The sequence below is a fragment of the Erpetoichthys calabaricus genome, chromosome 1 (assembly GCF_900747795.2).
Source record: "Erpetoichthys calabaricus chromosome 1, fErpCal1.3, whole genome shotgun sequence".
NCBI lineage: Eukaryota > Metazoa > Chordata > Cladistia > Polypteriformes > Polypteridae > Erpetoichthys > Erpetoichthys calabaricus.
This window is the reverse complement of record NC_041394.2, coordinates 64,357,625-64,501,803: the sequence shown is the minus strand read 5'-3', so window position 1 is coordinate 64,501,803 and position 144,179 is coordinate 64,357,625. Positions and strand designations below refer to the sequence as shown.

The following is a 144,179-nucleotide window of genomic DNA, read 5'->3' as shown; positions in this document are numbered from 1 at the left end:
AATCGTTGCTAACTGGGATAGGCTCCAGCATCACCCCACAACCATTTTTCAGGACTGAGCAAGTTAAAAAATGACTGACTGAAATTTCACGAGTGTCTGCAGAAAACAAAGAAACAATGAATAACATTCAGTGATATTCCAAGTGGTATACTAGTGAAATTAATAATCATGTAAGAAAATTGTATATACATTGAAAAATATTCCAGTAGACATGTTAGCAAAATCAATTTTAACTGGTCAATTTAAGTGGTCTAAAACAGTGGTCCCCAACCTTTTTGACAGCAAGGACCACTTTATTAGATGCAAATGTTTCCACGGACCGGTAGGTTTTGGCTCGGGGGGGGGGGGGAGGAGGGGGGGGGGTAGTTTTATACACAATTTACATAACATTTCTATTATTATTAAGTTATTAAGCAGTTCGCATACATTTGCAACCCGAGATTTTTCTTCTTTTTTTGCATATAACAAAGACATATGCTTTACATTTGCCATTCCAACAGATTGCACATCACAAACATTAACACTGCTATCGTTTTTTTCGTGTCTGCCGTTTCTATAGGAGGGTGACAATGAGTTAAATTCCAATGGATGTTTTTCAGATGTTGACAAGCAATAAGCAAAAGGTATCACTGAAAACCACAGAAAACAAAAACATCAAAAAAAAAAAAACAGTACGAGGAAAGTTCAAAGAAAGAATTTTTTTCTACAATGTTTCTGTTTGGGGATCGTTGTGTAGCCTAAATGTGTACAACTGAGCAGCGACCACAGATCTAACTGCTCTGTGGATGATTCATTCAAGCATTTCAAGGTCACTTCGTTGTAATGAAAGCATCTGCTGAATGTACTTCGTAGTAACGAGATTTCTATAGTCTCGTGTCATATGGGGAAACTGTCAGGACCGTAAAAATACTTTGTTGTAATACTCTCTCACCTCGGTCTCTCTCTTCTCTCTGCGCCGCTGCAAAGCCCCGCCCGCCAAGCGTTCTGAAAAGTCTGAGTGAGTCTCCGTTGCCGGCAGTTCTCTCGCGGCCTGGCTGTCAGACGGCTGCGGCCCGGTAGTGGGTCGCGGACCGGTGGTTGGGGACCCCTGGTCTAAAAGACATTGTTATTAAAATAAATTGGCATTCATGCAAAAAACATAAACACAAGTTATTGATTCAATAGCAAATTAAATTCAATTCATTTTATTTTTATATGGTACTATATCTTTCACTGAATACAGTTATAACAATATAATAAAGTGACAAAGATGCAAAACTTTGCCAGAGTTATATACATAAACACACGTAAGATGGTAAAGAAACATTAAAACAGTAATCTGTCTCAATCAGAGTGTTGTAGATTGTATACCTTACTGACATGAAAGTTAGGTCATATCAGGTTTAACAGTAAAATTATATTCAATAAAAATTGGAAATGTAATAAAATAAATATAATTAGATTATTTATTATTAGGGATTAAGCAAATACAGAAGTCACATCAGTCTATTTCTGAATCTGATTAATTCAGATCAGAGTTTTGTGGTCCAAAGTCTATCATGGCAGCATGAGTATATGGCAGTTTTCTGCCAGAGATGAGTAGAATTGGCAGGCAACCATTGCAAGAGACAAAGACCAGGGGATTAAACTGTAACTGAAAATATACATGGAATTAAACAGAGATTGGATAACTAAACCCAACATGTAAACAATAAGCGAAGTCTTTTGCAGAAGACATTTTAAAGTGTGTTTGTTAAAAGATTTGTTCTGTTATCCACAGTCTTGGACAATAACCTACTGCACATCATCATCTTTGAAACTGGCATCCCACAGGTGTCATTATTACAAACAAAATGGCACAACTTGTTACCAAATTAGATAAACAAAATTACATTGTGATAATAAATAAAAATCAAGATGTGAAAAATTCAATGATAGACCCGAAGTGAAAATTATTAAGAATATGCTTAGATTTGTATCTTACAGAAGTGGTCTATTTTACATAATTTTCTTATACCTGCTTAGTCTAATTTCAGGTCACAGAGCCTATCATGGCAGCATTAGGTGCAAGGCAGAAACCGAACCTGGACAACGTTATACTCCATTTCAGAGCCTACTGACACTCACATTCACAGGTGGACAGTTTTAAATTGCCAATCACCATAACATGTATGTTTATGGAATGTAAGAGAAAAACCCAAGCAGATGCAGTGAGAATATGCAAAATCCACTCACAAACTGACTGAACATGAGATTCAAACTGAAGACACTGGACCTGTTCATATTGTTGATTACCTCAGTTATAATTAAGAAAACACAAGAGCAATATAATGGCAGCCTTAACAAGATACATTTAGAGGGAAACCCCACATGGACAACGACTGGCTATGAGATTTACACAAAAGTTACTGGACATATGAGGCAGGTGTGCTATCTACTGCGCCTCATTTAAATTAAGAAAAATAAATCAAACTATTCAGAATAACTTCAGAAAACCAAATGTGTCAGTCTTAAAGAAAGGCACAAAGGGCAGATGTATTTATATGCCTCATATAAAACAAGATTATACCAAAAAACTTAAAGCATTAAAAAGTCAAGCTGCTGTCCATATTAGGCAAGTAGGGAAGACAAAAAAGTATGGGAGAGGTGGCTATATCACTCAGTAGCGTTAAAAATAAATGACACTTTATAGTTTAGAAACAAATGAGTTTTACAGCTCCAAGGGAATAAGAAATGCCAAATTTTACCTGGAGTAGAATATTACCAGTAGTGCTAAAGATAATCCAACGTGATTCTTTCAATATAAAACCTCTAAGATAACAGCAAAGGAGAAGAGGATACTTATTAAAAGCAGTGAGCAGAAAATAAAAAATACAGTACATGAAATATCATGAGCTCTTACTTTATATTTTTCTAAGATTTTATCTGTGATGAAGTCACTACTGTGCGACTAGTTAGAGGAAATGTTTTAATGCTACGTGATTTGGAGATTATAGAAGCTTATGTGCTAAAGCCTAAAAAATACACTGACCCAGATGACATGTAGTCAAGAGTGCTGAAAGAAGTTTGTGTTTTTATGTGTAAAAATTAAAAAGTGTGTTTTTTAGTAATTCCGTAAAAATGAAATGGCCAAAGTTAACATTTAATTTGTCCAGCACAGGCTTATCAAAATTGAAGCTGTGTAATAAGCCTGAACTCTTTTGTAAGTGAAAATAAATGCACTGTTGCATGATTAAATAAAATATACAGTAGAAATTGCTAATTAAAATATACAGATATATCCAAAAAATGTTAAAAACTGAAAACTACTAAACGGAGTGAACATTTTTAGATCCAATTTACACATTATTCAACAATGTATTGATTTATTTCAGAAATGCAAGAAAAAGGTAAAAAAGTATAATTAATGAAATAAGAAGGAACATTCTGAAAAACATATAAAATGTTGCAGTCTTTAACATATATTAATGTTGAGAGACTCATGTAATTTGTGAATTATTCATATTATAGATGAATGTATCAGAAAGTATTTAATATTCTCATTACTCATTAACATTTATGCTCATTACTGTTCAGATCTTCTGGTTTCTTTGTTGTTATGTTTTAAAATATAAAATCATTAAAGGTTATTTCAAGTATGAGAAATTAAGAAAGTAAGTGAAATTACATATCCACAATTTAGCCTTCATCAGGTGTGGTTTATAATATAAAGCTAATTTAAGAATAGTGGCAATTGTATTAAGCAAAATAATGAATGCAAAAAGTAAAATGAAAAAAATGCCTATAAGTGTTTTCTGTCTTCATTTACAAATATTAAAAAATTAATAAGTAAATGTACGCTATTTTTAACCCTGTTATGTAAACCACATAAAGTGGACAGTGGAAAATGTTTACCTACTTTACCAGGGTTGACAGAAAGCTTCAAAAAATGAACATCACTGACCAAGCACGCAAGATTGTGCTTATGATAAGAGTTCAAGCACACGAGGTGGAAGCAGTGACGCTTTTACTTTATGTTTCAGTGAACCTGCTTCAACCACAAAGGTATTGTCACATAGCGCTGCTGATCTGGAAGAAAAGCATTTGTTAAAACCTTCTGAAGACCGACCTCAAAGATCAGAAAAGATGGTCTTGATGGAGCTTTTGTAAAAAAATATCATCCTTATAACTTCATGCAACTAAACACACACAATGTACTGTATATACTACAAAAAGGCAGTAACCATATATGAATGATTAAGAACGTATACTGTATTTAGAAAGCCTAACATATTTAAAAATGTATAACCAACAATTATAAATATTAAAAAGACTAAGCATAAATAAAAAACAAGAAACATTGTTTGTAATTTGTATCTTCTGTTTTATGAATCAAAAGAGTTCTATTTGGGATGGACTTGGGAAGCCATAATTTAAGGTACAGAAGTACATAAAGAAAAACATTAATAGATTAATTGAATGTCTGAAAATTAAATTATTAAATGTAATAGTTGGCTAAATGACTAAATCAATTAGCATGGTTTTCTGTGATTATTCAAAATTAATTTTATTATTTTTCATTTGATCAAATAAAGCCTAAATTCAAATTTTCAGCTGTCTCCCAATGCTGCTGGGGCAGTAATGCAACTTTGGATTAAGCAGGTTTGAGAATGTTGTGTTATTTACACTTTTGGTTTGATTTGATACATTTATGTTTAGATAGATAGTTAGATTGATAGATAGATAGATAAAATGAAAAAAGTAAACAAAAAAACTGATCATTCTATTGTATACTATATTTTATTAAACCTTTTCCAATATACTGTGATTCCTCTACTCAAATAACAAAGACTGCAGAAATTCTGTCTAGCTCTGGCTGCCCTGTTAGCATCATCTGTATGTTTGGCATTGCAAAAAAGACATGTTCCAATGACCCACGATAACAGTACATAAAAACGACTGTTTGGCTTTGCCCACAGACTCATCAGTATTTTAAAGTTAATTCAACAGATTTTCTATCATCATATTTAGCTCATAGAATAGAGAAATATCTCAGATGTCATTTTGAGTGTTATCTAGTAAATATAAAAAGTTAGTTGTCTCACAGGCACATGTGAGGTTTTGGCAGCTTTGGGAAAACAAGTATGCAGGAAAAGACAAATGTCGTTCGCCAGGATTCAGACAGCACTATGAGAGACTTATGAGGTGACATGTGGCTATTGCTTATATGGTTTGGAATGGATAGCCCTTTAAATCACATTATTCTGGCATGGTTAAAAAGGAGTATTTGTCAACTATATACTCACCAAGGAGGTTTAGAATTTCTTTTGTCTTTTTTCATTTCTTCTTATGTTTTTTTTTTATTATTAAATTTTTATTGATTTTATTGAAATCACACAACATTCCATACAAATAGATCAATTTTACAAGAATAGGATTGAAAACAAATCAACCCCCACCCCCGAGAAAGAGAGCATGGGCAGCAGAACAAAACATAAACCTAGTAAAAATAAGCAAATAGATGAATTAGTAAGTGAATATAGATAAATGGAGAAGAAAAAGAAAAAAAAGAGAATAGGGAGAGAATCTGCTTCCTCAGTGCTTTAAATGCTTATTCTAAAATGTTATTGATTAGATCCTTCCAGGTTTGGAAAAATTTCTGCACAGATCCTCTCAGTGAGAATTTTATTTTTTTCCAATTTCAAATAATATATAACATCAGTTACCCACTGACTTAAAAGAGGAAAGTTAGGATTCTTCCAGTTGAGCAAGACAAGTCTACATGCCAATAGTGTAGTAAAGGCAATTACAGTTTGTTTGTCCTTCACTTTAAGCCCATCTGGAAGGACACCAAACACAGCTGTTAATGGATTAGGAGGGATTGTGACACCAAGGCTGTCTGAAAGGCATTTAAAAATTTTGATCCAAAATGATGTTAATTTGGTGCATGCCGAAAACATGTGACCCAGTGAGGCTGGAACTTGATTGCAGCATTCACAGGTTGGATCTTGCCCTCGAAACATTTTGGACAATTTTAAGCGAGACAGATGTGCTCGATAGATGATTTTTAGTTAAAAAATTGTATGCTTTGCACATATGGAGCTCGAGTGAATTCTCTGCATGGTAATGTTATGTTTTTATTTATTTTATGTAACTCCAGCAAAACAGACGAACATATGAAGGTTAATTTTGGCAGAAAAATCAAACATTATAGGCCCTGAATCATTTTTGCAGACATTTACTTAGTCCTATGCATTTTGCACAACTGTTGCTGCTGCGTACAAAACAGAAAGTGGAGAACCATATGCAGTTACTTGCTTTGGGATGTGACTGAGCAGCTATGATCGATGAAATGGAATCCAAAGGTTTCTCTAATCTGTATTGCACATACAGAATACAAAACCGCTATCTGCTTTATAAATGGGTACCATGCTATTCGAAGAAGTGCATACCTACATGCAATATATGACAAAAACGTGGCAGTAGACAGCTTTCACACCCTGCACACTTAGAAGCCAGTAGCAGTAGAACCTTGAAGGGGGGCAGATGTTTTCTTGCTAGCTACACAGAGTCCATCCATCGATTGTGGAATTCACTTAAAAAAATGAGTTTCTTGGGAGTTCTTGGAGTTAATCCTAGTAGCATTGGATACAAAGCAGGGACGCTCCCAGGCTGTGTGCCAGTCCATTGGAGGTATCCCTAACTTCTCCACATTCACACTCAAGCAGGGCCAATTTACAAACACCAGTCAACCTAACCTGCATGTGTTTGAGATGTGAGAGAAAAAACAGAGTACTCAGAGAAAATGAAACTCCAAGGCTACACCTTAGTGGTGGTTAGGATTGTAAATATTTGTTATTAATTTTCTTTTTGGAATGTTTCATTAGCATTTTCTATGTAGTAGTAAAGTTAAGTGCCTCCAGTGTCCATATTGTGCCCTAAGAATGATCTCTTTAAGTGGATTCCCCATCTGCATGGCACCTCACTTTCAATGTAAGATTAGGGGGTTTGATCATCAATCGCTCAGGTTGCTGATACAGTATTTGTTTCTCACCGTCTCAGTATATGGTTTGATTGACACAATCACAAGTGAATTTAAACCTTTTAAAATTTGGTCAACTTCTATCTCATTATGACAGAGAGGCTGTGAAACTTAATCAAGTACTAGATGTGTTCTGACTGGCTGGTATTTGTGTAAGCTGCTTAATACAAATTTTACACATAATGCACAGTATTACCTCAGTCAAACTGCTCCAGGGTTTACTCAGGACCATTACCAGACTATCATTTCTAAAGTGTTCTTTTCATCTGTGCCAATGTTGCAACTGATATGTTCACATCTCTCTTTTATAAAAATAAATCCTGAGATAAGAATTTTTCAAAGAGATAATTTCAAGTCCCGTGAGACAAGACTTTGGCCATGAGATTTTTTCAAATCCCGCCCTCTTCTCAACCATATTCAACCACTTACACAACCCTCTCACCTCTTATTCGTGTGAATGTTTTTGACAGACACAGTTCCTGCTCTCTGAGCTCTTATAAATTTTTACATTTTCCTCACTTTAAGTTCCCAATTAAATCTGATTGAAGAATTGTATCACAAAGGGTTATCAAAAGAAGAAATGAGTACATGGGCAATTCTAGCATAGAGAAACGATGAAATCAAACAAATTAATGTGAAAATTATCGATTGGTTACATGGCAAATTAGTTAAATGCGTATCAATAGACTCTGCTGAAACAGTTGGTGGTGATCGTGCAGAACATTAAAACCAACTTACAATATCCCAAAGAATGTCTACAACCGTTAACACCATACGGTCTTCCACCGCCTGAATTACTGTTGAAAGAAGGATGTATCCAAGAAAGGTAATGTAGTACATTTCCCATGGATAACATTAGACAACAAAGGAGATCTTGATATGCCATTCATATTAAAACGTTAACAGTTTCCCATTAGAATAGCTTTTGCAAAGACCATTAACAAATCACAGAGGCCAACATTCGAAAAAGTCATTTATTTATTAGAGAGAAAGAAACAAAATTCACTCACGGGCAGCTGTACGTTGCACTGTCACGATGAAAGTCCAAACACAGAATAAAAATTCAGTGCGATATTGATGAAAATTTAATTCAAAAAATAGTTTTTACTGAAGTTTAACAGTAAAAGTGTAAATTTAAAAAGTTTTTGCATGTTAATTTCAAATCCAAACAGAACAAAATCATATAATGCAACAAATAACACTAACGCAACATGAAACATAATTTACTTTCAAATTATTACGTTTTACTATTTTTTAATATGGTTAATTACTCGCTGTAATGTTAGATCTATTATGCATATCTAACAATTCCCATGAAAATAACAATCTGTTTAAATTGTACATCCGCATCCCCATATGCGAGCAGCAGAACCGCAAAGTGGCTAGCGTGTAGTGCCAGCACGGGGGTTGGCGAGCGAAGCAAGCAGGGGGCAAAGCCGCCTAGTTTACCTAAATGAACTAAACTACAAGGTGAAATTGTTCAAAACACAGGCTCCAAATGAACTAGATGTTAAAACACCTTCATACAGAGTACCTTAAGAGCAGTTCCTGTAAGTGAATATTGCTGTACTTTTTTCATAAAATGTAATCTAATTTTCTGTTGGTTACATTTTATAATATAAGAAATAATAATACAGAATAGCAATACGTGGCTTTCAATGCGGGGATATTATCTTGAATTAATAGACCTGTTGGATTGTGCCCTGCTCCTCAGTTCTGATTACGGTAATAAATGATAAGATACTGATTCACTTTGCAACCTGTGTGTACTACATGAAAGAAAAGAGTTAAGGAAGATATGGTAGACAGAAAGACATAGCATCTTTAACTGTCTATCTAATGCACAGTATATCTAACTTAATCCATTTCATGGTCATGACAGCCCTAAGAATGCCTAAATATCTCCGGGTGCTCTTGTGCTAGACAATGACTATATATACAGTGTTAAATAAAGGAGGAGGAGTATAGGGACCTAATCAATGACTTTGTTAAATGGTGCAACTCAAATCACCTACACCTGAACACCAGCAAAACCAAGGAGCTGGTGGCGGATTTTAGGAGGCCCAGACCCCTCATGGACCCCGTGATCATCAGAGGTGACTGTGTACAGAGGGTACAGACCTATAAATACCTGGGAGTGCAGCTGGATGATAAATTAGACTGGACTGCCAATACTGATGCTCTGTGTAAGAAAGGACAGAGCCGGTTATGCTTCCTTAGAAGGCTGGCATCCTTCAACATCTGCAATAAGATGCTGCAGATGTTCTATCAGACGGTTGTGGCGAGTGCCCTCTACTATGTGGTGGTGTGCTGGGGAGGCAGCATTAAGAAGAAAGACGCCTCACGCCTGGACAAACTGGTGAGGAAGGCAAGCTCTATTGTTGGCATGGAGCTGGACAGTTTAACATCTGTGGCAGAGCGACGGGCGCTGAGCAGGCTCCTATCAATTATGGAGAATCCACTGCATCCACTAAATAGTATCATCTCCAGACAGAAGAGCAGCTTCAGCGACAGACTGTTGTCACTGTCCTGCTCCACTGACAGACTGAGGAGATCATTCCTCCCCCACACTATGCGACTCCTCAGTTCCACCCGGGGGGGTAAACGTTAACATTATACAAAATTATTGTCTGTTTTTACCTGCATTATTATCAATCTTTAATTTAATATTGTTTTTTGTATCAGTATGCTGCTGCTGGAGAATGTGAATTTCCCCTTGGGATTAATAAAGTATCTATCTATCTATCTATCTATCTATCTATCTATCTATCTATCTATCTATCTATCTATCTATCTATCTATCTATCTATCTATCTATCTATCTATCTATCTATCTATCTATCTATCTATACTTTATCTCTTTGCCTTGCAACATTTATTAGAGAAGATTTAACATTGTTGTGTCATGTCCAAACTTGGGATGATAGGAAGGCACCAGCTTTGAAAAGGGTGCCAAGTAATTGTCTGACATGCCTACGTGTACAGCCTCATTCACTAATATGATGCCAGCTTGTAGTTGTCAGTTACCTGTAATTCTTTGGATCATTTGAGGAAAGCTGGAAACCCAAAGGGTCACTGTGACATTATGCAAACTTGATACACACAAGTGTTATAAGTTAATAATAAGTGGCATCTTAATACTTAATTAAAAAATATGCTTTTTTGGACCTTATTCTTCTGCTACCTGTCTGTCAGCTAGTGTCTTGGCCGGGGTTTGAACAGAGGACGCTGGCGCTGAGTGACAGCAATGCTAATTATGGTAACTCCAATGTCCTGTAAGTGTTTTTAACTACTTATATTTCTTAAAAGTTCTTTAGAAATGTAATGATACACTGTAGACGGGTAAATTGTAAGGATGTCTTATGTATTTTGATCGTACTTTGACACTGGGCATTTAGAAGAAAAACTGAAAATTCTGTAAAAATCAAAAAATTTTTGTGTATAAACATAAACCTAATGACTACTACAATGTGCACACACTTTATGTCAAAAGGATGAGCTTCCTATTAATAACCTAAACAATTCTACAATGTACAAATATACATTAACTGAGCTCTGGAGACTGTGTCTGAAAGACTGATGCATATAAATATCTATGGTGATTCTGAAACAACAAATTATTAATGTTATGGCAGCCATGTAGCTATGTCTCCAAGAAGAAATTTTACACAGAATTCTTTAAACAATGAAGGCACTGTGATTTTCTTCAAGCATTTCTGTCTCTATAGGACATTAAGCTAATTTCTAACATCATCAAAACACTCTACCAAATGAATATTTGTCTGTTATGTCTAAACATCACATCTCTTGAGTAAAGCACAGTGGTAGACAATGGCTGCAGAGGCAATGCTGAACATATTTTATCTCTTTGTTTGCTGCAACATCTTTGACTTCTAACTTTTATTACAAAAGATTTAACTTTGGTGTGTCATGTCCAAACCTGAAATGATGTGGTTACTCTGATTTGTGCATTGTCATGCCACAATTATAGAAGGTAATAATAAATACTGTGAAGTAATGTCCTTCAGAACTAAACCCAGGTCATACTTTTACATTAGTCTTGGTAAGTGAACAAAATTCATGAAAGTGATGTGGGAGAATGGGAGTAGCAGCAATGTTTGGACAATTAGAAAGTAATATAGCCCTGGACAGTCTGCACCTCAACATTTTTTTTTGTTTTTGTCACTGTTGGTTCTTTAGCAAAGATGTTCACTACAGAATTATTTTTGTTACCTTGGAATCTCAGATAGACAATATGGATCAACATATTCTTAAACTGATAAAACCAAATGTAGCCACTTAGTGCAACATGCCAGCAAAGTGAAATCATTTCAGTTTCTCTTAGCCATCAAACCACCATGAAAGCTTAGTTTAAAGCTCCCTCTGCTGGGCTCTTCATAACTGAGTATGAAATTTAATAACATTGGAAAACTGGCTCCCTCTACTGTATAATAATAATAATAATAATAATAATAATACATTTTCTTTATATAACATCTTTTCCATGCAGTGTTTCACAGAAATCCAGAAAGAACAATTGGGCATGTAACATTGGATGTAAACTATAAAACACTAAATCCAGGCTATACTAAGAATTAAAATAGAACAAAAGATAGTAAACCAGAGTAAAATACAGTAACACAAAATTTGTTTGTATTGCACAAGAGAACCCAAATAGCATGATTTGTGATACAACCATAATTCATTCTGAGCACCTGGTCAAACTGCTTGTCTTGACATGTCCCCAAAAGCCTGTGAAGAATTTCTCCTTTTTATGTTGAAAAGGAAAAAAATATTATAAAAGTTATGTTACCTCCTTTGTATGAGTTATCCATCACTGCTGCGTGCCCTGCTGCTTTTAACCAGTTGAGCCTGTGTCCCTTTGGTCATTTGAGGCCTTCAGCCTGTTCCATAGATGTTATTCCTCTTCATCTTCTTAAAGATATTTTTGACAACTATTTGACCAAATACTGAAATAATTATCAACAGCAATTTCACTTCTGTTGTTGTACCAAGAACTTTTATGCAAGCAGTAGTGTAACCACTCACCTCAGTTCTTCCAATTTTAGGACAATTTCCAAACTTCCATTTCTGTCAAAAGTCTTGGAGAAAGTTTTATTTATATTCAGTTAAAATCTTATTTAGACATACACTTGTGGTGTTATGGGTCCACAGCTCTCCCAGCAAAGGCCAGTTTGTTTTTAAATGAATAATCACCACGCTCGCGGCTTAGCGAGCAGGCGTGGTGGCTGTAGCATCTCAGGGCGATCTGTGGTGTGGGCGTTTCTCACCTAAGTGCGCAGGTGAGAGACTGCCCACATCCGTGATCGTTCCTGGGGCTAATGTGCTGCAGCTGCCGTGTCCTCTCTGCATATATAGAGAAGCCCAAGACGGTTAGAGGAGAAAGAAGAAAAAGAGAACGAGGTGAAAGAAAGAAAGATGGAGGTTACGGGAGGAAGCAAGCAAGAGAGATTGAGCGTGCGCCGGTACGAGTGAGTGAGCGAGCTAAAGCAGGCTCATGGCAGCTGAGCAGACAGCCTGGGGTTAGGCCGACACCCAGGGTGTAGTAGTGGTTGTCACTCCCGCAGAGTTTGTTTCGGGAAGGACGGGAGTGACCGGGAGACGGGTGACTTTCCGCATGATGCTGCGGATGGCAGCGGGAGTCTGGACATGGGAAATGGTGTCCTCCACGTGAGAGCCTTGGCCGTGGGAGGAAGTCCCAAGTCGTTGTTTGGAGGAGCCGACTGGAGCCAAGGATCGGTGAGGCAAGTCTGACAACAGTAGCAGGAGGAGTAGGCAGAAGGTCAGCTGAAATGAGAGCGTCTTGCCTGTTGAGTAGCCCAGACGGGAGTAGCAGGGGAGCCGCCAGAGTAACAAAGGGCACCGGGCTTAGTGGTTTTAACAGATTGCTTCCTGTGACATTTTACCTCGTTGTTTTTAGAGGATTTTTCTATTTATTGATTTTAACCTTCACATTTCTTATGGATTATTTATTGAACTTTGCACTGCTGCACTTTGTTTGAACACTTGTTTTGTTTGTTTAATAAAAGCACTTTGCACATTTATTACATCATCCCCTTGCTCATTGTTATTGCCTCACTGTCTAGCTCATCGGTGACATTACCGACAGTGTTGTGTTCAAGGGCTCCCTAACAGCCGATGGGAGCACGGAGCTGAACCCGCATCGTCACAACGTTACATTCTTGAGGTATTCTGGTCTGGTTTTAAAGCCCTTCATAGCACTGAATCGGCACTTTAAAAGGTTTTGAATGATCTTTTATTAGCTACCGACACTGGGGCTCCTGCTATTTTCATGATTTTTGGATCTCACAGCTGCTTTTGATACTATAGAGCACAAAGTCCTCATTCATCACTCTATGGGCAATAAAGGTGTTGCTTTGGAGTGGTTTAAGTCTTATTTCTCTGTCAGATGTTTTCCTGATAGCTTTGGTGATTTTTTGTCTTTTCCTCAGTGCTTCTTATTTATGGAGTCCCTCAGGGTTCTCTTCTTGGGCCACTCCTTTTTTCTCTGTATTTGCTTTTTTTAGGGTCTGCTTTTAAAAGTTATGGCATTATTTCACAGCAATGCAGATGATACACAGATTTATTTACCCTAGAAGCACAGTCCTTCCTTCAAAGCTTTTAAAACTTTTGTTGGACAACCTTGAGGATGACCTTAAACATCTTTAATTTCAATGAGAACAAAACCCATAGTGATGTTTTGGCCAAGTTGTACCAGCGGTGTCCCTTACATGGACTTGAGCTCCCTGAAATCTTACATAAGACCCATTGTAAAAAATATGGGTGGAATAAAGGATAGCGATTTTTAATTAGATAAACAGATAAATTCAGTAATTTAAGGTCATTTCTCAGGACTAGAAAGTTCAGTCCTTCTTATCGTTTCACAGTTTGGAAAGGATTATACGTGCTTTTATTTCATCCCAACTTGACTACTTTAATGCACTTTATGTGGTATCAGCCAGGCTTCTATCTCACGTTTACAGTTAGTCCAAAATGCTGTAGCTCATCTTTTAACAGGAACACACAAATGAGAACACATTTTCATTGTGTTAGCCTCCCTGCACTGGCTCCATGTTCATTTTAGGATTGATTTTAAGATTTTATTGTTTGCTTATAAACTACTAAAAGGCCTAGCTCCCTCATACATCTCTGATCTTTTACAATTATGTTATTTATAATTACAATAACTAATTATCTCAGTCACTCAGTTCTACTGATCAGGTGCTTCTGGTGGTCCCTAAACTAACTAAAGGTATAGGGGAGATCGTGCTTTTGCAGTTGTAGCCTCCAGACTCTGGAATGAGTTACCACCTCATGTTAGGCTGTCCCCTACTGTACCTATTCTTAAATCACATCTTAAGACACATTACTATTTCTTGACTTTTAATTAATTACACATGCTGTGTTTGTCTATTTTATTGTCTTATTGCTTATTGTCTTCTGTACTGTATTATTCTTGGTTGTACAGCAGTTTGGTCACCTTCGTTGTTTTTAGATGTGCCAGATAAATATATATGATATCGATATTGAAACAGGGTCAGCTGAAACAAATGTCAGGGTCAGTTAGATGCCTTCCTTGAACAAATGAGTTTTATGTTGTTCTTTAAAAGAATGAATTGAGTCTAATCAATTCAGGGAGGTCATTCCAAAGTCTAGGCACTATAGTGATGAAGGCTGTATCGCCTATAGAACACAGGTTAGTTTGGAGCAGAACAAGATTTCCACAATCAGTGCGGGCAGACAGGGGCATAGTGATGGAGGAGGTTACTGATGTTAAAGCTTTACAGGTTAGTAACTTTTATTTTCAGCTCTGTAAGACACTGGGACTGGGTGGGTGTTATGTCGTCTAAGATTTGAGTCTATGTAAGGACTCTTGCAGTAGAGCTTTGAAGCAACTGGAGCTGTGATAGCAGATTAGGAGGGGCAGCTAGGGAGTTAACTTCGTCAATTTGGGAATGCAAGAAAAGCATGAAAACATTTCTTAGCACTAGGAAAGGAGAAGAGTGAGCTAACATAGGAAATGTTTCGGAAGTGGAAGTAACAAAGTTTCTTAATATGGTTTATGTGGGTAGAATAGAAAGGAAGGAATCAAAAATTACACTACGTTTTCTTGCAGAAGAAGAAGATCTGATAACATCATCAGCAAGAGTAACTGAAAAGGAGCTCATTTTCATTAATTGAGCTTAAGTGCTAATTAGGATGACTTTGATTTTGTTGCAGTTTAATTTTACAATTACATTTGCATGTATTTGCTTGGCAAATGCTTTTATCCAAAGCAATTTACAAAAGAGGTAAACATAATCAAATAACATTAGGCTGGGGCCTGTTTGTTCAGCAAGTGTACTAGGACTGGTAACAAAAGTTGATTGCCAAAAGTGAAAAGATGTAATGACTAATACATTTTCTAACTTATATTAAAAATCGATAAAGCAGTTAAACTAGTGTAAATACAAATCAACCAACAGTATGAAAGATCACAGAGTCAAGTTTTTTTTTTTTTGAAAGTGTTATGTTTTAATTTCACAGAGGCAAGTTGTAAGCTTACAAAACTTTGAACATCCTCTTCTAACAGTGAAACAGATCTGAGTATCATCAACATAAAAAATGATAACTCAGTCCAAAGTAACAAGTAATATAACAAGGGATATAATATTATAAGTAATATAATAATAACAAGGGGAAGCATGTAGATACAGAACAACAAAGTGCCAAGGACAGAGTCTTGAGGAATTCTTTGTGTACTGAGCTGGATCTACAGTTTCCAAGGCTAACAAACTCTTGTCTATCAATCAGATAGAACTTAAAGTGTTGTCTGGAGGGCAGTGCCAGATACACCAAGAATGTTCTCCATTCCGGACTGTAGAATATCATGCTTGACGGCATTGAATGCTGTTTAACATCTAACAGAATTACTATTCTGCTTTGCCCAGTCTACTGCCATAAGCAAATCATTAGTTATTTAAAGCAGAGAGGTTCCCCAACTGTGCAGTGCTATGAAATCAGACTGAAATGGTTCCATTAACCTATTACAGGCTAAGTAAATGATGAGTTGGGAGGCCACAATATGCTCAGACCATCCTTTTAAATGTTTGGGTTACACAAGAAATTTTAAAGGTAGCTATCACAGAGCAGAAATTGTTCTAAATATTTTCTGTACAGGTTGTCACACACATGCGCATGGGAAACAGCTGAAGGTCCTAAACAATAGTAATTTTATGCCAGGCCGGGGGGCGGCAGAGTGTACTGGCTGTCTCTCTCAGTCCCTTGCAGACCTTTCCCGGGAAATCCCTTCTGTTGCCAGCCCCGATGATGACATCACTTCCAGGCACGAGGATGCCACTCCCAGTTCTTGCACTGATGATGTCATTTCCTCTCCGGGCCTTTAAAACTGCCATCTTGCCTAAGTATAGGCAGTTCTGTTTTGGACTCTGTTGTAGGCGCATCGTGCTACCATAAAAAGTGACTTTTGCAGCCAAGAAAATATTATACGGGTGGCTGCCCCAACTCTTTATGATGTCTCCGACTCATTCTTGTTACAAGGTATATGGATCTATTAAATACTGTCACAACTTTTACTTCAAAATAAAATACATTTTTCTGGATTAAATATGCTATGCAAAGGTTATTACACAACATTATGTTCACCAGGAATCTGTCACATAATTTATAAAAGAAGTAAAATGGAAGAAACTTTTTACAATAAGTGGCAGGTTGTTAACACTTCATTAACATGAATTTGCTCTCAGTTATGTAGAGATACATTTATTAAAAGAAAAACAGTGCTCTTGAAACTGTAATTAATGTTAAAAGAAATATTTTTTAAAACAAATCTTATTTTACTAAAAAATTGTGTAACACATAAAACTGACTTTAAAATATATATGTAATTGCTCCTTTCAGGCAAAACTGATTACTTAAATCATTTCCAAAGTCTATAGGATGATTTCCTCTTCTTTTGCTGTTGTCGTATCCATGTTTATATAAGCTTAGGAATGTCTTGGCCTAGTCAGAGTGGCTCTAACAGAATGAACACTTCACTTGTCTCTATACAATAAATCAATTGAATAAATAAATATATATACACAGGTCCCTTTGCAAAGTGACTTTGGAACATTTATTTAAAAGAAATCAACCACAACAGCCTAGACCAAAACTTGAACATACAACTCCGAAGCCACTGCTTAAGAAACTTCTATTGCCAATGTTTCTTTAAATAGCAGTTTCATTAATTTGGGAAATAGCCATTCTTATGAGGGTGGTACAACTCCACAACCAAGATAATAACCATTGAAAGTAGATGGACACAGAATCTTGCAAATGCTTCATTTCAGTGTTCTATGAATGCCATGCACATCTTTAAGCATTAAAACCAAAAGAAATAAACTCTGACAAGCCAAGTACACTTGGTAGAGAATCAACATAAAATGCTACAGGGTGAAAGTAAATTCATTTAGCATGAACAGTGTGGAGAGACTCTGAAGAAGAAAAATAGATGTAAGAATGCAGGCCACCTAACAGAATGTGTTTGCTGCTAATCTTATAAAAGTGGGCTAATAATAATAATACTAATAATACATTTTATTTATATAGTGCCTTTCCCATGCTCAAGGCACTTCACAGAGTTTAAGAAAGAAGGGCAGGGTATACAGTATATACGTAGCATTGTACTAAACCTCTCTTCTGAGAAACAAGTAAATTCTGTAGTCAAGAGTTGCCTTTTCCAACTTCGTCTATTAGGTAAGATCAAGCCTTTTTTATTTTCTAGGGATCTTGAGATAGCTACTCATGCGTTTATTTTTTCTCACCTCGATTACTGTAACTCACTGTATTCTGGGATTAACAAATCCCTGATACACAGATTACAGTTGGTCCAAAATGCTGCCGCTCGCTTTCTGGTTGGGGCAAGAAAGTATGACTCTGTTTCTCCTATTTTAGCTTCTTTACACTGGCTGTCTGTCAGTTTTCTAATTGATTTTAAAATCCTGCTCTTAGTTTTTAAATCTTTACATGGGCTTGCTCCTGACTATTTATCTGAACTGCGTGTCTTACATCAGCCATCTAGAGTGCTTAGATCTTCTGGTCAGCTGTCTCTGGTTGTCCCTCGTACCAAGTGTAAAATCAAGAGAGACAGGTCTTTTGCAGCTGTCGCACCTCGCCTGTGGAACTCTTTACCTCATCATATGAAGGAGTCGTCTACAATTGAACTGTTTAAAACAAGACTAAAGACTCATTTCTATTCACTTGCATTCTGTGACCTTCAGTAATACTGATTTTCTCTTTGTGATTATATAACATTACTTCTATTTTTTATGTATATAACATTACTTCTATTTATTATGTATTTTATTTTATGTTCATATATTTTATTTCTATTTATGTTTTATGCTAATTGTTTTGTTTTTCTTTTATTCTATTATTGTAAAGCACTTTGGCCACAGCATTACTATGTTGTTTTACAGTAAATGTGCTATATAAATAAACTGACATTGACATTAAACCAGATAAATAAGTAAAGAAGAGTAAGACAGTAAATTCAGAGAAAAGCCTAACAGACAACATAATTGATGGTCTAGCACAGGGGTAGGCAACGTCGGTCCTGGAGTGCCACAGTAGGTGCAGGTTCTTGTTCCAACCCAGTTCCTTAACGAGAACTCAATTATTGCTGATGAAGCACATATTGCTTAAGTGACATTTTGATGCTTCATTTTAGTGGTCTCGCTTGTTAAGGTTCTCCAACCTTAATTGCTTATTTCAATCTTAAAACTGCTGCATTCAGTGTTTTAATTGCTCCTTATTAGCAATAAGATGTAAAACAGGGGTAGGCAATGTCGGTCCTGGTGAGCCGCAGTGGCTACAGGTTTTCATTCAACCCAATTGCTTAATTAGAAACCAATCATTGCCAATCTCAGACCTTATTTAACTTTATGGCTTGTTAGTCTGTGCAATGTAAAGCTTTTATATCGTAGATTTTTTTCCTTTCCAAGGATATAATCCAAATGATTTGAAGCCTAAAACAGATCATTTTCAGTCTGTCACATTTTTCTATTAAGTGTTTTATTAAATCAAACCGTGCATGATCAACACACACAGATGTAATTGGAAAAAAGCTAGCTGGAGAACTGCTGGCTGCTTTGTCTTTTACATCTTATTGCTAATAAGGAGCAATTAAAACACTGAATGCAGCAGTTTAAGATTGAAATAAGCAATTAAGGTTGGAGAACCTTAACAAGCGAGACCACTAAAATGAAGCATTAAAATGTCACTTAAGCAATATGTGCTTCATCAGCAATAATTGAGTTCTCGTTAAGGAACTGGGTTGGAACAAAAACCTGCACATACTGTGGCACTCCAGGACCGACGTTGCCTACCCCTGGTCTAGCACACACACACAGGTTACATGAGCATCTTGACAGAGAAGTAAACTGAGAGAAGGGTAATAAAGTCAAGAAGAGCTAAAAGCCTTCCTGAACAGATGGGTTTTGAGTTGTTTTTTAAAAGAATTCATGGAGTCAGCTGACCTGATTAATTTTGGTAGGTCATTCCAGTGTCTGGGCGCTATACAGCTGAAGGCCCTGTCACCCATGGAGTGTAGATTAGTGAGGGGTACAACAAGATTGCCAGAATCAGACGACCTTAGTGGGCGGGCAGGCACATAGTGATGGAGAAGGTCACTGATGTAATTTGGCGCGAGGTTATTTAAGGCTTTGTAGGTTATGGGTGTTATGTGCTCGCTGCTGCTGGTTCGAGTAAGGACTCTTGCAGACGAGTTTTGAATAAGCTGGAGCTGTGATATAAGATAAGAAGTAGCACCTGCCAGTAGGGAATTACAATAACCGATGCGGGATGTGATAAAAGCATGGACAAGTCTCTCAGCGTTAGAAAAGGAGAGGAAGGAGCGAACACGGGATATGTTATGGTGGTGAAAATAAGAAAGTTTCTTAATGTGATTTATGTGGGTGGAATAAGAAAGGGAGGAATCAAAAATTACACCAAGATTTTTTTTCAGTAAAAGCAGGTCTGATGAGATCATCGCCAAGATAGACTGGGAAGGAGCTCATTTTATTAAGTTGCACTTTAGTCCCAATTTGCAAGAGTTCAGTTTTGTTGCAATTTAATTTTAAAGAGTTCTGCTCCATCCAGGTGTTAATTTCACTGAGGCAAGTTGTAAGCTGAGAGAGCTCTGATGAAGTTCCACTTTTAACATTGAAATATAGTTGAATATCATCTGCATAAAAATGATAACCCAGTCCAAAGCTAGGAATAATATGGCCAACGGGAAACATATAAATACAGAAAAGCAGAGGACCAAGGACAAAGCCCTGAGGAACTCCTTGTATGACTGGTGCTGCGCTGGACCTGCTGTTGCCAAGACTAACAAACTCTTGCCTATCAGTCAGGTAGGACTTGAACCACTGGAGGGCAGTGCCAGAAATACCCAGCATGTTCTCCATTCTGGACAGTAGAATGTCATGTCTAACAGTGTCAAATGCTGCACTGAGGTCTAACAGAATTAATATGCTGGTTTGTCCAGAGTCTTCTGCCATAGGCAAATCATTGGTTACCCGTAGCAGAGCAGTTTCACAGTCCTGAAACCAGACTGAAAGGGTTCCATCAAATTATTAGAAGTTAAGCAGTTGGTGAGCTGGGAAGCTGCAACACGCTCAAGAACTTTTGACAGAAAAGGTGGGAAATAGGCTGAAAATTGATAAGATTGTCAGCTTCAAGACCAGACGTTTTTAACATTGGGGTTACAGAAGTGATTTTAAAAGTGAGCGGCACAAAGCCAGTGTCAAGAGATGAGTCTATTATTGTTGTAATAGTCAGGATTATGGCATGAAGGCAGGATTTAAGTAGTGTGTTGGGGATGGGGTCCAGTACACAAGTAGTCGGCCTCATCTTACAAAGCAGATCATTAAGCAGATGTGACTGGTAAGAACTTAGAGAAGGAGCTGGATAGAGTGGGAAAACAGGGAAAGATATAAACAGATGGTGTATTTATGTTAGTTGAATTATTTAGATCTTTAATTTTGTTACGGAAAAAGTGGAGAAATTTCTCACAGACTTCAGTAGAAGAGGTAGTTGGGCCAGATGCGGGTTGGAGTAATTTATTAACTACAGAGAACAAAACCCTTGGGTTATCATGGCCACTTTCTATTATTCTGCCATAATGGGTGTTGGCGGCAGTCAGTGCTTCTCTGTAAGCTCTTTGGTGGTCAGAGAAGGCCTGGATGTGCACGGTGAGGCCAGATTTACGTGAGGCTGATTCACCCTGGCAGAAAAGGCAGCATCCTCACTCGAAGAGAAGAGATGCATCTGTGTCATTGAAAGGTTGGAGAGAAAAGTGGTGCCCAAGAGTTTAAGTGATTCTAATCCACTATGATAATCACTATTTGTAACACGGACTTCAGGGGATGATGCAAAGGAGGGAGTTCTCCCTTTACCTACACCTACAATTACTAATTTTACAGTGTTTTGCTCAGGGTGATATGGATGCACCAAGTTACCATTTGGCACAAATAAACTAACATATGTCTGTAATAAACTCATAAACTTGGACTATGGTACATGCCTCGATTTCTATTTTTTATTACAAAATTGAAAAACTTGCAGCACAGCAATAATGAATCTGGGTCCCTGACCTGTTCCTGGGCACAAGTTTACGTCAGTACAGATTCTTTGTCTACTACTTATTTTGCTCTACAATAATAAATGCACTTCCAGTAACTTATTTGGTACACTTTCTGAGAACTGCACACTGCCTTCTCTCCTGGTTCCTCTTTTCACCTGCTATTTATTCCAGTTAACCAGAAGTCACATAATGGGATGTACAGGAGTTTACTGGCCTATTGTTTAAAAGCTTTCTTGAAGTTTTATTAAACTTATAAACAGATCCTTTTATAACAGGTAAAGCAGATTTTGGTCAAAAATTAAATAAATAAAATATTTCAGACATTAATTTTTAAAATTAAGACACGTTAAGTCATAGTAAACATTGAACACCAAGTTCAGAGAACTATCTGAATAAAAAACCCATCTTAAGATAATTCTTTAGAACAATGTTAATGAAGCTTGACTCTGAGGAATTTTTACACCAGGCTATACAGGGAAAATTTGAGTGTTATGGAAGGTGGGATAACATTCATTCATGTGAATAAAATAAGTGGACACATCGCCAACATAGGAGATGGCAATAGATTTTTCACTGCATAATGTTACTTGAAATACAGTAATCCCTCGCTATATCGCACTTCGACTTTCACGGCTTCACTCTATCGCGGATTTTATATGTGAGCAAATCTAAATATATAACGCGGATTTTTCGCTGTTTCACGGGTTTCTGCGGAGTCGGACAATGGGTCTTTTTACTTCTGGTACATGCTTACTCAGTTGGTTTGCCCAGTTGATTTCATTGGCGGATGGCTGAGAAGCTACCTAATCAGAGCACACAGTTAAGTTCTTGTGTGCGGATTGGTTCCTGAGTGCTGCATTAACCAGGAAGTGCTGCATTAACCAGGTTTATGATGTATAACTGTACGGGGAATATTTATAAACCATGTGGGAGAGTTTATAAGGACTTAAAATATATAAAAATAACCATATAAACATATGGTTTCTACTTCGTTTTTTTTCCTCTTTCGCGGGTGGTTTCTGGAACGCAACCCCTGCGATGGAGGAGGGATTACTGTAATGCAATTATATGACTGGAAAAAGTCTAGCCCTATCCGACAAAATAAGCAAATCTCAAAATATATAACCTGGTACTTGATGGCATTTTGTTCATAGTTAGGATCCCATCTGTAACACATATTTTCAAAAATTTTAGTTGAGAAACACTTTATAAATCCTTGTCAATTTAACCTGATAAAAAAGAAGCAAATCCAGGCTTTCTTAGGTTTGGCGGGGTATTATCGTCGGTTCATACCCCAGTTCTCTGAGAGGGCCGCCCCTTTAATGAATTTCACAAAGAAAAGGTCTCCAAATTTGGTGTTGTGGGATGAAAATTCAGAAGCCACATTTTGTGACTTAAAAAAGACCCTTTACTTTAACACCTGTATTAATAACCCATGATTTTTCATTGTTTTTCATTTTGTAGACTGATGTTTCAGACACAGGTCTGGGTGCTATGCTGAGCCAAAGCATTGATGATATTGAACACCCCATTATGTACCTAAGCCGGAAACTACTGGATTGGGAGACGAGGTATGTTGTGGTGGAGCGGGAAGCCTTTGCGGTCAAATTGGCTATTATCCAACTCAGGTATTAACTTCTAGGTTGCGAATGGATGGCCCTGCACAGGGAGTCAAACCCTTGTGTCACCAGGTGGTTTCTTGACCTATAGCCTTTCTGGTTTAAAGTCCAGCATCATTAGGGTTCTCTCCACGCCAACGGTGATGTGCTGTCCTGCACCCATGACCTCACGGCTCGGGTTACCCGATCCGATGGATCTGGGCTAATGAGGGGGTGGTATTGTCACACATGTGAGCTTGGAGAACAACCTAAGGGCACGCATGAGTGTAATTTACTGCCAAGACATGAGGGAGTATTGTGTAATAATGTTCTCTCTTCTCATTCCCCTGCTACAGAAAGGAAGGATGACACTGTGACATCACATCCGCAGTCAGATTATCAAGATCTGCGTCTTCCTCCCAGAATCTATATTGGGCAGAGTGACTGATTTCAAGGACATCCAAGCTTTGCCCATTACCATGAATCTTGTGCTCTTGTCTCCTTTACAGCATCACAATTTATTTGACTAATTCCAGTCATATTTCTAATTTCTCGCCAGTCAAAGCACAGAACTGTTGTAAACAACATTCTGATTTAACTGTGATGAAAGAAATTCAGCAGTAATTATGATGTTAGAATTAAACACCATTAGAATTTAACACCAATGACCAATTTATTCTTTTAAATATGATGGAAAATTATGTTCGGTGCCTAGGCACTGTCCTTGTGTGATTTAGTTCATATTTATCAATTTGATTTTAGTACATAAAAAATGTGCTGACAGTATTCCAATATTGTACTCCGTAGTTATATACGGTGTCCTGCAGAGCTTAGTTCTCTGACCTTTACTATTTTCACTTTATATACTTCCTTTGGAAACTATGCAGACAATACCCACATATTCCTTTCTTTTAAAACAAATGATGTTTCTCTGATGAGGTCTTCATTTAACAGTGTCAGTGACTGAAAGGAGTGGATAGATAGGTACTATTTGTCTCTGAATACAAAAAAAGAAACATTCCTTATTGAGGGGAATGATTCAGACCACAGCAATATTCTGTCACCTAATTCAGTTGGACTAAGTATTAGTTTTACTGAATCAACATGCACCTTAGGCATGCTGATTAACTTTGACTTTTGCATAGTATTTAAAATACAAACTACAAAACCTAAAATTCCATCTTAAAAATGTTGGAAAATGAGGACTTTAATAAATATGCCAGATATGAGAAATAAAGTTCATGTATTTATTTCTAGTAGGATTTACTTCTGCAATCTTGTTATTCACAGGCAGTTCAAATTATTCATTATGCAGTTTTCTGTTATTTCAAAATGCTGCTGGAAGAATCATTACAAGAATTAGAAAGTATGAATACATAACTCCAGTTCTTACATTCTTGTACTGGCTTCCAGTTAAGTTTAGGACTGGTTTCAAAATTGTTCTTTTAACACAGAAGTGTGGAGTGATCTACCTGCTAATATAACAGATGTCCTTTCAATCTCAGCTTTTAAATCCAGTCTGAAGACTTACTACTTTAGTCCAACATACCCTGACTAGAACTGTTGATTATCTGCTCTTATTGCATCTCTGATTGTTAGTCATTTGTACAAAAGTATATGTTATTCAATATTTGTGAACTGTTACTAACCTACTTTATCCTGTTTTTCTTTTTTGGTACAACTGCTCCACTGCCAATTGAAAAGACACTTGAAATATTAGGATACTTTTATCAACGGATGAAAATGTTCTTTTGTCAGATTAGACGGCCCAGCATAGACTTTCCTGTATATTATGTTGCTGATTGGAGTTTTTTGCTTTTCTTTTTAATGTTTCCAACTGACCCTATTTCATATTTCAACAATTGATCAATGGATAGAAATCTCTGGGCTATATTTGTGTTAATTGGTTTCAAATTACTTTAAATCTATGTCTTTATGTGTACTTATTAATTTTTTTTGCATTTGCATTTGCATTTTTACCTGAGAACTTGTCATACTGTTCTGCTGCCTGAATGCAGTGAAAAGGACTATAAAAAGATGAACTAAAATTAATTGAATCAAACAGAATTTTATGGTGAGTTACACCATGCTTTGTACAGAAAAATGCTGAATTGTATCCCTTATCTGAGATTTTAGTTGGTAGGTCCCTTTCCCACCATTGACATTAACTAAGATTGTTCAGGGGAAATATGTTGTCATTGTCTGGAAATAAAACTGATAGCTTTAGTATTACTAGTTAAGATGTATTCAACCAGATTAACAGAATATTAAAGAAATGTGCCAGGTTCCTCTAGACAAAGTGCTTTATCTTTTGTGGAAGCAACTAGTGGCAAGGGGAATTTCTGATTTTAAGTTGTTATTCGCATATTTGCTTTGGCATACATTAGTTTTTCTTTGATTGCAATCCCCTGCTGTGTTTTTGTTAACATTTCGTGTCTGGTCCACTCTGCTCTTCAGTTCTTATATTATCCTTAATTAAGTGAAAATTCTAATAGCTGACAGGCTGCCACCTCTATAAACCACCAATGATCAATATGAGGGAGTCTTTCTACATATGATGTATCACCACAACCACATAGCAAGTAAACACTTAATATAAAAATTCTGTTCATTTCCTCTACCACATTCTTCACCAATAAGATTGTGATCTGACTCCACCCAAGTCTACAAGAGTATTTGATTTAAGAAAATGAATTTGTTAAATGTCTGATACATCCAACAATGTCATTTTGAGTTTGAGGGCCATAAAGAACCATTAACTTTTTATAGCTGTGGGTTTCTGTATGCCACATATGTATATATACTGTATATACAGCATTCTGTGTACTGTGTATATATTGTAAGAGAAGAGATACCAGCCTGGGGGCCCCGTGAAATTGAAGGTTTGCACAAAAACAAAAGCACACAATAAACTGTGGAAATGTCTTTTCAGACAAAAGTTCAAAACAGAGCTAACGAAGATGGCGATGCTTCCGGTTTTGAGTCCTTCTGGTATCAGAGGTTTTGTGTAGCTATTAATCATCCAGTCTGCAGATAGAGGAAGAGAAAAGGCATTAGAACACAGAGCCAAACCCTGGAGCAGTGGTTTAATTACAGTCACTCAAGCCCTTCAGCTGTCTCCTATGTGCACGCATGTGACTATATATACTTACACATACAGTATACAGAACCTCTCTCAGCAAGCAGTGGGGCTAACGCAAGAACTGTATGTGGAGGTGACACAAGTCCATCACTGAGTGAACACACATGCACAGACAAACACATATTAGGGCAAATGCAGTATCAATAGTCCACCTAACCTGCATGTCTTTGGGATGTGAGATGAAGCACCTGGTTGAAACCCATGCAAATATGTGAAGGCAATGCAAATTGTCCTCAGGGAGCAACTGGGACATGAGAGGGAACAATGTTACCATTGCACCACTGTGCTCCCCCCCATGAAAAAAGGATGGCTTGGTGGGCTGATGGCCACCACAATGGATCATTACCCTGGATGGATGGGCATTCTCAGTGAAAGGATCAGTGTTCCTGTTGTTGGTTGGGAGGTCACAATAATAGAAGGATGTTGAGAGAATGGGCGGCATGGTGGCACAGTGGTAACACTGCTGCCTCACAGTAAGGAGACCAGGGTTTGCTTCCCGAGTCCTCCCTGCGTGGAGTTTGCATGTTCTCCCCGTGTCTGCGTGGGTTTCCTCCAGGTGCTCCGGTTTCCTCCCACAGTCCAAAGACATGCAGGTTAGGTGCATTGGCAATCCTAAATTGTCCCTAGTGTGTGCTTGGTGTGTGTGTGCCCTGTGGTGGGCTGGCACCCTGCCCAGGGTTTGTTCCTGCCTTGTGCCCTGTGCTGGCTGGGATTGGCTCCAGTAGACCCCCATGACCCTGTGTTAGGGTATAGCAGGTTGGAAAATGACTGACTGACTGACGTTGAGAGAATGCCTTTCAGAGACATACAGTACATTCCTCTAATACAATGGATGGCAGCATCCCTCTGATGGTGTTATCATTTGGACACACACAGGGCTGCATAGAAGATATAGTTTTGTTAAGGAGCCCTGTTGGGGTCCTTTCATGCCACTGAAAGAAACTCCCCTGTTCTAAAGCTCAGTATGACCCAGAAATTTTTCTGAAAGACAACTTTAAAAGGACTCAGCTGTACAGTGGGTGGCAGCATCCTTCTGGCATAGCTTCCATTAGGACACACACAGAGCTGCATAGGAGTTGTAGTTCTCAAAAATGAGAAGTACTCGGTTATTTTTGAGATTATATGAAGGAATCCTGTAAGGAATTATTTGTGTTTAATAAAAATGTTTGTTTGAACTTGTGACTGTTGTGTTGAAATTGTGTCTGGGGTATAGGGATCTAAGACACTCACTGAATACTACTATACATGCTTTTTAGTAGTTTCCGATGCAAGCTTCTAAGAAAAAAAAATCAACTTTGGGCATTTTTATTTTTAGGATTTCACAACAGGAAGTTAAAGTATGGGTACAACAAATTTCTGCTTAGTTCGTGAGATATACTGACAAAGAGGAACTATTGACTCCACAGAAGCCTGGCAAACATAAGCAGTTACGTCATGTGAAGCATTGATCTGTGACCTGCGGCTTTTACAAAAATAAAACTATTACAACATGGCAGTTATTATCTGAGTGCAGTTTTTACATTTTCCACTTGTACACCTTTTACTGGAGCACTCAGTTTTCCTTTCGCAACCCCAAAACTGTGAACTTTCCTGGAAAGTCTAAATTGACTGAACATGGATGAGTGTGGGTGTATGGATGAAAGCACCCTGAGATACACTGGTGCTCTTCCCTGGGTGCATGAATGCTTTATGCTTGATTTTGATGGGTAGGTAGACTCTAGTTGCTATCACTATGTTGAAGAAAAAAAACAGCATAGTGGAGGACAGAGTTTAAAACTGCAATATATCTGTACTGTAACCTTGTTTAAATATATTTGCCAAATAAATCAATAGCAATACTTCAAAATAATACGGATTTACTGTAAATATTGTTTGCTGTTTATTTTTATAACAACATCAGTTGCATGGAATTTAAGCTGGTGATGTTCATACCAATAAAACAGGATTCCAAAATCACAGGTGGAATAAAGACTACAGTTCAAACATCCTAAGGAGTAAATAATGTTATGGAAAGCCCTACAACATGAGTGAAGTCTCTGCTGTACAATGCTTTCACTTTTACAGGGAAAGTGATGTGCCAGCAAAAAAGAAACATTCAAAAACTAAGAAACAGACACAATATCAAAAGAAAGAAGACAGTGTAAGTTCTAATTTCAGGTAGTGTATGGTAATCCATAAGTGGCAAGAGACAACAGAGGGAAAGTGAATCCAAGGACTGGTTTGTATCTAAATAAAAGCAGATTTTCTTCCTTTGCTTGGAGGAGCATTCCTTGATTTCCAGAATTACTCAAAGTAATCATTTAGTTATATTGGAATAATTTAGCAATGTCAATAAGCTTAACCTACAAATCTTTAGGAGGAAAGCATTCTGATTTCCATTTACCTTGATGTTCTGATCCACTGCTATGCCCACCAGACTCCTGTGGTGGGAGACATTTCATGCAGTCACATCATTCAGAAGTACTACAACAACAACAACATTTATTTATACAGTAATCCCACCTCCATCGCGGGGGTTGCTTTCCAGAGCCACCCGCGAAATAAGAAAATCCGCGAAGTAGAAACCATATGTTTATATGGTTATTTTTATATTGTCATGCTTGGGTCACAGATTTGCGCAGAAACACAGGAGGTTGTAGAGAGACAGGAACGTTATTCAAACACTGCAAACAAACATTTGTCTCTTTTTCAAAAGTTTAAACTGTGCTCCATGACAAGACAGAGATGACAGTTCCGTCTCATAATTAAAAGAATGCAAACATATCTTCCTCTTCAAAGGAGTGCGTGTCAGGAGCAGTGACTGTCACAGAGATAGAGAGAAAAGCAAACAAATCAATAGGGCTGTTTGGCTTAAGTATGCGAAGCACCGGGGCACAAAGCTGTTGAAGGCGGCAGCTCACACCCCCTCCGTCAGGAGCAGGGAGAGAGAGAGAGAGAGAGAGAGAGAGACAGAGAGAGAGAGAGACAGAGTTTGTTTTTCAAGCACAAATCAATACGTGCCCTTCGAGCTTTTAAGTATGCGAAGCACCGTGCAGCATGTCATTTCAGGAAGCAGCTGCACAAAAGATAGCAACGTGAAGATAATCTTTCAGCATTTTTAGACGAGCGTCCGTATGGTCTAGGTGTGCGAATAGCCCCCCTGCTCAATCCCCCTACGTCAGGATCAGAGAAAGTCAGCGCAAGAGAAAGAGAAAAGTAAGCCGGGTAGCTTCTCAGCCATCTGCCAATAGCGTCCCTTGTATGAAATCAACTGGGCAAACCAACTGAGGAAGCATGTACCAGAAATTAAAAGACCCATTGTCCGCAGAAACCCGCGAAGCAGCGAAAAGTCCGCGATATATATTTAAATATGCTTACATATAAAATCCGCGATGGAGTGAAGCCGCGAAAGGCGAAGCGCGATATAGCGAGGGATTACTGTATAGCACATTTTCATACAAAAAGTAGCTCAAAGTGCTTACTAGACTCACCTGGCAAGTAGTATAGAAAAATGTATGCTTAAAATTGGTAATCTCTATGTATTAGAAAAGTATTATAAGCACATGAGAAAAGCAGACACTATATTTTACTAAGCATTAAGAAGTAAGAGTTAGGATTAGAAAAACTTGCATATTTTTTTTATTCTGTATGAGCTAGAAACCATCAATAGATCATTAAACCAAAAGTTAGACATGCAGGAGAGCTGGAAGGAATGGGCCCATCGCACAGAGAGGGAATGTGAACTCTTTGGCTGTAAATTATAGTACCAAGCGCTGACTTAGTAGGGAGTAAGTATAGGCCTCGTGAAACAGAAATGATGGACAGAGAGGGGTTTTAACAACCCCTCAATTAAAAAACATTGGTAGAATTAATTAGATGCAAGATCACAAATGTATGGAATCAGATGAGGATGAATAATGGCTTGCGTGATAAGAATTTTAATAAATGTAAGAGATGCTTGTGGTTGCTTGCTCAATCCTTTTGGAGCTGAGTCTGTTTGTACGTTGTACAATAAATATTGATTCTGCTGCCTGTCCTGAGACTCCAAGTGTCTTCTTTGGGTCTTAGGGTACCCACGTCAGTCTGTTTCGACAGAAGCAGCCCCACACATACACTGGCACTCGCTTTGCTGCACATTAAGGAAAAACCCTACACAGTATTTCTTTTTTTGATAGAAAACTGTTTGCCCAACCTTTCCACATCCACAATAGCATTCATTTGTTAAAGTTATATAAGTGATTCTTTTATCTAGTTTAAGATGTCTTATAAGAAAGTATTTATCGAGATTAGTGCTAATTAAAGGGCTTTTCTTACTCTAGGATGAATGAGACAAGTTAATAACTTTAAGGTATATTGGTTAGAGACCTAGTGAGGTGGGCAACTGTTGGCAGTATTCACGATACAGATATTGTTATGGATACATTTTACAAAGTTTCTAATGTGATGTATGTACCCAACATACAATTTTTAGCTGATGTTAAGCAAGTTTAACAGCAAAGAGTCTAACTCAAATTCTTTTGACCTTCCTGATTACTAAAACTACAACCACAGTTTCTGCCATTTGGATTTCATGGATTACAAATAGGTGTTTGTAGATTAATTTCTGTGAATGCATCCTTAAATGTAAACATACCAGTAACAATACACTTCCAAAGTGCAATCATTTTTTCTCCTTTCTTTTCGTAAATGCTGTAAAGGAAGTATGCTTACTGACTTTCTTCACATTTTTTTTCACAAATTAACAGAGGTCAGAGCACAGAGTCAGCCATTGTACAGTGCCCCTTGAGCAATTTTCAGGTTAAGGACTAAAGAGCCAAACCGAGTAGGATCCCTTCTGGCAGTAATGGTGTTTGAACAACCAACCATCCAGACAACAGTGCAGATCCTTAGCCTCAGAGCCACCACACCACCTATTTAGCATATCAAGAAGGTGGTCATATTTGTAACAAACCATGCTTGGTCATAGAGAAAAAAGCAAGTAAAAAAGAAATGACAAACCTGTACATGCTGAGGAGGATGTGCTGTCGAGAGAGGCAGCTGAGAGTTGCCGAGAGTTTCTGTGTTTTCTGTGGTGTGAGAGTTAATTAAAAAAATAATATTTTGCTCCTATAAACTTTGGTTTTGGTTGCTGCTAAGGAACTGTGCAGGGATTTTTGAAGCTTCTTTCCCTTTAGAAGGGTTTTTTGCTTTGTTTTTGCCTGCACCGGAGTAAAAGTAGCTGAGTCTTTAGAGATGCTCATGGAAAAGTTACTTGTACTTGTATGTGTACTTGTTGTTGTGTTCTGTATTTTAACTAGAGTCGAGAAGGCAGGGTAGAAAGCAGCGGTAACTGAAATCAGCATCTATAAGTAAATAACCATGTTAATAAGTAACTGAAACAGTGATTCCTTAGTTTAAAAAAGAGGCCATGGCTGACTTCAAAGCTATAAAGGAGAAGGCTCAGCAGTGCGTAAGTAGGCAGCCAACGTTAAGACACCAGATCAGGCACAAGAGGCTGTAGGAGCAGATAAGACAGTAAGAAATTAATTAGCAGCAGAAATTCACTAAGCAAGTTTTATTATTAATTATTTTAGACTGAACAGTTCTTAGTGGTTCAGAGGTAGAACAGTTAAGTGGGCGACTACGTATGAGTTCATTAATATGGGGGAATACAAACAGTGTGAGTGGAGAGCTTTTAAGTAAGCAATAAGTTAGAAAAATAGACAGAGAAAAGTAAAGTTAATATCATAGAAAGACAAAGGCAAGGATGGGCAATTGAGAGGGAGAATATTACAGGAGCTTAAGGGGACAGAAGGTGTAAAATAGCTATAGAAGTTCCATAATCAGTTTTCTCTGGCTTAAATTTTTTAGTTTTACCATTTAAGTTAAATCATTTAATTTTAATTAAAAAAAGAAAAAGTTAAGGCAGGTTTAGTTAATCCCAAATCAAATTTTAATAATGAGGCCAGTATAATGCAAGTCCTGTTGTAAGTTGGACTTTTAAGATGATGGCTTGGAGTCATCTATGAGGAATAAATCTGCAGGAGATGCCAGCTAATCCAGCACCTCAAGTTCAGGGTCACTGAACAGAAGAAGGAGTTGGCTGGCCTGCATTGTAGTTGGTGGACCTGGCGCAGGTGTCCTTTAGAGAGATAGTGTGCACCCCTAAGGTGGCGTGGGAAGTGATTCTGCACCAAACAGGTAGAGATAGGTATGTCACGGTCACAAGGTGTATGGTAAAGCGTGCACACTGTCTGGGGGCATTAATCCCAGAATTAAAAGTATCAAACAGTGTCTCTGATGATTCTGAGGTGGTAGGCCGGACTGAGGAGCCCCAACACGCCACCTTGAAACCAGATCCCAGAAAGAGAGAGGTAGTGATAGTTGGGGACTCAATCATTAGAGGGATTGAAGTGCAGGTTAGCTCCAGAGACAAAGAGTCTCACATGGTGTGTTTCCTTCTGGGCGCACAGGTGGGGGACCTCCTTCGAAGGGTAGATAGGCTCTTGGCCAGAGTGGGGGTGGATCCAGTTGTCATTGTCCATGTTGAAACAAATGGCATATATAAGGGCAGTCTGTCAGTTCTGCGTTCCAAATTCAAAGAGTTGGGTGCCAGGCTGAGGAGCAGAACTGACAAGGTTGACTTCTTACCTGTCTTACCAGTCCAGGTAAAAGACTTGAATATAAGAAGGCTTAACGTGTTGCTCAAATCTTGGTGCAAGGCACAAAGGTAGAGGTTTATGGAGCATTGGGACACATTTTGGAACAGATGGGACCTGTTCCATTGTGACGGGTCATATCTGAACCAGAGGGGCACCAGTGTATTGGGGAGGTATGTGAGTAGGCTAGTCAAGGATTTTTTAAACTAGGGAATGGGAGAACATGGAGTTTAGGACAGGCCAGGTTTAGAATTGAGGAACAAAGTGCCTTGAGCATGGGAAAGGCGCTATATAAATAAAATGTATTATTATTATTATTCATTATTAAAAAACAGTGTAGAAATAAAAACGTGTAGTAATATAAATTCTAACCCAACATTTTAATGTAGATGGAGTAACACATTAAAAATAGCTTGCCTTAATGCTAGAAGTATCAAAAATAAGAAGAAGATTAGGAGGTGACATGATTGAAGTGTTAAAAATTATGAAGGGAATTAGTACATTGGATAAGGACAGTTATTTTAAAATTAGTTCATCAAGAACACAGGGACACAGCTGTAAACCTGCTATGTTTGTCTCACAAACATTAGGAAGTTTTTCTTTACAAAGAGAACTATAGATACTTGAAATAAGCTACCAAGCAGTGTGGCAGACAGTAAGACTTTAGGGGCTTTCAAAACTAGACTCGTATAGGAAGTATAGAGAAAGTATTGTAATCGTCCAAAGAGTCAATGTCAAAATTTTGTTGAATCTTAACATTTTACACCTCCCTGACTTTCTTGTACATGAAGTATAGGTAAAGTATTGGAATCGTCCCAAAATTCCATTTTGAGATTTTGATGAATCTCAATGTTGTAGACCTCCCTGAGTCCGAAAATACCATTTTTTGAATTATGTCTCTGTGTCTCTGTGTGTGTGTGTGTATGTAAACATGATAACTTGAGTACGCTTTCACTTAGGTCAACCAAATTTTGCATACAGGTATTAGGTAGAAAATGTAGATTTCCATCAACTTTTAGACTATTTCCTTTAACTGGAAGTGATACTTTACCTTTTATTAATCTCCTATTCAACTACTTCTAGCAAGTCATATGGTGACGTTTTCCATGACGTCATAAAAAACAACAGCTAGAGATCTCCAGGCTGCCGCAATACATTTTACTCTGGCCTGCAGCAATATCTACTTGGAGCTGGACAAGAGTGTCGTCTGCAGCTAGACCCATTTCATATAGGAATCGAACAAGTTTAGAATCGCATCACTGAGCAACAGAGAGAGGGTAAGTACTCTGGTTTTGGGGCTGCATTTTGTGAACATGTGAGTTTTTGTTTGCTCCACTTGGTTATTGCACGCGATCTGAATTGGAAGCGAGCTGCGCGTTCATGTCAGTCAGCCCACCAACGTGCTTTGGTCAAGTGGATCTCCCTGTGGCTGGCGTGTCATTGTTGTTCATTGGTGCTTTTTCTCTGGTTCACTTCACGTTATCGAGACTCGATTGTATTTCAAAGCACCAACACACAGGGCCAGGTGTTCCGAATTCACACTATTCCACCCGCCCCCCCCACAAGACCTCGTCCTACACATGTCATTCAGCCAAAAAATTTACAATAAACATATTGTTTTACCTTTGTTGAGGTAAATATGCAAGCACTATTGATTGATCCTGACCTATTAGGAGAGCCTACAACGATCATAAAATCACACTTATTTATAGTGTACATGTTACTGCAGGGTGGCATGGTGGCGCAGTGGGTAGCGCTGCTGCCTCGCAGTTGGGAGACCTGGGGACCTGGGTTCGCTTCCCGGGTCCTCCCTGCGTGGATTTTGCATGTTCTCCCCGTGTCTGCGTGGGTTTCCTCCGGGCGCTCCGGTTTCCTCCCACAGTCCAAAGACATGCAGGTTAGGTGGATTGGCAATTCTAAATTGGCCCTAGTGTGTGGGTGTGTTTGTGTGTGTCCTGCGGTGAGTTGGCACCCTGCCCGGGATTGGTTCCTGCCTTGTGCCCTGTGTTGGCTGGGATTGGCTCCAGCAGACCCCCGTGACCCTGTGTTCGGATTCAGCGGGTTGGAAAATGGATGGATGGATGGATGGATGTTACTGCATTTGGCATTGGCCAATATTAATTGACTGCAGCTGAACAGGATTTTAGTATGTTTACACCACCTCTGTAAAAATGACCGCCCAAAGCCCCCAGCAGTCAAGAAGATCAGAATCACTTCAAATTTTTAATTTGTTGTCACCTACTGATCTGCAGATTGTGCCATTGAAATATCATGACTGCTGCTCCAAGTCAGACAATTAAAGAAGACGGGTGAGATTCAACATAATGCCTGATTAAGATTCTTCAGTGGCCTTGGGCATCAGTATCTCTTACATAAACACACACAGAGAAATCAAAGGAAATATACTGTAACAAGGAGTCACAGACACCTGTGACCCATATGCATTCTTCTAAGTTGCAAATGAGGGTCCATACAAGTGAGTTGCTATTGGAATCCGTGCAATCAAGCGTTAATCGTTAATAATCTGTGAACCACAGTTTTGTTGTTGTTTCCAAAATACATAATATTTAGAAGTGCTGCTGCCTCACAGTTGGGAGATCTGGGGACCTGGGTTCGCTTCCTGGGTCCTCCCTGCGTGGAGTTTGCATGTTCTCCCCGTGACTGCGTGGGTTTCCTCCCGGCGCTCCGGTTTCCTCCCACAGTCCAAAGACATGCAGGTTAGGTGGATTGGCGATTCTAAATTGGCCCTAGTGTGTGCTTGGTGTGTGGGTGTGTTTGTGTGTGTGGCCTGCGGTGGGTTGGCACCCTGCCCGGGATTGGTTCCTGCCTTGTGCCCTGTGTTGGCTGGGATTGGCTCCAGCAGACCCCCGTGACCCTGTGTTCGGATTCAGCGGGTTGGAAAATGGATGGATGGATAATATTTAGAAAGTGGTGCAAACCACAGGAAAAAATCTCTTTATTTCATTTCAAATTATCACCTTTGGCTTTTGAAGAATTTTCTTGAAGCTCAATTTAGCAAAAAAAAAAAACAAAACAAAAAGAAATACACATAATACATTTTAGCAATCTGTACAAAAGCAGGGTAACCTATAAATTTAAACAGACTGGAGAACAATAAATAAAAAAACACACAAAGGCAAAATGGCTTCTTTACAGAAGGGCCACAGAGAAGAAAAAAATATGGACTCTGAAGAAAAAATCTTGCCGTTTATATAGAGATTAAAGTCGACATTTCCACTTTAAACCCTTGTTTTTTTTCTCTGTCTAGTTTAACTTTACTTCTTTCTAGCTATTTCTCTGTTTCTCCAGTCAATGACACATTTTCCACATCTCACATCCCTAACTTAGGTTCATTGCATGATGTTTAAAGCCCTTGATCAATTTCTGTGGCTACACTACCAGCCGGCTACTACCTCATAGTCTTCCTATACTTTCAAGACATGCAAACTCTATAAAGTGCCATGTGTTTCCAACAGTTTATTTGTCTGATATGTTTTACAAATAACACTCCGGTTATTCTCTTTGAGTAACTGTATAAAAACTTCAAGTAGCCTGTAAATGCTTTCTGTTTTGAAGGGTTACATTCATTACTGTACATCTTTGATGGGCTGCCTACTCTCTAGCATCTTGGAGCAATATTGAAGATTTTCTTTAAGTACGAGTCTTACTCTCTATTTTTTCATAAATTATTTACTTATAAGACACCAATCTTCGTGAAATGGACATCTGTCATCTACCTGCCTCTTGCTGTTTGCAGCACCATGTACAGATATGCAGTTGTCCCTAATGTGGCACTCTCTTTAGAAAAGGTCCTTAATGAAGTCTTTGCCTACTCTGAACAACCATGGGTAGCACGTGTTTTCAGTAATAATTACAGCCTATCAAAATATTTTAATTCAACATAATATATTGCCTTTTGGAATGAAAAGTCTGGTGAGGCCAAGTAGACCTGGGAGAGAAATTATGTCCGAAATGTGGAGTCATCCTGAGAAGCTCTAAAGAGAGAGTCTGTTTTGTGACTCCAGAACAACATCCATCAGCACACAGCCAGATTGTCACCCAGCGGTTTCCAAGGCAAAAAGAGGTGTGTGAACAGCCAGCACCTGAAGATGTGCTGGGCATAGCTGCACCATCACCGTGAGAATTTGCATTCTCAGGATGGGGGTCAGCTTTTGTAATATTGCCTGAAACGGAATAAACAGACGGTGGGCTGTGACTCGCCTTTTCACGTCGACTTTAATATCTGTTGTGGACCACCAGGGGGCATACTACTCCCCAAACCCTGATACAGACAGGCTGAGAAACAAGTCTTTCCCAATAGCACTCCTTTATTTAAGTGGGGAAGTGTTTTTCTTTTGCTCCCCACTACACAGCACAGTACAAAGCACTAAAGGTATAATACACAGTCCTTTCTTCTTTCTCTCTCTTTCGCTTTCTCTGATGCCTCCGCTCCTCCTTGCACGCTTTGCCCTCCACTCCCTGACTAGTGCTGAGGCGGCTCTATATAAAGTGCACCTAGACATGCTCCAGGTGTTTCTCGCCCTTCTTCCGGCTGCACTTCCGGGAGGGGTGGAAGTTGTTCCTACAATGACTCAGCTGCTCCTGCAGCACTCCCTGGCGGCACCCATGGAGCCCAATAGGGCTGCTCCAAACTACAACTCCCAATATGCTCTGCGGGGATCCGTAGTGCTGTAGCAACCCAGGGGGGCTGCCCTCTAGTGTCTTGGGGAAGATAGTGACTCCAAAATGGTCTCTCCCTTGGTCCTTCCACCCAGCCAGCATCCCGGTCGGGTAATGGCCCTGGCCATCCATCACACTGTCCACTTCTTATTTTATTTCAGGCACTGTGCAACTTTCTGAACTTGAACTTAAGAGTGTCTCCACCACGTTGTATTACTCTATCAATTTTCTTTTGTTGTTTATACAATTGCTTAAGCCAACAAATAGGACACTTTTCTTTGCCTCCTCTTCGTATTCTCTGAAATTCTTCTTTTTTCCACGTGCTTTTGTCATTGTCTTTTGCACTGAATGGAAGGGGCTATTTATATTGATCTGAATAATCAAATATGCAAAATTCAGGGAGGAGTCAGGGTGGTCCTGTAGGTGTGTGCATGTGTGTTAAAGTTCACGTTGATTGAGATTTATGAAGGGAAAGTGTGTGGAACTTGGCGAATGCACAGTTTTATGCATCTGGATTTTTTGTGCATGCACACATTTCTAGTTTTGTCCATACGCCATGTTTAGTGTGAATTCTATGCACAGCGTTATACGAGGCCCCAGATAGTTGACACAAATAGTGAAACTGATGCATAATGTACTGTAAAACCGAATCTGCATAATATGCCTGTTGAATTTGGGCATTGTGTGACAGTAGCTGTGTGGCAAAATGGCAAAATGAACTGTACGTGCAGTGAATAAATGCAGCAACAGATGGAGCATGTGCAGCAAGTGTTGTGTGCCAAAATTGTCTATCACTATCGCTGGGGAAAGCATGTCTTGCATTATGCTTGCGTGTTTTTAGTGCTTTTTTCACTTTACTTTTGGTGTGTTTGGTTATATATATATATATCCATCCATCCATCCATTATCCATCCATCCATTATCCACCCCGCTTTATCCTAACTACAGGGTCACAGGGGTCTACTGGAGCCAATCCCAGCCAACACAGGGCGCAAGGCAGGGTGTGCACACACACACCCACACACACCAAGCACACACTAAGGACAATTTAGAATCGCCAAAGCATCTAACCTGCATGTTTTTGGACTGTGGGACGAACCGGAGGAAACCCACGCAGACATGGGGAGAACATGCAAACTCCACGCGGGGAGGACCTGGGTCTCCTAAATGCGAGGCAGCAACGCTACCCACTGTGCCACCGTGCCGCCCATATATAACCCTTATCTATTATATACCCTTGTATACTGTATATATAACCCTTATCTATTAACCATAGCATCCAAGAAGAGTGTGGAAGCAACAAAGCCTAAGAGGAAGGTTGTAGTATCAAAGATTGAGGGGAAAAAGGAACTTATCGTGAAGTACAGTTATTTCGAGTGTTTATGGAAGGTGACTCCCCTTCTAAACAGTAACTTTTCTCTTCCTCTCCTCCAGCTGCCACTCCTCACTAGGGTACAGTAAATGCAATTTTCATTTTACATATTAAAATATATTATTTTTTTCATGTTTTCGCTTATTATTTAGGACATTTAAGATTGTTATTTTTACCTTATATTATGTGCATTTGCTGCTTAGATTTGTCGAAATGGGTATTGTTTCAGGTCTAGGAACGGGTTAATTTGCTTTTCATTATTTCTAAGAGGGAAAACTGACTTTGAACAATTAATAGTTCAAACAGCCTCCCAAAACGAATAAAGTTCGAAGTACAAGACACCACTGTACGTTCACAAACTGACATATGTAGTTACTCTGTCTCCTGCTTTTTTTGTTCAGATTATGTGTAAGACAAGTGCCACCTTGGTTAACCATTGCTCTGTTCATCCTTGGAGGCTGGGTAACATTTACAGTGTGTATGGTTTATTAGGCATTTTTTCTTTTCTCTGTGTTCTGATTGCAATTTTCTTGAGATCTTTACTCAATCAATGTCTATTTTGTATTATGAACAAATGGAGATACTCTTTTAGAGGCACCAAGCCCAAGGCAAAGATTAGTGGTGAAGGAAAATGCTTGGTTCCATTTCATTTACAGTGTCACAAAATAAACACTAAATAGATGACAAGTTTTGTTTGCATTACAATTTCTAGTCATAAAATACAAGAATCACTAAAAGATCCAAATATGATGGTGTCTATGTTGTCACATATCACTCACAATCAGGGAAACCTGGAAAATATCACTATAGTACCTAACAATTCCAACGTCAGAAAACGGCATTGCCCACTATAAAATAAAGAAAAACACCAATCATAACACCGCGGAGAATGGTACAAGTTATTGTTTGTGTCTCTGACGCATCTTTAGGATTCTGATTGCCAAGACTGTCATCATAATTGACACACCAAGCACCACACTGTACTACCAGAATACAACAACAAATGTCTCATATAGATTACATTCACATGTTAAAATTTTAACTGGCATAGTGCTGTTCATTTTCAAGGTTGTGTGGACACTTCATAACTTCATGGAAGCCAAATTATTTAAATGTAAAACCATATTCACATTAGTATCTGGACTGTTTAAAAGAAATGAAAGACTTGTTGTCCTTAAGAAAACTAGATTCTTGATCATGTATTATTGCTATCAGTTTTGTTATTTAATGTACTGTTTTTATTGTACTGTAGTTATTGTTCAATGGTTCAAAGGATGCAGTTATCTATCTGCTCGACAAGGCTTATTCACACCTAAACAAAGAACTGTGAGAAGTATGATATTTGATTTCTCCAGTGCTTTCCATACCGTCCAACTATCAGTTTTTTTTATTTTTTTTTTTAATTTTATTTATTAATTTTATTGTAATCATTCCATACAAATAGATCAATTTATACAAAAAAGAATTGAAGACAAATCAAACCCCACCCTTGAGAAGGAGAGCATGGCCAAAGGAGAATTGCTTAGGGCTTTTTAATAGGGCAAAAATAAACAAAAGAAAGGAAAAAATATATATAGGTAAATAAAAAATGGACAAGGGAAAGAAATGCAGAAATAATTATTTCTTCTTATTCTAAAATATTATTGATTAGATCTTGCCAGGTTTTGAAAAAATTCTGTACAGATCCACTAACTGAGAATTTGATTTTTTCCAATTTCAAATAATATAAAACATCGGTTTCCCACTGACTTATCGGAGGAGAGTTAGGATTCTTCCAATTTAACAAAATAAGTCTGCGTGTCAAAAGTGTAGTGAATGCAATCACTGTTTGCTTGTTCTTCTCTACTTCAAGTCCGTCTGGAAGAAAACCAGACACAGCTGTTAGTGGGTTAGGAGGGATTGTGACACCAAGGCTGTCTGAAAGGCACTTAAAAATTTTGGTCCAAAATGATGTTAGTTTGGTGCAGGCCCAAAACATGTGACCCAGTGAGGCAGGAAATTGGTTGCAGCGTTTGCAGGTTGGATCTTGCCCTGGAAACATTTTGGACAGTTTTAAGCGAGACAGATGAGCTCGATATATAATTTTTAGTTAAATAATTCTATGTTTTGCGCATATAGAACTCGAGTGAATTCTCTGCATTGCTACCTTCCACTCCTTTTCTGATATATTGATTAAAAGATCTTTTTCCCAATGTCCTCTTGGATCTTTGAAAGGAAGGGATTCTAATAAGATTTTATATAATGCGGAAATGGTGTCTAATTCCTCGAAATTGAGCAGTATTTTTTCCAGCATGGTGGAGGGTATGAGATGAGGAAAATCGGGCAGCTTCTGTTTAACAAAGTTTCTAATTTGAAGATAGTGAAAGAAATGTGTAGCTGGGAGGTTGAATTTGGAACGTAATTGTTCAAAGGATGCAAAGGTATTGTTTATATAAAGATCTCTGAGCAATTTAATCCCAAATCTTTTCCAGGTATTAAAAACTAGATATGTTTGCGAGGGTTGAAAGAGGTGGTTCTCCTGCAGGGGTGCCACAGATAAAAGATTTTCCATCTTAAAATGCTTTCTAAGTTGGTTCCATATTCTGAGTGAGTAAAGCAAAATTGGGTTATTAGTATATTTGCAATAACTTGCATTTATTGGAGCGCAGAGCAGGGAGTATAAAGAAGTACTAGAGGATTTTAATTCTATTGCGGGCCAAGACTGTGTATGTTAATTTTTATGTGTCCAGGTTTTTATGGCTTGTATGTTTGCTACCCAGTAATAAAACTGAAAATTAGGTAAAGCCATGCCATCTTCTGCCTGAGGTCTTTGTAGGGTCGCTCTTCAGATACGTGAGTGTTTTGAGTTCCAAATAAATGAGGTTATAGTTGAATCTAATTGCTTAAAAATGATTTATTGATATATATTGGAATGTTTTAAAATAAAAAAAGAAGTTTAGGAAGGATATTCATCTTAACAACATTAATTCTTCTGGCTAGAGTGAGATGAAGGGTTGACCATCTATGCAAGTCTTGCTTAATTTTTTCCATACAGATGGCAAAATTTTGTTGATAAAGAGCTTTATGTTTACTTGTGATATTTACCCCAAGGTATTTAAACTGATCAGCTATGGTAAAAGGTAGGGTGTCTAATCTAATATTATATACTTGTGAATTTATTGGAAAGAGAATAATTTTATTCAGATTAATTCTGAGACCAGATATCTTTTGAAATTCTGTGAGTGCTGTTAAAACTGCAGGCACAGTGTTTTCTGGGTCTGATATATATAAAACCATATCATCTGCATATAGAGAAATTTTCTGTTCCAGTCCTTCTCTGATAATCCCCTTTATCTGATAAGAATTTCGACAGTGAACCGCCAGTGGTTCAATGGCAATTGGAAACAGCAGTGGTGACAAGGGGCATCCTTGTCTGGTGCCACATTCTAGCTTAAAGTAGTCTGAACAAATGGTGTTAATACAAACTGAAGCTTCTGGATTGGTACACATTAGTTTGATCCATGCACAAATATTCGAGCCAAACCCAAATTTCTCCAATGCAGTGAAACTGTCACTGTTAACGGGGTAAACTCGTATATATGTAGATGGATGAGCCTATGGTGTCCTGGATAATAGAGTATCTGTCGGGCAGAAAGCAGTTTGGGAGACTCAAGGACTGTGTTTCTGATAGCAATGTAAGCAACTCTGGAGCACCACAAGGGACAGTCCTGTCTCATTTTCTCTTCACTCTCTACACCTACAGCTATAAGTACAACATCAAGTTACCTCATTTGCAGAATTTCTCAGATAATTGTGCGCTTATGGGGTGTATTGATAAGGACATAAGACACAGCATTGGAATCAGGTGGAGAACTTTATTTCTTAGTGCAAAGAGAATTGTCTGCATCTTAACATCAGGAAAAACCAAGAAGCTGGTTATAAACTTTTACTACATGCATGTGTCAACCTTTATACTTTCACTCCAATTATGTTCCAGAGTACTCTGGGATGATTGCCATTGCAACCAATAATTTTAACATATCAAAATGGAGGCACTTGTAATTTAACAAAGTGGTGTTCTGACATAATGGTGAAATTATTCTTTTTCAGAGCCCTTCTAGATGAAAAGTCCATAATTGAGTTCTTGAGATAATACAACCCCAAAAGGGATGCATACTTTGTCCAAATAACTGCAGGACATATTATAAAGATTTAAAGAAAAATACCAATTACGACAATCTCTTGTTAAGAAAGATCAAAAGCAATTTACTTTTTGAGGAGAGCCTGTCCTGCCAAATCCTCACAGTGGAGAGAATACTGACTAGAGACATCATCACCTGGTATGGAAAATGCACTGTAGAGGACTGTAACCACCATCAGAGATTGGGAGCATGTACTGCATGTGTATTGCTGCACCTGTCACATGATGAACCAGTGGGTGGTTAAACAGACCCAGATTTTTGATGAAGCAATACTACCATTCAAACAGAACATTTAGGTTATAATTCTCTACAACAGACAAACTTTCTTTGAAAACCTCAGGAAATCTAACAAAAAACACCAATCATAACAATACCCTGTTAAAAAGGACCAAGAGCACCTTCACTTTTTGAGGACATCCTGTCCCGCCAGATCCACACTGAATTCTATGGGTACACAGTGGAGAGAATATTAACAAGATGCACCATCATCTGGTATGGCAACGTCATTGTAGGGGACTGTAAACTCCTGCAGTAGGTGGTTAAACAAACCAGATTTTCACTGAAGCAATACTTTAATTCACACAACATTTATAACACTTTCTGTTGTCACTGACAAAACACACTGCAGTAACAAAGATTTTTTCACCTTGTCGTCCGGTTTAGAATAGAATGCCTGTTCTCTCTTGAATGCACTTCTTAAACCATTAAATAACCACTCTGAATATCTATTTGCTGTAGTTATTTTGAGGGAGGAGTTACGATACTAGAAAGAAAGAAAATAGTGAGACATACAAAGACCATTTATGGCATTTGCTTCAACGACAACCAAAAGACGTCTGCACTGTAGAGCAAACACTGATTTATGTGAATATCCTCTTTTAACCTGCATTGCTTAATAGGAAATAGAGTCATCTACATATTACTTCCATATTTTAGAAGTTCTTAAGTGAAGAAAAGTGTCAAAAAAACAGAAGCACAAGTGACACCAAATGAACACCATAATGTCTTGCTGGACTTTTTATTTCTTTGCTATTTGGCTGGCTTTGGACACCATGGCATATGGTGAGTAAATATTTTAAACAGTTTAAATTTTCATTAAAAACATGGAATTGAGTTTCCACATGTAAAGAATGAAAGACTAATAAACAAGGTATCTTCTGAACACAATGATCTGCCTTTGTTAGATTAGATTTTTTTCTGATTATGAAACACAAGTGGAGTGAAGACTTGTAATACCAAATGAAACAAAGTTATGGTAAAGCTTTCTGCATGAAGTATCTATCTATCTATCTTCAAAATGAGAAAAAACAAGCTGTGGAATATTTCTAATTATATTTTAAATATGCCAGCACTAATTATACAGGCTGATCTGATTAAGTATTATATATTTATTTAGCAATTTGTACACATTTTTGCTGTGGTAACAGGAGTAAACATTTTGAAAATTTGTATATGATTGTGCTGTGATTATTTAGGTTTTAATCTTATATACTGTATAAGATTTTGGGGTCATCATGGCAAAACAGTTATTAGTGCTGTTGTCCCACTGATCCAGGGTCCTTGGTTTACATTCTGTACGTAATGGCTGTCTGTGTTGAGTTTACATAGTCTCCTTGTGTCTTCATGAGGTTTTCTTTGGGTACTCCAGCTTTTCTTTTATATTTGAAAGACGTCTGTCAGATTAATTATCAAATGCTCCCTTATAATTTCAGTGGTCTCGGTTTGAATCCCAGTCTAGTAAACATCTGAATGGAGCAGCATAACCCCGTCATCATCATGAATTTTCTTAAAATTTGTACAATAGTAAAGCATACTTCACAAAGTAATCTAGTATATGATTATTACAAATATACAGTATAGTAAAATAAAATATGGCCATAATAGAAAATAACACCAACCAAATAAAAAAGATAACTAATACATGTATAGAAATAACTAAAACACGAGTAAGAGGCACACACTAATAAAAATCCTAAACAAAAGAAAGAGATCAGCCTTAAAAAATTTTGAAATGAACCAAAAAACGTCACTGAAAACTAGTCTACACAGGTAAGTTGAAGACATAGATAACAATGAATAATGATAAATAAGTCTTCAATATGGTGATCCACAGTGTTTGGCTATGGCCCAGTTGCCCTGAGAAGGAGATTTCTTCCCTAGAATTGTGGAGTATTCTACATGTAAGTATGAATAATTACTCAGTTTGCCTCTGTGAACCATTTAAAGCTGCTGTTTTTATGTAGTGCCGCTAGGCCATTCCAAAAGTACAAAATTTCAGATCTACACATTTGTTTTTCAATTAACAATCTTGAACTAAGTGACATCAGAACAGAAAGAAGAAGAAAAGATCCAACATAAAAATGACATTAGAGAAGCTGTGGTATTTAGTAAGGTTGGGTGTATTTGTTTTCAGCGATGCCTGCATAGCTCTTAAGTAGTGTGTTTGTAAAGGTTAATTCTTGCCATGTCATGGCAGAGGGGAATTTAATTCAAGTATTGTGCACCAATCATTTTAGCACATCACATTTTATTAATATTATGTCATCAGGTGGTGTTGATGAAGTTGGTAAAATGTGATCTTAAAGTCAATTTTGAAAACAGTTTGAAAGAACTAACTTGTTTAATGATGGCTTTGAAATCAATCTTCAAAGCATTGTTGACATCTACATTCATTTATTTGAAAAAAATATTAAACATTGATTAAAACAAAACAAAAAAACAAGGTCTTACCAAGTAGACCAAGAAAACTCAGAGCTGAACAGAAAAGGCTTCATTCTGCCAAAGTGTTAGATAGGTTTACCAACAAGAGGTCAAAGAAGCAGCAGGCAGATACTGCAAAGATATTTTTATATCACACAGCAAGTTAGGGCTCATTTTTTGTAAATTCAGCAGAGCTGCTGTTTAAGCCACAACTGAAACTGAAAAAATATATCTATCAACAAAAAAAAAAGCAAACGAATGTGGTCAGTTATGTGCCAGCTTTTTAAAACCACTTCCTGAGGCATAATGTGGTTAACATACTAAAGTCAGTCATAACATGCAACACCAAGTAGTGTCAGCACATATCAAATGTTGAATTACAGTATATCATATCACCTGAACTATGTCACCATGGCTCCACTTACAGTAATGCTGTTGGGTTTGGCTCCAGGCTAACATGAGATTAAGCATGAACTTATCAGGAAAATTCGGAAACTATTATTGTAATTATGTCAACTTACAAAATTCCTCTAATTTTATTGCTGAAAACATTAGGCACCTAATTACTTTAAGTATACAGTACATACAGGACCTTTGACCAGGTTTCTCACTTTATAGTATGTTAATGTCCTATGTTTTTATTTTACATATTGCCTAATTCATATATTTTTAATGCTTATTATTTTATGCTTGTACATGTATGACTTAAGTATGTCTTAAGTATTTTAGAAATACGTTGTGTTTTTAACCAAAAATAAAAATATAGTGAACAATCCTTGCAGTATCACAACCTAAATGCAGTCAAACCATCAACTTCAAAGCTTTGTTAGTGTCTGTATGGGTGTTGTTATAGAAGTAAATTTAGAGGACAGGTTCCTTAATTTGCTAAAATACTCTCTGTCAGTAAATGATACAAAGTGAAAAATACTGATTGATATGGAAAAAATGAATTTATTGGGCGGCACGGTGGCGCAGTGGGTAGCGCTGCTGCCTCGCAGTTGGGAGATCTGGGGACCTGGGTTCGCTTCCCGGGTCCTCCCTGCGTGGAGTTTGCATGTTCTCCCCGTGTCTGCGTGGGTTTCCTCCGGGCGCTCCGGTTTCCTCCCACAGTCCAAAGACATGCTGGTTAGGTGGATTGGCGATTCTAAATTGGCCCTAGTGTGTGCTTGGTGTGTGGGTGTGTTTGTGTGTGTCCTGCAGTGGGTTGGCACCCTGCCCGGGATTGGTTCCTGCCTTGTGCCCTGTGTTGGCTGGGATTGGCTCCAGCAGACCCCCGTGACCCTGTGTGTGGATTCAGCGGGTTGGAAAATGGATGGATGGATGGATGAATTTATTGCTAAATCTTTAAGATTAGTCTGATATTAGTTTAATTTCCTTCTTTTTTTGGGGGGAGGTATCTTTTCATTTTTGTTTTCCTAGTTTTACTATAAAGTCATTTGTTGTGTATGTTCAACTTCATTGTATGCCATGTTATTTTCGTTAAATAATTTTTTTTTTTTACATTACATATTCGACAACATAGGTAGATAACACCAATTGTTATGACCAATGTCACTAACTTTTTATTGTTATTTTTAACTTACTTTATTATAATATGTAACTTGAATTCTTGTGAAGAAGCACAATTTCATTATTGCTATTATTCAGCCACTGTAATTAAAAGGTTACAATTTAAATATTCATTTATTCATTTTCATAATCTGCTTATCCAGGGCATGGTCGTGGGGCAGCTGGAGGCTCTCAGCAAGCACAAGGCAGGAACAACACTTGGAGAGCGCGCCAGTCCATTCCACAGTGAAATCCACACACACACCCAGCATGTGCCAATTTAGCATCATAAATTCACTTAACCTGCATGTCCTTGGACTGTGGGAAAGAATCAAAGCATATGGAGGAAATGGACACAGAAAACATGCAAGTTCCATGCAGGGAGTAGGAAGGACTGGAACCTCACTCTCCTTGTTGCAGTGTAGCAGTGCTACCACTACACCACCATGCTGCCTCACAATTTAAACATCATATTTCAAAATGCAATCAACCTTAGTCCTCACCCAGGCCTGCACTACATCCTTCAACAGCACCCACACTGACAACCCTCATCAACAGACCCTGTCACTGACATTACACACATATTTTGCCATTGCCAGCAGGACTTGTTTTACACTCCTCACAGGTACTGATGTCTGATGTTCCAGCGCTAGTTAGTTCGTTTATCGGCCTCCTTCACAGTTATCCACACCTCAGCCTCTATTACCAATCACACCTGTGTTGTCTCTTTATTCGACATCCATGACCTTCAACTTCATCATAAGACAGTTTTTCATTACCTCCTTCATAGGTATTTGTTCCCCTTCCTTCATCATTAACTGGGTCTTTTCTACTACTACATTTTTCAACAATGGCCTTAATGCCATCTACAACTAAAGTACAATGTCAGAAGCAGACAAGAGTAAAGTAAATACATAGTGGAGTGGAAACTTAAAAAATAATTTGAGGACCCATTTTGAATGAAAACAAATTGGTATTAAGGAGGATATAAGAGCATGTCAGCATAATCAATTTACAGTATACATCCTATAAATAAATCAATACAATAGAAATGCAGAGTTTGCTTTGAAAAGGTGCATCCTGCCTTTTCAAAGCAGAAATATTAAATCTTTGAACTTTTATAACCGTGTTATCGAGAAAGCACTTTTCCCAGAAGAAAAGATGTTAACCTGGGTAGTACTTCTGGTTTAGAAAAGAAAAAAAAAGAATACAGAGATGACTACTGCTCATTCTGAACTTTCTTTGGCAGGATATATATATCAGCATGAGGTCAAAGTTTCCTACAACTGTAGAGTGGGAAAGGTCAATGCTACGTATGACATCAGAAAACACAGAAGTGCATCTATAAAACAATTTGTTAATGGTGTCTCTCTTCTCCACCAACAAAAATCTATAAAAATGTTAAAAGAGTGGTAAAAGCATTCCTACAAGGCCCATGTTGTAGAGAACCATGAAAAGTTTGGGGTGACCATCTATACACCTGAGGCTGCTTGACAGTAAATAATGATTTAGTACCTAAACTTAAAACAGAAAACAATCCTCTAAAGGTTTTTTCTTCACATGATGTCTTTTCATTTATTTTGCTTTTTATTGATTTCTTAAGGGCAGCACAATGATGCAGTGGCCTCACAGTAAGGAGACCAAGGGCCTCCCTACTTGGAGTTTGCATGTCCTCCACGTGTTTGTGTGGATTTCCTTTGAGTGCTTGAGTCCTCCCACAGTCCAATGACATGAATTGGCGATACTAAATTGGCCCTAGTGGGTGGTTGGGGTTGTGTCTGCATTTGTGTGTTTGCCCTGTGATGGACTGGCACCCTGTCCAGGGTTTGTTCCTGCCCTGTGCCCTGTGCTAGCTGGGATAGCCTGAAGTACCCCACCCTGTTCAGGACTAAGCTGGTTAGAAAATGACTGACAGACTGATTACTCTACTCAATGATTCCACTATTAATGCTGCCAAACACTGGTATTTTGACAGTTTTAATCTTTTTAATACAGTAATCCTAGACAGTTGGGTTCCATTAACTGTGATGTCTTTGTGGTCATTGTATACTGAAGCTGTAATGCAAGTTTTGTTGAAGTAAATACAGTATATTGTGTTATTTAAGAAAGTATCATACATAAAAATTACTCTAAATACATTTTGGGAAATACTAGAACATTCCTTTGTTAACACCATGTATATTTTATTTTTTTAACATATCCGTGGACAGTACATTTATATTTTGTTTTCTTTTTTGTTTTTTTTCCCCTGAAACATTTGTTTAAAATGTAATTATCCTCAAGCTAATGCTTGTTAATTTTCACTGAATTTATAAATTCAGCCCCTCACTCAGCCAACATAAAGATGAACCTGCAGACCAAAAAAATAAACAATATACTCTGTATTATTCTTATACACTTTTGTACAGTTGTGGCTTGCCAGTTTGCCATCAAAGATAATTTATTCAAGTCAGAGATGTATACCACAATAATGGATTCACACTTTGTTTTAACTTTAAAGGACGTTTTGAATCATTTGCATGCCTTATTAATGATGTATATGCATCATGTTATATTCCTGTTAAGTATTAAAAAAAAATAATGTATCTTAACTATAATACTACTGTCACCAGGACAAGCCAGCAGAAACTGGTTAAATGATAAGGTGATAGTTTTCAAATGTTTCTCACACCCCTGCTGATAATTTGAAGAGGGTCCTTATGCATATTGCACTTGAAGATGGAGACGTGCAGAACTCAGACTCCCACTGATCTGCAAATGATTTAGAGAATGTGTGTGTTAGCCACAAGTTAGAAGAGAGGCCTGCATCATACGGCTTGGCAGTGAGCTATAAATTTATGGTACACATCTGCTGGTTGCTGTTATAATTATTGCAGTGACATTCAGCTAATTCTGTAATTCACTGTGACAAAATTAATTATTTTTGCAAATTAAGAAAAAACATTCAGTTAAGTGCTTTGTGAAAAATTTTTACAGTAATGTTAGACTTTGGGTGTAGAAACAGATTTTTTATTTTTGTAGACAGAATGTTTTCATGCGTCTGTCTTTTCAAATATATTCTTTACAGATGTAGTCAACAGGAAAACTCTTCATTTGTGTATAAATAACAGCTTCAAATTGATTATGCAATAACAGGATTTTTCCAGTGTGGACAACTGTTGAAGAAGCATGATGGAGATGGCAAAAGAGGAGCTCTGAGGAGTTCTGTTCTCTAATTAGTTTCCCAGGATTTTGCACTGCTAACTGCTTCTACCAGGCTGACAGGAGTAGATGAGGGGGCTTAAAAATATACCAATAGATTTTTTTAAATATAAGCATTTGTCACACACGTGCACATGGGAGGCAGCTAAAGGGCTTGAGTGAGGGCAATTCCGAATCTGACCGGGATGTGGCAGAGTGCACTGACTCTTTTTCTCACTTTCCTGCAGACCATTCACAGGAAGTTCCACCTGGCTCTGTTGATGTCACTTCCAGGTCCGGACTTATGGAGGAAGGCCTTGCCAGCTCCGTCTCCCCTTGATGTCACTTCCTACCCTGACCTTTAAAAGCCTCCCCCTTTTCCCTATTCCCTCAGTTCTGTGTTGGACTCCATTTTGTGCACATCAGTGCTGTCACAAGTTGGCACAAGTAATTAAATTGTTGTGGTTAACTGTACTTTTCAAATGAATCATGACACACCAGGACATACTATACATTTATTTATATAACAGCAATGGATTGCCTGTGGCATTTATTTATTTAGACACTAATTTGACATTGATTTGAAAGCATTCTACAATAAATATTTTAATCAATGAAGTTGCATGCAGGTGAATGACCGTGTAAGAGAGGGAAAATATGCAAAATGATGTAGCATGTAATATTATAGTAAACCGATTCTTTGAAGGCGTTACAAATTGCAAAAGGTACAGATAGATAGATAGATAGATAGATAGATAGATAGATAGATAGATAGATAGATAGATAGATAGATAGATAGATAGATAGATAGATAGATAGATAGATAGATCTTTATTTGTCCCCAGGGAGTAATTTGACTTTTTACAGAAGCTCTTCAAATAAATACATACGTAAATACGTAAATAAATCAATATACACATATACTTAGGACTGAACACACACCAGAATGACTATCAAGCAAGAAAACTGAAAAGAAAGAAAACCTCTGACTTGGCAGTTACAGTTGCAGTGAGGCAATATGCAGACATATTGCTGTTGGTATAAAGGAGCTCCAGTAGCATTTCTTGACACACTTCTGCAGAATAATTCATTGGCTGAAAGTCCTCACTGTTAGTGTGCCAGAGAGAGGATGTGCAGCATTGTTCATAATGGCTACTACCTCCAGGGGATCCAGACAGCATCCTATAACTAAGCTTGCCCTTTAACTTAGCCTGTTGATTAGGTGGGGCTCTTTTAAAGTGATGTTACCAGCCCAGCACACCACAGCATAAAAAATTGCATTGGCCATCACCGAGTTATATAAGATGTGAAGGAAGAAGATAAAATGTGTAAGAAAAAAAGCCTTCTCTATAGGCTATAAGAATATATTAAGTTTGTGCATGGGCTCTATGTTTACCTTTTTGTTTATCCATTCCAGATGTCTTTTGTGGATTATTGCTTGATGTGGGCTGTCTGTATCCACAATTAAGCCTCTCGTGGCATAATATGACTAGATGAAGCGTATGGGGGTGGCACGGTGGCGCAGTTGGTAGCGCTGCTGCCTCGCAGTTGGGAGACCTGGGGACCTGGGTTCGCTTCCCGGGTCCTCCCTGCATGGAGTTTGCATGTTCTCACCCTTTTCTGCGCGGGTTTCCTCCAGGTGCTCCGGTTTCCTCCCACAGTCCAAAGACATGCAGGTTAGGTGGATTGCCGATTCTAAATTGGCCCTAGTGTGTGCTTGGTGTGTGGGTGTGTTTGTGTGTGTTCTGCGGTGGGTTGGCACCCTGCCCGGGATTGGTTCCTGCCTTGTGCCCTGTGTTGGCTGGGATTGGCTCCAGCAGACCCCCGTGACCCTGTGTTCGGATTCAGCGGGTTGGAAAATGGATGGATGGATGAAGTGTATGGTATGGGTCACCTTCCAGTTCCCTCTGAGCCTGCCAAAATGGGTGAAAAAATTCCAAAAGGAAGTCTAGGACATCCGGGGCTATGTTATCAATTCTTTGGGTTTTCCTGCGGCTTTGATGCTTTTGTCGAAACTCAATGCACATATCCTTGACTACAAGGTGAGAAAAACTGTACTAAACCTGGTGTCTGACATATGCCTGTTTATTGTCAGCTGGTTTACTAGACCTGTTTGCTTCACGTATTTCACTAAGGCCTTTACTGCCAGCAATGACCCTGAAATTTCTGGGACAACATCTGAAAGCTTGTTAACATCTAGTGCATGTTTGAGAATAGTGTTGTACACATGATCATGGCAGTCCAGGTGATGATAGAGTACGAGTGCAGAAATGATGTTTGGTCCTCGATCAGTTACCCAGGCAACTTTGTTCATAACAACAGCATTAAATCGAAGCTCATGGACTAATTGTCGATTAAACTCTTTCCATATGTTGCCACCTGCTTCTGAAAGGGGGAATACTCCAGTGGTAAGCACCTTGCTTTGATGCTCATACTCTGGTGTGACATAGTGGCAGGCAATTGTGAGGTAAATGAGCTTACGGTAATCATCAGACCACATGTCTGTGGTCATTCTGCAAATATCAGCCATGATCTTTTATATTTCTCTGACAACTCCCTGATTTTTGTCACTGCAATCTCCTAACATTTATGAGAGAAGGGAGTAGGATCTGGTAACATACTTTCTGCTGGAACTCGACCATGGCTAGCTCCCAAGTTTATAACTTCCAGTAATAGATCAATAAAACCTTTTCCTGTCATCATGGCAAAAGGTCTAATATCCTGATGGCAAAAGTTTATGCACTTATCAGAAATACTTGCTTTGACTGCAGCTGTTACTGACTTAACAGATGCAAAGAAGTACTGTGACATGGAAGTTTGCCTCTGATTGCTAATACATGCTGTAGTAATTGAGCAGCTTCACCCACAGTGCACATGTCACTGAGGAGAAGATGTGCCAGTTCTTTTGTTATTGTGCCTCAAAAGAGCAGAGGATGCTTTATACTGTACATAGCCAGAGAGTTGCTTCTCTTTTGTTACAACAAGGTCATAATTGTTTCATAGTTATGCGGTTCCCAACACATTTGGCATTTTGAGTAGTTCTTTATTTGCAAATTTACGCTTTATTTTGTCCTTTGCCAGGATGTACTATAATTGGTCAACAGACAGGTTAAATATGCCTGTGAAATCAAATGAGGAGTGGGGGGATGGTGGTGAAAATGGTAGTGGCAAAAATTACAGGAGAGGGGCTATTAAAAAAAAAACTAATTATAAAAAGTTATGTGAAAAAAACCTGAGCCCAATGTTTAATATTAAAACAAAGACCTGAACCTGACAAAAACCCAAAGATTTGTTGGGGCCCATCAGATCGCAGACCTCTAAAACAGTGTCAGGCATATCAAGTTTAAGCCAGTCCTCCATAAAGCCCAAAATCCCAGTGTACTTGTATGCTCCGTGACCCGTGCAGAGAGTTCATTGCCTATTACACCTGTATCTCTCATAGAAACACCATTCATAAAAAAGCCAAGGGGCCTGTTCTGTCCTTTTATAACCTTGTTACTAGTGGTGTAAAAGCCTAGTATACAATCCAAGCTCCAGCAGACTTCAGATTTTCAAGGAGTGGGAATGTCATGGGTGGGCTTAAAAGGTCTTTGAAGTGTGGCTTTTGTCTTGTATTTTAATTTACTGTAAAATCCTCCATTCTACTTATTGCTAGACATTTACTAACTTTTAGCTTAATGGAAAAGACCTTTTAACCTATTTTTCATTACCATTTTAAATGTTTTTTCTTTTATATCTCATAGACAAAATTTAAATGGCTAATTCTTAGAATTTTCAATAGACAGTATACCTTTTAATTCTATACCATTTTTGAAATGAACATATTATATTAATTTAAACAATATTGTAACTAAAAACATTAGACATGCTCAAAAAGTCAGAACATTTATTCAGAGGTTTTGTTATTCATTAAATGGGACTGTCATTAACTTTCAACCCACAACATTATTTGGAACTTCATTGTTAGCCTAAGATTTGATACTCGTCTCAGTCACTGAGCGTTGAGTTGCCCTAATCCTCTTTGGTGGAGCCAGAAATAGGTGGAACAAGCCTGGTTTGTCAAATTAAGTGAGTAATAAGCGTAGCCACGTTAAGTCTGGCACCCAGTTCATTTCTACTACCTTTTTTGCCAAAGTTTCCTATACCTGTAAAATTTTACTGCCTGCTTGCTCCCTGCTCAGTGTGTGCTGATGTGGAAACCTGGCAATGCCTTCAACAAGGCCATGTTAAACTGTGGTCACTTATCATTATCATCCTGTTTCATAATGCAGGTAAAAAAACAGTAGTTGAAACATTACTGCTCTGGATGCTGTTTGTAAACAATTATTTAAATTACTGGGTATTGTTTTGTGCAATACTGTTTTTATGTTTTGTTTTGAGTAACAAATGGACTAGTCTACAGACAAATTGCAATAACACTTATTGCAGTTTGGGCTAAAGACAGTGTTCATTAGGACTAAGAAACATTGATCTTTAATGAGGAATTAGATGGGCAAATATTAAAACAAACTAGTAGAATTGGGCATTATGTGCAGTGTATAACAAATTGCAGAAACCCTTTAAAATAAGAGGATTATAGAAATATAAAAGAGCATTAGCTAACACTGTGAAAATCCTTCATAGTATATATACCATATAACTATACAAATAAAAACATGTTGCTTATGTTTATTTAAATCAATATACAAGTAATGTCTCATTCTATTTCATGACTGAACAATTCCTGGAAACAGACCAGCACAATGTCCTTCAAGAAATATTAATATGAATGTGTTAGATGTTTAAATATTTGCATGTTTTGAATAATGAGATTTTGATTATTTTAGTCTGTTTCTAAAAGCCACCCTTGACAGAAGCATTAGAAAGGGATGGCAACCCAGTTTTGGCTACGGTACCTACAACCAAGTCAGGTTGCACTCAGGTAGTCCAGCTCCTCCAGGATGCCATCACAAGAAGGTCTCAAGAGCACGGAGGAGGTACCAGGAGACAACAAGATGCTGCTGTATTGCCATTGCTAAAACCTGAATCAGTCAATCACTCAACAGTTGCTCATATAGTACCTTTATCAGCATGCTTCTTTACAAGTTGTTTTGTAGGCCAAACAAAATTAAAATGAAGTATGAACAAATTTAAAAGCAAAATAAAAATACACCAAATGAAAGAAATGAAGAACTGGAAACATCAATAGAGGTCTGGGCATTTTAAATGGAAAATATCAAACAGAGAGCTATACCAATGATAACAGCCCAAGTAAAAAGTTATAAAGCAAGGAGCAAGGCAATAATCAGATAAAATATCAGAAGGTAACAAGACTAATAGATAACGCTCAACTATTAAATTGAACTGTAAAATGGTATTCAAGATTTCAACTAGGTATGTTAAAAAAAACTGAAAATAGACTAGCACAACAAGTTAATATAATGTTACTTTAAAAGTAAATGTAGTAGTAAAAGTAGTAGTAGTGTTGTGAGCTATTTTCAATGAAAACTTTGTCTTTGAGCTCCATGCAGAGTATTGTAAGTGAGGGTAGAGTGATTGGGGATATCAAAGGTATCTGCTTATTGATTTGTTGTTGGTTCGTCACAAAATGAAGAACATTCTCCATGTGTGTCTGCTTTTTCTTTTCATTTTATATATAAAAGTCTTGAGGACAGGCATGAAGTTTGCAGCAGTCTGGACAGGCATTGCTCTATCAATAGGAATGCTCTGCTAGAATACTCTGTAGATGAAGTTCCATTGTCTAAGTTAATCTTCTGACAAAAGCTGATGGACTTGACTTCCCCAAAAAAATGACCAAATGAGCTCTATGAAGTAGTTGTACCTTAGATTTTTTTTTTTTTTTTACCAAACAGTAATGAGAGGTAATGGCTCTTTTCCACTACAAATCTTTTCTACTACAAATCAGGTGACTATTCTATGAAGCACATTTATAAAACAGAGGCTTAGCTAAGCATGTCTCACTTAAATAAGCAAATATTTAACATAAGTAATTCTCATTAACTGAAGATGGTTTTAGCCAATTCATAATTATGTGCACACTTGTGATATTTCAGCAGCCTAGAGAAGCAATAATGGAGAACGTCTCTTGTGGCTCAAAAAGCACAGATGAAAGTGTAACTACTGTAGCCTTTGTGCCTGTGACTGTTGGATTGAATGGCGTATTGTGAGAGAGCTTGAAATAGTAAAGAAAAAACTGCACACCACCATATTGTTTACAGTTTATTTTATCCACTTTTCATTTTTTACTTGATGTAAAATTGACATACTGTACATATAACAGAGAGAGCAGAAATCTTTTCAGCAACCGAACAAGTAGTAACATTTGAGTTGTACAAAAGGTGCAAATATGTAATAACACAAAATGGAAATGGTCTGCTTTTAAGAAAACAGGCTGAGAGACAATCTCTAGCAGACCAATTAAATACCTAAAAACATTACAGTTCTGAAGTTGTTTATTCCATTATTAAATTTCAATAGTATTTTTAAAATTTGAAAAGTTTCCTTTGAATTACACAGTTCAATTGTAAATGTACTTTTACTGTGTTTGTGAATGTCATACTTAAGGCATTATGCGTTCAATACCAACATGAGCTGTGAGAAGCACACTTGGCAAAAGTGAAATTTAATTACAAGAACATTTTTTAGAATGACTAGAGTAGACGTTTATATGCAAACATATCTTGTCCTTTGAGACGCTAAAATGATAACCTCAGCTATTGTCACTGATGGCAAGACCCCGCTTGGGCTGAACAGTTTGTGTTGATCAGAATGACTGCACATACTTACCAAAAGGACTTACCTTTAAGCTATGGACTATTTTACGGTCTCTGTGGGCTCTGGTGGTGCTGCTGTTTGCACTTGAGCACAGTGTACTGCATGTATGATATTAAGGTAGCCTAAAGATCAGTATTTAGCATCTCTGATAGACATTTGATAAAAAGGATAAATAAAGGATAGTTTCACTATATGAATGTCAAGGTGGACAGAAAACACCACAAAAATATTAAGGAATAGCTTTAACACAAGGTATGCTCTGTGACCCTCCTGAAACACCTTTTCAAGAGTCTCTCTGTCAGCAAATGTACAGAAATATGTCTGATGAAAAGAAATCACAACTGATGCAAACTGTCTGCACACTGGTCACTGCAAGCTGACTTGGCAATGCAAAGTGGTCTGTACTGTCCTTTAACAACTGGTGGTGTAAAAGGCTAATGTACAATCCGAGCTCCCACACTCATCAGATTTTTAAGGAGTGGACATATCATGGCTGGTCTCAGCACTTCTTTAAATTATGGCATTTTTTCTGGTATGTTAAACTACTATAAACACTTTCATGCTACGTAATGCTAGATATTTACTGACTTTTAGCTTAATGGAAAATACCTTTTAACCTATGTTGCATTACCATTTTATACGTATTCTCTTTTAAATGAATGTTTGTAAACAGTTGTTCAGTTGCTTGTTTGTGTAATGAAGTCACAAATAGACTGGTCCAGAGGCAAATTACAAAAATGTATTGTACTTTGGGCTGATGACAGTGGTCAACAAAATTAACAAACCTGGATCTTTAATGAGAAATTAGATGGACAAATATTAAAGCAGGCTGGTAGAAATGGGCATAAAAGTTTGCAGAAAGCCTTTAAAAAAAGAGGATTATAGAATATAAAAGAGTCAGGCAACATCTAACATAAAGAAATTTCCTCCATACTGCATATACCACATAGTTTTACAAACAAAACCATTTGCTTATGCCTATTTAAATTAATTTACAAATGTTGCCTCATTCTACCTCATGGCTGAACAATTCCTGAACACAGGTCTCCACTATTGATGTGAATGTGTTAGATGTTTTAATGATTGCATTCTATTAATAATGATAAATAAAGTAAGCAAAGGTTTTGATTATTTAGCCTGTTTCTAAAAGTCTCCCTTGTCAGAAACATTAGAAAGGGCTGACGACCCACTTCTGGTTAAACATATAAAAACAACGTACCTCTCTTTTTAAGGGAGAAGACAAACAAAAATTATTTTCTGAAAGTTGTCTGGATTCTTTATTATGTATATCTTTTTTAGTGAGAATGTAATGTTATATTGTGTTGTGTTTCTGTCCTTTGCAGTAATGCAGTACTACACTCCTGGGATGACAGCGACTCTGCCCTGTACAATAGTGCCCACCGTCCAGGATGCTACTTTCACCTGGGTTTTCAGTCAGACATCAACAGCAACCGCAGTTATCATAGCAGAAGGAGGAAAAATAAAACAGAATGAGACTAAGAGAGCAAAGAAACTGGAGCTGCTCCAAAACTCAACTCTGAAGATACAAAATGCACAGCCTGAGGATGCGGGGCTCTACACTTGTGAGATGTATAAAGATGGCAAAGGTGATCGCATTAAGTTCACAAGTATTTCTCTTATCCTCCTAAAAAGTAAGTTGTACCTTTAAGCTAAAGTGCTTCCACTGTACATCAGTAATACTTTGATGGACTGGTAAGGTTGGCTCCTGCCTTAGGTGTTTGCTTAAATAAGCTTACAATGCCATGGCATCCCTTCCAGGGTTGGATCTTACCTTGTGCCCAATATTTTCCCTGTTGTTTATAAAATAGATCTGTTTAATAATTTTTTTAATGCTGCCACATTCAGATTATTTAAAATAAATCATCTAACTTTAACAGATATTTACAGTATACATTAGTAGACACAAAGCCCCCAAGGACAGGAAGCATCCTTCATTTTAGTAAAAGAATTTTTGTGTAGTAAAAACATTGTTTTATCTGTGAGTTTTTGTCCAATTTTGCAAATGAGAATGAGCCAGTCTCCTTTATTAAACCAATCTCTAAGATCATTTGTGTATTATTTTATAAGGGCATGCTAATGTGAACTTGCAACTACTGTATTATGTCAAATTTATATCATACTATATCGTTATGTCATTATTTAGAAAGTAATGTGAGGTTCAAGAACAGGAAGTAATTTTTGAGGTTCAGTAGGCAAAGCCACATGTCTTACACATTCCCAGTTTTGTTTATTCTGCAACGGATTGCTGACTTTTGCAGTGCTGACAGTAATATATAAGTACTAATCATACTTTACATGTGTTTTCTGTTTTCATGTTATATTTACTTTACATCTATGATGTATAGCTACAAGGATTCTGAAATTGGTTGGTTGGTGAATACTTAGCTTAGATGGTTTGTACCTTTGCATGAAAAAGTTTACAAACTATTACTAAAGTGCAAGTGCATATCCACCCTGTACTGTATTGTTACTTTATTGTCTGATTGAATGAAAAACTTCTACTACCATATATGAACAATACCAACTACCACACAAGCCCATTTTAACTTTCCTAATGCTAGAATTATTAAGAATAAAATAAATAAATTGGAATTACATGTAGTTGCACATAACATATAACAGGAATAACAGAAACATGGATTAATAATAAATATGGGTAACAGTATAACATAGACAGATTATTTAAGAAAGACAGACAAAACTGAAAAGGTGGCAGAATCATCATTTATGTAAAACAGAACTTTTTACATTCATTTTACCTAACTTCAGTTAGGTGGTGAACCACAGCTTAGTGTGAATATTTGGATTCAAGTAGACAGCATTAGGGATCAAGTGTGTTATAGACTCTCTCATGCAGACATTAGTTTAAATTTACATATTTTTATTAATATTAAAAAGCTGAGATAGAGGGGGTTGTTATTAGTCACGGCAGATTTTAATTACCCAAATAATATCTGAGTTAGCCTTACAAATTGTGGAGCACAACAACAAGAGTTTTTTTTTATATATTATAAGTGATGTTTTTAACACAGTGTGTTATAGGACCAACATTGGGGAGAACTGTTTAGATTTAGTATTAGGTGATGATAAAAGTAATGTCCCTCTGGGATCAGTACTGGTGCTACAAAATAATCAATTAGATGGTTAGGTTTGCAGATGAAACTAAACTAGGTGGAATGGCAAAGAACCAGAATCAGCTACATTGTTACAGAGTGACTTGGATAGCATACAGGCTTGGGCAGATTTGCAATAGATGAAATTTAATTAAGTAAATGCAAAGTATTAAATGTAAAAAGTAAAAATGCTAGATATGAGCACATAGTGTGAAGTCTTAAATTTGAAAGTGCACCATATGAGAAGTGAACCATGGTGGACTCATCACTACCTACATATAGACAGTGTACAGAAGCAATCAAGGAAGCTAATAGGATGTGAGGTTATCTATCATGATATGTGGACTACAAGCCAACAAAGTCTATGCTTAAGTTATATAGTACATTAGTATATTCTATTTTGGACTACTATTCAGCATTACAAAAAAGATATAACAGGGTACTGGAAGCAGGACTTGAGGGACCCTAAAATCTTTGGACAATCTAAATGAATAGGATGGATGAGTGTGTTGGGCTGAATAGCCTGCTTTGGTCACAATTTTTCTAATGTTCTAATGTGCTACCATACATCTAATCTACTATTTTTTATTATAGAGAGTTGTCAAAACTGCTGCTTTAAATACTGCCAGATCCATCCCATTTAATAATAATCCATCCATCCATTATCCAACCCGCTATATCCTAACTACAGGGTCACGGGGGTCTGCTGGAGCCAATCCCAGTCAACACAGGGTGCAAGGCAGGAAACAAACCCTGGACAGGCCGCCAGCCCACCGCAAGGCACGCGCACACACACACACACACGCACACACACACACACACACACACACACACGCACACACTCACACACACACAAAAAGCATACACTAGGGACAATTAAGGAACGCCAAAGCACCTAACCTGCATGTCTTTGGACTGTGGGAGGAAAACGGAGCGCCCGTAGGAAACCCACGCAGACACGGGGAGAACATGCAAACTCCACGCAGGGAGGACCCGGGAAGCAAACCCAGGTTTCCTAACTGCGAGGCAGCAACGCTACCCACTGCGCCACTGTGAAGCTCTTTAATAATAATAACAATAATAATAATAATAATAGACAGTGTACAGAAGCAATCAAGGAAGCTAATAGGATGTGAGGTTATCTATCATGATAATAACAATAATAATTTTTTTTTTACATTTTTTTTTTCACACAACATTCCATAATAATAGTTAAATTTTATAAAAATAAGATTGAAAACAAATCAACCCCCACCCCTAATAATAATAATAATAATAGTAAAAATAATAATGTTATATTTTTAAAGTGCATAATCACAAACTCAAGATACTTTATAAAATAGAATAATAATTGAGAACATAAAATACCACAGGACAAAATTAAATATTTGAGATGAAACAATACAGTCACAGCAGGTTTAAATAACAATAATAACTTCAGAAATACACAGATAAAATATGAAACAATAAGATAGCAAAAAAGTAAAGTGACTATATAGAGAGTATAAAATGGTTAAGCCTTAACAAATGTATGGTAAAGCTTAAAAACTTTGATTTAATTATCAAAAGCTTATAAGAATTTTTTTCATGGGAATAGGTCACTCAGTTCAACATGATTCATTTGTTTATATTCACATAAACTTTGAAAATATCATTAAGATGAGATTTAGAAGTCCATAAATTACTATTGTCTGATTAGCAATTCAATCTTCACATCTATGGATTAAATGCATGTTTTCTAATCTTTGACTAAAATTTACTGATAACCAGTTTCTACCTGTGCACTTGTTTTCATGATAAATTAATTTTTAACACCTGGACTTTACTCAATAAATCCCTCCTTCATATTTTCAACAATTGTAACACAAACCTCCACCTGATCTCAATTTGCTGGAACTGAAAAAGTTTTAAAAAGTTCTTAATTTTTCTTATAACGCACAGTCCTGGAATTGTCTTCTAATTCTTCTTTAGACTTTATCTATTAATATGAACATCTACACTGTTCTCAATATTCCAGTTGCGGTATCACAAGTGAGTTGCACAGTTTAATGATAACCCATAAATTGTCCTCAACACCTGTTCAATGTAAACCAACATCTTATTACGTTTCTTTATTATTTCTATTCATGATCTGTACAGTGATGAGTCTTCATGTCTTTCTCAGGTGTATATTTAAATTTCAGCCCCTTATTATATACCTGTAATTATATTTATCACTTTGGTCTGGCAATGCATGCTGGACTTTAAATTGCATTTTATGACACAATAAATTCATGTGTCACCTTCGTAACCATGTTACTTTTCAAAAAAGATCACTCATGCTAGTTTCTTCACTATATTAAGCACCTGCTTCATTCAGGGCTGTTGTACTAGATAGATAGATAGATAGATAGATAGATAGATAGATAGATAGATAGATAGATAGATAGATAGATAGATAGATAGATAGATAGATAGATAGATAGATAGATAGATAGATAGATAGATAGATAGATAGATAGATAGATAGATAGATAGATAGATAGATAGATAGATAGATAGATAGATAGATAGATACTTTATTAATCCCAAGGGGAAATTCACATACTCCAGCAGCAGCATACTGATACAAAAAACAATATTAAATTAAAGATTGATAATAATGCAGGTAAAAACAGACAATAACTTTGTATAATGTTAATGTTTACCCCCCCTGGGTGGAATTGAAGAGTCGCATAGTTTGGGGGAGGAACGATCTACTCAGTCTGTCAGTGGAGCAGGACAGTGACAGCAGTCTGTCACTGAAGCTGCTCTTCTGTCTGGAGATGACACTGTTTAGTGGATGCAGTGGATTCTCCATAATTGATAGGAGCCTGCTCAGCGCCCGTCGCTCTGCCACAGATGTCAAACTGTCCAGTTCCATGCCAACAATAGAGCCTGCCTTCCTCACCAGTTTGTCCAGGCGTGAAGCTTCCCTCTTCTTAATGCCGCCTCCCCAGCACACCACCGTGTAGAAGAGGGCACTCGCCACAACTGTCTGATAGAACATCTGCAGCTTCTTATTGTAGATGTTGAAGGACGCCAGCCTTCTAAGGAAGTATAACTGGCTCTGTCCTTTCTTACACAGAGCATCAGTATTGGCAGTCCAGTCTAATTTATCATCCAGCTGCACTCCCAGATATTTATAGGTCTGCACCATCTGCACACAGTCACCTCTGATGATCACGGGGTCCATGAGGGGTCTGGGCCTCCTAAAATCCACCACCAGCTCCTTGGTTTTGCTGGTGTTCAGTTGTAGGTGGTTTGAGTCGCACCATTTAACAAAGTCCTTGATTAGGTCCCTATACTCCTCCTCCTGCCCACTCCTGATGCAGCCCACAATAGCAGTGTTGTCAGCGAACTTTTGCACGTGGCAGGACTCCGAGTTGTATTGGAAGTCCGATGTATATAGGCAGAACAGGACCGGAGAAAGTAAAGTCCCCTGCGGCACTCCTGTGTTGCTGACCACAATGTCAGAAGTGCAGTTCCCAAGACGCACATACTGAGGTCTGTCTTTAAGATAGTCCACAATCCATGCCACCAGGTATGAATCTACTTCCATCTCTGTCAGCTTGTCTCTAAGGAGCAGAGGTTGGATTGTGTTGAAGGCGCTGGAGAAGTCTAGAAACATAATTCTTTCAGCACCACTGCCTCTGTCCAAGTGGGAGAGGGATCGGTGTAGCATATAGATGATGGCATCCTCCGCTCCCACCTTCTCCTGATATGCAAACTGCAGAGGGTCGAGGGTGTGCTGAACCTGTGGCCTCAGGTGGTGAAGCAGCAGCCTCTCCATGGTCTTCATCACATGTGATGTCAGAGCAACAGGCCGGAAGTCATTCAGCTCACTAGGACGTGATACCTTTGGGACTGGGGTGATGCAAGATGTTTTCCAAAGCCTCGGGACTCTCCCCTGTTCCAGGCTCAGGTTGAAGATGCGCTGTAAAGGACCCCCCAGCTCCGATACACAGACCTTCAGCAGTCGTGGCGATACTCCATCTGGACCCGCTGCTTTGCTGGCACGAAGTCTCCTCAGCTCTGTGCTCACCTGCGCTGTTGTAATTGTGGGTGGGGATGTCTCTCCTATGCTGGTATCAGCAGAAGGATGTGTGGAGGGTGCAGTACTCCGAGGTGAGAGTGAGAGTGGGTTAGAGGTGGTCAAACCTGTTAAAAAAGTTGTTCATTTGGTTTGGCTCTCTTCACATCTCTTCTCGATGGTAGGCACCCCGCTTCGAGCTGCAGCCAGTGATGATCTTCATCCCATCCCACACTTCCTTCATGCTGTTATTCTGCAACTTCTGCTCCAGCTTTCTCCTGTACTGTTCCTTCGCCGCCCTGAGCTGGACTCTAAGTTCCTTCTGCACGCGCTTGAGCTCGTGGTGATCACCGCCTTTAAAAGCCCTTTTCTTCTGGTTCAAAAGGCCCTTGATGTCACTTGTAATCCATGGCTTGTTGTTAGCATAGCAGCATACAGTTCTTACTGGAACTACAATGTCCATACAGAAGTTGATGTAGTCAGTAGTGCAGTCAACAACCTCCTCAATGTTCTCACTATGTGATCCCTGCAGGATATCCCAGTCTGTAGTTCTAAACCATTCTCTCAGAGCCTTCTCTGCCTCAGGGGACCACTTCCTGAATGATCGTGTGGCTACAGGTAGGACTCTCAGTTTTGGTTTGTAGTGAGGCTGAAGCAGAACCAGGTTATGATCTGCTTTCCCAAACGCAGGCAGCGGGGTGGCGCTGTATGCGTCTTTAACGTTTGCATACAGTAATCAATAGTCTTATTTCCCCGGGTGTTACAGTCCACATACTGGGAGAAGGTAGGTAATGTTTTATCCAGCGTCACATGGTTAAAGTCTCCAGCGATTAGCACAAGCGCCTCAGGGTGCTGCGTTTGTAACTTAGCAACAGCAGAATGGATGATGTCACTTGCTGTCTCCACGTCCGCCCGAGGAGAGATGTAAACAATAACAACAATGACGTGTCCAAACTCTCTGGGCAAGTAATAGGAACGCAAACTTATGGCCAAAAGCTCGATGTTCCTGAAGCAAGTGGAGACTTTGACGTTAACATGTCCAGAGTTACACCACCATGTATTAACATAAAGAGCGAGTCCTCCTCCTTTGTGCTTCCTACAGGTACTTGCATCTCTGTCCGCTCTAATCGGGTAGCTCCACGTTAGCATCTGGGATGGTGGTAGTTCGCCACGTTTCGCAAAAACACAACAAACTGCATTCTCTGTAGGTTCTGACGTTTTTCACCAGTGCAGCCAGTTCGTCGATCTTATTTGAGATGAGTTCAATTTCCCAGAATCACAGAAAGGCACCGTAGGCTTAAAACGCACTTTCTCACAAGCCGCTTCATTTTTAGCTTAGTGCCGGCTCTGCTGCCACGATACCACCTTCTTACCTCGTCGGGTAAATAAGGAACCACACCGGCACTGGTATTTGTTGTCAGCGCTCGAAGTTGAGTACTTGAATAGACAAGTCTCGGCGTGTAAAAATCCATGCCCACTTTGTAAAAGTAAGTGTGTCCAGGGAACAAATCCACATAAAATAAAGTGATAGGAGTGATCAATAAAAAAGAGAAAAATAAAAGTAGAAAAATAAAGTCGTACATGGAGCTGCTGAAAAGGCTGCTACTCTCGGCGGCGACTGAGTCATACATGAGTCATACTATTAAATCAACACTAAATTTATACTCACTTTTGTAATTTTTTTTAAAAGTACAAAGAAGAAATTTTACAGTTTGTGATATGGTTGTGTATTGCAGGGCACTGAGAATCGTGTTGTATTTTGTTGATGCTGTATACTGTATTATTTTGAGTCACAGCTGGTTACATAATTCAAAGACGTCCTGGTTATGTTGTGTGATCATGAAGGATGCTATTGAGCCAAATAGACAGAATAGACTCCAGGGCAGACTAGTTAAAGGGCTGGAAGGTAGTTTAGATGATATAATAAATCTCTTCTTCTTAGTATGCTTTGCACCACTTTCCAAAAATACAGGCCTCTTCTTCTACCTCACCAGGCGAGTCCTTATTTCCACTCCACTCCTGACTCCAAGCTCATCTGACTGAGGAGTTGAAGGCCCTTTTAAAGTTATTCCTGGAAGCAGATCCAGCATCACTCCAGCCTACTGGCAACACTGCAAAGAATACTTTTGCAAAATGCTAGAAAAAAACTGAAAGGGGAGTTTTGCTTTTATTTGTTTTGCTTTTATTTAGCAAAAAAAAAAAATCTGAAAATGGGATAAGCTAAATTTACTTTTTTTTTTAAATATGCTAAATAATCTCATACGCAAATCTTCTTATAAGTAAATAAATCTTACAATAAGGAATGATTTAATGATTTGATGTAAAAACTTTTCACTTGATTAGATAGGTTCACCATCATTCCCAAAGAGACTCCAGGAAACACTACACTTTTGAGAGCTCAATACAGAAGGCTTATATACTGCAGTAGGAACGTGCTGCTGCCCACTAGCGGATACAAGGGATTATAGCACCTTCGGAGCTTGCTTCACCAAACAACGCCTGCCTGTACATCTTTTTGCCACTTGGATGTGCACTGAAGTACATTTCCTTCTCTCTGTCTGTGTCTTCTTAAAGTTGATTGGTAATTCCAGGTGGGCCCCACGATGGACTGCCACCCTGTCTAGTGCTGCCAGGACTATTGAACAGGACTAAGCTTTATTCTATATATTCCATTTCAGCCGTGGAATATTGTCAATAAAATTGTTCACATGATTTTCTTTTGACTACAAATGTAATAATTGTTTATTTAAAGTTGCATATCAGCCTCATTGTAGCATCATCACTGCAGAGTCCTTGGTCCAAACTCTGGCTTGGTCAATATCTGTATGTAGTTTGCCTGTTTTCTCGTGTCCACATTGATTTTTTTCCCAGGTACTCTGGCTTTATTCTACATCCACGATGCCAAAGTTAGTTTGGTTATCATCTGTGAATTAGCACTGTGTGGGTGTGCCCTGTGATAGACTGGCGTCTTCAGTGCCTTGTGTTGGTTTTGTTTTGGTTCAGATGTACTGTATGTTAAACTCTGACCCATGGCCCCCACTTCAGTGACTTGTAAAGACAATCATTAAAAATAAGCAGCCTTTTGTCAAAAAAATAATTTATCATAAAGGTGAGCATTTCAATTTCTATAATTTCCACTATGCATGATCATGAAGTGAGTGCATACAAATACATTTACAAAGAGTTACATCAAATTTCTTACTTTACAGACTAAGTGTAGAAACAAAATAGTTCATTAAGCTTTCAGGTCAATTAAAGGCATATATTGAATGGAAGTAAAAGCACCAGAAACATGCAGTCCTTCAAGTCAAAAGCTGAGAAAAATGTGCCTTTAAAGGTTGGTAATCAGGTCAGCATTTAGTTAGTCTGAAGTATTTAGTACTAAAAAGACATTGACTCAAAGTGTGTTATGTCTTCCCCCAGAAATAATGTGCAGATTCTCAGTGCTACTAAAGGTGTGAATGTGTTTCATATTTCACCATTGGAATAAACAATTAGCAAAACTTTCCAGGTGGTCCTTTTTCTCTAAATTCCCACTTCATCTGTTATTTCATGCTGGGACAGCATTTAATGTAATGTGTGGAATTAGATGCAGCTGCTTTTATTTCTCTTTTTGTTGCCTCTTCAGCACAAAATACAAATCAGTAGCCAACAACACTATTGCACAGTCCCTGTTCCCTCTTTTCTTTCTTTCTTCTCTTTCATTCTTTTCTTCTGCAGCCTACACTCCTCTCCACAAGCTTTGTCCTCCTCCTCCCGAATCTAGCTCTCTGAACGGAGTGAGGTGGCCTCCTTTATACTGTACCCGGAAGCATTCCAGGTGCCCTCTGACGATCATCCAGCAGCACTTCCTGGTGTGGCAGAAGTGCTGCATGGGCACTCGGAAGTACTCCCAGTGTACCAGGATCCTCTCTTGGCTGCACTTCCGAGTGTGGTGGAAGTGGTGCGGTCCAGGGCTCCGGAACTGACCAGGTGCCCCCTGGCGGCGGCTATAAGCCCCAGCAGGGTTGAGTTTCCAAATTTCAAGCCAGTGACCCCAATGTAAGCCAGGGGGTTTGCCCTCTCGTGCCCTGGGGAAGGTAGTCCCTCTCCCATTGTCCGTCCATAATACGGGTGTCCTTGCCGGGCAAGGGCCCCAGCCATTTGCCGCAAATGGAAGGGAATCCTGTAAAGTAATGAAATGAATACCATCCTGCTAGGACATCACAGGTAAGGCTAAAATTGACCTTAAATTTAGCCAAGAAAGCAAATCTATCCATTCATCCATTCATTCTGTGGGGGCAACAATTTAAGAAATGATGCCCAGAGACATCCCTTTTCCTCACCACCTCCCCCAATTCTTCCAGGGGGATAATTAAGTGGCACCTGTCCAGCCAAGAGATTTAATCTCAGTAGCTTGTTCTGGGTCTGCCCCAAGGTCTTCTCCTGGTTGGACAAGCCTAAACCACCTCACCAAGGAGGCATCTAGGAGACATTGTTATCAGATGCCTGAACCACCTCAGCTGGCTCCTTTCGATGCAGTAGAGCAGTGGTTGTATTTTGAGATGCTCCGGAATGTCTACGGTTCTCAAACTATCTCTAAGGATGAGCCTAGACACCCTGCGAAGGAAACTAATTTCTGCATCTTATATCCACAAACTAGTTTTCCTAGTCACTTCCCAAAGCTCATAACCATAAGTTAGGGTAAGAATGTATATCTACCGGTAAATCAAGAGCTTTAGTTCCCTTTACACTATGAAGACTGGTACAGCATCTGCATAGCTGTGGGCATTGCTCCAATCCATCCGTCTATCTCTCACTCGTTTCTTCCCCTCACCCATTATCAAAATCCTGAGGTACTAAAATTCCTCCACTAGCAGCAGCTTCTCATCTCCAACCTGGTGAGGGCACTCCACCTGCTTGGAGCCATAACCTTAGATTCTGAGGTGCTGATCCTCATCTCTGCCACTTCACATTCAAATGCAAACTGCCCCCATGCATGTCCAAGGTAACAACCTGATGAAGCCAACAGGACCAAATCATACACAAAAGGCAGAGATGCGATCCTGGGGCCACTGAACTGGACTTCCTCCAGTCCTTTGCTGTGCCTAGAAATTGTGTCATAAAAATTATGAACTGAATCAGTGACAAAGGGCAGCCATGGCAGAGTCCCATACCCACCACGAATGAGTCTGACTTACTGCTGGCAATGTAAGCTTTTGCCCCAGTTACACAGGGAGTAGCCCACAGCAGCAGGCCCAGTACCCCATACCTCAAAGCACCCCCCACAAGACACTCTGAGTGTCACAAATGTATGGCTTTTCCAAGTCCATAAAACACATGTAGGCTGGTTGGGCATACTCCCATGAACCTTCCAGAATCGTTGTGAGGGTAAACAGCTGTTCCAGAGTTCCACACCCAGGACAAAATGCTGCATTGTTACTCCAGAATCAGATGCTCTATCAACAGACAAATTCTCCTTTCCAGAACCCTGGCTAACCCTTTCTTAAAGGGTTCTTGGGGACCACCACCCCAGTTTGCCAAACCAGAGGCACTGTCTCTGAACAACACACAATGTTGAACAGGCGTGTAAGCCAGGATAGCCCAACAATATCTAAAGCCTTTAAGAACTCAGGGTGAATATCATCCACCTCCAGAGCCTTGACACAAAAGAGCTTTTCAACCACCTCAGCAATGAAAGAGAAATTTCTACTTTTTTTGTACTTTTTTAAAATTATCCATTTTAATAAAGTGCATTAAAAAAAAGACTTTTTCAGTTGAAACAATAAAGTGACTATCACCTTTCTGTTTACTTTGACTTTTAGTTACAGCCTCACCTGATACACATCTGCACAGAGGGTCCCTGCTGACACTGACCTGCTGTCTGACCAGCTATGACCCCTGCGCATCTTTAAGACATAACCAGCATTCATGGACTGATGACCAGGGAGCTCCTCTAACAGGAGACAGATACAGGATCTCAGCTCAAGCTCAGTGCTGCCTGCAACTGTCTACAGAACTACTTAACTCTGATCAGAAGAGAAGCTGGAGATGTGACGTCACTGTAAATGGGAAGACTGAAGGATCAGCGAGCTACCTGTCCACACTGGAAGGTATCTGTAGACCTACACTATAAGATGTCTTATATATAAATATTTAATACTTAAGAAACGTAAATGTTTGGGCTTGGTAGAGTTCTGTCTTATCACAGAAATTTCTTCAAAGTCTGTACATATAAACTGAAATTGCTTGACTTATTTCTACACAATTCGGGCAATATGTGGTTTACTAAAATTTTTGAAAGGAGAAGAGACCATTCAGATCATCAGATTAGTTTGGTTAACAAATACCTGAAATGGAGGCACATACGTAATCAAAGAATGAGTAAAGTGTGTCAGTCTTTATTCAACTCAAATACATGGGAGATCTAAGCAATTAAATCTCAAAACTATAAAGCTCTTTAATTTTATTCATGAGAAAAATATCTTCTCCCTAATTAAACTAAGGCAGAAGTGAAGCCTATCTAATAGTCAAAGTAACTTTTAATGAAGCAGATCAGTGAACATAAAGACTAGTCTGATGAAATTACAACTTGCAAGGTCGGATTAAATTCACAGCAAAGTTAAGTGAGTAATCTTATGATTCAGTGAGTCTCTAGAAAAATATGGGAGACAAAACTAATTTATAGCCACATTTTCATAATGGAACACAAAACTAATTAAACACGAAATTTTCTATATGTTTTTCTAAAATTTACCAGAGCAGAGTGGTGGCTCTGAGGTTAGGGATCTGCGTCGGCAATTGGAAGGTTGCCAGTTTGAATCCCACAAATGCCAGAAGTGATTCCACTCTGTTGGGCCCTTGTGCCAGGCCCTTAACCTGTAATTGCTCTGTCTTGGGTATGACGTTAACCTGCAAGCAGGTCCTCCAACTTGCAGTGTAACCTTGGGCGCTGGCGGCAGGATTGACCCTCCAGACACTGTAAAAAGCCTCACACCGTTTCACTCCATTCAAACTAGTTTGGTGCTGAAGTGTCATCCATTACATGGCTGTGCTCGGGTCCTAAATTAGGATCCTGAGGTGGTTTGTTGTGCGGTGGGTGCAGCAACACACTGTATTAGTGCATGTTCACAACTTTTCTCTCTTGTCTAATTTAAATGCATGATTCAATAGTTGCTTTCTGCTACTGTGTTTTCCCCCATAGGTCCGGCCTTTAATCTTAAATGTATGATGTATTGCTTCAATTAGTTGTGAATTTTGAAGATCTGGATTACGTTTCCACACTGCTTTCTCTGTTTCAAATTATGGAGGTGAAGTTCCTAGTCAGATTAGGGCATGCCTCTTAATCCAGAGATGTACTTGGATGCCTAAATACAAAGTTGTGATGAACAGTTGTTTAATTAATATACTATAGCATAAATAAAATGAAGAAAAACAAATCTTATGTCACCTTCCCACAGTAGATGGAATGGCTTGTTTAACTGTTCATTCTTCAAATTATAGCCCTTCATCAGTGAATTTGTATCTCAGTAATTTCATGCAGTGCTGACTCCCAGCCAATGATCTGCACTTTTCAAGGTTTTTACTCCACTTTGGGTTATTGGAAGTGATGTGACTGAACTTGTGATCCTTCTTAAACTTGCTCTAAACTGCAATATCTGTTGAAGGTCCCTGAATTATCCACACTGACAGGAGGCTGGGTTGGCTTCATTCAATCCATTTACAACAGTATCATGTGTGTTGCCTCTCCAGATAATAATTCCATAATACTATATAATGGATATGATAGCCTGACTGGTCCCATTAATGTTCTTAAATTTGGCTTTAATTTGGTTTTCACATATTTGTTTTTACAACAGTAATTACATCTGTCCATCAAGTATCAGTAATCCAAAATAAAATGAATTTTATTATTATTTACGAGTCAAGTAAAATGACACCTTTTATTGGCTAACTAAAAAAAGATTACAATATGCAAGCTTACGAGGCAACTCAGGCCCCTTCTTCAGGTAAGATGTAATTATTATTTACAGAAATCTTTTAAACAAAACAGGCACAGTCATTGTCATAAAACAGATCCAGGTCAAAGGCAAGGCAGCTGTTATTTTATTTATGACATCAAACCACTTAAAAACACACAATACAGTCAAAGATACACTCATATGAGCAATACAGCAGTGCAACCATTGTGGTTCAAAGAGAGGATTTAAATAAAGAAGAAAACTAACATGAAAAAATCCATCAAATTAAAAAGAAATCAAACAACCTCCTTCCCTTACCCACATCTCAGAGTGATGTATAACAAAAAGAACGCCAAATGTAATCCCTCAATATACAGGGTATCATTATTTGAAAATAACATTAATAAATGCATGGTAAAATAAAAAAAAATCTTGATTTTTTTTTTGGGAAAAGGAATATATTTTTTTCCGATTTAGATTATTTAAAGATATTTATTTTCCATTAAGGGCGGCACGGTGGCGCAGTGGGTAGCGCTGCTGCCTCGCAGTTGAGAGACCTGGGGGCCCGGGTTCGCTTCCCGGGTCCTCCCTGCGTGGAGTTTGCATGTTCTCCCCGTGTCTGTGTGGGTTTCCTCAGGGCGCTCCGGTTTCCTCCCACAGTCCAAAGCCATGCAGGTTAGGTGGATTGGCGATTCTAAATTGGCCCTAGTGTGTGCTTGGTGTGTTTGTGTGTGTCCTGCGGTGGGTTGCACCCTGCCCGAGATTGGTTCCTGCCTTGTGCCCTGTGTTGGCTGGGATTGGCTCCAGCAGACCCCCGTGACCCTGTGTTCGGATTCAGCAGGTTGGAAAATGGATGGATGGATGGATTTTCCATTAAGTTATGAGCACTGAGGCTCAGGGAAAGCCCCCACATCTCATGTGAAGCAGTGAGGCTTAAAGTGCTCCCCTCATCAGAGTTCCACAAAAACAGACACATTAATTAATATTTAATTTTTGAGAACAGAAATATTTTGTGCAGTTTTAGGCTAAACAAATCAGTTAGAACTTGGCATGTTAAGTAAGGTGTGTGATGGCACAGACAACAGACAGGTGGGTGTGATAATACTTGAAATCTGTATAAATGAATGAAGATTTCCATGATGATATGAAAAGTACAATATCCAAGTGTGTATTCAAAATGTGCTACCAAGTATATGACTGAACAAACCAAAACTACTAAAGTTAACATCTTTGTTTAAATCAGCAGATGGAGTAGTGGCAACAACAAAGCAAACCACAGTGGCGAGATTGACAAAACCTACTCATCAAATTACAGACAGCAAAGGGTCTATTAATAAAGGTGATCCAAGAAGCCCACCAACACCAGTCTCAGGTAAAGCTAATAATATTGAGTATTCAACAAAAATAAAGTAAAAAAAAATATTGGAGTCTTAAAATGTTTCATTATTATTATGCTAACAACACAGCAGTTTTCCTCCAAATGACAACAAATTGACCTGGAAGAGCATGGGTTAAATGTATTTTGAACTCTGAAAAAACTTTTATCTAAAATGTTTATGACTTCAGTGGAGAGGCAGAGCAGGTTACTACAAATTCTTTTTTTAGGTGTGAAGCTATAACCTCCTCTACTGTTAGGGTCCCTAGAATTTTTCTCTATGCCAGCATTATGAGAGGCGGTTTAGGATTCTTCCAATTAAGTGTGAGTGTTTGTGTGAGTGATAGGATACCACTTATGTAATGTGCTCTCCTCTGGTGTTACTCCAAATTCTGTTTCAAAAGGGTGGGAGGAATTATAAATCTGGTACAATCTCAGAGGCACACAAAAATTTTAATATGGAGTGCTTCCAAGAACACACGATTTAGTAGGACAGACACCTGTTGACAGCATCCACAGGCTGGACCATGTCCTGGATACATTTTCAAAAGTATTGAATGTGATATCTGTGCCCCATGTACAATTTTCATGTGAAATATATGTAGTATACTTTACATAAATTGAAGATGAATGTATGCTACGATTAGAAGAATTGAATTGCCTATCTGAATTTCTAATCGTAAGATCCATTTCTGTATTCCGCATAATTTGTTGATAAAACTTAAAAATACTACCCATATATTAATCAAAACTGGCCAGTATTGCTTGTGGAATAAATTGTGGTGGATGGTGAGGAAAATTAGGCATATTATTTTTTATTTTTTATAAAATGTGTTACTTGAATACAACAAAAATATTGTGTTGCTGGAAATTTTGATTTATTAAATAGCAGTTTAAAACATTACAACATTAGAAAAGTCTAGTCAAGAGCAGGTAATTCAGTCCAACAAAGCTTGCCAGTCTTAACCACTTAATTCTTCCAAAATTACATCAAGTCTGGTTTTGAAGACCCCTAAAGGCCTACTGTCTACCAAACTATTTGTCAACTTATTTCATATACCTATGGTTCTCTGTGTGAAGAAAAACTTCCTAATATTTGTGCAAAATTTACCCTTAACAAGTTTCCAATTGTGTCCACGTGTTCTTGTTGAAATCAATTTAAAGTAAAAGTTTCAGTCCTCTGTATAAATTCCCTTCATAACTTTTAACACTTCAATCATGTCTCCTCTTAATCTCCCTTTGCTTAAACTGAAAAGGCTCAGCTCTTTTAATCTTTCCTCATAACTTATTCCCAGGAACTGTGGGAGCAACCTAGTTGCTCTTCTCTGGACCTTTTCTAGCGCTGCTATGTCGTTTTTATAGCCAGCAAAACAAAAACTGCACACCGGACTCCAGATGAGGCCTCACCACTGTGTTACAAATCTTTAGCATAATCCCCTTGGACTTGTACTGTGCATATTGTGCTATATAACCTCACATTCTGTTAGCCTTCTTAAAGGTTTCTGAACACTGCCTGACAGTTGATAGTGTTGAGTCCACTATGACTCCTAAATCCTTTTCATAAGGTGTAACCCTGAATTTTCAGACCTCCCATTGTGTATTCAAACCTAACATCTTATTTCCTATGTGACATAATTTACATTTACTTACATTAAATTTTATCTGCCAATTCTACACCCATCTACACATTACTCCCTGCACTCTCATTTTTGATATCCAACCTATCATGTGGTACCTTATCAGATGCTTTTTAAAAGTCAAGATGAAAAATATTGCATGTACCACTTTGATTGTATCCTCTTGTTGCTTCCTTATAGAATTCCAGCATGTTAGTAAAACATCACCTCTCTCATCTGAACACGTGTTGACTGTTCCATGAAATTTGTGTTTTTGTTATGTCTTGCTCAGTCTTCTACTACAGTAGAATGCTGATAAACTGATGGCAGTTAGAATTAACAGGACCATTTCCATAGCTAGTCAAGCAGGTGTGGTTTCATTAACTTCTTCTCAAATCCAAAGTTTCAGTGTAAGTAAGTTTGCAGCTGAGTAATAGAACAGCAAGCCACCCCATTCTTGAGGTCTCTATAAAGCAGGGGTACTCAATCACGGTCCTGGAGGTCTGCAGTGGCTGCAGGTTTTTGCTCCAACCCAATTGCTTAATAAGAAGCACTTACTGCTCAAGTAACAATTCTGCTTCACTTTAGTTGTCTCGCTCGTTAAGATTTTGAACCCTTATTGCTTATTTTAGTCTTAAACAGCTGTAGTCTTGGTTTTTAATTGCTCCTTATTAGCAGTAACATGCAAATGACAAAAGAGACCAGCATTTCTCCATTTAGCTTGTTACCATTTACACCTCTGTATTTATCGTGCATGAATTGGTTTAATTAAATATTTGGAAGGAAAGTGAAGAGAAAAAAGTGAAGGACTAAGAATCACTCATCCATTTTAGCGTTCAGATCATTCGGATGATATCCTTAGAAAGAGGAAGAAAATCCAGGATATGAGAATGACCTGACATAGCAGAGTAAAAGCACTAACAAGCCATGAAATGTAATTATTGGCAAGAATTGCTTTCTAATTAAGCAACCGGGTTAGAACAAAAACCTGCAGCCACTGCGGACCTCCAGGACCGTGATTGAGTACCCCTGCTATAAAGTCTTCTTTTTATATATGGCTGTTCTGAATTTCAAATAAACTAAGGTCAAAGTATGTCTTATATATGTGCAAATATATATGGGGTGGAGTGGTGGCTCTGAGGCTAAGGATCTGCGCTGGTATCCCAAAAGTTGCCGGTTCAAATCCCCGTCACTGCCAAAAGAGATCCTGCTCTGCTGGGCCCTTGAGCAAGGCCCTTAACCTGTAATTGCTCCAGGGGCGCTGTACAATGGCTGACCCTGTGCTCTGACCCCAAGGGGTATGCGAAAACTACCAAATTCCTAATACAAGAAATTGTATAAGGCAAAATAAATATTTAAGAGGGAGGAGGAGGAGGAGAAGGACAGCATGCACTGATAGCTCATTGCCGCACCCACCACACAGCAAACCACCTGGATTGGGACCCAAGTGCAGAGGGTGACACCTCAGAACCACACTGGCTTTTTTACGGTGGCTGGAGTGCGGATGTTCTGAAATAGATATAGGATTAATGTTGAAAATATTAATTTTTCCAGCTATAGTGAAATGCAGAGATGTCCATATTTTAACATCTTGTTTAACAGTTTTTAACAATTGCCAAAATTAAGTTAAATAAACTTTTAAGTTTTCTTATGACAGTTACTTGTAAATATTTAAACTGTTCTGACACAATCAACCAAGTATTCCTCATTGCAGCTGTTGGAATTGGCAAAGGCTAAATGTGGGAGTATTTAAACATTTAATCCCCTCCATATTTCACAGACATCACAGTTTTCGTTTCCCCCTACATTATTACATTTGTGTGTTGTGTTCATGTTTTATGTTACCATTTTTGTTCATTTAGACAGTCATATGGGTGGCACCCCCTATGATGGTGGGCACTACTGCACAACCTCAAGGCTGTTACTTGAATTGCAGAGACATGTGACTGTTGATGTAAAGGAGGAAAGTCCAAATCATACAAACGTATGTGGAAAGACTTTTTGTTCAACATTTTTTCTATTATGTGAGTACAAATCCATACAGAAAGCCACATGAATGCATGGGTAAAGCAGAGTGGTAAAGAATTTTTATATTCTTCTGGATATATATATATTTTAAAATATTTTATATTGTTAACTAATTGCAAAACATAATTTTTGCATCAGTCCAAAACTTCATCATGCTAACCTGCATGCCACATTGCAGTATGTGGACCTGTATTTGTATTCAAGTGACAATACCGGAATTCACATGTGAGAATTATAAGTTAATTTTAAAATAGTTTCCTTGTATATAAGTCAAAGGATATTTATTGATAACATTTTCATTACTTCTGTTTTATTAATTTTTTAGAATTCATTTGTTATTAAATGTAAACTTGGTGAGCATTGAAGGCCACTATGACTTTTGTTACTGTCCATCAATGGTGCTAAATAAAGTATAAGAGCATAGGCATATTGGCCTACATCTGAATCAGGCACATGAACACTGCAGTTCTCTAGTAATGACACAAATTTCAATCTGCCAAATGAAGAGTCACGGCTAACGCACATCTCTTCAGTGGTTCCAGAAAAAAATTACAAAGATAGCATGGTTACATCCAGACCCAATGGAGTTTTCTTGCATGGTAAGAAACAAACAAATGGAACAATGCCAGTTAATTGCATAAGTAATAATATGATAATAATAATATGGTTCAAACACAATGACATGAAGTTTGGGGTATGTTCCAACGCTGACCATTTTTGCATGTTCCCACTTTACCAACCATTTCTTCTGCTCTTCTGCAAACCACTTGTCAATAGTAATGTGCATCTGCACAATTTCTGCCAAAATACCACTGACATTGACCATACATGGGCAAAAATTTTAAGTGTTTACATTTAAAAAGAAGTAACCTAATTCTCTGTGCAAACTAAGAATTAACATTAAGCTGATAAACTTCACACATTTACTTCAATGTAAGGTTCGAGATGGACTTTATTTCATGTATGGAGGTTGCAGCAGTCAGTTTTTCTTTGGATCAATACACTGTTTATTTTCAAATGTCTATATAGTGAAATTGACACATTTTTATCTTTGTTTTTTCCATGATGAGTTCACACAACTTGTTTTAGTCTAATTTCTTGGTATATTGTACATATTGAATATTTTTGTTTTTATCTTACTTCGCAGAAAAGCTTTGTGGGGCCACAATGTAACCTTGCTATCTCTACATGGTTTTTGGGACCGCTGAAGGGGCAGGTGCTACCTGTGACTCTAAACATGGCAATACTGTCTTTTGTGTAATTACTGGAGGACATCAGTGTTCAAGTAGCTGGCCTATACAGTATGTAAGCCAATCTGCTTCAGCACCTTTCTTTTATCAACTACTGTTATAAGACAGTAACAACAGTAGTAGTTGCTTATCACACTCATCAATGTTACATTTAAGAAGAATTCTGAAAAATCAATTAAAAAGGAGCAATGACAAGATTATCAATAACTGTTCCTGTACAAAGAAATTTAATTGAAAATTAACCTGTGATTCTCACTGTGGAAGTCTGTGCTATGTCACTTGAAAACAAACACATGTACACAAACTACAATGTTGCACATAGTTTAACGGGATGAATCTGAGGTACAGAGTACAGTTTTACTCATGGTTGGGTTGTCTTCCGTCTAGCTCTGAGAGACTGTATATTAGTTTTGGTTTTTGATACTGAGAGATGTTAATACATATATGTAACTAGATTAAAATTGTTTATATACCTTTTCATCTTCTTAGGATGTGTGATATTAAGAAAATACAGTATGTACTAGTAGTGGGGGTCTAGTGCCGTTTCTGATTAACTAACATATCCAGCAATCATGAACAAATATTTTTTGCCAAGGTTATGAATATTATAATGCCCCAGAAGTTACTTCCAGTCTTTCTGGTTTTGTTTTTTTTTTATTTTATTCTATTCTTTTTTCATTTTTTTATTTTCTATGAAATTAAAAACAATAAAACTGGACACTAATTTGAGTGTGGAATCCTGTCCCATAAATGTAACAAATCCTTTCCCATAACAAATCCTGTACAACCAACACACCAGGTAAAAGTGATCCCAGTGTGTTCAGGTAGAAATAATCAAAGGAGAGACAACCTCCAGACCCCAACAGCGATTCCTTAGGCCCCAAACAAATGAGTTTCCTGTCCCAAAATGTATTTCATAAATAGCCCAAAATCACACAAGGAGTGCCACAATGGGCTTTAACAGGCTCTGTTACTTGACAACCTCCCAGCCTTGACTTCCTAAGAAAGCAAGAAAAAACTCCCAAAAAAGACCCTTGTAGGGAAAAAAATGGAAGAAATCCTGCCAAAAGCATTTGAAAGAGACCCCCCCCCCCCCCCCCCCCCCACCTTCCAGATAGGTTGGGCATGCAATGGAAGTCATAAAATGGGATAAATACAATAAACAACACAGAACACAAGTAATCTTGTTTACAGAGCTAGATGGACAGTTTATCATTACCACCAAAGAAATACAATACAATATTAAAAACTACAAGGCAAAATGCAGCAATAGATTATACCGCTCTCTAAATACAGAACTATCACATACACAGTTACAGATTTTCACAAATACATCAAAAAAATCTGCTAATTGTAGAAAATGAGTCAGACCAACCAGACACAGAGTCCTGGAGACCTCGGCCAATAAGCCGCCTTCCCCCTACCGGCCATTCCACAGTTGAGTCAGTGCTGGGCCAGACAATCTGATGAAAGGACCCTTTTAGCCCATGATTCCAGTGATGGCAGGAAAACAACTTGGCAGTAACGCAGTGGCGCATGAGGACACGAAGAAGAAAAACAGAATAGACAAGCATTAGTAACAGTTTGTAAATATCGTATTACTTGCATTTTAGAACTAATGACTAACAACAGACGTGCACACCTAACCAGCAGCTCTGGATATGCTAAACTGAAGTACTGAGTCTTCACACTTGGATTTAAAAGCTGGGACAGAAGGGGAATCTCTTGTAGTAGCAGGCACACCATTCCACAGCTTCAGAGCCCTGTAATTAAAAGCTCACCCTCCCACAGTTATTTTATTAATCCTTGGAATCATAAGCACACCGTCATCTTCAGATACTAATGTGCACTCTGGTTTGTAAACAATAGTAAGTTCAGATAAGTAAACTGGACCTTGGCCATTTAAGCCTTTATATGTTAAAAGTAGGATTTTGAATTCTGCCCTAAACTTAACTGGGAGCCAGTGTAAGGACTTAAGAACTGGAATTACGTGTTCATATTTTCTTGTTCTTTTAATAATTCTTGCAGCAGTATTTTGAATTAACTGAAAACTGTATAAAGTACTATTTGAGCAGCCAGTAAAGAACACATTGTAGTAGTCAATCCTACTAGAAATAAATACCTGAATGAATTTCTCAGTATCCTGTATATTTAGAAAATGCCTTAATTTTCCAACATTTTTAGGATGAAAAAAACACATTTTGGATAGTTCTGTAATTTATGCTTTAAATGCCATGCTAGTGTTAAAGATAACACCTACTCTAGATTGCAGGATGATTCACTAAAACTAATGGTGATTCCAATTGAGTTAAATAATGACAAAATATTGTTGTGATCAGCATCATTCCCTCCAATAATTAACATTTCTGTTTATCTTTGTTTAAAGACAAGTAGTTCTCACCCATCCACTCCTTTAACTTACTAACACATCTAATTTAAGGACAACATTGGAGTAATGTCACTTTGTCTAAAAGAAAGGTACAGTTAGGCGTCATCAACGTACAAGTGAAAATTAACATAATATTTTCTAATGACATATCCCAATGAAAGCATGTAAAGTGAAACCAGTAAAAGTACTGAGACCTGTGGGACACCACATCTCACTTCTGTGTATAATTATGGAGTACTGTACTGGAATTGATTTGATAAATAAGAACTAAACCAGGCAAGTACAGAGCCTAAGAGCTCAATGTCATTTTTCAGCCTGTGTAGTAAAAAAGAATGGTCAATGGAGACAAAAGCTGGGCTAATATCTAACACCATAATTACAGTGGAATTTCCTTCATCAGAAGATATCAGAATGTCATTTACAACACAATAAAAACAATAAAACTGGACACTGATTTGAGTGCAGGATTAAAATGTAATAAATCCTGATGGTGCCATTTTTGTACTATGAATGGTGTGTAAGCCAGACTGGAATTTCTAAAATAAATTGTGATGCATAAGGTGAGAGTGAAGCTGATTGGCGACTATTTTTTCAGAGTTATGCTCCTTCTGGAACCTACCAGATAGATTACCTTTGAAAAGCTGCACAAGTAGAGCAATTGAGACTGGAGACCTCGGCTTCAGAATACTACCTGGGTCCAAAGAGATGGCTATATTCTTCAGTTCTTTTATCCCCTGAAAGGGCTGCACATTCTAAAAGAATGAGTATGGCTCACACCTGAGCAAACATAAAAGATACTCCAACAAAGGCCGGTTCACTACCTTTGAAATACCTAAACAAATAACAAATCACTTGAATAAGCACATTGGGGGGCAGATAATATCAATAAATAAGGAAAGTTTCAGGGAGGAAATATTCAAACTTTAATTTAATAATTACTCATAGTTATGTGTAGAAAAACCATACATTGAATGCTAGAAGTCAAAAGAAGAAGAAAGTACACAACCTGAATGATTTAAATCAGTGTCAGAAACAGCAAGATTTGCTTCAGTATAACTAATAGAGAGAGAGATGTATGTGTAATTTAAAAGAGTCCATTCCTCTTAATCCAACTAAGACATTTATTTAAAAAGTGTGCCATTAGGAAGCAGGCTTTGTGTCTGCTTGCATTTTTACTTTGTAACTTGTATTACACTTTCGTTTTTATACAACATGCTCTTTTCGGTGCATCTTCAAAACTTACCTTTCCATAATGGCAGACACTGTGTCCTTCATATTAAAAATCTACGTCGTTCTTCTGTTTTGAAAGCAGGTACTGTATGTTGCCTCACATCTGTCTACTCCCAGAGCTGATTATATGTCTTTGTCATACCAATCAATGGCCTGATGGCTATTTTTAGCAACTGACATTAGCCAAAATAGGACAACTGAGAATTTACCCTTGGTCTTGCTCTTTTGTCAACCTTATGTCACTTCAAACTGATTATGAGCTACAAGTTGAAAAACAAAGTCCCCATTTCACATTTTCTTACAAGTATACACACACTGATTAGCTATTCAGAGCTTAAACCTTGCAAGTAACCCCCTGTCCTATTGTTTGCTGAACATTTGCATATTTCTTTGTATCAGCGTGTTTATTTGTATTCCAGAATTCAATGCTGTGTTAAAATACAGTTTTATTCCCTTGGTTCAAATGAATAACAGATCTAGCACACCACTTTTAAACCTAACCCACAATGTCTTCTGAAATTTTTACCTTTACCACTTCAAGCAATTGTTTTCATTCACCTGTATCTGCTGCCCTCTTCCCTGGGCTATCCCTGACAGTTTAATGTCATCATTGAGCAAAATCACCTGCTTATCAGCACATCTTGTGCTGTGCCTGCATTTAATGTTTATTGTTCTTTATACAGTAGCTTTTTGCTAAACTCTTGGTTAAATGCACACAATTAAAAGTAATGCTTTTTTCCCTTAAAAGCCCTATACTATAGCTACTATGGTCACAGGGTTTATTCACTTAAAAGCTACATCTTATCTAACATAAGAGACACAAATTAAATATTACACTTTTTATTTAATCTACTAAAAAACTTAAATTTTTAAACCTCATTACAAATTCCAATTCCAGTTCCAGAAATTGACTTGCAGTTTACTATGCATTCTTACTTCAAGTTATGAATTGCCCCAGCACTGCCATTTACTGAAGTTCATAAAAAATTTAAATGGATTTTATTAATTTATGTTAGCTTTTTGTTTCTTTTTAATGTAATATGTTTAAGGATAATCTACATTTTGAAGACCCATATTATCCCTGAAGTGACTAAAACACATTTTCTTTCAAATCATATAGCAATAGCTGCATCAGCGGTATCAGTTCTGGTCATAATGGCCTTGGTCATCCTTATTGTGTACCTGAAAAAAAGAAAACGAGGGCAGATACTGAACACAGCCAATCACCATGATTCATCCATCCGTGGCTGTGGTAAGATGGCCCTCATCCATTTTGATTTAATTTATTTTAGGTAGCTTAGCATTTTTTCCTTTAAATTTGAAACCTTTCTTACATTTCTTTTTTTTCAGATGTTAATGATCAAGAGCAAACATTTGAGTCCAACCAGCAAGAACAACCAGATGTATCATCCAAGCAGGTAAGACTCAATGGAATATTTTGGTATGCAAGGAGAAAAATGGATCACACTTGGACTTTTGATTATCAGTGCTATACAGGTGTTCAAAAGATGTTCTTCGCCTATTTCAGTGCTTTAACTCTAGGAGTAATCCAGTTATCCTTCTCCATTCTAGAAAATTTAATCTTAGGTTAGTTTAGGTTAAGATAAAACTGCATCCCCTTGAGCTCCCCTAGGGAAGCCTAGGAGTTAACCTGTGTTTCTATTGTTTAATTGAATAGTGGCTAGCTGCTAAACTTGATCTTGTAAAGGCTTAGGGTTAAGTTAGGTGACTCTAAATTAGTTTGATTTGAGAGAGTGAGGGTATATGAGTGAATGTATCCTTTCATGGACTGGCACCTGTACATATTTAATCCCTGCTTTGAACTCAGTGTTGCTAGGACAAGCTTCCACCCTACACCAGCCTGATTTGAAAAAGGAGTGGATGAAAATGGATAGTGGCATAAAGACAGAAAAAAAGGGTTTAAGAGATAAAAATGACACCAAAGCTTGGTTATTATTCTTTTATTTTTCGGAGAAGAAGGTAATCAATCTTGCATCCTTTAATTTCACTTTCCTGTGAACTGCACTGAATGAAAGGAATTTTGATCGGGTACTTTAAATTCTTTACTCACCAATCAGCACTGCAAAACATAAATCTAACTATCTCTGGTCCTTAACATCAACATGAAGTTGTGAGAACACAGATTCTAGAGGAAGATCATATAATGATCAAAGCATATTACTCTAAATCTCAAGAAAAAAAAACAGCGATGTGTATCTATCTGAAAAGGCCTACCAAAAACAACATGCAATCACAAAGAACTCAGTATTAACATTTAGCATTACCATCTCATCTGAACTAAACTCTGTGTTCATATGTCCACTAACAGGTAGACACTGGATAAAACATGGTTCCATGGTAGTGTAGCAAATGGAAACCACAGACACTGATCGGAACATGATCACTCACTTCAAGTGTCCCAAAATGCACCAAGCTGATTCCTAAATGCATTGGAACAATGATCTATGGTGAAATTGTTCATGTACTGACTTCAATGGATAGCAGCAGTTTGGAAAAAGAACTGAATCAGGAGAGTGTCATGTTTACTGTATATGAAAACTAGTCAAGTTCAAAAGTGGGAGAGCGAGAATCAAGTAACAGGGCCCAGAATAGGAAACAATAATGAAAGTTTAGATTTAAAATAAGAGCATCAAAACCAGGAATTGACATGCCAAATAAGACCAAACTGAAGACTATAGTCAAAGAGACAGAAAAGAGTTTTTAGCCAGAAATCAATATTAGATTAAAAAAATAATTCTAGGCTATTTAAGGTGTATCCACAATCTTGGACATCCAGGAAGTGTAAGATGCTGACCTTTACGCCTTTTATCTGCTGATTTCATGCACCGTACGCTTCCAGTTGACCTTTCCTAGCAATGGCATAGAAACATATACACAAAGTGCCTCAAAATGGTTATGCCCATGCAAAAGCTAAATGGTGCATCACAAAACATAATTCATTTTTAACATAGATAAAAATGTACTGAAATTAAAATAAATGCAACCATTAGATTTCTTGGTCTATAAAACTATAAAAATACATTATTTTTAGAGACATGGGAACTATGTAGAAGGATTAAAAACAAAGACCGATCATGGCCGTTTAAAAGTGGAAGTGCGTAAATGTAACATTGCATTCTGCAGTGAGACCCTCATACCAAAGATCAAGCATTGTAGTTGAAGGGTCATGTTAATACCATGGATCAAAATTTCCTGAACAACGTCATGTCATCTATCCATGACTTGAACCTGTAAAATCCTCTGCGTCATGCAGCTAGGCAATGTTAAAGGACGCACTCATAAGGTCCTGTGCTCCTCTTTGCCCTCTCAGGTTTGCTAATGAATGGCATCAAATCTCAATCCAGAATCATTTCATGTGTAGCTCATATATGGTGGAACAAGTTTCCTACCTTCATCTAAAATGTCACACTCCCTCACTGTTTTAGGAAGTGTTTGAAGAATCTCCTTTTCTGTGAATATCTGTCTAAATGATAAGAGTATTGATTCTAGGTTCTTAGCAGCTAAGGAAAGAGTAGCCAGTGTTGTGTTCTGTTTGGTTTAGCACTCTTCACTTCTGATGGTCAATTTCGTAACCTTATTCTGTAATACTTGTTTCAAAACAGCACCCAGACTAATGTTTACTTCATTATGTTAACCTCTTTTGTTTTTGGAATAAAGCATTTTCTAAATGAGTAAATGTAGATTGTTAAACTAACATTTATTAAATTTCTAGGCAATGGACACTCAGGATTTCCCTGGAGACAGTTATGCCACCTTACAATTTCACTCAAAGAAGACCCCTAAAGCTGTAAAACCACAAGCAGAGAATGAAGAAGGTACCATCTATTCTTATGTCCGGACTGCCAGATAAAAAAGAGAGAACCCCAACTATCTTGGCAAACAGCATATATTGTGGACTGGATTGTAAATCAGGGATGTTCTGTACCAAGTGACACTTACTTTGTAGACATTTTCCAAAAGTGAAAAACAGAAAGTTTGTTGAAAAAAAGTATAATAATGTAATAATAATAATAAAGATGTTAATGAATATGTTGAAGTAAACATAATAATAAGATGTTTTGAAAGAAGCCTGTAAGCTCTCCATATACACAAAACCTCTATTTTAATGTATTCCAAGCAGATGTGTTAAATTAATGCTTTAAATTTGTTAAATATTAAAATCAGCACTGTATTTAGAAGCACTGTGTATGTACTAAAATATACATATAGTATACGTATACCAAATGTACATATATATTGTGACCGGTGAAAACGCCACAGATTTGCCATCTATGACAGCGGCAGCAGTCGTGCAAAGAAAGTTCAGTAGCTGGTCTGCTGCAAATTCCTACCATGTAACACTGGCACCTGCATGCTGACACTACTGGCTGCGCACTGACCCTCTGTTAAACAGTGAACCAATAACAAAGAAACACAGCTGCCTTTAGAGAAACTCCCTATTAAACAGCATTTCAATGGGAAACAAGCACACTCTTAACTGTCTCTCTCTAGGATCAGCTGCAGGTTTGCAGGGTTACCACATAATGTGCTTGTCACACAATATTTAGAACATTTAAAAGACCGAGCCCCGACCAACCCAATTGCTCACTCTTCTGTCCTCTCTCCTCCAGACTGTGTCTGCCTGATGAACCTACTTGACAATAAAGACTTTGTGTTCTTTTAATTTGAAGAAGGGAGCTAGAAGGGGACGATTGTGTGTTGAAGAAAACTCCCATTATGAATAAAGTCTTGCGATTGTCCACATCTGATTTACAATAAAGTTATTCTTGCCTGGAAACCTGGTCTCATCTTCCTGTCTCTTGTCCAACTCTGTTACCCAAGCATGACAAGATATAAACATATATATATATATATATATTGTGGACCACCAGGAGGGAGCAAATTTCCCCAAACCCTGACACAAACAGGCAGGCACCAGGTTTGCCAGACAACACATATTCATTTCAGTGGGGAAGTGCTTTTCTCTTGCTCCCCACAGTTGCACAGTACAAAGCACTAAGCACAGCACAATACAACATAGTCCTTCTTTCTTCTTCTCTCTTTCTCCTCCCAACTCCTCCTCGCAAGCTTTGTCCTCCACCTCCTAACTCTGGCTATTGAGTAGTGGCGGCTGGCCCCTTTTATTGGACACCCAGAAGGACTCCTGGTATCCAATGACCTTCTTCCGGCAGCATTTCCAGGGCTCAGTAAGCGTCCAGGAGACCCCTTGGCGGTGGCCACGGGCCCCAACATGATTTAGCTTCCATGCTCCAATGCCGTGGCCCCGCTGCAAGCCAAGGGGACTTCCCTCTATTGGTCCAGGGGAGCAAGAGCAATTTTTGGGGGTGGCAAGTGGGGCGACCCCACTTTTGAAGTCTGCATGTCCCGTTCAAGTGGATTTGTCAAGTTATACTCTCCAGTATATATATATTTGGGATGCTTCTAAGAGGAACCCTTTTAAAATCCCTCTTCAAAGTCAAATTCCATACATGTTACATGATCAACCATGTCTCAAGACTGGCTTTGTGGTCTGGTGATCCTATCTATAGAAAAAGACATTGAATCCAGATTAGACTACGAAGATGTCATCAACGACTTTTCCAATTGGATGGCAAGAAAAGTGGATTTTCGTCTCTGAACCTGGAAACTGGTAAGAGATTTTATGATGATACCTCTACGTTAATTTCACACTTCCTGTCGAAACACTGAAACTCACATTTTATTTGTAGGCCATAAACATGTCTGAATATTCATGCAAAAAACATGTATCGCTAATGATAACCGGCTGACATGACATCAATGTGAGTTATGACTATGACATCCGGCATATGGAGACTCAGAGTATACTTGCAATTTGGGTACTTTTCTAAAAGAGGCCCTGCTAATTTCGGCATGACACCGAAATGCATTTCGCACTGTCGTGGTATTGTCATGAATTATGAATTGCACTTTTTTAATAGAATATTTTGTTATATTTTGATAAAGTCTGCGTGTTATTGTGCAAAAATTTAGCTGAATACACTAATGAGAAAATCTGGTGTATGCTAACATTATTTTTATTAAATTTACATGCAAGTTTATACAGTCCACATATACTGGTAACAGCGCTTGACGTACCCAGCCCCGCGTGTGGTTGGTCAGGCCTAGGCCCCCCACAACCCTAAGGCCATCTCTGCAGGGGAGATAATGTCCTGAAAAAGCTCTCTCCCCAGGTTCTACCATTATCAATGCTATGAAGAATCTCAAACTGCTGCATTGTTGCTTCAACGTCATCTACCCTTAAATGGAAGTGCATAGTTGCTTTATATGTCCAGTGCTCCCTTTGTTTAAAGTTCTGAGCTCTAGATATGGTTTCAGTATTTCCCACTTAAGCAGCACTTTCTTATGGGATCTGACTAAACAAATCCCTTCATTTCATTATATATTTTTGTTACTGACCCAGATGCTAATACTATCCTTGACCCAATTCTGGTACAATCGAATTCTCTTCTGGGGCCTCATGTATAAACAGACATAAAAAATGTTGTGTACGCTTGTTTCCACGCTCACTTTGAGATGTATAAAAACTAAAGTTGGTGTAAAGCCACGCATATTTTCATGGCAGCCTCACACATTGCGTACACACTTTTTTGCTTGGTTTTGCAAACAGGCGGTACCTAGCGTTAAAGCAGTGCTACTGTTTCTGTGTGGTGTTCCTTTATTTTTTAGGTTCATATACATGACACAGGCTGTATCAAATACTCAGAAATTAATTCTATATTGCTTACAAACATAAGGCACTTGATTGTAATCATTCTGTAACAATATAATGGTGCACAGAATGGGCAAACTATTTCAGATACCATAGCTGCTTTAGAGTTGTTAGAAGACATTGCAAATGGAAGAATTAGAAGAGAGCTCGTATTTACAGATGATGATGACTTGCTTCTAAGATGATTTCAATTTCCAAGAGCTATCCTCTTTGGAGCTGTGTGCTGAACTGGTACTGGCTTTATAAAGGCAGATTTGAAGGTTGGGATGATATTATCCACTTGCCATCTAGATATATAAGATTTCCTTACACTGTGGGTGAACTGGCAAACATCAAAGAGCAATTTGCAGAAACATCCAGTTTTCCAAATGTAATCAGAGCAGTCAACTGCACGCACATTGCTATTACAATGGTGCTGGACAAGTTACATCAGCCAGGGATGAATCACATAACGAATGAGCAGGCATTACCATATATAGCAGGAGAATCTATAAAAATGGCAACTCCGCACAATTGTAGGTGCTTTTTCCAACTAATGCGGCAAAAGGCAAGCAGTCCTTTTAAGAATAGTGAGTCACCACAAAGAGCCATGTAAAGAGCAGAGAATATATCTGTTGTAGGTGCTTTTTCCAACTAATGCGGCAAAAGGCAAGCAGTCCTTTTAAGAATAGTGAGTCACCTCAAAGAGCCAAGTAAAGAGCAGAGAATCTATCTGTTTTGGTGCACGGCGCTGTTACTAAACTATAAAGGTGCCTTCAGAGAATGAATTTGCTTATGTATATAGAAAGCATTTCCACTCTATTAATGTGATGCCCTATAGTCCACAGAAAGTGTGCCGCATTGTGCAAGCATGTAGCGTGCTGCATAATGTGGCACACAATCGTGGCTTGCCCGTGCCTGAAGAGATGCTGTATGATGAACTTGTCCCTGACCCAGCAAATAATAAGCCAAGTTGGACAAGCGTTACAACTTCATTTGAATGCAATTAAAAGTATGTAAAAACAGGTAATCAGATGCAGAATTGATTCTTTAACCAATTCATTTAATTTGTGGTCAATATCACATAGTACAATTCTTATATTCCTTAGTTCATTGGCCACATCTCTTACAGTGTCCATTATTGCATTTTGTGACTCCAGAACAGCGTCTTTCAGCTCATAGCCAGATGGTTGCCCAGTAGTTTCAAAGACAGAGGTGTGTGCACAGCACCATCACCACCTGGAGTTTCATCCTTGGCATGGAGGTCAACTTTTGTAATATTGTCTGAAACAGAATAAATAGACGGTGGTCTGTGACTTTCCTTTTAATGTCGACTTTGATATCTGACCATTTCTTTTTTATTTTGGGCACTGTGCGACTTTCTGAACTTGAATTTTCGAATGTCTCCGCCATGCTGTATCACTCCATTAATTTCCTTTTGCTGCTTATACCACTGCTTAAGCCAACAAGTAGAATGTTTTTCCTTGCCTTCACTTTGCATTCTTCTTTTTTCCCATGTGCTTTTGCCACTGAAAGGAAGGAGCTATTTATGTTGATTTGCATATTCAAATATGCAAAATTCAGGGAGGAGTTGAAGGGGGGCTGTAATTGTGTGCATGTGCACTAAAATTCATGTTGATTGGGATTTAGCTAAAGTGCATGGAACTTTCCTTATGCACAGTTAAATGCATCTGAATTTTTTTGTGTGTACACACATTTCCAGTTTTGTCTGTGTGCTATGTTTATTGTGAATTCTACGCACTGAATTATACATGAGGCCCCTGGTGTGTTGGAACCTTGATCCCAGTATGAACAGTCTTAATCTTGTTGAAAGCCTGAGAATACTCCTTTTTCTTCTTACTTAAAGTCATAATTCTATACAGATTACATTTTTTTCTCACTCCTTAGCTGGTACTATCTCTATCACCTTTCCATCTCCCTGTCAGATCATAAGCGTGTTCTGCTTCACATGCTTATACACAATAATTTCTTGTGCATCAAGTAGCAATTCAACATGTTTCTGCTCTTGTCACACACATGCGAGTAGGAGGCAGCTGAAGGGCTTAAATAATGGTAATACCACATCCGACCAGGGGGCGGTGGGGTGCACTAACTGTCTTTCTCAGATCCCTGCAGATCGTTCCCAAGAAATCCTGCCAGGTTCTGGCTCCCTTGATGACGTTAATTCTGGGTCCGGCCCCTCGATGATGTCACTTCCGGGGCAGGCCCCCTCGATGATGTCACTTCCAAGTCTGGCCCCCTCGATGACGGCACTTCCGGGTCTAGCCCCCTTGATGACGTCACTTCCTATATGGGCCTTTAAAGCAGCCATTGTGAATTTCCCATCGAGATTAATAAAGTATCTATCTATCTATCTATCTTACCACCAAGAAATCAGTTCAGTTTTGGACTCAGTATTGCGAACATTGCTGTCTCTCTATTATAAAAAAAAAATCCTGTGGGAGTGAATGACTAGGAGAAGATACATGATCTTCACGTTAAGATCACGGAAGATAGTTAAAAGACCCGCGAGGACCTTAAACATAAGACATTGTGCCAAGAGATTGACCCAGGACCATCTCGCGATGACGTAGAACATGAGATTCTTGCAAGACACGCCCTACTTACAATCAATATCAAATAAGACAACGGGGCAGCACAACATTCAGTCTTGTGAAGGATTTGAGCACACACAGATCCAGGGTCTCAGTGCATATAAAGAGTATAAGGACAATACGTTATAAATGAAAAGTCAACGAATAAGCGAAGAAGTAAGTAGCACAGAGAAAAGAGACTCAAAAGCCTTGGAGAGAAAAAAGAGCAAAAAAAAAAAAATAATCTAGGTGCTGTGGTGCCCGGCGGGCATCCATGCCCGGCCGGGACGCCCAGGAGGAGTGGAGGAGGGCTTGTGCCTCCTCCAGGACATAAGGGGGCGTCCTTCCTGGTTGTATTAGGGGCCACGGGTACAGAGCTTGGAAGCTCTACCCTGTAGGGGCCCGTGGCCACCACCAGGGGGTGCCCTGATGCCTTGGGGACCATGGACCCCAGTGCTTCCGCCACAGCAGGAAGTGCTGGGGGGAAGAGAAGAGGGGACACCCGGAGTGCTTCCGGGTACACAGCCGACACTTCGCCACACTGGGGAGCGTCTGTGGAAGATTGCCGGGGAGCACCTGGAGCACATCCGGGTGTGTATAAAAGGGGCCGCCTCCCTCCAGTCAAGGACAAGAGTCGGGAGGAAGTAGGATGACGTCAGGAGGAGGACAAGGAGGTGGCTTGAAGAAGGCATTGTGTTGTGGCCAGGACTTTGAGGACTTTGGGGCTTGTGAGCACAGTATGGACAATGTAAATAATACTGTAAATAAACGTGTGTTGGGTGACATGAACGTGTCTGCCTGTCTGTGTCCGAGCCAGTCTCCACAGTGCAAATTCAGAAAATAAGGCAAGTAATTATCAGCCTGTAACAAGTGGAACTGAAACAAAGCATGTCCAATCGGGCTCAGAATTAAAAGACAAAGTAGAACTTCATAAAGACGTTCACAAATGTTGGCGCTATACAAGTACAGAGCAGATTATGAAAGCAGTGGAATTTGAAAGGCTCAAAAAAAAAAACATATGCGCGATACAAATGTGGAGAAAGTTAAAGAATATGAAAGTAGGAAAATTATAAAGTGTAAAAAAAAGAAAGTAAAGATCATAGTAGCGCAACCAAATGGAAATTAATACTCGAAAAAGAGAAAATAATCACCACGGACCAGGTGTCATTGAAAAAAAAGCAGGACAAAGTGAGGTCAGAAATAAAAGACAGAGTAGAAAACAAAGTAAAACGTCATAAAGAGGTAACAAAGCAAAGGGGCCAAACACATGCAGAGCAGGTTAGAGATAATTCAGGATAGGTTTCTCTGTTTGGAATTTCAGCACAAACAAAGCGATCTGCATCATCATCAGTTAATATTTTTTTTTGCAAAGTAACCAATAAATGCATGTGAGGTAAAACACATTTTTGAAATTCTCTGACTTAAACTTCAAAGCCTTACAATATTTACATACTTCTGACATATCACCTGTGTCCATATATTCAATCTCTATTCGCCTTTTAGTTATTTATCCGAGTAATAATTTCTCTTTTTTTGTGCTAATGAGATATTTACTTTTTTTTTTGACACTGTCGTTTTTTTCTGCTTTCATATTCTGTATCTTGCTCTGCATGTGTTTCCCGCCTACATTTTTTTTGAGTCTTTTGAATTCCAGTTTTCATTATCTCTAACCTGACAAAGTCATTAAACACACGTCTCACTGACCTTATTTAAAAGATTCACTATATTGGGACTCCATCCATCCATCCATCCATTATCCAACCCGTTATATCCTAACTACAGGGTCACGGGGGTCTGCTGGAGCCAATCCCAGCCAACACAGGGCGCAAGGCAGGAAACAAACCCCGGGCGCCAGCCCACCGCAGTATATTGGGACTCGAAAGATTCCAAATATTGTTTTTTACAGAAGTCCTGAAATAAAAGTGAAGCTAATGAAATAGCAACAATTCAAAGAAAAACAAAAAATCTTAAAAGTGTGTATCCGGAAAACCAAACACGGGGGTTGGCGAGAGAAATCAATTTAAAAAAAAACTTTTGCAGCCAGGGATATTATATGGGTGGCTGCCCCAAACCTTTTTATGATGTCTGGTCTGTGTTTTTATTACACTCTATAAACCTAAATGTGTCACTTATCTCACCACTAAGCTTGAGTAGTTTATTTCTTTTACTGCTGGGTCAACACAAGGCCTTGGCTTATAAAGGATGGCAATAAATATTTTAGTTCTACTATTGTTAATGTATTGTGATACTACTGTTGATTTTTGACTAATCTCATTAAAGGTTTTTCCTCTTAAATCACAAGAGCCTGTTCATCAAAAAATTCTACTCCATTCCATGAGGGGCTAGATTGAACACAGTCTCCTTCCCTGACTTTGCATTAAATGACATCCTTGCTTACTGCCTTTGCATAAAAATAAACCGGGTTCCTCTATTATCCAGTTTTTTTCATTTCTTCCTGATTAATTACAATATCTCCCTTGTATTGTTGGTCTATTATACTTTATGCCCTCAACACTTGGAGATAACTTTAAAAAAATAATGTTCTCACTTCTCAAATGGCACACCATAATCCTCTGCCCTAAATATTGCAGGTTATCTCGCTCACCCATCAACACTTTGTGTCAGTCAGGTATCACCACCCTTTTTTTCTTTTGAATATTTTATAACTTAAAAAGTTCCTTTCTCTCTTTCTGGTCTATGTATCCTATTCCTTCTATCTCCTACTATTTTTATTTGCAGGTGAGGTCCCACTTTCTTTCCATCTTCCACTTCAACCCTTGTATTGATTTGCTTCTGTCCTTTTTCCTCAGTCCAAGCCTATGTCTAGCTGTATCTCCACAAATATAATATAATGGACCCCAACCTCCACAAGCAGGATTTAGACAAAAACTTTAGGCAGGAGGAAACTTGTCCATTGTGTCCTTTATTTACTCTACAGCAAATGCTGAAGAGGGAGCACTCATCACAGCAGCCCGTTACAGATGGTAAAAAAAAGGGCAGAGTTCCATTTTATAAACAACTGAATTTACATAACAGTGCTGACTAATGTATACATTTACTCTGATTAGTTCATTGGCTTACATCCAAATAACTTATCCAAATAAAAGTCTATTCTACTACACTCTTGCTTGTCTCATATCTCATATGTTCAGCTATTACCCTTGATATCTCTGTGTATGTGATAACTGTCCTGTCTTCTTGTTCACAGGATATATTTAATCATCTCCTAGTACATTTTGATAGATAGATAGATAGATAAAAAAAAAAAAAAAAAAAACAGACAATAACTTGAATAATGTTCAACGTTTACCCCCTCTGGTGGAATTGAAGAGTCGCATAGTTTGGGGGAGGAATGATCTTCTCAGTCTGTCAGTGGAGCAGGACAGTGACAGCAGTCTGTCGCTGAAACTGCTCCTCTGTCTGGAGATGACACTGTTTAATGGATGTAGTGGATTCTCCATAATTGATAGGAGCCTGCTGAGTGCCCTTCGCTCTGCCACAGATGTTAAACTGTCCAGCTCTATGCCAACAATAGAGCCTGCCGTCCTCACCAGTTTGTCCAGGCGTGAGGCATCCTTCTTCTTAATGCTGCCTCCCCAGCACACCACTGCGGAGAAGAGGGCACTCGCCACAACCATCTGATAGAACATCTGCAGCATCTTACTGCAGATGTTGAAGGATGCCAGTCTTCTAAGGAAGTACAGGCGGCTCTGTCCTTTCTTGCACAGAGAATCAGTATTGGCAGTCCAGTCTAATTTATCGTCAAGCTGCACTCCTAGGTATTTATAGGTCTGCACCCTCTGCACACAGTCACCTCTGATGATCACGGGGTCCATGAGGGGCCTGGGTCTCCTAAAATCCACCACCAGTTCCTTGGTTTTGCTGGTGTTCAGTTGTAGGTGGTTTAAGTCGCACCATTTAACAAAGTCCTTGATGAGGTTTCTATACTCCTCCTCCTGCCCACTCCTGATGCAGCCCACGATAGCAGTGTCGTCAGCAAACTTTTGCACGTGGCAGGACTCCGAGTTATATTGTTATATATATATTTTGTGTATTATATCAGCCATTCCCCTAGTACATTCTTGTTTTCACTCATATTAAGATTTCAGTAATTCTCTTCATGACATTTCTAAAACAATTTTTTTATATATTTCAATGTGTACTGCAAACTGAAATTCTTAAATATTTTTACCTCAAAATTATTCTCTCATATTTTTTTGGTTTCTTTTAGACAACAATGAGATCAGAAAGAAAATGGAGAAATTTCTCTTATGTTTCTTGTATTTTTTCCTGAGACAAAATACCCTAGTGTCTCACAAGTGTCTCCTCTTGAGTTTCAACACAGATCTTAAAAAAGTCACACAATAGGCTCAGATCTTCCAAGTAGTGTCTTGACATTATTGTTATTTTTTTTTTGTAATTTGAAAATATTTCCATTGTGTGCTCAGTAATATATGGTGAAATGTATGGGTACTAAAACACTACACGATTACAAAACTGTTGTCCTTGTTTCTGAATAATACTATGTGGCCTGCAGGAGGTGCACCAGCTCCCCAAACTCAACACAGACAGACACAGGCATAAGTTCAGCACAGCACATAAGTGATTTTATTCATGGGAAACAAAGCATTTCCCACATCACAGTACTAAAACACAGTAATACAGCACAGGTAACACTCTTTCTGTCTCTGCCTCTCTTCCTCCAACAAGCTTTATCACCGTCCTCCCAAATATGACTTCTGGAGCAGTGGCATCTGGTTCCTTTTAGATAATCCCTGGAAGCACTTTTGTTGTCCTGTAGAATTGGTCCTGAAGCACTTCTGGGTAAGGGGCTAGCCCTATGGCGTAGTGCTCAGGAGTCCCTGCAGCATCCCCCTGGCAGCACACTTGGAAACCAACAGAGCTGAGCCACCAAACTTCAATACCCAACGTGCCCTATTGGAAACTACAACTATTAGTTGCTTTAATTTATATTGCTGTGCTCCAATTAAATCATACTCATTCTGGAAGAAAAGATAGGCCATGTGGCATAGTGATTAAGACTTTGGACCTCAACCCCTGAAGCTGTGTGTTCAAATCCCACTTCTCACACCACTGTGTGTCCACAAAGAAGTCACTTCAGCTGCCAATGGAAATTGGAAAGGCAAACAAAATTGAACCAATTGTATCTCATAAGTCACCTTGGGTAAAGTAAATTACATGAAGTCTTGAAACAAGTTAAAACAAGATTCAATAAAGATCTCACTTAATGGTACTTATATGTATTTTGCAAAAATAAGAAACATTTACATGAATAGGGTTTGGGAAGCTGAATGGTGCGTTGTCATAAAAAGTGTTAGTATATTAAATTTCTTATATCATGTTTGGCAACCTGTTTTATTTTTACTTGTCCATTTCCCACCACAGTACAATTTGATTTTGTTGTGTGAATATTATTAACATATCTCATGCACACTTTCATAGCCTTTTGATATTTCTTGGTTTTATATTAATTCTGCTACTATGCATGTTCATACTATATGATGGGTCCCATTTGTACTTCTCTTCCACTAAAACAAAAGTAATGCGAATTTTGTTTTCTTTTATAGTAATAAGTGAATAAACATTTACCAGGTATTACCACCTCAACAGAAATCTTCAAGTCTTCATTCATTTGCAGTACCAGATCATAAGCAATAACTGGCATAAGGCATTTCATAACAAAACACACTGTATATAACATTTAACATTAGAATTCCTGAATCCTACGAAAAAACAAGTAATCTCAGTCCACCTTAAATTACTTTGCACCTCTCCACCAGTGTCTTTTATTTTGTAAATGTGTCAATCAATACAAGCAGCAAGCAGCCTGCTGTCTCATCCCCACCTTGATGGAGCTCAGCTTGTGGGCAAAAAGTCCTCCCAGCTCAAGCCAAGGCTCCTTATCTGCGTGTGAAGTTCCTGGAGTTGTATAGGGTAAATAATACAGTACATCTTTAATTGGAATACATGAATGTCATGTGTGTTACATATCTACAAAGATCTGAGTAAGTGTAGGATGAAAGAAAATGCAAGAAATGCCAAACACATACCGAAAGCAGACACTTTTTCCATATTATACTAATAATGACGAGAACTGTATAATGTTTGAAGACTTTAGTCCAAATATCAAATAAACACATGCGCTTTTATTCAAGAATATAACCAAAGAAAAAAAAACATTCGATTTACATGTGGCTGTCAATGAAAAACTCTTAAAAAGTCAAGTTCAAATGTCAATCAACAGGGAGTTTACACGTATTCTTGAATGGTGCAGAGGTAAGAACTGCTGCCTTATAACCTGAAGGTCCCGGGTTTGAGACTGGGGGTTTTGTCTTTTGAGTAGTGAGTTTCTATTATTATTATTATTATTATTACTTCTAAATAAAGTTAGCACTTGTTTTTTTATTATTCAGCTATATTCTCTCAGTGACGTTCACGTGGTACAACGAACTTGCCTTTCCCTCTTTGAGTTGATGGCATTTATCTCCATTCTTTTCACAAGAGCTGCACTGTGGTTGATGCCTGCTCAGAAATGTTTGTTGTAATGACAATCAAAGATACGATGTCCCGTGACCACTATCAGACTGGACAAAGGCAGGACAGTAGCAACAGACCACTTCTTCACAAATTAATTGGTGATTTTAAATCAGCCATGTGTTGGTGATGTGCTGGACTGACACATGTCCAGATTTAGTTCCTGCCATGTACCAAATCTTACAAGGACTGGCTCCAGAAACACTTTAGGTGGGTTTGAGAATATCATGCAATGTTGTTACTGTCTACAGTTGTGTACTTGTGATCAGAACGTACATGTACTCCCTAGTGATCATAGTGTGTGTGGATGAATAATTTTAGGGAAAAATAGCATCTTAAAGAAATAGTATAAAGGGTTAATAAATGTTGGAAACCAGATAAAGGTTGAGTGAACAACAAAATGTAATGAAAGATGACTAAGAAATCAGCAGATGTTCTGTAAACAAGCAGAATGGACAGTTGCTATATGCACAGAAATTGCAAGGGTGGTGGCTCAACTCAAAGGTATAAGAAGAACAAGAATATAACAGACTTTTATTTTATATAAATCATTTGGGTGTAAACCAACGAACCAACCAGAGTAAATGTTTGCAGTGATTGACACAGTATGTAAATTCAGTAGTTTATAAAATGAACCTCTATTCTTTGTTTCTTGGATCATTCTGACCATGCTGTAACAGTGGAGTAATTAATAGATACAATGAACAGCTTTTCTCCTGCCTGATAACTGATTTGTCCTGTTAGAGGATTTTTCCTTCTTTAATAAGATGTTAAATTTCTACCACATGTGCAATAATGCTTTTTACTTGCTGAGATTAAGTCCTGTGATATTCTTCTTTAAAAATAAAAAGAAGAGTCACAAAAAACAAAGTTTTGGGGACCGTCCCCATATATGATCCAAAGAACAAGGAAAAAACCACAAAAGAAAATGTTTGAGTGATCAAAAGCAAAATGTATATAGCAGTTGATGGATGTTGCATGACAAAATGGTGTTTTTATACAGAAAATAAAAATGGAAACAGGAAATGCTTGGCAGGAAGTGATGTCGATGATGTGACATTGGAAGCGACGTCATTTAACAGAAAACCGGAAGTGATGTCATTAGGGAGTGTCGAAAGTGTCGTCTTTTCTGGCGCCAGAAGTGATGTCCCGGTGGCCATTTTGGAACCCGGAAGTAAGTTCTTTATTTTTCCTTGGTTTTCCTGCTGAGAAGAATGAGAGATTCATGTTAGTACCGTGTGACAAGCTCTTGTCTCGCAATGTTTTACTCACCTTTAGGCTTTTTTACTGCCTCCTAAATGCACGTGTGTGATAGTCCATTACTATTACAAAATTAATGTTGTGTTTGAAAATGATGTTTGTTACGGACAGAAGCAACAGTGTACTGAATGTAAGACTGTATTCATTAATCTTTGGTTAGAATGCAGATTTAATATCAGTTATATCTAATTTTGTTTGTCTGTTTCAGAATGACAATCTAGGGCTTTAATGCTCTACAAGTAGCACATTAGAAGAATTCTAGGAACATCAAAAGCATAGGCATACTTGTTTGTGAAACAATGGATGTGCTGTCTTATCACAGAGTTAACTCTTCCCTGCTCCCTGAAGCTGATAATCTAATTAATTCGAACAATGTAAATAACTTTTCCTTACGTCTTTCTTTAATGGAGTTAAAGGATTATGTATGCTTTTTTAATGATCTCCTGTTTTAATGTTTTTTTCTATTAGACAGAACTTTATTAGGTTGAATTTTATTACTTCATGGGGTAATCTGTCTCCTTACATAAGCTCATTAAATAAATAAATAAATAAATACACACTATGGTCTGAACACACGCCAGAATAAGTAAAAAGGAAGAAAACTGAAAAAGAAATCTTGCTTGTCATAGTCACAGTGAGGTATTATGTAGACGTATTGCTGTTGGTATAAAGAAGCCCCAGTAGTGTTTCTTGACACATTTCTGCTCAATAATTCTTTGCCTAAAAGTCCTCAGGCAGCATTGTTCATAATAACATTTTGTTTTATTTTCTTTCCCTCCTTCACTAATATCTCCAGCAAGTCCAGAGTGCATCCCATAATTGAGCTTGTCCTTTTAATTAGCTTGTTGATTGAAGTGATGTTACCAGCCCAGCACACCACAGCACAGAAAACTGAACTGGAAACCACAGAGTTGCAAAAGATGTGAAAGATGTCACTACTCACATTAAAGGAACACAGTCTCCTAAGGAAAAAAGAGCCTGCTTTGCCTTTTCTTATATAGTTCTTCTGTGATATGAGACCAGTATTAAATGCCATTGATGTGGACCCCCTAGTATCTGTAGGAGTTTTCCACCTCTACATCCACTCCATGAATAGTAACTGGATATAAAGCCTCTCTGGTGTAATGAAAGTTAACAACCAGTTCCTTGGTTTTGCTGATGTTAAGTTGAAGACAATTCTATCTGCACCAAGAAACAAAGTCTTCCACCTGTCTCCCATACTCTGTGTCATCCCCCTTATCAATACACCACATTAATGAAGAATTAATTATAATAATAATTTCTGCAAGTGAAATGACCTGGTGTTATATTTATAGTCTGAGGTGTACAGAGTGAAGAGAAAAGGAGACAGGACTGTTCTTTGTGATGACCCAGTGTTGCTCACATCTGTATCAGAAACACAGTCCTTGAGCCTCACAAACTCCTATCTGTCAGACAGATAGTAAATTATCTAGGACACCATAGGCTCATATACCTGCATATCCCTGAGTTTACCCCTTAATACTGAAGTCTGGATGGTGCCAAAGGCACTGGAGAAATTGAAGCACATAATCTTCACTGGGATGCCAGCTTTGTCCAGGTGAGAATAAGCTTTGTGTAGCAGATAGATAATTGCATCCTCCACTCCAGTCTTTGTCTCATAAGCAAACTGAAGTGGGTCCAGGTAGTCTACCAAAAGAGGACTCATACAGTCCAGAACCAGCCTCTCAAAAGTCTTCTTGATGTGAGACATAATTGCCGCTGGTCTGTAGTCATTAGGTGACAAGGCACCTACCTTCTTTGGAACAGGAACAATGTAGGATGTTTTCCACAGCAGCAGTACTTTCTGGAGGCCAAGGGAGACTGAACAGGTGACAGAGAATATGACAAAGTTGGTCAGCACAGTCCCTAAGACGTCAAGGACTATTCTGTCTGGTACTGCAGCACTTCCTGTTTGTAGCTTCCACAGTCGTCTCCTTATTCGATTTTCACTTGTAAACAGTCCATTTTGATGGTTGGAGATGGTTTTATTACTGGCCATTCCTGCTGTTTTTTATATTGTTAAGTAAAACTTGTAGTACACTGTATTAAAAAATTAAAACTTTGTAAATAATTGCCTTCTGAACCCTAAGAAGATCTGCTTAGTAGTTGAGGTAGGTCTTCTATTTAAATAACACTGTTGTAACCTAATTTTATAAACCACAAAGCTGCTCAGATAATTTTAAATAAATCTGTATAATTGCTGTTTATATAGGGTGTTAACATGTGCTCAAAATGTATAATTTTGCATTTTTAAGTTGTCATTTTTCTACATAAGCAATCACTTAAAGACTCACCATTTCATTCTTGCTGTGAAATCTGCCAGATGTGCAGTAGAACAAACTCCCAGAAGTTACAGAAAGACCAAGTGGATAGATAAAAATAATGAGTGTGACTTATGAGAGTGTTCATTGTAGGTTTAAAACACTTGAGGAAATGTCATAAAAATTGATTGAAAGCTCTAATCATAACAATATCTTGTTAAAAAAGGATCAACAGCACTGTCACCTTTTGTGGACAGTCTGTCCCACCAGATCCAAACTGAATCTTATGGGTGCACAGTGGAGAGACAACTGAATAAGTGAATCATCATCTGGCATGACAGCTTCTTTCTTAAGCGAGGACTGCAAGCTTCTGAAGTGAGTGGTTAAACAGAGCAGATTTCACTGGAGCAGTATTTCCATTCTGACAGAATATTTATAAAACTTTCCATTGACGCAGGGCCAATAGGTTTATACTAGCAATTCAATGTTACTGACCTTCTGTAGCTCAGTTATTTAAAATGTTTAATTGTTGCTTATTCTGGTTGTTACTATATCTGAAATGTAACTATTTTTAGTTTGATACTTCAGTAATTTTACTGATGTTTATTGCTGTAATCAGAGTCCATAGTGTCATTGTGCATGTACTGTACATTTCATTATAAAATGAAGCACAATAGCAATACATTGAATATAACAGAACTAGATGCAGTTTCTTCCAATGCTAATTTGGGTATGGGTAAGACAGTGTGGTTTTCAAATGTATGTGTGATAAACAGAATGATTTCTTATGCAGCACGTGCCTCCTGCAGAATCCTTCCACTCATTATTGAGCCCACTTAATTCAGTTGCTATAAGCATAGGGCACAAAGGCAGAGATCAGTTCTGAACAGAACACCAATCCCCTTCTGAACACACTTCATAAACTGTTTAATGGCCACCCTGAAGAGTTATTTCCTGTAGCCATTTTGAAGGAGGAGTTGCACAATTCTAACAGGAAAGTAAATAGTGAGACCCAAAACGTCCATTTTGTGGCATTGGCTTCAATGTCAACCAAAAAAGCTCCTACACTGTAGAGCAAACACTGATTTCTACGAAGATCCTCTTTAACCCTGTATTGCTTAGTAGGAAATAGAGTCATCTGTGTATTACTTCCACATTTTAGAAGTTGTTAACTGAAGAAAATCATCACAAAAACAGAAGCACAAGTGACACCAAATGAACACCATAATGTCTTGTTGGAATCTTTATTTCTTTGCTATTTGGTTGTCTTTGGACACCACGGCATATGGTGAGTAAATATTTTAAACAGTTTTACTTTCCATTTAAAATAAAGATGGAATTGTGTTTGCACATGTAAAGATGACAAGGCTGAAAACAAGATTTTTTTTATCTGTCTTTATTAGATTCATTTTTTTATTTATCTAATTATGAAACACAAGTAGAATGAAGACATGTAATACCAAATTAAACTAAATTATACTGAAGCTTTCTACATAAAGTATCTATCTATCTATCTATCTATCTATCTATCTATCTATCTATCTATCTATCTATCTATCTATCTATCTATTAAACATTCAAAAATAAGAAAAAAACAATATGTGGAATATTGCTAATTACATTATAAATACACTAACAGTAATTATTACAAACTGATTAAATATTTATTTTTCAATTTTTTATGCATTCTTGCTGCTATAACAAGGGAAAAATTTTGTAAATGTTTTATATGACTATGCATATTTAGATTTTATTCTTAAATAAAATATTATAGGGTCAGCATGGTGGAACAGTTATTTACATTGTTGTCTTGCTGATCCTTGGTCCTGAGTTTGAATCCTGTGTATAACTGCAGTCTGTGTGGAGTTTGCATGGTCACCCTGTATCTTCATAGTATTTTTTTCTTAGTGTATTCCAGCTTAGGCGGCACGGTGGTGCAGTGGGTAGCGCTGCTGCCTTGCAGTTAGGAGACCCGGGTTCGCTTCCTGGGTCCTTCCTGCGTGGAGTTTGCATGTTCTCCCCGTGTCTGCGTGGGTTTCCTCCGGGTGCTCTGGTTTCCTCCCACAGTCTAAAGACATGCAGGTTAGGTGCATTGGCGATTCTAAATTGTCCCTAGTGTGTGCTTTGTGTGTGTGTGTGTGCGTGTGCGCGCCCTGCGGTGGGCTGGCGCCCTGCCCAGGGTTTGTTTCCTGCCTTGTGCCCTGTGTTGGCTGGGATTGGCTCCAGCAGACCCCCGTGACCCTGTAGTTAGGATATAGCGGGTTGGATAATTGATGGATATTCCAGCTTTACTTTTACATTTCAAAGATGTGTGTCAGATTAATTATCAAATACTCCATCATAACTCCAGTAGTTTTAGTCAGAACCCCAGTCTAGAATTATATAGTAAAATTAAGTATAACCATAAAAGAAAATAGTGGCACCAAATGTAAAAGATAAATAATACATTTAAAGAAATAACTAAATCATAAATATGAGGCACAGACTAATAAAAGTTATAAACAAATGAAATAAACTAGTCTTAAAAATTTTCACAATAGAACAAATAAAAAACTTAAAATAGTCACACCAGGTAAACTGAAGACTTGGACATCAATGTCTTGCTATACAGTAAATAACAGGCTACAATATGGTGTATGATGAGGAAGGGTTCATCCCTAGAAAAGTGCTGATAGTTTGTTTATTCCACCTTTATGTATGAATCTATACTCAGTTTGCCTCTATGGTCTATTTAAAGCTGCTATTTTAATGTAGGACATTGACCTATACAGTAGCTAGACTCCAGGTCTACACATTTGGTTTTCAATTACAAACCCTGAACTAAGTGATAGAATAGAAAGAAAAAGAAAAGCTCACACTTTAAAATGACATCAGAGAGGCTGTGGTATTTAGTGGAGTTAGGTAGTGTTTGCTTTGAGTGTTGCCTGCATAGCTAATGTAGTGTGCTAGTGAAGGTTATTTTTTGCCATGGTGTGGCAGAAGGGAATTTAATTCAAATATTGTGCACCAATCATTTTAGCACATCACATTTTTTAAATATTATGTCATCAATAGCTAACCAGCCTAAGGATGGCTTTGAACACAATCTTTAAGGGATTGTTGACCTTTACATTAATTTATTTAAACAGATATTAAAGCAATTCCATTTGTGATTATAACAAAAAAGACATCCTATCTAAGCAGACTAAAGAAACAGTATTGAACAAAAAGACTTCATTCGGCAGAAACATTATGTAGGTTTACCAACATGAGACTACAAAGAGCTGGGAGCAGATACCACATAGCTATTTTTAAACCACTGCAAGTTAAACGTCTGTTTTATTATTGTAAATTCAGCAGGACTGCTGTTTAGGTCACCACTGAAACTGAACAACTACTTAAAAAAAAACAACAATTTGGTCGGTTGTGTAGCAGCTGTGTAAAAACACTTCTTGAGGCATAAAGTCCTTAACATGCTGAAGTAAACCATAACATGCTACATCAGGTACTCTTAGTACATACCAAATATTGTAATACAGTATATTATATCATCTGAACTTCACTATGGCTCCATTAATAGCCCTACAGCTCAATTCCTACACCCAGTCAATGCCTGTTTGGAGTCTGTATGTTTTCCTAATGTCTGTATGTTTCCCATGTTACTGTGCATCTCCTTAATTAATCATTCTAACTTGGCCTTGTAGTTACCTGCAAAAGGAGGCTCTATGATGTACTGGCACCATGCCCAGGGTTGGCTTTTACCTTACACTTAATGCTGCCAGAATAACATCAACAACAACAACAATAATTTATGTATTTTATAGGCCAAAATCACACAAGGAATCCCGCAATGGCCTTTAACAGGCCCAGTTTTCTGATAGACCCCCAGCCTTGTCTTCCTAAGAAGATGAGAAAAAACCTCCCAAAAAAGACCCTTGTTGGGAAAAAAAATGACAGAAATCTTGGGAAAGGCAATTTAGAGTGGGACCACCTTCCAGGTAGCTTTGGTGTGCAATGGGTCAAAAAAATGAGTAAATACAACACACAAACCTGAGCACAAGTAATCCTCTTCACAGAGCTAGATTTATCATTGCCAACTCAGAAGTACAATGCAATAGTACAAACTACAAGACAAAATGCAAGAATACTGTAGATTATACCACTCACTAAATACAGAACTATAACACATGAGAATACAGATTAGTTTAAATACATCAAAAAACCTGCTAATTATAGACCCACTGCCAGCTTGTAGAAAAGGAATCAGACAAGCCAGATACAGTCAGAGTCCTAAAGACCATCAAGCTGCCCCCGTACTGGCCATTCTACAGCTGAGTCAGTTATGAGCCACCCAGTCTCAGGAAAGGACACGTTCTATCCAGTGATTCCAGTGCTCCTTTATGTGAGATGACTTTTCCATAGGCAGACAAAAAACTTGGCAATACATAGAGCAGTGGCACCAAGTGCCACATGATAATACTGAGAAGAGAATCGGAATTAGTAACAATTTATAAATATATTATATTTTAGTACTAATGACTAACAATAGAGATGCAGTTTGCACAGCTAATCAGCAGCTCTACTCAGGGTATGCTAGACTGAAGTAGTGAGTCTTCAGACAGGATATAAAAGCTGAGATTAAATGGACACCTCTTACAATAGCGGGCAGACCATTCCACAACTTCAGGGCTCTGTAACTCAAAGCTCTACCTCCCACTGTTATTTTATTAATCCTTGGAGTCATAAGCAGACCAGCATATTGAAAACTTAATGTGAGCTCTGGATTGTAAGTAATGTTAAGTTCAGATAAGCAAGCAGGACCATGGCGATTTAAAGCTTTACACACTGCTCAAAAATTAAGGCAACACTTGATCATCACCAAGGCTTCATGGATATTAATCTGTCCAGTTAGTAAGTATAAGCAAGTGTGAGTCAACCTCACCTGCTTTGGTGCAAATGAAAGTGACAAGAGGTACACCAGAGTGGCAGCGGCTAGATAACTCCCAAAAAGGGAATGGTGTTGCAGATGGTGACCACAGATAATTGCTCTCTCCTTATCCTTCCTGACTGATTCTTCTCTAGTTTTGTGTTTTGCTAGTGTCTTTGTTACTACTGGTATCATGAGGCAGTACCTATCGCTGATTCAGGTTGCACATTTAGTCCAACTCTTCCAAGTTGGCACATCCATATGTGCTATCGCAATAAGGTCTCAAGAGCATGGAGGAAAAACCAGGAGACAGCAAGATGCCACTGTATTGCCATTGCTAAAACCTGAATCAGTCAAAAGTTATTCATATAGATAGATAGATAGATAGATAGATAGATAGATAGATAGATAGATAGATAGATAGATAGATAGATAGATAGATAGATAGATAGATAGATAGATAGATAGATAGATAGATAGATAGAGTGCCTTTATCAGCATGCAACTTTGCAAGTTGTTTAATAGGCCAAACAAAATTTAAATGAAACATCAACAAGCTTAAAGTAAAATAAAAATACACCAAATAAAGAAATGAAGAACTGGAAACATCAAAAAGAAGTTGGAGGCATTTTAAATGGAAAATATCAAACGGTGACATACCAATGATAACAGCCCAAGCATGAAAGTTATAAAGCAAAGTGCAGTTTAATAAAAATAGGTAAAATATCTGTAGGTAACAAGACTAATAGATAAAGCTGAACTATTACATGTAACTGTAAAATGGTATTCAAGATTTCAAGTGAGTATGTTAAAAAATTGAGAAGAGACTAGCACAACAAGTTAATATAATGTTACTTTAGATGTAATTGTAGTAGTAGAAATAGTAGTAGTGTCTTTAGCTATTTTCAATGAAAACTTAGCTTTTGAGCTTCATGCAGAGTATTGTTAGTGAGGGTAGAGTCATTGGGGATACCAGAGGTATTTGCTTACTGATTTGTTGTTGGTTCCTCACAGAATGAAGGAGACCCTCCATGTGTTTGGTGTGTTTGCTTTTTCTTTCCATTTTATATATAAAAGTCTATCAAGTAGTATAGTAGAATACTCTGTAGATGAAGTTCCATTGTCTAAGTTAATCTTCTGACAAATGTTGATGGACTTGGCGTCCCCAAAAAACTGGCCAAATGAGCACTATGATGTTGTTGTACCTTATACATTTATTTTGCCAAATAGTAATGAGAGGTGACCTCAGTCCCAGAGATGGGGGAGCCCACCTCTGAGTCCCCAGGCTCTGCTTCCTCATTGGAAGGCATGTTAATGGGATTGAGGAGGTCTTCGAAGTACTCCCCCCACCGACCCACAACGTCCCGAGTCGAGGTCAGCAGCGCACCATCCCCACCATATACAGTGTTGACACTGCACTGCTTCCCCTTCCTGAGACGCCGGATGGTGGACCAGAATCTCCTCGAAGCCGTCCGAAAGTCGTTCTCCATGGCCTCCCCAAACTCCTTCCACGCCCGAGTTTTTGCCTCAGCAACCACCAAAGCCACATTCCGCTTGGCCTGCCGGTACCTATCAGCTGCCTCCAGGGTCCCACAGGACAAAGGGTCCTGTAGGACTCCTTCTTCAGTTTGACAGCATCCTTCACCGCCGGTGTCCACCAACGGGTTCGGGGATTGCCGCCACGACAGGCACCGACCACCTTACGGCCACAGCTCCAGTCAGCTGCCTCAACAATAGAGGCACGGAACATGGCCCATTCGGACTCAATGTCCCCCACCTCCCTCGGGATGTGGTCGAAGTTCTGCCGGAGGTGGGAGTTGAAGCTACTTCTGACAGGTGGCTCTGCCAGACGTTCCCAGCAGACCCTCACAACACGTTTGGGCCTACCACGCCTGACCGGCATCCTCCCCCACCATCGAAGCCAACTCACCACCAGGTGGTGATCAGTTGACAGCTCCGCCCCTCTCTTCACCCGAGTGTCCAAGACATGTGGCCGCAAGTCCGACGACACAACAACAAAGTCGATCATCGAACTGAAGCCTAGGGTGTCCTGGTGCCAAGTGCACATATGAACACCCCTATGCTTGAACATGGTGTTCGTTATGGACAGTCCGTGACGAGCACAATAACAAAACACCGCTCGGGTTCAGATCGAGGTGGTCAAAAAACTCCTCGGTGGCAGGGCCCCGGGGGTGGATGAGATACGCCCGGAGTTCCTCAAGGCTCTGGATGTTGTAGGACTGTCTTGGTTGACACGCCTCTGCAACATCGCATGGACATCAGGGACAGTGCCTCTGGATTGGCAGACCGGGGTGGTGGTCCCCCTCTTTAAGAAGGGGGATCGGAGGGTGTGTTCCAACTACAGAGGGATCACACTCCTCATCCTCCCTGGAAAAGTCTATTCAGGGGTCCTGGAGAGGAGGGTCCGTCGGATAGTCGAGCCTCGGATTCAGGAGGAACAGTGTGGTTTTCGTCCTGGTCGCGGAACAGTGGACCAGCTCTATACCCTTAGCAGGGTCCTGGAGGGTGCATGGGAGTTTGCCCAACCAGTCTACATGTGTTTTGTGGACTTGGAAAAGGCATTTGACCGTGTCCCTCGGGGAATCCTGTAGGGGGTACTCCGAGAGTATGGGGTACCGGCCCCCCTGATAAGGGCTGTTCAGTCCCTGTACGATCGGTGCCAGAGCTTGGTCCGCATTGCCGGCAGTAAGTCGAACCCGTTTCCAGTGAGAGTTGGACTCCGCCAGGGCTGCCCTTTGTCACCGATTCTGTTCATAACTTTTATGGACAGAATTTCTAGGCGCAGCCAGGGCGTTGAGGGGGTCCGGTTTGGTGGGCTCAGGATTGGGTCACTGCTTTTTGCAGATGATGTTGTCCTGTTTGCTTCATCAGGCCGTGATCTTCAGGTCTCTCTGGATTGGTTCGCAGCCAAGTGTGAAGCGGCTGGGATGAGAATCAGCACCTCCAAATCCGAGACCATGGTCCTCAGCCGGAAAAGGGTGGAGTGCCCTCTCAGGGTTGGTAGTGAGATCCTGCCCCAAGTGGAGGAGTTCAAGTATCTCGGGGTCTTGTTCACGAGTGAGAGAAGAATGGAGCGTGAGATCGACAGGCGTTTCGGTGCGGCATCCGCAGTAATGCGGGCGCTGCATCAGTCTGTCGTGGTGAAAAAGGAGCTGAGCCACAAGGCGAAGCTCTCAATTTACCAGTCGATCTATGTTCCTACCCTCACCTATGGTCATGAGCTATGGGTAGTGACCGAAAGAATGAGATCGCAAATACAAGTGGCTGAAATGAGTTTCCTCCGCAGGGTGTCTGGGCTTTCCCTTAAAGATAGGGTGAGAAGCTCAGTCATCCTGGAGGGGCTCAGAGTAGAGCCGCTGCTCCTCCGCATCGAGAGGAGTCAGATGAGGTGGCACGGGCATCTGATCGGGATGCCTCCTGGACGCCTCCCTGGTGAGGTGTTCTGGGCACGTCTAACCGGGAGGAGGCCCCGGGGAAGACCCAGGACATGCTGGAGGGACTATGTCTCTCGACTGGCCTGGGAACGCCTTGGGATTCTCCCGGAAGAGCTAGAAGAAGTGGCTGGGGAGAGGGAAGTCTGGGCATCTCTGCTCAAGCTGCTGCCCCCGCGACCCGACCTCGGATAAGCGGGAGACAATGGATGGATGGATGGGTAATGAGAGGTAATGGCTCTTTTCTACTACAAATCAGGGGAGTATTCTTTGAAGCACATTTATAAAAAAGAGACTTAGCTAAGCATGTTTCACTTAAATAAGCAACGTTTTAACATAAATAATTTGAATTAACTGAAGATTGTTTTTTTTTAGTCAATTCATAATTATGTGCATACTTGTGATATTTCAGCAGACCAGAGAAATGATAATGGAAAAATGTCTCTCATGTCTCAAAAGGCACAGATGAAAGTGTAACTACTAAAATATTTGTGCCTGTAACTGTTGAATTGTATGGTGTATTGTGAGAGAGCTTGAAAAAGCAAAGAAAACAAGCAGCAGACCACTATATTGTTTGGAATTTTTTTATTTATCCACTTTTTATTTTTTACTTGATGTAAAATAGACATACGTATAACAGAGAGAGTCCTTTGAGCAACTGAACAAGTGGTAACATTTGAGTTGTATAAAAGGTGCAAATATGCAATAACACAAATGAAAAAGGTCTAAATTTAAAAAATGAGTGACAATCTCTAGCAGACTGATTAAATACCTAAATACATTACAGTTCTGAAGTTGTTTATTGCATGATTAAATTTTAATGGTATTATTAAAAATTAAAAAGTTTCATTTGAATTGCCCAGTTCAATTGTAAATTAACTAGTTTGTGAATGCCATCCTTAAGGCATTTTTGACATTATGCGTTCAGTACCAACATGAGTGGTATGAAGCACACTTAGCAACAAGTGAAATTTAATTATAAGATCATTCTTTAGAATGACTATAGTAGACATTTATATGTTGTCCCAGATGGATAGGGACCCTATCCAGCCGGGACACCTGGATGGTGCCCGTGATGGACAATACCTCCCCTGGGCCACGAGGGGGCAGCCGCCCGGGTCTGCTTATGGGCCACTGGTCTGGAGCTGGGACACTCATCCCTACTGGAGGACATGGCCACCGCCAGGAGGCATCCAGACAGCTGTGAGGTCCTGGATGGCAGCACCTCCGCCACACCAGGAAGTGCTGCCGGAAGAATTCCCAGGGGCACCTGGAGTGCTTCCGGGGGCTCTCTTGACACTTCCGCCACACCAGGAAGTGTCGTCAAGGGGGAGCACCTGGAGCTCATCCAGGTCGGTATATAAGGGACCACCTCCCTCCAGAAGCAGAGCCAGAGTTGGGAGGAAGGAGACGAAGCTTGTGAGGAGGGGAGAGGAGGTCATTGTGAAGAGAAAGAGAAAGAGAAAGAGAAAGAGAGAAAGGAAGAGAGTTGGTGGATGAAGGCATTGTGGTGCTGAAAGGAAAAATAAAGAAGTGTGTTTTGGACATTCTGGTGTCTGTCTGTCTGTGTCCGGGGGTAGGCTTTCCACAATGTAAACATATTTTGTCCTTTTAGGTACTAAAATGATAACCTCAGCTATTGTCACTGATGGGAAGACTTCACTTGGGCTGAGCAGTTTCTGTTGATCAGAATGACTGATGTCACAATACCACTGCACATACTCACTAAAAGGACTTACCTTTAAGCTATGGACTATTTTACGGTCTCTGTGGGCTCTGGTGGTGCTGCTGTTTGCACTTGAGCACAGTGTACTGCATGTATGACATTAGGGTAGCCTAAAGATCAGTATTTAGCATCTCTGATAGAAGTTTGATAAAAAGGATAAATGTATTTGACATAGTTTCAATATACATATGAATGTCAAGGTGGACAGAATACATCACAGAAATATTAAGGAATAGCTTTAACACAAGGTATACTCCGTGACCCTCCTGAAATGCCTTTTCAAGAGTCTCTCTGTCACCAAATGTACAGAAATGTGTCTGATGAAAAGAAGTGACAACTGTCTGCACACTGGTCACTGCAAGTTGACTTGGCAATGCTAAGTGGTCTGTACTGTCCTTTAACAACATTGTTACTGGTGGTGTAAAAGCCTAATGAACAATCTGAGCTCCCATGTCCATCAGATTTTTAAGGAGTGGAATGTCATGGCTGGACTTAAAACTTCTTTAAATTATGGCATTTTTTTTGGTATGTTAAATTACTATAAACACTTTCATGCTACGTATTGCTAGATATTTACTGACTTTTAGCTTAATGGAAAATACCTTTTAACCTATGTTGCATTACCATTTAATATGTATTCTCTTTTAAAAGGATGTTTTTAAACAGTTGTTCAGTTGCTTGTTTGTGTGATGGAGTCACAAATAAACTGGTCCACAGGAAAATTACAAAAACTTATTGTACTTTGGGCTGATGACAGTGGTCAACATAATTAACAAACCTGGATCTTTAATGAGAAATTAGATAGGCAAATATTAAAGCAGGCTGGTAGAAATGGGCATAACAGTTTGCAGAATGCATTTAAAAAAAGAGGATTATAGAATATAAAAGAGTCAGGCAACAGCTAACAAAAAGAAATTTCCTTCATACTGCATACACCACATAGTTTTACAAACAAAACCATTTGCTTATGCCTATTTAAATTAATTTACAAATATTGCCTCATTCTACCTCATGACTGAACAATTCCTGAACACAGGTCTCCACTATTGATGTGAATGTGTTACATGTTTTAATGATTGCATTCTATTGATAATGATACATAAAGTAAGCAAAGGTTTTGATTATTTAGCCTGTTTCTAAAAGTCTCCCTTGTCAGAAACATTAGAAAGGGTTGATGACCCACTTCTGGTTTAATACATACAAAAATCGTACCTCTGTTTGTAAGGGAGAAGACAAACAAAAATTGTTTTCTGAAAGTTGTCTGGATTTTTTATTATTTATATCTGTTTTAGTGAGAATGTAATGTTATATTGTGTTGTGTTTCTGTCCTTTGCAGTAATGCAATACTACACTCCTGGGATGACAGCGACTCTGCCCTGTACAATAGTGCCCACAGTCCAGGATGCTACTTTCGACTGGGTTTTCAGTCAGAGATCAACAGCAACCGCAGTTAGCATAGCAGTAGGAGGAAAAATAAAACAGGGTGAGCCTCAGAGAGCAAAGAGACTGGAGCTGCTCCTAAAATCAACTCTGAAGATACAAAATGCACAGCCTGAGGATGCGGGGCTCTACACTTGTGAGATGTATAAAGGAGACAAAGGTGATCGAATTAAGTTCACAAGTATTTCTCTTATCCTCCTAAAAAGTAAGTTGTACCTTTAAGCTAAAGTGCTTCTACTGTACATTAGTAATACTTTGATGGACTGGTAAGGTTGGCTCCTGCCTTAGGTGTTTGTTTAAATAAGCTTACAATATTATGGCATCCCTTTCAGGGTTGGATCTTACCATATTCCCAAAATTACCACTGTGGTCCTGAAAATTGATGTTTTTAATCACTTTTAATACTGCCACGTTCAAATTATTTAGTGTAAAGGTACAAAACGCACAGCCTGAGGATACAGGGCTCTATACCTGTCAAATGTATAAAGATAAACAAGATCCACCTAATGTGTCTACAGGCATTTGTCTTAATCTCCTGAGAAGTAAGTTGTACAATTATGTTACTGCATTTCTTTCTTTCTTTCTTTCTTTCTTTCTTTCTTTCTTTCTTTCTTTCTTTCTTTCTTTCTTTCTTTCTTTCTTTCTTTCTGCTAATGACTACTAGGATGCCTAATCAACACAACTATATTACTAATATTTTGATGGACTGATGAGGCTGGTTCCTGTCTTAGGTGAGTGCTTAGTTATAGCTGCCATGTAATGGTGTCCCTTCTTGGGTTGTTTCCTGCCTTGTGCTCAATATTGCCCCTATGATCCTGAAAACTGATGTTTTCAGCCATTTTTAATGCTTACATATTCAGGTTATTTAATTTAAATTATCTACCTTCAGAAGATATTTGCAGTACACATCACTAGACAAGAAGTAGCAGGAACTGCAGTCATCCTTCATTTTAGTAGAAGAAACTACTGTATATGTTTTCTGCACAGCTGTTTTATTTGTGAGCTTTTGTGCAGATGATATCTTTGCTTATATTTCACAAGAGGAATGAAAGATGTGTTGCATCTTCCTACTTTTGTTTCTTCTGCAAGTGATTGTGGACTTTTGTAGCAATTGCAGCAAGTGCTGTGTATAAGTGCTAATTATACTTTACATGCATTTTCTGTTTTTATGTAATGTTTACTTTACATCTATACAGCATAGCTACAATGATTTTGAAACTCTTTGTTAAGAAAGACAGACAAAACTGAAAACTAAAAAGGTGGGGATGTAGCCTTGTATATAAAACAGAATTTAAAGGTAAGGCGTCTTCAATTAGATGGTGAGTCAAGGCTTAGTGAAGATGTTTGAATTTGAATAGACAGCATTAGGGGTTAAATGTGTTATAGATTTCATAACACAGACATTAGTTGTACTCTATAATACTCTAGTGTATTCAATTTTGGTCTCCTTTTTGCTATTACGATTTCTATTTCCTTACCCCACTCCAAATATGTCTAATCATAGTTTCTATTTTCTGCTATAGAAAGAGAGCTGTCAAAAACAGCTGATTTAAATACTGCTTGATCCAGACCACTTAATAATAATAATAATAATAATAATAATAATGTTATATTTATAGTGTGCATAATCACATACTCAAGGTACTTTATAAAACAGAATAACAATTATGTACAGAAAATGGCATGGGGCAAAAAAAAATTTTGAGATGGGATCTGCACTGGAAGGTTGCTGGTTCGAATCCCGTAAAATCCCAAAAGGAACTCTGCTTTGTTGGGCCCTTGAGCAATGGCCTTAACCTGCAATTGCTAAGCGCTTTGAGTAGTGAGAAAAGCGCTATACAAATGCAAGGAATTATTATTATTATTATTATTATAAGCAGAAGAGTTTAAATAACTTAATAATATCACCAGAAATATACAGATAAAATATGAAACAGCAAATTAGCAAAAATATCCAAATTAACTATATATAACATATAAAACAGTTAAGTCTTAATAAATGCATTTTAAAGCTTAAACACTACGCTGATTATTTAATTACTATAAGCTAATATGAAGAAGGAGTCCTACAGGACCCTTTTGTCCTGTGGGACCCTGGAGGCAGCTGATAGGTACCGGAAGGCCAAGTGGAATGCGGCTTTGGTGGTTGCTGAGGCAAAAACTTAGGCGTGGGAGGAGTTTGGGGAGGCCATGGAGAACGACTTTCGGACGGCTTCGAGGAGATTCTGGTCCACCGTCCAGCGTCTCAGGAGGGGGAAGCAGTGCAGTGTCAACACTGTATATGGTGGGGATGGTGCACTGCTGACCTCGACTCGGGACGTTGTGAATCGGTGGGGGGAGTACTTTGAAGACCTCCTCAATCCCATTAACTTGCCTTCCAATGAGGAAGCAGAACCTAGGAACTCAGAGGTGGGCTCCCCCATCTCTGGGACTGAGGTCACCGAGATGGTCAAAAAACTCCTTGGTGGCAGGGCCCTGGGGGTGGATGAGATATGCCCGGAGTTCCTCAAGGCTCTGGATGTTGTAGGACTGTCTTGGTTGACACGCCTCTGCAACATCACATGGACATCAGGGACAGTGGCTCTGGATTGGCAGACTGGGGTGGTGGTCCCCCTCTTTAAGAAGGGGGACCGGAGGGTGTGTTCCAACTACAGAGGGATCACACTCCTCAGCCTCCCTGGAAAAGTCTATTCGGGGGTCCTGGAGAGGAGGGTCCGTCGGATAGTCGAACCTTGGATTCGGGAGGAATAGTGTGGTTTTTGTCCTGGTCGTGGAACAGTGGACCAGCTCTACACCCTTAGCAGAGTCCTGGAGGGTGCATGGGAGTTTGTCCAACCAGACTACATGTGTTTTGTGGACTTGGAAAAGGCATTCGACCGTGTCCCTCGGGGAATCCTGTGGGGGGTACTCCAAGAGTATGGAGTACCGGACCCCCTGATAAGGGCTGTTCGGTCCCTATACGATCAGTGTCAGAGCAGTAAGTCAAACCCATTTCCAGTGAGAGTTGGACTTTGCCAGGTCTGCCCTTTGTCACCGATTCTGTTTATAAGTTTTGTGGACAGAATTTATAGGTGCAGCCAGGGCATTGAGGGGGTCCGGTTTGGTGGACTCAGGATTGGGTCACTGCTTTTTGCAGATGATGTAGTCCTGTTTGATTCATCAGGCTGTGATCTTCAGCTCTCTCTGGATCGGTTTGCAGCTAAGTGTGAAGCGGCTTGGATGGGAATCAGCACCTCCAAATCCGAGACCATGGTCCTCAGCCGATAAAGGGTGGAATACTCTCTCAGGGTTGGGAGCAAGATCCTGGAGGAGTTCAAGTATCTCGGGATCTTGTTCATGAGTGAGGGATAAATGGAGCGTGAGATTGACAGGCGGATTGGTGCGGCATCCGCAGTGATGCGGGCTCTGCATCGCTCTGTCATGGTGAAAAAGGAGCTGAGCCGCAAGGCAAAGCTCTCAATTTACCAGTCGATCTATGTTCCTACCCTCACCTATGGTCATGAGCTATGGGTAGTGACCGAAAGAACGAGATCACGAATACAAGTGGCTGAAATGAGTTTCCTCCGCAGGGTGTCTGGGCTTTCCCTTAAAGACAGGGTGAGAAGCTCAGTCATCCGGGAGGGATTCAGAGTAGAGCTGCTGCTCCTCCATATCGAGAGGAGTCAGATGAAGTGGCTCGGGCATCTGATCAGGATGCCTCCTGGACGCCTCCCTGGTGAGGTGTTCCGGGCACGTCTAACCGGGAGGAGGCCCCGGGGAAGACCCAGGACACGCTGGAGGGACTATGTCTCTCGGCTGGCCTGGGAACGCCTTGGGATTCCCCCGGAAGAGCTAGAAGAAGTGGCCGGGAGAGGGAAGTCTGGGCATCTCTGCTCAAGCTGCTGCCCCCGTGACCCTATCTCGGATAAGCGGAAGAGGATGGATGGATGGATGGATAAGCTAATAAGAAATGTTTTCATGGTAATAGCCATTCAGTTTTAAATTGTTCATTTGTCTTTATGATGAAGAACTAATTTTTAACACCTGGCATCCACACCATAAACTCAATCCCCCCCCCAACAAGTGTATCACAAACCTCTCCTTCTTCATTTTCTTGAACTGAAAAGATTTAACTCCTTCAGTTTTCCTCATAACACACAGGTCAGGGTGTGGGAACATACATTGGCACAGCACATTGAAGTACCCACCACACGACAAAACAGCTTGGGATGCTATTTGGTAACCCCCAGCAGACATGCAGTCCAGTCTCAGTCTCTGGAAATTACCATCTATCTGCCAAAGCCAGGTGTTACGTGGGTGTCCCCTTGGCCTGGTCCAGCCACTAGGGTCTTCAACAATGAGGATCCTGCAAGCTGGATTACCCTCAGGGAATCACGCCACATGGCCATAGTGCTGTAACTGACGCTCCCTCACAATGCAGGTCCATCCATCCATCCATTTTCCAACCCGCTGAATCCGAACACAGGGTCACGGGGGTCTGCTGGAGCCAATCCCAGCCAACACAGGGCACAAGGCAGGGAACCAATCCCGGGCAGGGTGCCAACCCACCGCAGGACACACACAAACACACCCACACACCAAGCACACACTAGGGCCAATTTAGAATCGCCAATCCACCTAACCTGCATGTCTTTGGACCGTGGGAGGAAACCGGAGCGCCCGGAGGAAACCCACGCAGACACGGGGAGAACATGCAAACTCCACGCAGGGAGGACCCGGGAAGCGAACCCAGGTCTCCTAACTGCGAGGCAGCAGCGCTACCACTGCGCCACGTGCCTCATTTGGGACTCTGTAAGCAACCACTCATTTGACATAAAGTCAAACCAACGGTACCCAAGGATTCTCCGAAGAGAAATGGTACTGAAGGAGTCCAGTCTTTGTCTCAGTTCACTGGATAGCATCCATGTCTCACAATCATATAGCAAAACAGGGAGCACCAGGACTCTAAAGTCTAATGGAATTGTCTGCTAGCACTTCTCTGGACTTTCTCTATTAATATGGACATCTAAAATGCTGCCAGTATTCCAGGTGAGGCATCATAAGTTTGTTGTACAGTTTAAGAAAAGCCTCACTTGAATTGTGCTCAACAACTGTACAATGTAAACCAACATCTTATTACACTTCTTTATTATTTCTGTTCATGATATGGATGTGGACAGTGGTGAGTTTTCTGTGACTATTGTCTTTCTTATAGGGTGTGCCTTCAAATTTGAGCCCCTTATCATATAATTATATTTACTTTGTCTTACAATGCATGCTGGACCTTAAATTGCATTTTATTAAGGAATAAATTCTTGTGTGATCTGTGCAATCGTATAATTGGCTTAAAGTTATACATCTTTTAAAAAAGATCACTCACACAAATTCTTTTACTATTGTCACGCACTCACGTTTAGGAGACAGTCAACAAGCCCAGAGGTGAGTGAAATCCCGCGAGGCAAAGGGTTTGTATGGGGTTCTAACGTCTCTCTCTCTCTATCTCCAGATCCAAGGAATACAAATAATAAATCAGCTCACTTACCACCTGTGTGGAGTTGCTGCTTTGTTGCTGCTCTGGGTCTGGGTGGAAGATTTTTCATGCATTGATGTGCACTGTCTTTCTTTGCTGCATGGTCCTTTTCAGTGCTGTGCTGCTGCTTTCTCAGCTTGCCTTCTGCTGTCTTTTGTCATTTCATAGGAAAAATGCATTACTCATTCTGCCTCAAGGGTTTAGTTCCCTTCTTGAAATCATGACTTCTCAGCCTCATCAGACTACTGCCACACAGCTTTGGCTTGACAGACTGTGTCTCAGCTTCTGGTCCACCGAGATAATGATTTGTTGAATTTGGCTCTCCAAGCAAGAAACTTGTAGCGTTTAATTTGAGATAAGATTTTAGAAAGTAATTTTGGAGAGTTTCCCTTCCCTCAGAGAATCCAAGAAAGGTACCCTGAGAGAATCCCCAGGGAGATCAGTGATTGTCCATTCTCTCCTCTCATTTCACTTATTTTGAGAGATGAGGTGAATGTGATTGGATTAAAGCTAACCTTTTTAACCTCCAGTAACAAATCAGTGTGTCTTTTAATAGGCAAGTTATTCTATCCATCTTAGCTGTCATCCCTTGAATTATAGTTCTTTGTCCTTGCTTGAGTCCATTTCACACCTTCTTGCTCAAGATCTCTGCAGATGGATCTCAGAATAGCTTTCAGTGCAACTCTGATTTACACCTTTCTTATGAGATGAAGACCAGGCAGATCCTGGTACAAGCTGAAGTTCAGTCACTTAGTTTGAAATGCAAAAAGAGGTTTTGTGCAGCTGGATGCCTGCATGTCTATTAAATCTGCTTTCTTAAAGTGGCCTGGTGTGCCACTAAAGCCTAACAGAGCAGGCAATGCTAACTTTGTCCTACAGAATATTAAATTATGTTTACTGCGATGACTAAATTTAATCTTTCATATTCCTTGTCAGCTGAGGAATATTGTCAATAAAAATTGCTCAACTCTTTCATTTTTACTATATATGTTTAATTAATTGTTTATTTAAAGTTGTATGTTGTTGCTTTGGTTAGCCTCACTGTAGACTTATCACTCCAGAATCCTTAGTCCAAATCCTTGCTCATTCATTATCTGTATGTAATCTGCGTGTTTTCTTATGTCCACATGGATTTTTTTCCTGGGTACACTGGCTTTCTCCTACATCCATGTGTAAGCCACTAGGGGGTGTACTGCTACCCTAATCCCCTGACACAGACAGGCAGGACACAGGTTCACTCAACACCCATGTTTATTTACAATTAAAAGTGCACAAACCACCAACAGCACACCAATATACAGTCCATTCCCTTCCTTGCTGCCAGCCCATCTGCCTCCTCTCCTCCTCAGGCTTTGTCTCCTTCCTCCCGACTCTGGCCATCAATGGAGTGAGGTGGCTCCTCTTATTCAGGTCCTGGGAGTGTTCCAGGTGGCTCATCACTATTACCTGGAATCACTCCCAGGTGCACTGGAGGTCCTCTACAGGGTTCTGCAGCTCCCCCTGGCGGCCCCCACAAAACCCAACAGGGCTTCACCAAACTCCAGTTCCCGACATGCCCTGAAGGAATCCGTGGTGCCACAGCAACCCAGGAGGGCTTCCCTCTATTGTCCCAGGGGAGGTATTGCCTCATCAATGCCCTTTCCCCTGGTCCTTCTGCCCTGCTATCGTTCCGGCCAGGTAGTGGCCATGGCTGTCCATCACACCATGCTACCAATGTTAGACTGGCTATCATATGTGAATTGCATGGTTCTGCCCTGCAAGAGATTGGTGTCCTCAATACCTTGTGTGTTTTTTATTTGCAGATACTTTAATTGTATTCCTTCCTTCTTATTGAATTTTATTTATTTAGACATTTTAATTTAGCTAAGGCTGTGACTCTTTCTCTTCTACATTTCTAAACAACTTCTTTATAAATGCATAATAATTTTAATTTGTTTTGGTTCAGCTGTACTGCATGTTCAACCTGAGCAATGGCCCTCATTTCAGTGCAACAATTAAAAATAAGCAGTCACATGTCAAAAATGTATTTATAATAATGGCAAGCATTTCACTTTATGTAATTTTCCTCTATGCATGATCATGAAGTGACTCCATACAAAATATACATTTAAAAAGAGCTATATTCAGTTTCTGACATTACAGACTAAGCGTAGAAGCAAAACTGTCAATTAAGCTTTGAGTTCAATTAAAAGCATAAATTGCTGAAGGCCTGTGCGTTGAAGCTGGGGAGTCCTCTATAGCTCATCTTCAACCTGAGCCTGGAACAGGGGAGAGCCCCAAGGCTTTGGAAAACATCTTGCATCACCCCAGTCCCAAAGGTATCACGTCCTAGTGAGCTGAACGACTTCCGGCCTGTCGCTTTGACGTCACATGTGATGAAGACCATGGAGTGGCTGCTGCTTCACCACCTGAGGCCACAGGTCCGCCACGCCCTCGACCCTCTGCAGTTCGCATACCAGGAGAAGGTGGGAGCGGAGGATGCCATCATCTATATGCTACACCAATCCCTCTCCCACTTGGACAGAGGCAGTGGTGCTGTAAGAATTATGTTTCTGGATATCTCTAGTGCCTTCAGCACCATCCAACCTCTGCTCCTTAGGGACAAGCTGACAGAGATGGGAGTAGATTCATACTTGGTGGCATGGATCGTGGACTAACTTACAGACAGACCTCAGTATGTGCGTCTCGGGAACTGCAGGTCTGACATTGTGGTCAGCAACACAGGAAAACCGCAGGGGACTGTACTTTCTCCGGTCCTGTTCAGCCTATATACATCGGACTTCCAATACAACTCAGAGTCCTGCCACGTGCAAAAGATCGCTGACGACACTGCTATCGTGGGCTGCATCAGGAGTGGGCAGGAGGAGGAGTATAGGAACCTAATCAAGGACTTTGTTAAATGGTGCGACTCAAACCACCTACACCTGAACACCAGCAAAACCAAGGAGCTGGTGGTGTATTTTAGGAGGACCAGGCCCCTCATGGACCCCGTGATCATGAGAAGAGACTGTGTGCAGAGGGTACAGACCTATAAATACCTGGGAGTGCAGTTGGATGATAAATTGGACTGGACTCCCAATACTGATGCTCTGTGTCTGTTATACCTGCATTATCACTGTTTAATTTAATATTGTTCTTTATCAGTATGCTGCTGCTGGAGTATGTGAATTTCCCCTTGGGATTAATAAAGTATCTATCTATCTATCTATCTATCTATCTATCTATCTATCTATCTATCTATCTATCTATCTATCTATCTATCTATCTATCTATCTATCTGTCTGTCTGTCTGTCTGTCTGTCTGTCTGTCTGTCTGTCTGTCTGTCTGTCTGTCTATCTATCTATCTATCTATCTATCTATCTATCTATCTATCTATCTATCTATCTATCTAAATTGATGGAAAGTCCCTTTACAGGTTGCGTAGAAATGTAATCAGGTACAGAAGGGGGATATATTACCATATAGTATGAGATACTTAGTTCTAAATAGATATTGATTCAAACTATGGAAATCACGATTTCCTTCCCTGATAAATGATGTGCACCTTAATAAAGGTGTGATGGTGTTTAGTATTTCCTCATTGGATTAGGCAGTTAGCAGAACTTTCCAGTTGGTTCTTTTACTCAGGCACTAATTTCCCACTTCCTCTGTTATTTCATGTTAGAACAGCATCTTGTAATGTAATATAATGAACTAGCCAACCCGCGGCGTAGCATACGCCGCATAATTATGTATTGATGGGTGACCACTTCCTGAACGACACAGTTGTCAGTACTTGTAGTCACAGTTGAGAAACACTTTTTTAATGTCTTTTAAGCACAGGAGAAACAATGAACATGTGAAACATCCGTAATGTAATAAGCCACCAAGAAAAGTAAAATTGCAACAATGCTATCTACAGAAGTTAAAACAAATTCGAGCCCCGTGTATTTTTTAACTGCCTTGTGGGGCTGTAGTAGTGTTGCTGCTTTGCGGTAAGGAGACTCTGGAAGATTGTGTGTTCACTTCCCGGTTCCTTCCTGTGTGGATAGCGCTTTGAATACTGAGAATCAGTATATCAATGTAACGAAGTATTATTATTCCTATGTGTCCAGTGCACTCTCTCTCCCGCGCGCGCGCACGTGCCTGTATGTGTGTGTGTGTGTGTGTCACACGCTCTCGCTCTCTCTCTCGCTGCACGTGGTCCTGCAGGCAAACGCCACAAAAATAATATATTGATTGCTGAACACTTCCGGAAAGACACAGTTGTCTAAAAGGAGGGAAAAAAATGAACATTTGCAAAATCCGTAACGCTGCTTTCAGTAAATACAATGCACACGCGTTTAATTTGTCGGCCAGTTTTTGCCAGCCGACCGTCGTCGCACGGCCATTCAGCGATTCAGTTTCGTGACAAACATGCCTCTTCTTACCTGGTCCTCCACCCTCCACCCTCGTTCTCTAAGCTTACACACCCCCTGGTCATGTGCCCGCTCGCAAGAGCAACTCACGGAGCCCCGGCCACCAACTTTAAGACCATTGGATGAAGCAGGTGAGACGCTAATGAAACAGAGGCACAGGGCTTATTGATTTTTAAAGACTGCTTCCTTCATTGTGTTTTGAGAGGGAAACATACAATTGTCTGTGACTTACAATTGGAGGACCGCCGATGCTAATGAAACAGAGGCACAGGGCGTGTTGGTTTTTAAAGACTGCTTACTTCATTGTGTTTTAACCTCAGTTGTAAAGGATTGTTTTAAGGATCCAATGGGATACCCCTCGCAAACCGTTTTACACGCTGCATATGGCGATTCACCACCGCGAGAAACATGCCTCTATGAACAGTCAACGTGGCTCGGAGGTTCATGTGGTCTCTACGACAGACGAATATAAATGACGCCGTTTTTTCTGTGTCGTCGCATCCGAGTTGGTGGGCGTGGCTCTGCGAGTTGTCATCGCATCCAATGGTCTTAGAGTTGGTGGGCGTGGCTCCTTCCTGCGTGCGCCATGGGTGTCTTACTTGTCGGCAGCTTAGTGAATCCACGCCCCTTCCGGCGTGCTTTCCATGGTTGGCTACTTGTCTTCTGGCTTAGTGAATTATATATATAGATACCTTCCTGCTAGGACATCACAGGTAAGGCTAAAGTTTGTGAAACATATCAATATGAATTTATCTCTTCTTTAACTTTGATTCACCTTACATATAAAGAAACATAGAAAGTGTGTTTATTTTATTTTTAATGTGTGTTCTTTAAATAAGATAGCATAACGTTTCATTTAGCACATTAAACTTAAATGGGGGTAGCATACAGATCGTTCTCTCTCCCTCCTTCAGGCTGTTATTTCCTTTTCAGAGTTGGCTATAAGGATTATCCTTTGCCAGAGAGTCCCGTCTTCTATAATCTCTGATCACAGTCCCTGTATTTTCAATTTCTTTTCAGTCTGGTCCTTCAAATCTTTCTTAGTCATCTTTGTAGCCTTCTACCAATAAATACATCATTCATCATTCTTATGAGGCAGAACTATAACTTGTAATACATTCCAAATAAAACGGAAAGTGATGAATAAGGAACTGTGGACCAAACGTTATCAGATTTCTAGGGTGTGATAACAATGTGCACTTATCCATCCATCCATCCATTATCCAACCCGTTGAATCCGAACACAGGGTCACGGGGGTCTGCTGGAGCAAATCCCAGCCAACACAGGGCACAAGGCAGGGAACCAATCCTGGGCAGGGTGCCAACCCACCGCAGGACACACACAAACACACCCACACACCAAGCACACACTAGGGCCAATTTAGAATCACCAATCCACCTAACCTGCATGTCTTTGGATTGTGGGAGGAAACCAGAGTGCCCGGAGGAAACCCACGCAGACACGGGGAGAACATGCAAACTCCACGCAGGGAGGACCCGGGAAGCGAACCCGGGTCTCCTAACTGCGAGGCAGCAGCGCTACCCACTGCGCCACCGTGCCGCCATGTGCACTTATGGCTTACTAAAATATACCAAAAACCCTAAGGTGACCTGGTGACACGGAGAGTACAACCATTAAAAAAATCTGGGCCCTTTTTCTTGCAGTTTGGTTTCTGTGCCAAAGACCCAGCCAATCACCATGAATGTTAGTGTCTGGGAGAGCATCAGGCCTGAAAACTCCTATTTATACCGTATACGTATAGATTGAGCAAGAAACAGCATGTACATGAAATAAGTGAGAAGCATTTACATCAAAGAGGAAATTTTAAAAATGGACGAGTGATTGACTTTTCATGGTTACATTAAAAATAAATAATAGCTTTTTAATTCAAACATTGGTATTAATACACTTTTAACAAAAGTAATGGGGATAGAATAACGTTTATGCAAAATATGGTAGTAAAGTGGTACAGTGCTGTGGATGCAGCACCTTGGATATGATTCCCATGCCTGGTTATTATTTATGTGGAGTTTACATGTACTCCTGTGTTTATGTGGGTTTCCCCTTAATACTCTCATTTTAATTCAACATCATAAAAACATGCATGTTAGTTTAATTGCCAATTAAAATTTGGCTGTGTGCAAATGTGAGTGTCATTGTGTGTGTGAGTCGGCCCTGTGAAGAACTTGCACCCTTTCCAGTTTGGCTCCTGCCTTGCACTCATTGCTGCTGGGATAGGTGAGCCTGAGAATGTTATGTTATGTTATGCTATACAAAATATGGCAAATAACAACATGAATTGTTACTCTTACTTGTAGTTTCAGTGTTTTCTTCAATCACCTTAAAGCTTTTTTTTCCCCATTTGATTTTAGGTTGCATTTTACTTGCAGATATTTATGATATAATTTTTATTGACTTTTAATAATACTTGTACATTTTTAACCAGGATTATCAAATATAATGTAAAACATTATTGATACTTAATTGTGAATTAAAAATTGTTTAAAAGACAACTATACATTCATAAATATACTTACTGCAATGCAAATGATCTATTATAATAAAGCCCATTTAAAAAAAAGACTTTTTCAGTTGAAACAATAAAGTGACTATCACCTTTCTGTTTGCTTTGACTTTTAGTTACAGTCTCACCTGATACACATCTGCACAGAGGGTCCCTGCTGACACTGACCTGCTGTCTGACCAGCTATGACCCCTGCACATCTTTAAGACATCACCAGCTTTCATGGACTGATGACCAGGGAGCTCCTCTAACAGGAGACAGATACAGGATCTCAGCTCAACCTCAGTGCTGCCTGCAACTGTCTACAGAACTATTTAACTCTGATCAGAAGAGAAGCTGGAGATGTGACGTCACTGTAAATGGGAAGACTGAAGGATCAGCGAGCTACCTGTCCACACTAGAAGGTATCTGTAGACCTCCACTATAAGATGTCTTATGCACTTTGTCAAGGTTTCTAGAATTCACTTTTATTAGTATTGCTATAAAGATCAAAAAAACAAAGCATTCACCTCTACAAGAGCGGTCTTTGCATTATTTTATAGTCATAATATACACTAAATATGCAGATGATGTATTCTAAACTGAAACAAATCACCAATTATTCTAATGGTCTAATGCATAAAATTGACAGTACTCAAATAGTTCTAAAAAGACAAGCTGACACAATATCAAAACTTGTAGTACTTTGGACTCCTTCTTCTTTTAAAATGACCCTTGCTTTATAAACTGACATTATCTGAACAATGACAAAAGAAATAGGCTTTCTATCTGCATAGTTTTAGAAAAATCAAGGACAAGTTAGATCAACTCCAAATTTTAAAAGAGTGATAAAACTAAAATACATAGAGCAGAGTGCAATTACCACATCAAGCATCAATAGAGCCTACACAGTGAGAGAAATCATTAAGAAACTTAAAAGATTGGGCTTGGTTTTGTCTTATCACAGACATTTCTTCAAAGTCATAAAGACTGAAATTGTTTGACTTATTTCTACACAATTCCAGGCAATGTATGGTTTCCTAAGATTTTTGAAAGGAGAGGAGACCATTTAGACTAGTTTGGTTAACTAAAGTGGAGGCATGTAGCTAATCTCAGATTGAGCACAGTGCGTCAGTCTTTATTCAAATTAAATATATGTGAGATCTAAGCACAGAAATCTCAAAACTATAAAGCTCCTTAATTTTAGGTCAGAGTAGGACATGCTCCTCAATCCAGAGATGAACTTGAATGCATGAATACAAAGTAATGATGAACAGTTCTGTAACTAAAATTGGGCAGCACAGTGGCACAGTGGTAGCGCTGCTGCCTTGCAGTTAGGAGACCCGGGTTTGCTTCCCGGGTCCTCCCTGCGTGGAGTTTGCATGTTCTCCCTGTGTCTGCGTGGGTTTCCTCCGGTGCTCCGTTTTCCTCCCACAGTCCAAAGACATGCAGGTTAGTGGCGATCCTAAATTGTCCCTAGTGTGTGCTTGGTGTGTGGGTGTGTGTCCCTGTGTTAGGATATAGCAGGTTGGATAATGACTGACTGACTATAGCATAAATAAAATGAAGGAAAACAAATGTTCTGTCACCTTCTACAGTAGATTAAATGGCTTGTTTAAGTGTTCATTCTTCAAAGCATAGTCTATTCAAAAGTGAATTTGTATCTCAATAATTTCATGCAGTGCTGACTCCCAGCCAATGATTTGCTCTTTTCAAAGATTTTACTCCACTTCAGGTTATTGGAAGTGATGTGACTGACTCATAATGTGTGCTCCTTCTTAAACTTGCCCTTAATGACAATATCCCTGAATTATTCACACTAACAGGAGGCCTCTTCAGATAACAACTCCATAATATAATGGATATGCTAGCCTGACCAGTCCCATTGCTGTTCACAGTAGAGTATTTAATAATTATTATAAATCTTTCTTAAATTTTGCTTTAATTTGGTTTTCATGTCTTTCTTAAACACAGTAGTTACATCTGTTCACCAGCAATCCAAAATATAATTAATTATATTACTATTTACAGAAATATTTTAAACAAAAAACAGAAAACAGATATAGGTCAAAAGCATTTATTTTATTTATGACATCAAAACACTTAAAAAACGCACACAATACAGTGTTAGATACATTCATATGAGCAATACAGCAGTGCAACCATTGTGGTTCAAAGATAAGAGAGTAGCAAAGAAGAAAACTATCCATCCATCCATCCATCCATTATCCTACCCGCTATATCCTAACTACAGGGTCACGGGGGTCTGCAGAAGAAAACTAACATGAACAAAATCCATCAAACTAAAAAGAAATCAAAGAACCTCTTTCCCTTACCCACATCTCAGAGTGGTGTAAAACAAAAAGAAGGCCAAATGTGATCACTCAATATGCAGCATATCATTATTTGAAAATAACAATAAATAAATGGTAAAATAAAAAAATAAAAAACTTGACTTTTTATTGGAAAGAGAAAAAGTTTTTTTTCCAATTTAGATTATTTAAAGATATTTTTCTTTCCATTAAGTTATGAGCACTAAGACACAGAGGATGCCCCCACATTTCATGTGAGGCAGTGAGGCACAAAGTGCTCCCTTCGTCAGACTTCCAAAAAGACAGACACATTAATTTTTATTTAATTTTTGAGAACAGAAATATTTTGTGGATTTTTTGGCTAAACAAATCAGTTAGAACTTGGCGTGTTAAGTTGTGTGATGGCACAGGCAACAGACAGTTGGGCGTGATAATACTTGAAATCTATATAAATTAATGAAGATTTCCATCATGATATGAAAAGTGCAATATCCAAGTGTGTATTCAAAATGTGCTACCAACCAACTGATGGAACAAACCAAAACTACTAAAGTTAACATCTTTGTTTAAATCATCAGATGGAGTAGTGCCAACAATAAAGCAAACCACAGACAGCAAAGTGTCTATTAATAAAGTTGATCCAAGAAGCCCGCCAACATCAGACTCAGGTAAAACTAATAACATGGAGTATTTGAATATAAAATAAGTAAATAAAAATACTGGAGTCTTAAAATATTTCATTATTATTATGTTAATGCAAAAGCAGTTTTCCTCAAAATTGCAACAAATTGACCAGGAAAGGCATGGGTTACATTTATTTTGAACTCTGAAAAAACATTTATTTAAAATGTTCAGTGGACTTCAGTGGAGAGGCAGGGCAGGTTACTGCAAATGCTTTTTTTAAAGGTGTGAAGAAATAACCTCCTCTACTATTAGGGTCCCTAGAATTTTTCTCTACACCAGCATTATGAGAGGTGGATTAATATTCATTCAATTAAGCAGGATGAGTGTTTGTGTGAGTGATAGGATACCACATATAAAATGTACTCTCATCTAGTGTTACTCCAAATACTGTTTCAAAGGGTTGGGAAGAATTATAAATCTGGTGCAGTCTCAGAGACAAAAAGATATCATTTAGTAGGACAGGCACCCGTTGACAGCATTCACAGGCTGGACCATGCCCTGGATACATTTTCAAAAATATTAAATGAGTATCTGTGCCCCATGTACAATTTGCAGGTACGTAGTAAACTTTACATAAATTGAAAAATAATGTATGCTCTGAATAGAAGAATTGCATTGCCTATCTGAAATTCTAATAGTTCGAAACTTTTTCGTATTCTGCATAATTTGTTGATTTAACCTAAGAAAACTATCTATGTATTTATCAAATCTAACCAGTATTGCTTGTGGAAAAAAGTTTAGTGGAAGGTGAGGAAAATTAGGCATATTATTTTTTATAAAATTTCTTACTTGTATATGGCAAAAATATTGTGTTGCCTGAAAATGTATTTATTAAGTAGCAGTTTAAAACATTACAACATTAGAAAAATCTGGACACTAGTCAAACCGAAAAGGCTTAGCTCTTTTAATCTTTCCTTATAATTTATTCCCTGTACTCCTGGAATCAGCCTAGTTGCTCTTCTCTGGATGTAACACTGCTATGTCCTTTTTGTAGCCTGGAGATCAAAATGTTACACAGAACTCCAGGTGAGGCCTCACCAGTGTGTTATAAAGATTGAGCATAACCTCTATGGACTTGTACTCTACACACCGTACTATATAATCTCACATTTTGTTAGCCTTCTTAATGGGTTCTGAAAACTGTCTGGCAGTTGATAGTGTCGAGTCCACTACAACTCCTAAATTCTTCTCATAAGGTGTAACTTTCGATTTTCAGACCTCCCATTGTGTATTCAAATCTAACATTTTTACTTCATGTGTACAATACTTTACCTATACTTAAAATAAATTTCATCTGCCAAAGCCTTATGCTTTTCAAGTCCCTGTGTATTTATTCAACAGATTCTAGATGATCTGCCAATTGTCCTAGCTTGGTATAATCTGCAAATTTAACCAGATTGTTACCTATATTCTTATCCAAATCATTTATAGATATTAAAAAAAGCAGCAACCCTAGCCCTGACCCCTGTGGGACACACTCTTAACATCAGCCAATCCTGATAAGGTTCCTCTCACCATAGCCCTCTGCTTCCTGTGTTTGAGCTAATTTTGCACTCATCTACACACTACACCCTGAACTTCCACTTATTTTAATTTGATGCCCAACCTCTCATGTGGTAACTTATCACATTCTTTCTGAATCATATGCTTTGATCATATCCTTTGTTGCTTCCTCGTAAAATTCCAGCATGTTAGTGAAAAACGATCTCCCTCTTCTGAACCCGTGCTGAATATTCAGTAATTCCTTCCATTACCTGTGATGCACATTAAGCTTACTGGGCTATAGTTGCTTGGATCTACCTGGTCAAGCGTTTTATATAAGGGAATAATATTTGACATTCTCCATTCCTTTTAATTTTCCTAGTGTCTGGGGTTCTATATCTATACATATAAAAGGCAAAGCTCTCACTGACTCATCACTAATTCTCCCACTTTCCATATAGGTGGGAAGCTAAAATTTTGCATGCTCATTCCTTGCAGTGTACTTACAAAAGTTAGGTATGTTTCATGCCCTATTGCAACACCCAAAGGGAGGAAACGGGTGTACCCCCTAAACTGTATATATATATATATATATATAGGGGAAACCCATCCTCACTATTTCTGCGACTTCCAATATACATAAGGGAGCCCAAATTTTCCATGCTCATCCTTTATACCGTACTTACAAATATTAAGTATGTTTCATATTGCACAGTGCCCCATAACGAACTTTTGAAAATAACGTCTTCTTTTTGGCGGTTCTCACCATTATGCTGTATGGAACTATGGAACTTTTGGAACTGACCTCTACTTTTGGCGGTTTCATTTGTTATTTCCGTTAACAGAGGATTTATTTCACGGCAGAGACGCACAAGGGCCGCCCCCGGTTCCCCTTCCTTTTTCTGCATGGTCGATGTCCACACACCTACCACGTGGTTGGCTCCCTACCTATATACATTAACGACATCCCGCGCTCATGTGCCTCCTCACTTGCTTCCTTACTTTCTTCAGCTGTTCGTCGTGCTCACTGCTCCCTTCTTCTTTAGTCCACCACTTCAAGCCTGTTATTGTTCGCCTTGCTTCACTTCTTCCTGCTGGTGACTCCTGCCTTTTCACTTAGTTTCTTCACACTCTTAATCCTCTGGGCATGCCTCCGCATACTCTGCTTTTGAAGGTCAGCACACCAATTATGTTACAACGAAACTTACAACCACCAAAACTTTGTAACTGCTCCAGGTTTCAGATCAAATCTCTGCACAAGAACTTCATTAAGGCAACTGTCTTCAATGGAACTGGCTCAGGGCAGACTATATTTATTCCTTGCATCCCTCTCATACCCTCTGACCTCCCATTCCAATTCAAATACCTCCAATTTCCAGTAAGGGTCAGCTTTGCTATGATAATAAATAAGTCACAGGGCCAGACTCTAAAAAAGGTCGGCTTTGACTTGACACAAGATTGCTTCTCACATGGCCAACTGTACATTGCATGCTCAAGACTAAGCTCAGCAGACAGCTTGGTCATTTTACAGCCCAAGGGCAGAACTGCAAATGTTGTTTACAAAGAGATCCTTACATCCTAAAAATGTGCATTTCTCATACACAACATATACAATCATAAATTAAACTCTTTACAATCATCAAATTCACTCTCAATACTAAAATAAGCCTACGACAATTACGTTGACAATCATGTTACATTATTTTTAAAATGTTTCCTTTTTCTTTTTCATAACTTCTTTAACACACTACTTCTCCACTGCGAAGCGCAGGTATTATGCTAGTATATACTGTGTATATATATTCCCTAACCTCTATAATAGTTTAAAAATAAATATACTTCTTAAGGATGTTGAGGAAGGCTATCCTGTCTAAGCAGCTGTTGGTATCTTTCTATCACTGCTCAGTTTAAAGTATACTAACCTGTTGCATTCTGGTATGGTATGCTGGCTGCTCCATGGCTGACAAGAAGGCTCTTCAGAGAGTCATCAAATTAGCACAAATTATTACCAACAACCAGTCACCTTCACTAGAAGATATACTGTATATAGAACTCGATGTTTGTGACGGGTCTCATCTCACCCAGACCACCACTTTTTCACTCTGCTGCCTTCTGGTATGTGTTATAGTTCTATTAGGATGCACACTTCCAGACTACTGAAAAGCTGCTACCAGAGTGCTATTAGGGCTGGTTTATACTTCACACTCTGAACACATTAGCAAATGCCTCATGGCCATCATTCTTTCCCAGCACACTTTTGACGCATCCTCTGAGCATGTCATCAGAAATTAGCACAAAGCATACACAAGTTGCAGTACCAGCAAAAATAATGGTGGCGTGTGTATTCAAGTTTTAGTATGAAACGTCAGCATCGTTGTTTACTATTAACATGGGAGAGAAGGCTTGCAGCTCCAACAGGATCAATATGAATGCTACGATGTTTAATGAATGGTTCGATGCAGTGAAGAAAATTATCAAATTTAAATGCTGGCATATGAATATCTTTATGGTACTTTTCTTCACCCATTTCTTGCATAAGCAATACAAGTGTCACATATTCCCCCATCGTAATGACGCAGTACATTTAAAGGCTTCACATACTTCTCGGCATTCTGTGTTGCTGTTGTTTTTTTGTACCTTCGCAACAGCATCAGAATACAAAGAATTTTTATTTTTAACATCTTTCTTCCCTTAACTCATAACACAGTGAAACCAGATGTTGTTTCCCTCCAGATTTACTTAAAATATGTGCGCAAGTATAGTCAGTAGACTGCTTGTGTTGCTGCAGTGTCCTCAAGTGCATGCGTGAAGTATATCCCTGGTCTTAGAAAACTACATTTTGTTAAATAACTGTTAACTGCATCTAAGTGAAAGGATGTGATTTTATGTCTTTCACTGTCACCCATGGCATCAATAGGACAAAAATTAAATATCTCAGAGACTCATTGCAATCACTGCAAAATGGAACTACTCCACTATTTACTAATTTTCCACCTTGCATATACGTATGCATATAGAGGCACTCAATGTTTTATTAGTTTTATTGGTTTATATTAATGCATGTGTATCTTTAAAATTCAGAGTATATGTTGAATCTTTTGAAGAATATGTTTTTATTATATTATATGTACTATTCAGGGAACACAATAAAATTCCATTATACATTTGTTCAATGACAATAAAGGGTATTCTATTCTACGCTGTATTCTGTTCTGTTCTGTTACTGAAGCACTTCACCTCATTTCTTTTGGTCATCTTTCACCTTATCTGCTATGTTTCTCTCTATCTGCCTTTTTAGCTTCCCTAATATCCTTCTTAATGGTTACCCTCATGTTGTCATATGCCCTATGGTTCACATTGGAGTTATTAATCTTATACAGCTGTTTTTTCCTGTGCAGCTTCTTTTTCAATTCTTTATTTTCCCCCTATAGAGCTTTTTAATTTCTATCTATCTATCTATCTATCTATCTATCTATCTATCTATCTATCTATCTATCTATCTATCTATCTATCTATCTATCTATCTATCTATCTATCTATCTATCTATCTAATTCCAATATGTTGATACAGTATGCACCTCTCCTGCATTATATCTAAAATGTTTTTAAACCTGTTCCACTGTTTCTCGACTGTCTCCACACATAAAAGCATATCCCAATCCATCCTCCTTAGACTTTGATGCTTCTGCTCAAAATTTGCCCTACCAAAGTTAAAAGCTGTTTTGGTGTTTGAATTTCTTGTTCTTCCAAAACATTGAAAATTGTACTATATTATGGTCACTTGACCCTAGCAGTTCAATCATGTCTACACCCTCAATTCTATCCAGATATTTAGAAAATACTAAATGCAGACAGGCTTTCCCCTATGTTGTTGCTTTAACATACTGTGTAATAAAACAGTCACTGATTACATCTAAAATATCCTGCTGTTGTGCTCTGCTAGCTGCAAGGTTAGCCTAGTTAATATTCAGGTAGTTAAAGTCCCCCATGACTAGATTGTCCCCCTGTAAATTTGCCTTTTTAATATTACTAAAAAGATGTACATTGAAATTACTGTCTGCAAATGGGGGGAGGGGGGTCTATAACACATTCCTAAAATAAGTTTGCTTTTCCCTAATGCTTTCAAGACAAATCCAAATGTCCTTACTACGATGGGGCGTGTTGTCCAATTGAAGAAAACTTTAGTTTAAATTCTGTTATATAGGCAGCAACCCCACCTCCTTTTCTGTTCTGTCTATCCTTTCTAAAAATGTGTATCCCTCTATGTTATACTCATCTCAATCTTTGTTATTTAGCCAGGTTTCTGTTATTGCAATAATATCGCAATTATGCTCAGCTACAATACATGCAACTCCATCTTACTTGTTTGTTTATATTTCTAGCAATAAGGCAAGCTATTTTTAATGTGTGACTCTACATTGCTGTGCATATTTATTTTTACACTGTTGTTCGTTCCTTCATGTACAGTTCTAAACCTGGCCTATCTTAAACTCCCTAAATTCAGTAGTTTAAATAATCCTTGACTATCATCATCTATATGCTATACCGATCCCTCTCCCACTTGCACAGAGGCAGTGGTGCTGTAAGAATTATGTTTCTGGACTTCTCTAGCGCCTTCAACACCATCCAGCCTCTGCAACTTAGGGACAAGCTGACAGACATAGGAGTAGATTCATATCTGGTGGCATTGATCATGGACTATCTTACAGACAGACCTCAGTATGTGCGTATCGGGAACTGCAGGTCTGACATTGTGGTCAGCAGCACAGGAGTGCTAAAGGGGACTGTACTTAGTCTGGTCCTGTTCAGCCTATATACATCGGACTTCCAATAAAACTCGGAGTCCTGCCACGTGCAAAAGATTGCTGACAACACTGCTATTGTGGGCTGCATCAGGAGTGGGCAGGAGGAGGAGTATAGGAACCTAATCAAGGACTTTGTTAAATGGTGCAACTCAAACCACCTACACCTGAACACCAGCAAAACCAAGGAGCTGGTGGTGGATTTTAGGAGGACCGGGCCCCTCATGGACCCTGTGATCATCAGAGGTGACTGTGTGAAGAGGGTGCAGACCTATAAATACCTGGGAGTGCAGCTGGATGATAAATTGGACTGGACTGCCAATACTGATGCTCTGTGCGAGAGAGGACAGAGCTGACTATACTTCCTTAGAAGGCTGGCGTCCTTCAACATCTGCAATAAGATGCTGCAGATGTTCTATCAGACGGTTGTGGCGAGCGCCCTCTTCTACGCGATGGTGTGCTGGGGAGGTAGCATAAAGAAGAAGGACGCCTCACACCTGGACAAACTGGTGAGGAAGGCAGGCTCTACTTTAGGCACGGAGCTGGACAGTTTGACATCTGTGGCAGAGCGACGGGCGCTGACCAGGCTCCTGTCAATCATGGAGAATCCACTGCATCCACTGAACAGTATCATCTCCAGACAGAGAAGCAGCTTCAGCGACAGACTGCTGTCACTGTCCTGCTCCACTGACAGACTGAGGAGATTGTTCCTCCCCCACACTATGCGACTCTTCAATTCCACCTGGGGGGGTAAACGTTAACATTATACAAAGTTATTGTCTGTTTTACCTGCATTTTTATCACTCTTTAATATTGTTTTTTATCAGTGTGCTGCTGCTGGAGTATGTGAATCTATCTATCTATCTATCTATCTATCTATCTATCTATCTATCTATCTATCTATCTATCTATCTATCTATCTATCTATCTATCTATCTATCTATCTATCTATCTATCTGTCTGTCTGTCTGTCTGTCTGTCTGTCTGTCTGTCTGTCTGTCTGTCTGTCTGTCTATCTATCTATCTATCTATCTATCTATCATACGCCTCCCAAACACATTCGTGCATCTCTGGTTCAGATGTAACCTGTCACAGCAGAACATGTCTCATCTCTTCCAAAAGAAGTTCCAATGCCACATAAACCTATACCCTTCTACCCTGCACCAAGATTTGAGCCACGCGTTAAGCCATCTAATCTCCTCAGTCTCTCCTGGACTGGTGTGTGGCACAGGCTGAACTTTGAGAAGACTATCTTGTCAATTCTGTTCTTCAGCCTGACCCTACTCTTTAAATTTGGAATGTAAAACTGATGTGCTACCCTTATGAATTTCATTTTTTCCAACTTGGGCAATGACAGCTAGAGCCCCTATCCCCCCGTTCTGGCCAACAGCCTATCAACCCTTCCAGGGTGGTTTCTCAGTTTTACACCTCGAAGGCAACACACTCTGCAAGTCTCTCTGTCCCCAGAGCAAACAAGTGCTTCTATACCCCTAATGATTGAGTCTCCAACTAACACTACCTCTCCCTTTCTGGGAACTGGATTTGAGGTGGCTATTGGGGCTCCTCATGCCTGCCCACCACCTCAGAATCTAAGGGGAAAAGGGTTTGACACTTACAATTTTGAGTGTGATGGCCCAGGACAGTGTGCACCCCTTACCTTGATCCTTGTAACCATGACCCAGCCTTCTCTGCCTGTTTGGTCTGGAGTTTCCTCCTGTACCAACTCAGGGGTGCACACTATCTCTCTTAAGGACAACTGGGCTAGTTCTTCCAGTTCTCTACTATACTATTTTATTTTATGTGGGTAGAAAAAAAGCAAAAAAAACCTTTAGAGGAAAAATTACTTTAAAAATCCTGAACGGCTCCAAAGCGGCAACCAAAAAAGTTTTAAGAAACAAAAATTATCCTTTAATTATTTCTCAGAACACAAAACTCTCTGCACTTCCACTCGCAAGGATGATGTTAGCATGCCAGTATGTCTCAGTCTCCAGCCTCCAATCTCCCGTCATTCTCTCCATGGTTTTACCAATATTGTATAGTTGGCAGATCATACACTAACAATGAGTGCTGTGGCCCTGTGTAGCAAAACCAGGGGCAAATCAAGTTTGCTTAATATGGGAAAGCATTCCCTTTTCTGACACATGTGAAATTTGGTCCAACCAAGGCTGAAGGGACTATGGAGTAATTTGAACCTGTTATTGCTATGTCCCAAACATTATGGTGCCCTGAAATCAAAAGCAGCAAAAGTGGTATTATTTCACATTAGTATAACTGAAATGTATGCAAATACCTTTAAATGGATGTCTGCAATGTTCACTTTAAGGAAAAATGTGTCTTTGTCCCAACATTATGGAGGGCACTGTATGTGAGCTAAAACAGAAAACTTCCAAACCTTCTGCCGCTTTTGTTTCAGAGCTCTCTGATAATACCCAACAGACAGAACTGAGTCAGGCCTGTGAGAAGAGGCATATTTGAAAAGGCATGCCTACCTTATGGGGTACCAGCTGTTCCTTCTCACAGTGCAGTCCCACATCCCATGCTGCTTCAAAAAATCATCAGAGCAGTCTGATCTCACTTCTGACAGTGAAGAAAAATGATCCACATTAATCAATTATTACAAAGGAGGTCTTTATTACAGTTTTTACATTTATAATTACAATTCTTTTTACTGAACTCTGAATAAGGCCTTTCCACAGCTTTCCACCTTTAAAACTTGTAAGACCCCCCTTCCCCGAAATCTACCATATCCATCTCCTTATGTCATATAAGGTTCAAAAGCTTTTAACTGACTACCCAAAATATGTGAAAAAAGTAGGATACAATTTTTTTTTTATTTACACAAAAATTATTTGTAATTAGAGGAATAGGTAACAGGACATTTGCAGAGATTCTGTCTCAATTATGTAATACAATGCCTTGTTTTGAACCAACACATATTTAAAACAATGGGTCAAGTAACATATTAAGAAATGACCCAACGTTAACAGCATTGAGTTAAACACAGGGCATTGCCTGCCTTCTAAGGAAATACATTTATTCTACTGTATGTGTGGCATTTCTTCTTGAAAATGCCCAGTAAAATTTGTGAAAGATAAATTTTCAAAGTAAATTCTACAGGCCTGATTTAAAAGTGCACGCAGCATATCCCTCATTTTTTCCCCTTTATCCTTATTGGAGCAGTTATCTGTATGGGATATCTGGGATGTTACTTTGTAGGGATCACATTATTTGGGGACTGAAAGAATTTAATGTATCCCTTATTGTTTATGAATAATTCTGTAATAAGTTTACTATGTTTGTGTTTCTAGATGAAGGCACTATGAGTCAAGTGATACTTCCCGTTATGAACATTTGTGGAATTCTAATTTTAGTCACTACTGTCATCTGTGTTGACATAAAGACAAGAATAAGCCAGGTGTGAAAGATGGGAGGATCTGTTTGAAAATACGGTATGAGAAAATGCAAATGTCACCATACAGTGAAGAGATCACTTTATAACCTTTTGCTCTTCAAAAACAAAACTTTCCTTAGTACACAAATCTATACAGTTGTGTGTTAATATATGGAGAAATGTGTGGACAGTTTTTTGTGGTAATAAAACACTTTACTATAATTGTAGTAAAGTGTATGACAATTACTTGGATCATACTCCGGTTGGAAGTAAAGGTAGGCAGTGTGGTATAGTGGTTAAGATGCTGGACTTCAAAACCTGAAGTGATGAGTTCAAATCTCTCTGTTGACACTTTGTTCCTTTGAGCAGGTCACTTCACCTGTCTGTGCTCTCTTTGGAAAAACAAAAGAAATGTAATCAAATGTATTTCAAATGTTATAAATCATCTTGGATAAAAGAAAATAAACAATATGAAGTTTTGAATGAGATGAAAACAAGTCTAGAAAGAGATCTCACAAAATTTAACAATTTTTTCAAACCAAATTCTTACGTTTGACCTCTGTTGTATCTCATGTCTCTTTTCTGTTATTGGCTATTTCTTCTAAGGAAATTTAGGAGATACATCTGTGACAAAGTTTATTCTTAAATGAAAGGTAAATGACAATCTCTTTTAAGTGTCACAAACCATAAAAGATCAAGCTTTGAGCAGTAAATATTTCCAATGTTAATGACCTTTGTTATGGATAGGAGCAAAAAAGCGCTGCATGAAAGGCTGTATTTTCGTCATCTTAGATCAGAGTTGCAGATTTAATGTTAACTGTGTCTAATTCTGTTTCTCTGTTTCAGGATGACAGATCCAGGGCTTGAACACTCTATAAGTAGCATAGTAGAAAAATTCTATGAACAACAAAGCATTGGCATACTGCGCTGTGAAACAATGGAGGAACCGTCTTGTTATATAATTAAGACTTCCCTGCCCCCTGAAGCTGGTAATCTGATTAATGAAAACATATGACTTCCAATGTATGATGTATATTGCTTTTCTTTTTCTTTTTATAAAATGTAGGTAAATGATTATACAGTACATCTTGTCAATGATTTTCATTGTTATTCATATTGTAATCAAACTTGCACAAGGTGTTCAAACAGATTTTGGTACAAATAAATAAAAATAAGCCTATGCAAATAATTATCTTGTTTCATTGGACACCCTCTGAATCCTAGAAAGATCTGCTTTCCATTTGAAATACATCTTTTACTTACATTAAAGGCCAATTTTATAAATTACATAACTATTCTGGTCATTATAAATACAGTTTAGGGTAAAATACCTTGGAATTCAACTTTGTGTCTAACCAAGGTGAGTCAAATATTTTCATTCAGATCAGTGCTTCTACCATAATGTCATCTGAAAACAGGTCATGGCATGATCAACCATGGTTGAGATACGTGGGTGAGCGTGTTCAATGTTGTAAAATCCAAGAGATGTACTCACCCCAGGAAAACCACTGAGGATGTGCTCAAGAGCATTGTTAGATTTATTTTGGCCATAAAGTGACTTCCCTGAGCATGCTGCCTTTACTATTACCTTGTGAATTTTATGTTGAAAGACCAGCTGCTTTAGTGATACAGACTCCCATTTGTGCTTAGTGTGGAAGGGCTACAACGATTTCTTGTATGTTCAACAAAATGACTGTGATCAGTAAACATCTCATCTAAGTTCCTCCTTTCTTCAAAATGGTCTTCCTGTCTTCTGGTTTTGCATATTAGGGCGTTGACACTTGTTTAAATTTAGTGTGCACAGTTCTTTGAAAGGACAACTGGATTTTTTTCAAACTTACCAAAGAACATTCGTATGAAGAAGCAACAATAATAACTTTTACATACTTTATATGCCATTTTTTTCATACAAAAAGTGTACCTCAAAGTGCTTTAGAAGAAATAAAAGAAAAACTTGTTTACATCTTTCCTGAAGAAGGGGCCTGAGTTGCCTCGAAAACTTGCATACTGTAATCTTTTTAGTTAGCCAATAAAAGGTGTCAGTTTGCTTGACTTCTCACTACATTCATAATGGCTAACACGGTTCAACACCCTAGTACTACAGACACTTTGTTTTGAAATTCAACCTTTTTGTGTCTGTGCCTCCATGTCTATTTCTGATCTCTACTGGTCCTGAACTATGAGACGCCCAGTGTGTAGTCTGTTGCTCGCTTTGCCACTGCCCAAACTGCCACATAGATAAACTAGAGTACCTGGAGTAAATCTCCGACAGAGGGTGACTTGTACAAAAATGTATTAAAAATAGCCATCGTTATAAGACAAAACTTGATGAGCTGAAAACATCTGAAACTTCCAGGTTCAAAGGTGCAAAATGTATTCAAAATCAGTTAGGTTGTGAAGGGAGGTTCACACCACCCAGTATTGACTCTTCAACAAAGCAAAATCCTCAATGATGTACTGTATTGAATGGGCACATACAGGGGAATGGCAGGTTCTTGGTGTGGCACAGCTTTCATTTTTGTCTAACTTCATCTGCATTCAACAGTCTGCTGATTGCACTTTCAGGAGTCAGCAATCACTTATTATAACCACAGCAACCCTCTCAGCACACAGCAGCTCTGTATATACCAGCTTTCTTATCATTTCATGTTATCTCTCTTTTTGATGTTACTGAGATAAATGGAGAAGTAAATATATTACTAGCCTGAAACAGGAAAAAACAGATATATTTATATGTAGCCACACTTAACAAAAATCAATATGGCTAGGGGAAATAGACGTTTATAAACAGAATTTTAAACACACATCATTTTGCACCTGACAAGAAGATGAACATGATATCATATGTGGGTTTTTTTCTCATAGTGCTGAATCTGGACATGCCAGATATACAAATAAAAATGTAACTAATTTCGAAGCATTTATAAGTAATTCTATTGAGCACAACATAGAAGGAGGACGATAATAAGTTTCATTTGGATTATGCTTTTGAGACATATGGAGAGAATCTTTTAACACTGAATGGAGATTATTATATTGTCCTTCTGTAATCCAGAAATGACAGATCTTCACGTTCTTGTATACATCCTTGGTTTACACCCCACTGAACAGCAATATTTTACAAATATAGATGAATTGGATGAGTCAAATACAGATGGATGCATTTAATATTGTAGAATGGACCACAAGAGGCATAGTCAGATAATTAGAAAGTTTGACACCTGGATAAATGTGAAGCAGCAGGCTGAATTGTCAGGTTTAAGGACTAGGCACAAAAATCTTAAGGGAAGTAGTCAAAGTCAAACGGCAAAAGAAAATAGTTATTACAGAAAAATAATGGGAACTAACAGTAGCATAAAACTCAGAAATAACCCATGCGTGTGTACAGACTGAACACTTGCTTACATAATAAGTCTAATATTTTTAAATAGGCTCAGATACAACATAAATAAACACAATTGCTTAGTATGGTAGGAAGGGGAAATCAAGGCAGCACTCTGCACCAAAAATACACATAGGAGTGAGAAATTGCATCTTTTTTATAAAAAAAATTCTCTCCATATGCTGAATGGGTGCTAGAGAAAATAAACCAATAGGGGTACAAAAATGTGTTAAAGTTATTCATTCCTGTTATGATGCATACCATTCTAGATCTGATGCAGTGTGACTCCTTAATAGCTGTAGGTTTTCATATCTTTCTCAACATCAAAGGCAACTGAAATACTTTAACCAAAAAACAAATAGCAGAAATGAAAAATGATTCTTGTTTTTTTGGGTTAGCCTACCAAATAAGCTCTTTATCCTGCCAGCTTCATTAGATGTAAACTGTTAGTGATCCTAGAAGCCAAAATATACAGAATAGTGTCTTCACTAAAGTACAGAACAGTGGAGGGATGATGAAAACAAGCACACAAACTAAAAATAAGCAATAGAAAACAAAACCACGCCACCTCACTAAGTATTTCTTTATTGTCTTGAACTTTGTCTAACACTTGACAACTTCTCCAGAGCCAGCAGTCATGCCACATTTACTTCAGAACAGGTAATCCACTTGAAGCTAAGACTGTTTGGGCCTGGCCAGTACTTTGATTGAAGACCATCTAGGAAAAGCTTGAGTTGCTGCTGGAAGAGGTGTTTGGTGAGGCCCTCAGTGCAGCTTACCTTGTGATCTGTGTTGTAAAAAATGGTACCATTCTTCAGATGAGACATACAATCTGGGTCCGGACTCTCTGTGGTCATAAAAGATCCCTGGGGATCTTTGGAAAAGAGCAGGCTATATCCCCATGTCCTGGCTAAACTGCCCACCATGGCCTGGTCATTCTCACCCCCTAATCATCCCCTGTGTCTAATTGGCTAACTATCTCTCTCACCACTTCACCACCAAACAGTTAATGTGTGGCAAGCATACTGGCATAAGAATGGCTGCCATAACATCATCCAGTTGGATCCGCAGGTTGGTGGATGTTGAAGTGTTACCCCTCTATCTATGTAAATCGCTTTAAGTAGTGAAAAATATAATTAATTATTACTATTATCATAATAAGAACCCTTCTCTGTGCTTCTTTTCTGTCTCTCACAAACACACATCTGCCTCCTACTAGTGAGACACCACCTCCAGCCCACTTGCAGCACTCTGTGACCATACTATCTTCGATTAAGAGTCAATTCTCTTGTTGAGTATTGCATTTTCTTATCTGTAATCTTTTTCTCCATCAAGATCCAGTGCAGGACATGACACTGTACAATTATTGCATAACCGAATAAAGCAGAACTTGACCAGCTTACCAGTCAGATTGTATTTTACTAAAAGATTTCACAATTGTGAAGAGGAAATGTGAAGTGACAGAACACATGGAACTCTACAGTCAGGGTGCAATCTCATCCATTGAGATGATTTCTTCTATAACTAGAGAGATTACCTGCCCAACAGTTTAACTGAAGTTTTTTAAATGAGAAATAATTGGAGAAAAGAGATATAAAGACAAATACTGTAAATATGCATCATGTACCAAAGCTCCAGCAGAAACAGGCTTCCTTGTATGCTTCACTTTATAAACCAGGAATGCCAAAATGCTTTAGAGGAAAAAAAGATTTGCATTTTCTACCTGAATAGCCTCAAACAATGTCTTTGATCCTTTAATAGAAAAAAATTACATTTTTAACCCACTAAATATGAAAACATAATAAAGAGTAAGTTGTATTATAAAGGTTGTTTCAATTGTTCAATAATGGCAACATTTCTCCTAAGGGATAGTAAATATTGTCATGGTTATGCACTTTTGGAGTAATCCTTACACATTTGACAGCTGTTCTGATAAATTTCAAAAGTATAATTCCACTGTAAAGAAATGTAAAATACACCATTTGAATTTACCCCTTTCTGAACTTTATATTTTATTCCCTCACATTGTCAGCTCCTGTGCTTTAGAGTTGCTGCCTCACAAGTTTGAAGCTGGCATGAATGATATTTTTTTCTGGGCACTCTACACATACAAAATATGTATGTAAGATTGACTAGTGAATCCAAAGCGACGTCATGTAACTGTGTGCGCAAGTGTGCCTTGTGATGGAGTGGCAGTATATCCAGGGTTGGTTCCTGCCATATACCCAGTGTTAGTGGGATAGGTATTGGTTCTGTGTGATTCTGAACTGAATTAAACAATTAAAAATATTGATATATAAATTTGAAATATCACA

General features: G+C 38.8%; 2 protein-coding genes across 2 annotated transcripts; both read left to right on the top strand.

Annotated features, from left to right (window-relative positions):
• The first annotated feature begins 44,074 nt into the window (after nt 1-44,074).
• Nucleotides 44,075-86,503, top strand: LOC114651167 (uncharacterized). The gene is made up of 7 exons (XM_028801125.2): nt 44,075-44,302; nt 58,786-59,094; nt 70,432-70,719; nt 73,814-73,939; nt 83,576-83,707; nt 83,806-83,873; nt 86,189-86,503. Exons 1-7 carry the CDS (start codon nt 44,230-44,232, stop codon nt 86,324-86,326), a joined length of 1,134 nt encoding a protein of 377 aa, XP_028656958.2. The 5' UTR covers nt 44,075-44,229; the 3' UTR covers nt 86,327-86,503.
• Nucleotides 86,504-102,916: 16,413 nt separating this feature from the next.
• Nucleotides 102,917-139,671, top strand: LOC114651153 (uncharacterized). The gene is made up of 5 exons (XM_051919986.1): nt 102,917-103,164; nt 113,297-113,605; nt 125,949-126,236; nt 138,400-138,506; nt 139,329-139,671. The coding sequence occupies exons 1-5, from the start codon at nt 103,092-103,094 to the stop codon at nt 139,347-139,349; spliced, it is 798 nt and encodes a 265-aa protein (XP_051775946.1). The 5' UTR covers nt 102,917-103,091; the 3' UTR covers nt 139,350-139,671.
• The last annotated feature ends 4,508 nt before the right edge of the window (nt 139,672-144,179 follow it).

What these genes read in the sequence shown, in the direction of transcription:
- LOC114651167 (XM_028801125.2), top strand. Translation starts at nt 44,230, where the DNA reads ATGAACACCATAATGTCTTGCTGGACTTTTTATTTCTTTGCTATTTGG. An exon ending in CCCACCAACACCAGTCTCAG is followed by an intron (nt 73,940 to 83,575) that starts GTAAAGCTAATA and finishes CAAATCATATAG; the next exon opens with CAATAGCTGCATCAGCGGTA. An exon ending in TTCATCCATCCGTGGCTGTG is followed by an intron (nt 83,708 to 83,805) that starts GTAAGATGGCCC and finishes CTTTTTTTTCAG; the next exon opens with ATGTTAATGATCAAGAGCAA.
- LOC114651153 (XM_051919986.1), top strand. Translation starts at nt 103,092, where the DNA reads ATGAACACCATAATGTCTTGTTGGAATCTTTATTTCTTTGCTATTTGG. An exon ending in TTCTCTTATCCTCCTAAAAA is followed by an intron (nt 113,606 to 125,948) that starts GTAAGTTGTACC and finishes TTTGACTTTTAG; the next exon opens with TTACAGTCTCACCTGATACA. An exon ending in TAAAGACAAGAATAAGCCAG is followed by an intron (nt 138,507 to 139,328) that starts GTGTGAAAGATG and finishes TCTCTGTTTCAG; the next exon opens with GATGACAGATCCAGGGCTTG.